This window comes from Bradysia coprophila, unplaced genomic scaffold (genome assembly GCF_014529535.1).
Source record: "Bradysia coprophila strain Holo2 unplaced genomic scaffold, BU_Bcop_v1 contig_151, whole genome shotgun sequence".
NCBI lineage: Eukaryota > Metazoa > Arthropoda > Insecta > Diptera > Sciaridae > Bradysia > Bradysia coprophila.
Genome location: NW_023503423.1, coordinates 8472457 through 8584481, shown reverse-complemented (window position 1 = coordinate 8584481; position 112025 = coordinate 8472457). Strand labels below are relative to the sequence as shown.

General features: G+C 37.2%; 19 protein-coding genes, 1 long non-coding RNA gene and 1 other non-coding gene across 23 annotated transcripts; 9 read left to right on the top strand and 12 right to left on the bottom strand.

Annotated features, from left to right (window-relative positions):
* Positions 1–8939: 8939 nt before the first annotated feature.
* On the bottom strand, positions 8940–10177 carry LOC119074894 (2-methoxy-6-polyprenyl-1,4-benzoquinol methylase, mitochondrial). The gene is made up of 4 exons (XM_037181240.1): positions 9743–10177; positions 9406–9680; positions 9260–9348; positions 8940–9206 (listed from the first exon to the last, which is right to left on the bottom strand). Exons 1-4 carry the CDS (start codon positions 10077–10079, stop codon positions 8993–8995), a joined length of 915 nt encoding a protein of 304 aa, XP_037037135.1. The 5' UTR covers positions 10080–10177; the 3' UTR covers positions 8940–8992.
* Positions 10178–11375: 1198 nt separating this feature from the next.
* Positions 11376–12548, top strand: LOC119074898 (protein GUCD1). The gene is made up of 4 exons (XM_037181245.1): positions 11376–11581; positions 11642–12125; positions 12189–12301; positions 12367–12548. The coding sequence occupies exons 1-4, from the start codon at positions 11572–11574 to the stop codon at positions 12453–12455; spliced, it is 696 nt and encodes a 231-aa protein (XP_037037140.1). The 5' UTR covers positions 11376–11571; the 3' UTR covers positions 12456–12548.
* Positions 12549–14069: 1521 nt separating this feature from the next.
* LOC119074905 lies at positions 14070–28037 on the bottom strand. Its single transcript, XR_005087264.1, has 2 exons — positions 28000–28037; positions 14070–14409 (listed from the first exon to the last, which is right to left on the bottom strand). It is a non-coding gene; the product is annotated as an uncharacterized LOC119074905 (long non-coding RNA).
* On the bottom strand, positions 15538–23737 carry LOC119074865 (protein strawberry notch). 3 transcript variants are annotated; one of them, XM_037181187.1, is made up of 15 exons: positions 23484–23737; positions 22761–22860; positions 22486–22680; positions 20789–20902; positions 20200–20396; positions 20052–20136; positions 19781–19990; positions 19546–19721; positions 19076–19482; positions 18845–18998; positions 18469–18749; positions 16940–18402; positions 16698–16836; positions 16285–16624; positions 15538–16223 (listed from the first exon to the last, which is right to left on the bottom strand). In XM_037181187.1, the coding sequence occupies exons 1-15, from the start codon at positions 23484–23486 to the stop codon at positions 15975–15977; spliced, it is 4113 nt and encodes a 1370-aa protein (XP_037037082.1). In that variant the 5' UTR covers positions 23487–23737; the 3' UTR covers positions 15538–15974. The 3 variants fall into 3 exon arrangements, with proteins under 3 accessions (XP_037037082.1, XP_037037081.1, XP_037037083.1); XM_037181186.1 differs by having other exon boundaries at positions 20768–20902; positions 23484–23689; XM_037181188.1 differs by lacking the exon at positions 20789–20902 and having other exon boundaries at positions 23484–23719.
* A 35-nt stretch (positions 28038–28072) lies between the features above and the next one.
* LOC119074890 (TLC domain-containing protein 3A) lies at positions 28073–41329 on the bottom strand. Its single transcript, XM_037181233.1, has 6 exons — positions 40569–41329; positions 32688–32786; positions 32249–32600; positions 31956–32186; positions 31107–31205; positions 28073–31028 (listed from the first exon to the last, which is right to left on the bottom strand). The coding sequence occupies exons 1-6, from the start codon at positions 40841–40843 to the stop codon at positions 30903–30905; spliced, it is 1182 nt and encodes a 393-aa protein (XP_037037128.1). The 5' UTR covers positions 40844–41329; the 3' UTR covers positions 28073–30902.
* A 1731-nt stretch (positions 41330–43060) lies between these two features.
* Positions 43061–45362, top strand: LOC119074880 (probable cytochrome P450 9f2). The gene is made up of 4 exons (XM_037181217.1): positions 43061–43611; positions 43677–43800; positions 43853–44956; positions 45026–45362. The coding sequence occupies exons 1-4, from the start codon at positions 43397–43399 to the stop codon at positions 45191–45193; spliced, it is 1611 nt and encodes a 536-aa protein (XP_037037112.1). The 5' UTR covers positions 43061–43396; the 3' UTR covers positions 45194–45362.
* A 56-nt stretch (positions 45363–45418) lies between these two features.
* Positions 45419–46418, bottom strand: LOC119074897. Its single transcript, XM_037181244.1, has 2 exons — positions 46145–46418; positions 45419–46081 (listed from the first exon to the last, which is right to left on the bottom strand). Exons 1-2 carry the CDS (start codon positions 46323–46325, stop codon positions 45561–45563), a joined length of 702 nt encoding a protein of 233 aa, XP_037037139.1. The 5' UTR covers positions 46326–46418; the 3' UTR covers positions 45419–45560.
* Positions 46419–46486: 68 nt separating this feature from the next.
* LOC119074895 lies at positions 46487–48302 on the top strand. The gene is made up of 3 exons (XM_037181242.1): positions 46487–46645; positions 47354–47496; positions 47571–48302. Exons 1-3 carry the CDS (start codon positions 46497–46499, stop codon positions 48176–48178), a joined length of 900 nt encoding a protein of 299 aa, XP_037037137.1. The 5' UTR covers positions 46487–46496; the 3' UTR covers positions 48179–48302.
* A 998-nt stretch (positions 48303–49300) lies between these two features.
* LOC119074860 (L-threonine ammonia-lyase-like) lies at positions 49301–51693 on the top strand. Its single transcript, XM_037181173.1, has 11 exons — positions 49301–49563; positions 49624–49694; positions 49763–49859; positions 49916–50032; positions 50099–50276; positions 50339–50400; positions 50453–50687; positions 51055–51112; positions 51174–51266; positions 51323–51452; positions 51523–51693. Exons 1-11 carry the CDS (start codon positions 49411–49413, stop codon positions 51643–51645), a joined length of 1317 nt encoding a protein of 438 aa, XP_037037068.1. The 5' UTR covers positions 49301–49410; the 3' UTR covers positions 51646–51693.
* Positions 51694–51896: 203 nt separating this feature from the next.
* On the bottom strand, positions 51897–53171 carry LOC119074859 (zinc finger protein 233-like). Its single transcript, XM_037181172.1, has 4 exons — positions 52772–53171; positions 52667–52687; positions 52185–52385; positions 51897–52121 (listed from the first exon to the last, which is right to left on the bottom strand). Exons 1-4 carry the CDS (start codon positions 52991–52993, stop codon positions 51969–51971), a joined length of 597 nt encoding a protein of 198 aa, XP_037037067.1. The 5' UTR covers positions 52994–53171; the 3' UTR covers positions 51897–51968.
* Positions 53172–55772: 2601 nt separating this feature from the next.
* Positions 55773–58051, bottom strand: LOC119074858. The gene is made up of 4 exons (XM_037181171.1): positions 56913–58051; positions 56665–56816; positions 56345–56591; positions 55773–56273 (listed from the first exon to the last, which is right to left on the bottom strand). Exons 1-4 carry the CDS (start codon positions 57763–57765, stop codon positions 55804–55806), a joined length of 1722 nt encoding a protein of 573 aa, XP_037037066.1. The 5' UTR covers positions 57766–58051; the 3' UTR covers positions 55773–55803.
* A 13624-nt stretch (positions 58052–71675) lies between these two features.
* LOC119074856 lies at positions 71676–76573 on the top strand. Its single transcript, XM_037181168.1, has 12 exons — positions 71676–71874; positions 72808–73014; positions 73083–73280; positions 73334–73636; positions 73697–73877; positions 73933–74115; positions 74170–74336; positions 74621–74759; positions 74989–75441; positions 75512–75629; positions 75702–75910; positions 76403–76573. The coding sequence occupies exons 1-12, from the start codon at positions 71734–71736 to the stop codon at positions 76543–76545; spliced, it is 2442 nt and encodes an 813-aa protein (XP_037037063.1). The 5' UTR covers positions 71676–71733; the 3' UTR covers positions 76546–76573.
* A 673-nt stretch (positions 76574–77246) lies between these two features.
* On the bottom strand, positions 77247–79277 carry LOC119074857 (epoxide hydrolase 4-like). The gene is made up of 5 exons (XM_037181169.1): positions 79092–79277; positions 78451–78575; positions 78242–78354; positions 77887–78183; positions 77247–77822 (listed from the first exon to the last, which is right to left on the bottom strand). Exons 1-5 carry the CDS (start codon positions 79245–79247, stop codon positions 77518–77520), a joined length of 996 nt encoding a protein of 331 aa, XP_037037064.1. The 5' UTR covers positions 79248–79277; the 3' UTR covers positions 77247–77517.
* A 2020-nt stretch (positions 79278–81297) lies between these two features.
* On the bottom strand, positions 81298–83013 carry LOC119074995 (epoxide hydrolase 4-like). The gene is made up of 5 exons (XM_037181397.1): positions 82837–83013; positions 82217–82341; positions 82029–82141; positions 81673–81969; positions 81298–81590 (listed from the first exon to the last, which is right to left on the bottom strand). The coding sequence occupies exons 1-5, from the start codon at positions 82996–82998 to the stop codon at positions 81298–81300; spliced, it is 990 nt and encodes a 329-aa protein (XP_037037292.1). The 5' UTR covers positions 82999–83013.
* A 2080-nt stretch (positions 83014–85093) lies between these two features.
* LOC119074853 lies at positions 85094–87647 on the top strand. Its single transcript, XM_037181166.1, has 10 exons — positions 85094–85281; positions 85825–85918; positions 85979–86331; positions 86388–86509; positions 86578–86788; positions 86840–86973; positions 87035–87183; positions 87245–87363; positions 87431–87508; positions 87575–87647. Exons 1-10 carry the CDS (start codon positions 85202–85204, stop codon positions 87633–87635), a joined length of 1401 nt encoding a protein of 466 aa, XP_037037061.1. The 5' UTR covers positions 85094–85201; the 3' UTR covers positions 87636–87647.
* Positions 87648–87666: 19 nt separating this feature from the next.
* On the bottom strand, positions 87667–88797 carry LOC119074855 (chymotrypsin-1-like). Its single transcript, XM_037181167.1, has 2 exons — positions 88090–88797; positions 87667–88022 (listed from the first exon to the last, which is right to left on the bottom strand). Exons 1-2 carry the CDS (start codon positions 88558–88560, stop codon positions 87705–87707), a joined length of 789 nt encoding a protein of 262 aa, XP_037037062.1. The 5' UTR covers positions 88561–88797; the 3' UTR covers positions 87667–87704.
* Positions 88798–91401: 2604 nt separating this feature from the next.
* Positions 91402–97087, top strand: LOC119074852. Its single transcript, XM_037181165.1, has 7 exons — positions 91402–91529; positions 93765–94019; positions 94087–94601; positions 96362–96461; positions 96528–96617; positions 96778–96933; positions 97013–97087. Exons 1-7 carry the CDS (start codon positions 91455–91457, stop codon positions 97064–97066), a joined length of 1245 nt encoding a protein of 414 aa, XP_037037060.1. The 5' UTR covers positions 91402–91454; the 3' UTR covers positions 97067–97087.
* A 3558-nt stretch (positions 97088–100645) lies between these two features.
* On the top strand, positions 100646–104615 carry LOC119074847 (gamma-tubulin complex component 5-like). The gene is made up of 13 exons (XM_037181161.1): positions 100646–100836; positions 100901–101314; positions 101376–101656; positions 101766–101928; positions 101994–102318; positions 102382–102568; positions 102638–102837; positions 102903–103414; positions 103501–103632; positions 103691–103787; positions 103886–104232; positions 104296–104476; positions 104542–104615. The coding sequence occupies exons 1-13, from the start codon at positions 100759–100761 to the stop codon at positions 104583–104585; spliced, it is 2961 nt and encodes a 986-aa protein (XP_037037056.1). The 5' UTR covers positions 100646–100758; the 3' UTR covers positions 104586–104615.
* Positions 104616–104830: 215 nt separating this feature from the next.
* On the bottom strand, positions 104831–105036 carry LOC119075025. The gene has a single exon (XR_005087287.1). It is a non-coding gene; the product is annotated as a small nucleolar RNA U3 (small nucleolar RNA).
* Positions 105037–105219: 183 nt separating this feature from the next.
* LOC119074851 (dynein light chain Tctex-type) lies at positions 105220–107174 on the top strand. Its single transcript, XM_037181164.1, has 3 exons — positions 105220–105570; positions 106701–106866; positions 106935–107174. Exons 1-3 carry the CDS (start codon positions 105553–105555, stop codon positions 107081–107083), a joined length of 333 nt encoding a protein of 110 aa, XP_037037059.1. The 5' UTR covers positions 105220–105552; the 3' UTR covers positions 107084–107174.
* Positions 107175–109799: 2625 nt separating this feature from the next.
* Positions 109800–111287, bottom strand: LOC119074849 (protein SET). The gene is made up of 5 exons (XM_037181163.1): positions 111100–111287; positions 110730–110903; positions 110297–110656; positions 110009–110132; positions 109800–109929 (listed from the first exon to the last, which is right to left on the bottom strand). Exons 1-5 carry the CDS (start codon positions 111148–111150, stop codon positions 109904–109906), a joined length of 735 nt encoding a protein of 244 aa, XP_037037058.1. The 5' UTR covers positions 111151–111287; the 3' UTR covers positions 109800–109903.
* Positions 111288–112025: the final 738 nt, after the last annotated feature.

Below are 112025 nucleotides of genomic sequence, written 5' to 3'. Positions count from 1 at the left end.
CTCGGATCAACTTACATGAAATGTTTTAATTTTCTATCCTTGCTGATATGTTAGCTGTCCATAAGACGCCTTACAATACAAACGATGCACGAGACATTTAACACTTAATACAACGCGAGAATGATAGATGTCGCTCGTAGATACTGTCACAGCCACTCACGATTCAATCAGATTGTTATTGTGGACCCGATTGACAGAATTATAGTGTTGCGGTTAAGAATTGAAACTACGAGCTCAACTCAATAATTAAATGCGGTCAAGCCTATTGAATTATATATCGTGGGCAACATGACAGGGAAAGCTCGAGCCTACCTCCATCTTAAATCTTACTTGACTTCTCTAAGCTTGTTGCAACCACTTTTGAAAAACAGTCTCTCTTTCAAACAAAATCTACAGTGAACGACATCTCAAATGTCTCACTGTCATTTTTTTCAGAGAATGTCATTGTGAATTTGCAATGACACAATAAAATTCTCAGAAAAATTTGACAGTGAGACATTTGAGATGTCGTTCACTGTAGCTCATTATGGTTGAATTGGCAGGTATAACAAATTGACTCCAATAGACCAATAACTAGCAGCGTCGTTACAATTTTCAAACGTTTATTCTGCGAAATTTTTGTTCCAACTTAGTTGTATCCCGCGAAAACCGAACTACCTCTAATTTCAACAAACGAAAGCTTTTAAATAACGATATCACATGCTACATGGTAATAGCCCATTGTTGAATTGTACGCATTCAACATCAACAACAAAAATTAGTGCGAAATCTAATTATGGAGTTCAGTGACACTAGAAACATTTAGATATATAGTGCTATACCGCCTGTACCGCATCATTTACGTAATGTAAATGTAATTTTGCGAAGAGGCGTTTTCTGTTCACCGAAGAAAAAAAAAAGCAGCAAAACGCTGGCATCGGCTCGTTCTCGACTGCAAAAACATTTCCTAGGCGGATTGTTCGTACACACGTATGTACGTATATGCGTTGATTATATTCACTATATTTGCTATTATATTACCGGATAGTGGCCAGAAATGATTGCTTTCATTTGATTGTGATTGATAACCTGGATTGCTGAATTCCCTTACTATCCAGTTGGGGATGGAGTGGTGTTGATTAATTTCTTATTTTCATATGATCCCGGTACACTGACTGTGACGTGCTAAATAATGCAATTTATTTTATATATCGACCTGACGATATACACGGTAATCAAAAGATTGAATTGGGATTGTTTCCATACTGTAATCCGTACACAGTTCAGCCGTTCTCCCCCCGATCTGTGACATCTGTAAATTGATCCCTTCAATCGAGAGAGAGGAACGAGGAAAATCGACGAAAGGAAATGCACGGCACTTGAGCAGTCGTACATACAAATGAGAAATTCTTTTTTTTCCTTTTTCTTTCGTTTCGATTAAATATTCTTTTATTTACTCAATAATTGGAATATCGGAGGGAGTTGCTAGGGAGGAAGTACGTTGTATAGACATATAATATTTATCATCAATGTTTCTGTACGTTTTTGCACACAAATGATTAATTGATTGTTCAGATATGGGAATGAATCGTGAATTATTGGAAATAGACTTTTCAGTTTAAAACTGTAAGTTTCACCTCTAGGAATAGTTGGCTGTAGAGATTCAATATTTTGATTTCCGTTTCAAGCAATGGTTCAAGCAAGTCTATTGTTCGTTGGTTTTAAATTGCGTCGGTAACATAAAAAGCTCGAATAAGCTCGAATAGTTAGGTAAAAAATTTATGTATCAGACTCATTCTCCCGGACGTACACTTTTTAGTTTACCTTGTTACCTTTCTGTCGATCGTAGTCATTTCAAACCAGACTGAGGCAATGAAGAGAATTTAACCTATTACAGACGGCTGTCATCTGTTATCACCAACAACAGCAATAATAAACGACAAGCTCTAAGTAATGAGGTCTTATATAGCAAGAATCTTGTTCAAAACAAATGAAGTAAAAGATTGCTGAAAAAATCTCTGAAAATCTTCTATCAAGTGAAGTAACAGATCAGATAGTAAAACTGTTAATATGCTTGCCGTCTGTGACAGATTGAAGAAAACTTCAGTTCTGCCTATCGATGTAAGAAGACTAGTATGACCGAAATGATCCGAAATTTTAGTATAAATCAGGCCCGAACTGGCTATAGTGGGCGATCGGGCGATGCCCGATACACCGTTTGCTTTTTGGCGCTCCTCAGACCAATAAAGTTTATTTAGGTGCCTCTGAGCCTTTTTCATCCAATTAGCCCGATGCGCCTTTTGGTAGCCAGTCCGGGCCTGGTATAAATGCAGTGCCTGCAGATAAGCCCACACAATCCCGTATACACTAGTATCCTTTAAAGATTTAGCGCTGTTGCAACTATTCTACTTTCTGTGAATGTATTAACAAACATCTTAAAAACATATTGTTCTCTACTTACGTATAAAAGGCCGGTCTAACCATTGTCGTCCGCCATTATAATGGACGCATAAGAATATGTTCCGTACCGAATAGGTGCTTCTTTGAAAGATGATGTATCAGACAAAGTAGATGTCGATCGATTGTACCTGGAAAAGTAAGTAAACTTTGTAAGTCTTTCTAAGAAAACTTTTCAATCTAAAAGTTTGTAAAACGAAGTCTTTGAATAAATATTGTTCTATTGCAGCAAACGTCTGTTGTTTGCAAATAAACAGAATTTCACAAAAGTAAAGTTTTAAAAACTAACTTTCAGACTCACTTGGATCGTTAATTAAAGTTACACAACATTATGCTAATGACTTCCCTAGTTAAACTATCTGAAGTAAAATCAATGTAATGATGATAGCGTGGCAAAAAAAGAGTAGAATCAAAATAAAATCGTTGACGATAAATAGAAACGTTGTCTAATTCAATTAGCATTTTGTTTGGAACTTTACGAGTCATTGGAAGTTTTGCATCGAATTTGAGTTAGGAATTGATTGATGGGAAGAATATAGTTGTGACGGGACTCGTTCCTACAAGTGTTACCGACGCAGGCATTGTTCAACGCTAAGAAGATGATGTTCAGAAAATATCAAAATGGTCAAGTCGATGTTGAAAGCGATAATCAAAGCGTCACAAATAATAAAAGTCGGCAATTTATCTGTCCAATGACAGATAAGAAATGATAAGTGTCAACTCTCAAGTGGGTTAGAAAGCATGCGACGACACTGTGCTATGAAAAAGGCTCTCTAAATTTTACATATACTAATGATGCCATTCGACAAACATGTCCTACCTCAGCCTATCCATCGATTGAATCAAATGAATACTTGGGCCGAAAACACACGACTAATTTTATAAATGCTTTGTTTTCCATGTCTATCTAATGGATATAAGGCAGTATATTGTCGGTTCCAGCAATGTAAAATTGCTGGTGTGTTTTTGGTGTAAGGAAGACTACCGGTTATTTCCATCTATGGTCAAGGGTCCCATAAATTGCAGGAATTTTGAGATAAAAGGGCAACCAAATTATTTGAATCGTTAAGCCGAAAACATACGAACAGTTTTGCATTGCTGAGATCGACAATTATACTGCGTTTTCCATTGTCTGACTTATACTACAAATCGGATATTACAATAAAAACGATGAATTTTCGATCTCAGCAACTCAAGATTGCTCGTGTGGTTTCGGCCTTAAACTTAATGACTCATTTTTGGCCAAGACATTGTTTTAATAGATTTTTCACCGCGAAGATGACCATGATGACACATTTTTGGCCGAATGCAGAAAAATGTAGCAGACAACACGATCTGAAGCTATAGCAATACAAACTTTGGTACTAAATTGTACCATCCAAACATGAAAATTGGGAAGCTTCAACACGAAGCCATCAGGGATTGTTGGTAATTTTTGAATTACCGAATGTACTTGATTTACCGATGAACTTACTTTTTTGTAATTTTGTCAGTAAATTAGGTAATTTTGGTAATCTCATTGGTAAATCAGGTAGATTCGGTAATTGAAATCACCAATAAAAGGCCCTGTGAAGCCTATTATTTTGTGATCAACGTGTTCTTTCTTATTTTTCCAATAACATGTCATCACAATGAAAAATTTATTTAAAGAATGTCCAAAAATGAGAGCTGTGTTTAAGGCTAAAAACACACGAGCAATTTGTAGATGCTGAGATCGAAAAATCATGGTTTCTTGAGAAATCTTGGCCTATTTTTTACAATTCAACACTTTTGGAATTATAAGTATAAAAAGTGACATCAGACCGCTAGCATATTCCGGCAACGTCAGCATTGTGATGACTAACGCAGTTTTTTTTATCTAATAATATTTTTTCGACCCATCACCATGAATATTCATAATTGAATTCATTTTAAAAGACACCAATCTATTTTGTGACTGAACAAAATAAACATTTTTTCCACTTCTAAAACCCATACACCCGAAAAAAAAAGTCATGTCAGAAACGGTACCATTTGTGATGTGTGACTTATGACTGAGCTGAGCATATACAACAAAAATCCAAATACACTATTCCATGTTAGGTACAGTGAACTCATTCATACAGAACATTAAATGTAGCCGATAAAAAAGAATTCTTTTTATCTTTTAGAAGTGAATTATTCATGCGCAAAAGTGTTCATTTTCTAAGTGTTTTAGTCGCATTGGATCCATATGGGCAACTCGAATTAAAAAAATCAAGTCTATTTAAAAAAAAGAAGAAACGACACAATAGAACACCGAAAAAAAATTAAATGAGTCCCAACACACTCACCACCAATATTTCAATAATAAAAACGTTTTGAACAATTTTCGTACTTAAATTAAGCGTATGAGTATAGGTTTAATTGATCAAAATGGCGGAGAGTAATTTTTCCGATGGACTTTTTTTATATTATTATTTTTGTTGTTACAGATAAAGTGATTATATGACACTGGTCATGGATACAATTCGATGTAACTTTTTTTTGTTTTAAATCAAATTCACGTATGAAGACGTCAATACACATTTCATGAACGTATATAACATTAAGTTGGATGAACTCTTACCTAATATTTTGTCACACGGTCGGAAATTCAATTTGTTTCGTGATTGTCCACCAAAATATAATCCACAAAGTTTGTTCCACAAAAGTTTGTTCCAATAAAAATATCCTTTTTGATTGATTGATTTACATCCCCTTTTGTGGATTTTTTATTATTTTGTAATATTTTCCTTTGTTATCATTGAAATGCGAATAGTATCGTCAAATCAGAGTAAATTTTATCACTTTGAGTTGCTAAACACTCTTAAAATGTTTTCTTTTTTCTTTTTATTAATTCTTCCGTCATTCGTTTATTAAATCCTGTAAAAACATCTGGCCACATTATACAAACATTATTTTTCACTAAAACGATATGAAACACTCCACTCTCTAAACATGAAAAATGTTTCAAATTTTTCGCATCAAGGGTCAACAACACCGAAAAAAAAATTTTGTATGGAAAAGAAATGTAATAAAACTTCAATCGAAAGAGGCAATGTCCTCTATATTATGTTCACTAGGCCATTAGCATGGCCGTGAAAAATATTCACCGAAAAAAAAAATTGTTAAAAGAGAATTATAAAATATAAAAGTCAGTGTAAACTTATGAAATAGCAAAGAAGATATCATCCAAGAAGACGATAATTTCGATTGTGTGTCGATAAAAGCGAACTGAAAATAGCATGCAACGTAAAAAAAATGGATTTTTTCTTTCGTTTTTTTTGTTTGGTTTTTTTCCTAGTCAAATTTTATCGCTATCGCTGATTGTAGTTCGTTTTTGATACGGGTTAAATTTTAGTTAAATTTGTAACCTTAACACTTTTCAGCAGATTTATCCAGTCATTGCTGTAAACGAAGAACAAATTGAATCACTTGCTTGGGCTGAACGTTTTTCTAAGCACTGTTTCCATCACCATTAATCTTTATTTCGTCGGAAAGAAAAGAAATTTTCACGATTTTCATATTCGAATCGATTCTCAAACACCGTACACCAAGCACTTCAATCTTTCCATTTGAAACTATTTACTCTGTTGAAATCCAACTACGGTTGTTCTTCGATCTTCTAATTCGATCCGAGTTCGATTATTTAATCGAATCGTTCCGGGATTAGGAAAACTAATTAAATTTCGTTTTTTTGCCGTTTTTCACTTTAGCAGAATCCGGCGATTATTATTTTGTTGGCGTACAAAAAAATTTTTGTGAACGTTACGATTGAACTAGAGTGAGAGACTGTACGATATACAACATGTCCCCGAGAGGTGAACGACCCCGGCAATCCGCGTGTGTTTTTCACACATACAATCGAAACCGTAGAATTCATTGAACGCTGCGCTGGTGATTGTGTGTATGGCAGTTTTTCATTACTCACGATACAGTTTGCTAATAAAGGAACGTGTGTACATGGTCCGCTCGTAATATGGTATGGGTGAGTGACTTCGAGTTGAAATGATTTTGTTTTATTTTTTATTGCGATAAGAGAGCCAGTTCAAAGAGAGAATATTTTTGTTTAATCATAATTCACGAAGTTGAGGGGAAATGACAAACGGATGGATCCGTAAAAAATCATCGATGACATTTTCTCATACAGTGCTGAAAATGCAGGTCCAATCGCAATCCATCCAATAATGATATCTAAAGAATTTATTTTCTGTAAACTTTTGTTGCCTAAAGTCCCAGATTGTCAATGGACATTATTGTACTATGTTTTGTACCATTACTCTTACTAATACCTGAACTAGATAAATGACGAAAGAAAAACGGAAAGTGGGTCTGACTTTGCTTTTAAAACTAGATGAGAAATTATTCAACAAAAGCCCAGATAAAGATATACAACTGCATCATTCAACCGCATACTGTGCAACACTAATATAACAAAAAATCTAGTACCTCATTTGTTAAAATGACCTCTCGTATTCGACATTTCAGAAAAATTTAGAACAAAATCTGAATTTTTCAGATTTTTTATTATTCTGAACTTTTCTCAAAAATAGGCCCTGATCCAAAATCTATTAATTCGTTTTTTTTAAACATTTTGCTAGAGTTCATCGCTCATTTCTGTCGTCATTGTCGACGATAACAGATGACTAGCCGTCACTAAAAGGTTAAACGCATAGACAATGCGAGAAAGTAAACTACGGAACATTTTACTCCACTAAATTCACATACAAAAAATTCACAAACTAAAATCCGCTCCATCCATTGAGTGCGAGAGAAATATCGAGATGAAAATATATCTCGCTCTCAATGTTTTGATTTTTCTACCGTTCATTCACCTCGGTTCCATGGTTTGATATGGTTTGAAATGCACACACCATCAAACTGGTTTGACTGTGTTGAACGGTTTTCAAAAATAAGTTCTCTCCTATGCATTGACTGTTTTGGTGATGGCATGGTGGTGTTGGTATGTGGGCTTTAATGCTGGTGGAAAGGATTTTTTGATGAAATTTTCATCATTTTGGTGGATTAATTAAATTAATTTCGTCGAATTTGTTAGGGCTTTAGATTGATTAACTTAATAAATTCGGACACGAAAGAAATGGTCAATGAAACGTGATAATTTCCTTTTAAACTTGTGAAGAAACATCGACTTTCATTTTCGTCAAGTTGATTTTCCTTGTACACACTGTCTGATCGCAGAAGTTGTTGCGCTTCGTAAAGTGGGCTTCAATGCAAAAGTTCATCACATTGCCCTTTTTGGCGCCTTTTTGTCGATTTTTATAGTATTTAGAAATCTGTTCAGTATGTAGGAAGGCCATGGAAAGAAATTATTCACATGACGTACTCAACTAAGTAGATTAATATTCATTTTGAATACAACATTTAAAACACGGGCTAATTATCACAGTGAAACTTTTGTTGTTACAAAGAAAAAGTTTTCGAAATAGTTTTCCACACCAACAAACTATAGTGATGGGGAGAGTGATACTCAACTATTTGCGGAGGAGAAGCATTTTTACACATTTTCGTTTCAATAAGTTTTAATTTTCGCAATTCAACTAACTGTTTCACTTAATATGTAGAGAGTGATGCAACGTATAGTAAGAGCACCGGATACTGTAAGAATCGAAACAATGATGATGAAATTCGCGTAACGGTATTTTCAAAATTGTTGATGTTCAGATTGTATTTCCGGACTGTAGAATATTAGTTGAGGTCAAAGCTCTTTGAATTTCGACACAAAGTGAAATAGATTATGATTCACGGCCTATGTTAGAGAAAATGGTTTCTATCCACTGCACTGTGGTATATGAAAATAAGATCAGAATTTTAACCCATGATGGAACTTACACTTGAACGATTAGATGTCTGGGGCTTGGTTTGTATGAAAAAGAACCGACGAATGAGTAATTGTGGGAACTAGACGTCTTTAAGGTGTAGAACTACGAACCACAGTGATGTATTTGCCGTTCAAAATGCAGGGTGAGTTTGCATCAACCACGACTAAAGCTCGGAACAGGTCAGGTCAACCTGAAATTACCTGAACCTCTTTTGAACTGAACCTGATGTCGTAAATTTTGATTATCCATAGAGGTTCCTAACAACTGATCATTCCCATTTGTTGCTTCAAATTATAGGTCCACTTGGATAAGAGCTGTGGACCTTGTTTGAACAGGACCGACCCATAAATAATTGACAACTTGATGATAAAAGTAAGATTACTTTGTGCGGCGCAGACAAGTAAACTCAATTGTTTTATAAAGACCTGTTTCTCGTCGGGGAACAAGTAAAATAACAGAGTAAGAGTAGCCGAATTCTACTTACCTTAAAAATTAAGCGAAAAAAAATCTTTTTCATCAACGCTGAAAGAGTGATTGAAGCGAATCAGTATCTCGGGTTCCGGTCCGCTGAAAGCATAACGTCGCATTGCAAGGAGGATCTGTTTTTTTTTTCTTTCTATGAAAAACATGTCTGTGTTACACATCGTAATTGAAAATGGTAAATTCAGCGAAATATTTCTGCAATAATTTATTCCACCTACATGACACTATCACATTCATAACTTGAAACCCGAATGGATGCTACAGACACCAAACGTTAAATCTTCGTAGCTGACACAATTGAAACCGCTCTCGCGAATCATTTCCTCAAATTCCACCTGTTTCGGAAACTTCCGAATACTTTCCACCAAATATTGATACGGATGCCATTGACCGGCTAGAATCTGCCCCATTGGTGGTATGACATGAAATGAGTACTGGTCATAGAGCCTGCAATTTTGCAAAATGTATCTTACGTCCTTTACGATCAAGCACAATGTTACCATTGCATAGTTTCGTTATTCAGATGACTGAACTCAAGGCACATAAATCGTCCACCGGGAGCCAGCACCCGATATGCTTCGGACAGAACCTAAACGGGGAAATTCTTTCTACATAAGACGTTCGCAATTCTGTTACACTCCATTACCTTATCTATATGAGTGCAGTTTCGTATCCCGAACGCTATAGTGTATGCTGTAAATGTGTTGTCTGCGAATGGCAATTGTTCAGCATTGGCGCAAACCCAATCAACGGAACAATCGTTGATTGTTTCACTGCCATTGACAAAGCCTAATTTCTCCGCACGTATTCGACCCACGTCCAACATATTCTGGTTAATATCGCTGATTGTGACATGACTTTGAACATCGTCCTGACGCGGCGAATTATTGAGATATTTCAAGTATCGAAAGGCAATGTCTCCTACGAAAGAGATTACGTTATGTGTCCATTTGGATTTACTGTAAAACGCGATCAATTTTCACCTGTTCCACCAGCCATATCCAGTAGCTTGGTGCCCCTGCTAGCTCCCAGTCGTTCAATGAATATATCTTTCCAAAGTCGATGAACACCGAACGACATTGCATCATTCATTAGATCATATGATTTGGCCACTTCTTCAAACACTTTGTGCACCTTTTCAGCCTTTTCACTTTCCTTTACGGTCTGGAAACCGAAGTGAGTTTCAGCATCCGTTGCTGGCCTCTGACTATCATTTTGTGTGACCGTTGTGGATGAGTAGAATTGCTTTTGAAGGGCTTTGATTGTATATCGTCTGTATTGTGTAGTGAGTCTGCATTTGTTGAAAGCGTTTTTTAACATTTCGATTTTCTGATTTCGACAAAATTCACTCTTGATCGTACAATAATAATGTCACTTTCACCAAAACAAGACAATTTGACAGATTATACACACACACAGACACACACATTCAACCCATGCGAGCTTGACAGTCTTGACATAACATGACATCTCTCCACTGTTACCGTAAAGATCGTAAAGAACACAGTGTTCACAGTTGATAGCAAAAGATGAGACTGGAATGTAACGAAAGTATAAAACAGGTATGGCTAATATCCCCACGGAGGACATAGAGATCTTATTACGTCCCCAACGACATAAAATAAGCAAACAAATATTTTTCACAATATGTTCACAAAAGTGTTAAGATTTTGGCTCTGTGGGTGAAATCTTTTGTCAAAAATTGTTTTTACAGTATGAGAGCACTTCGCAGCGAAATCCATGGACTATTGAACTAATGACTCTACTGCCTCAAAGAACTAAAACGTTCTCTACGACTTAAAAAATCTCTAGCACAAAAATGTTTCTGAAGCTGTGTAAAGGAGAAAATTTAGTAGCTTAGATACCCATGAAAGTATGTACAGCATAGGTATACCTATATATAGCCGATCGGCCGACTTATATGTTCAACACACTCAGAATTCATGACAATCTTATATAAAAATGAATGCGTTCACAGCATTTCTACGTCCTGTGCCCCGATATTAGACTATACCTATTTTATACTAGCAGTGGATGATACGGTATACTGTCATTGCATTTTGTAAAAACGAAAGGTCGTGACGATCGTGACACTAGCCAAGGCTGTATTCGCATAGTCGGTTGGCCTGTAGAGGCGCCACATTTTTTTATAGTACTTCATTCTCACAGTACTATTTTTTATGTAACAACTTCACATTGATTCATTCCCATGAAATGTCACAGCAGTGAAGTTTGTTCATGAAAAAATAATTCAGTGACAGCAGACTTTTGATGAAGAAAAGTACTAAATTGTAATAGATTTTACCCTTAGTTTCTAAACTTCATTCTTCTATACTTTGGGGAGGTCACGCAGATCGCCATTTTATTAGATACGCGGGAACACATCTTTTCCATACAAACAAATTCACCAAAATTGAATTTGTATGGCGTGGTGAATTTTTTGTATGAAACGTGGTGTGTAACCCGCGTATCTGCATATGCGAGACTTCCCCAACGTATACAACCTTGGTGTAACCCGCGTATCTGCATCTGCTTCCCAAAGTATACAATCTTGGACGCTAGCAACATTTTAGTTGAAACGCAAAAAATAATATTCTGACAGCACTGTGTCTGACAACACTGAACATCAATGTTAACAACAACAAAGCACACACAACGATGCACTAGAAGCTTTTTATCATTACAATTTCATCAATAAACCGATTACAAAAAACTGATAACATTTCCATTGAATCGTGTAACACAGGTTGAAATGTGACTAATCGCGATATTCTTGTCATCGCACACAATCTCTGTTCCTAACTGAACCAACATGTCAAATGGTAAGAATCACAGCACTTGTTATTTTCTTGAACAGAAAATTATGAGGATCAAGTTTACAGAACAAAACACTCTTCCACCGTTTATCGAACATGTCCTCGTACATTACACGCAAAATTCGACATGGGACTGCGGATTATCTTGCATCATTATGGTACTGAAAGACAACGAACGCATCCAATTCCTATGCAATTTTTCAGCAATTTGCAGCGAGGAGCGAATCGAAAGAAGCACCTGGAGCATCGACCTGTGCTACATTCTGCGAAGATTCAATGTTCGTCACAGATATTTGACACAAATGATTGGAATTAATCCGAATCACGAGCGCAACGATTACTATGACAAAATTCTGAACAAAGATTCCGAACGGGTTCTGGATAAATTCGATCGGGCTAAGGCCATGGGTATCGTGATTGAGCAAAAGACGGCGAACAATCGTTTGCTTATCGATCATTTGGCGAATCATGGACCAATCATTTTGCTGATTAATTCTGGACTGTTGAATTGCGATTCGTGTAAAACGAATCGACTGTCCAACGAACTAAGGTGAGCGAGCTGTTGTGTTTGTTTTGACTATCGATTAAGCTTTTCCTTTGTTTTTCCTTTCAGGACATGCTTTCCATTTCCATATGCTCCAGCCTATACCGGACATTACATCGTTTTGTGTGGTTACAATTTACATTCGCGAAAGTTTCTTTATCGGAATCCCATCATGAAAGATCGTAAGTGGGAACGTAAGTGGAGAGTTTCTCCTTCTTGTGAAGCTTCACATTTGCTTATTTTGCAGATGTTTGCATGATGTCTTTTGACAAGATGACTGATGCCCGTATAGCTGATGGTACGGATGAAGATATTTTATTAATTTTCAATGACTAAGCGACACCGTGACATTTTGTTTAAAATTCCATTTGTATTTAAGTGAAGGCCGTTTTTTTTGGTTTTTGTACGAACTTTGTTTCTATTTTATTAAAAATAAATTGCAGAAACTAAAGACGGAAGATGCTTTTCATGTCGTAGCAGGACTTTTAACAAAGTTTAGCAAAGTTCACTGTTGTAGATTCCTTACAAATGTGAAAGCGAACAAACGGTGGAATGAGTGACAATTTTTCGGTGGATTTCTAGTTTAAAACGGAAGCGGAACAACTGTACATCGGTTGTTTTAACGTTGAACTTCTTTTTCTGTGTGAAAAATTAGATTCTGGACATCCTCCGATTTTTTTCATTTTTTTGTAAGCCCGACCAAGACTTGGGTCATGTTTCTCTGCCTGCAGTTCCGATGGAGACCGAGATGGAGACTAATTTATGTTTTGATTACATTGAGAGGTATATTGTTGCTCTGGGCGCTCGGAGCAGTAGAACATAAGCTTCGTTTTACTAAAATTTGACCTGAGAATCAAAAACCTGACTTCCCATACCAAGCGAGCAATGTTGCCATCACTATGCATCCTAGATTACGCTAGGCCAAACAGGTAACTGGATAAGGCGAAACACACAAGGAACTTCCCGACGTACAGTACGACTGACTGCGCTATTAATGTTCTAACTGCCGAGGGGATACCGACTCAAATGGTGTTGCACTCCTGCGAGGAAAGGTCAAACAAAAGAGGAAATGTTCAGTGAAAAACTCGAGCAAATGTCGTCACAAAATTTCGAGTAGTCGGTGACCCATCGCTAACTACACACATAATAGTATCGTCTATAGGCAGAACCAGATGTGATGAAGATCCACGTGAGAGATTCACCAATTCTCAAGTATAATTTGTTCAATGGACAGTATATCCCGATATTGTTGGGCAAGCCGAGAAGTAACAAATCCATCAATGCACTTCAAGTATAGGTGGTACTCTAAATAGGTTACTAAAACTTGACAGTCACATTACTATGAAGCATAAAAAAGGTACTCTCTTTGGCAGTTGTCGACTATGATCACTAATGAAGTGCGTTGCTTCAAGACATAGTTGTTTAACTGTTAATTTACGGTGCCACCTTTTATAGGCTAGTCATCCATTTCTTTGATCTGTCCGTCATATTTTTTTTTTTGTCAATTTCTGCCGTGTCAAGTGGCTGTTTTTTTGTTATTTCTTTTCTTATGAATCTGAAAATCAAAGGAATGACCTGTTTCAAATTTTACCTGAAATGACCTGAACCTGATTAATTTACATTAGTGATGGGCGGGTGACCCCAACCTGATAAAAAAATCTTGGCTCGACCCTATTCCGAACAGATTAATTTTACCGGGGCTTTTGTGTCGGGTTTTAATTGGGATTTGGATGAAGATGTTTAAAAATTTATTTCGAGCTGGTTTCGGGTCAGGTCCTCGATCTCTAATTTACATCTTACCAACAAATCGTTTTTAAAAATGTTGTTGGAATGAACAGTTGAAATTGAATCAGATTAAAGATCTTAATTTTGAATGTGAAATCAGGTTCCTGGTTGCCCTTGTCTGTTCCGAACCTTTGGTGGAATAGATCAAAAATAATTCTCGAATAATTTTGTTTTTTGAATTTTATTTGCACAAAAAACGTAATTTTTTTTAGTTAATTTCAGTTTTACGGGAACACTTACTTAATAATTTACTTTGTAAGGTGTAACGACTAATTGTACCAGCTAAATTATTCATTAAAAAATAAAAGTTTTTTTTGTTTGTTAATTTAAATTTTCTCCTTCTGTTCACTCAATCAGCTTCTGTTCACTTAATTATACGATCTACGACCTAAAAAAAATTCTTCCGGGTGGTTGTTTTTAGGAGAGGATTTCTGTTTTATTCAACAATTCTATTCGGCATTCACAACAGACCACAACTATAACTAAAACTAAAATAATAAAAAATCTTCAAAAAATTTCTTTAATTTTTTGTTTCTTTTTCATTGGAAAAAACTATACAATGGCCATACTCAGCAAACATTCTTATTGCCACACATGATACACTCTCTCCTGTATATAAATCTCTAGTTTTACATTTTTGTTTTTTTGTTTTTTCCTTTTTTTCATTCGAATGATTTAAATCATCAATTGCCTTAAGTAACCTAACTTAAACATAAAAGTCGTCTTACGATCTACAATTTTGCTGGATGCATACAATTTTACACACAAATAGACGAAAAAAAAAGTTGGTAAAAAAAATGAAGAAAACAAAAACTAACAATTTTGAGTGCACTGTTTGTCCTAGATAGATATGTCAATTCTTACGCATTAATATTGCATGTCGTCGTATATCAATTATTTGGAACTGACTGCAAGTCAAATGATTCTTTTTTCGGGCGATTTAGTCGAATTGGTTCTACAACGTTAAATCATTATCGACAGGGAGCAAGGGTGCGAAGACAGAAACGGCTCATTCAAACCGAAAATTTTAAAAATTTTAAATTTCATTTTTTCGTAGTTCCTCAATGAACGTTGTTCTAAGCAATATCATGATCAAATTTTGGTGTAAAATCTCGTTATCGGTCACATTCTTCAAAAGAGTGGACTTTTTATGACCTAGAATGATCTGTCCAAATAATTGTTTTTGCTAGTCATCCGTAGAATCTCACTGAAAATTTAATCACTTATTAATGACGCGTTTCTGGCTCGGAAATGAGTCCTCAATCTAACTGGTGATACACATAGCAACCCGAGTTTGACATAAAATTCTTTTGTTTTCAGGACTTTTCCAATTGTTTTGAAACTTCAAACTTGCGAAAGCTACGCAACGAAATGAATCAATCGACCAAAAGGCCAAATAATTTTATGCCAAACTCGCGTTGCTATGTGTATCTCCAGTAAGATATAAAGAAATCTTGATTTCATCCAAAATCATCATAAATTCCAATAGAAAATCTGGTACGAGCCTACGACCGATTGTGTGTAAAGGAAATGTTTAAACAAATTTTAGTCATCACCGATGGTATCTTTATAGTTTGCCATTCACTGGATTCCCGTACCACACCGTTATGTTTCATCGTCAAAATTTGAAATATTTATTTTTGCTTTCTGTGAATCAATTTTACTTTAATAACATTTTGGTCTCATATCGACACGACAACATCAACAACATGCTTGGTTTTTTTCGCGCTCACCTCAAAACACACAGAACGTCTAACTAGGATTTACTTTTTGATTCGATACAGTCGGTTTTTGAATCGAATTGAGTCGAATGATTGAAAGTTGAGTAATTTTATGATTCGGTTGAGTGGTCAATTGGTTTAGTTTTCTTCTCCTCTCTCTCTCTCTCTTTTTCTGTCCTAGATTTAGAATTGAAATCACACATTGCCTTTTCGAATGAGCAAACATTTTTTTTTGTTGTTGTTGCTTAAAAACACAGAAAATGTCCAAAATGGGAAAGCCTCAAAATGTTTTCGGGGAACAAAAAAAAATTCTTTCACTTGCGTTCCATAATTATAACACAGACACAAATTACTTCGTTGTGAACGTTTGCTCTTCGACCTTCTCCGCATCCGATGTCAAATCGGCCACCAATGTATCGACACAATTTTTCGGTATCAACGTACCGACGATTTTGTTGCCCTCCGTAGTCTTCAAACGAATCACTTGCATTTTGTTATTTGACGGACCACACTTGGCGTTCAGTGTTTGTTCGACACGAGACCAAACGGCCAGTACTGAACCGGAGAGAACGGTATACGTACGTCGTCTCAGTCCAACCTGTTGGGCGTTTCATTTTACATGTTTTCCGCTTTTTTTTAGAAATCAAACTTTAACAAACCTCGCACTCCTGTCCCATTGAAACATTCCGACAATTTCCGCGCCAATACGCATGAGAGCAGGTATTCACCGACGCATCGTACTGCTGTGTCCAGTGCGATTCGGCTTCGTCGCTCTGCACCTTCTTGTACTTCTTTTCGATCTCGGCCAACGATTCCGGTCGAAATTGTAGACCGGTGTTCGGTCGGTACAGCTGGAACATTTGCTCTTTTTTGTTGACCGTGTCGGTCTTTTTCTTCGAACCGGTGTCGATTTTGAATGCTAATATGGCCGTCTGTTTACCGTTACGACTCTGGTTGGACAAATAGAAGCCTTCCTTTTCGCCGGACAGATCAGCCCATCTGATAGAAAATTTGGAGAAAAAAAAAATTAAGATATTGCGTTCCGTGCACACCCGAGGAAGATAACACTCACTTGTCGATCGCCTCTTGCCAGATCATACCACGTTCTACTGAGACGGTATGCAGTTCGGTGGGAGCAACACCAGTGGCATGTTTGCGAATGAAGCGAATCATCTTTACTCGAGTCACATTTTCGCCGGCAGTACCCAAATCTGAGGAGGAAAATATTTTCGATTAAAAGATGCATCAATGGGGTCGGCTTTGAACGCTGAAAAGCAGTCTAATGTAAAAATCCTTCTTTTACAGCCGACTTACCTAAGATTCCTAAATCGAAACGTCCCATTTTCTTGGCTTGACCAATTATCGCAGTTAGAGTATCAGTAAAGTATTTGAACAAACGGTTCTGTAGTTCGACCGGCATGCCCAATATTCGATTCAAAAACTTGGAAATGTTGTTATAGTCCTTATCTAGACTCAAAACGCCAGGCATCGCTTCACTATTCACAATCAAACCGACACCGACCAGAGCACCAGCAATGTCTTTGAAAAAATCGCCTTTGTAATCTTGCGGTGGAGGAACTAGAGGCGATTCGTAGCCCATTATGGTTTTCATAACCGCTTCCAATGCGCTGCGTCCATATTTATTGTCAATATTGAACTGTGACAAATCTCTCGTTTCGGTGGCTCGTCGATCGCCATGCGTCAATGCGCCCAACGACTCTAGTCGTTTAGCAACGGTCGATGCGAAACGTCGCTCACCGGCCAAATCTGATATAAGGAAAATGTATTCAGGCGCGTTCACCTGATTGGAACGATGTGTACGACCGAACTGCTGTACGGCACGATCGGCCGACCATGGCAATTCTAGTGTGATGTGAACACGTCTACGCTGATTTCGTACACGTCGATCACTTTGCAATGATATGCCACTAGAGGCTGCTTCGGATATAATTGCCACATCCTTTTCGCCATCCATGAACCTCTGTTTCTCCGTCAAATTTAACGTCTCCAATGGGACGTCTTGTTCGGATCGGGATTCGTACTGAATTTGGCCATTATCAGTCTGAATAACTCTCCCCTTTCGGCCCGTCATTTCTGCCACATTCTCCGGTCCACCCAGTTCATCGATCAACTGATCAAGCGTATTCGGAGGCAGACTCTCACCGAGTTTCTCAATTTTACACAGCAACTCTTCCTTGAGACTGCAGGCCCGTTCGATGGCATCTTTCGGTGGTGGGCCAACATGCACCTTGTAACCGTTCGTTTGTAGCACTGGCTTCATTTCGGTTTGTTTTTTGGTTATCAACTGCTGAATTTTCTCCTGCGTCGATGTGGACTTCTTTTTCGGGCTGACAGCCTTCGGTTTTTTCACCTTTTTCTTTTTATTCCGGGCACTGCTCACCCACGGATCAGCATCACTATCCGAATCACCACCGTGGAACGGATTAAAGTCACTGCTCTGATTGCTATCCGAATTCTGAATACTTTCGTCGGATTCACTGTCGCTGGCCTTGAATTCCGAAATGTCAGAACCATCGTCCGAATTGTCACTGGCATCGGACGAACCTCTTCGATTTCGTTTGGAACGTTGTGCGGCCTGTCGGGATGATTTCCGTTTGTTCGAACTGGTTGCGGCTGGTGTCGATGGGATTGGCTTAGGTTCCTCCATAATTGCTTGTAGTTGAGTCTTTTGAGGTGCTTCCAGTCCCAAAAGCCGGCTTATTCGATTACGATCCGGAGCAGGAAAGTGTTTTTCGACCAACGACTGAATTACTCCCCTGGAAATTTCATGAAAATTAGGTTCGAATCGTCTAGGCGCATAGGGAAAGCAAAGAAAATCTTACTTGGCTGTTGAGACAAAATCCGATAATTCGCCATCTTCTCGTTCCAATTGCTCCAACGTTCTGGCCTCACCAGTTGACTGTAGACCAATTACCACGCATTTCCCGTACTTTATCGCTTCACGAGCAACAATGACAGCGTGATTCACTTTGGCTGCTATGCACAAATACTTGAAAAATCTCTGATGAGCACTCCAGAATTGACCCCACATCGTCTTTTTCATACGGCTTTCTGCGTCGATCAGTTCGGCGGCTTCTGTGAATTTTTGCATTGCCTCCACCCACTGAAATCAAAGATTTCATGTTAATGTAACAAAACGGAGACGATATCTGCTTGAATTTTTGTGTCGTCTGCATTGAGAGCTGCTTTCACACTCACCAATAGAACGGATTCATCATAAACCTTTTCAAATTCCTTCGACAACGGCACTTCCTCAATCTTAAATGTTACACCGTGGAAACTTAACTGTCTAGCTATGTACATGCCACGCAATTTCATATCCATGGCTACTATTTCCATTGCACCAACGCCACTAAAAAATAGATCAGAAAAATGTCCATCAAATAATCCAGAAGAAAAAACTTGTGTTTCCGCGCTGTCTGTACATACCGTTTCTCAACAGCCGAAATGAAATCGTTAAACGTTTTGAACGGTGTTCCTATACCCCACATTCCTAATCGCACCATATACGCCATATTTCTCGGCTCGGATGCACCCGTTGCGGACGCATAAACAACACGAGCTTTCGGCAATTTATTTTGTATGTCCAATGCAGTCAGACCGGTTTTGGTCGGTTTACTCGATCCGGTGGGACACAGATTCTTGGCCTTGTGACATTCGTCAAATACGATGCATCCGTCAAAGTCTTCGCCGCACCACTGCAACAATTGTTTCAGTCGAGATTTGTATTTGCCAGCCGAATTGTTTGATTCGCCGATCAGTGCCGAATACGTGCTGAAAATGACGCCTTTCTTGATGTTTCCATTGATTTGAGACGAAATTTTTGCGTATTTGAACTGGAAATTAACAACAGTCAGTTAATACGTCGATTAAGGTAGAGCCAGAAACAACGTTCGTACTTTATTCAGACGATGAACTTCAATTTTTGAAGCGCCTATATCGTGCAAATCACGTTCAGCATCGTATTTGAGATCATTCGATACAGAGATCCAAAGGGCTTTCTTTCTGCCCTTCAAATAGTTTTCGAAAATTATTCCAGCGATAGTACGACCCTTACCAACACCAGCTCCGTCGCCTACAATAAATTGTTGTTGTTAAAAACGTAAACTGTCTCGGTCAATACAATTAACAAACCAATTAAAAATCCTGCTCTGGATCCATCCGGCAGCAACTGTTCATGTGCTTGAGATGCATAGGTTATGGATTCTAATTGTAGAGCACTGAGCAGACCATTGTTGATGGTTTCTGCTGGAATTGATAGTTTGTACGTAACATCTGTGGGTTCGACGGATGATAACGATGCTGTTTCTACCACTGGATCTGGATGTCTTTTACCAAGTTTCACTAAAATACATAGACCGTTACTATCAAGTCTACATTCAAATCCGCACAAAATTCAACTTACATTTGGCCGGCCAATAATCGGCATATGTTTCGGCTACACCCATTTCCTCGTCATCATGTTCCTCCTCCTCTTGCGGTTGCATTTGCTGGAATAGTTTTGAATTTAGTTGACGATAATATTGAACGTCAGACGAAACATTTGCACTTACATATGACATGACTTTGGCTGGTTCGGACCACATTTGCGACAGTAATTTGTTTGGTATGCCGCCGGTCAGAAAGTTCGGATTCGCAGCGAGGAGTGACTGTAGATTTTGTAACATGAATTGGTTTAAATGTTGCATTGCATTCGCTCCCATTGCATTGCCACCAGCACCAGACATGAATCCCATTCCAGCCATTTCCACTAAACGAATTTTGGAAGACGAATGGAAGATGAAAAATCGTTTCAAGGAAATTGTACGGTCAAAAAATTCGTTGCAAAATAATAATGAAAAAGCGTGAAATAACAAAGCCGATCATGAGTCAAAATTGCATTAACCAACGACTACATAATGAAAACAATATACCAACCAAATCTACTCAAATTGTGAAGGAAAAGAAGTTTTATTTTTCATAAATAAATCGAAATTGAATCCATCCATGGTTCAGTGTAACATTTCGGGCGAATAAAAGAAATCGTTCGTCAACAGAAGTCTTATCGAAAGATATAGAAAAAATAATAGACGAGAGAGAAAACAAACCAAAAAAACAACTCAACTGAAAACAAAAACTCACTTTTACCAAAATTGGACTTACTCTGCGCCAACAATGAGGCGGCCATGTTACTTCCAGAATAGTATCCAGCCATCGGACCTAATCCCATTCCCATTCCCATCATGCCACTCGTACCGCTCATTCCATATGGCATGCCTGTTTGGGATGAATATAGTAGGCACAATGATACATTTCGCTTGGGTTCCTTTTTTGACTTTCTTCCTATTCTTCAATCGACGTCAAAATTATTCGCTGACGGATCTACTATCTAGCCTATATATTTGTTGTCGTCTTATCGGCACTGAGATGTTAAAATAGTCCCTGCACAAGTTAACTCACTTCACAACTTAGCCGAACATCATTCGAAACCAAGAACTTTGTCTTTCAGTGATGTGTAATGCAAGTTCGACCAGTAACATATTTTTCAGTCGTGCGTTGTGTTTTGCCTTATTTTCTCCCCTCAATAGGACAGGAGAAAATTACGTTTTCTTGACGACTTGTCATCATTTCTAGTGCGAGAAGTGCAGCATCTTCTCTACCGTGGGGAGAAAGTCGAACATTTTTCATTCGAACTGTCACTGTTTCGTGGAAAAAACCGGAAAAACCCAACATGCACACCGTCGTGTCCATTTATGGGAGAAATAGGAAATTCCAATTCGGACGATATTACGGATCTCGCTTCGCTATGGCCGCAAACATCGCTATTGTTGGAATTTCCTATTTTCCCCTCGGTAAACAAATAACTATAAGTGTAGAAGGGTTCTCCTGATGATGGAACAGTCTACAGAATAAACGATCGCTCTCTAGAAGAATATGCCTTTCGAGACACGACGAATAAAATCCTAGTTGGTACGACACACAAATAATTCACAATCACTCACAAGCACGATGCTTTTGTCCTTTTTGATCTTTTGGATGGAAACCTAACGGTCGATCGGGCGATTTCTGAAGCGAATTTGCATTTAAGTAAAAGAAAACGACATGGCCAGTCCTCGCCTGAAGAGACCTTTGATTGACTTAAATGGTCATTGACGAAACGAAATTAACAACACGACACACAGAGATGCAAAATTGCTTCCCGTGTGGGAATTCTATCAACGTCATCCATACAGCCGATTGTGAATCGCTGACATACAACTAACCTATTGATTCAATGGCCGTAATCAAAATAACGGCAAGTGGAACCATAACTTTGTGTTTAAATAATTTATCAATATCCTTTGAGTAGAGTTCTAAGTAAGTGTATGTGTGCCATAAAAGACCATCGCTGCACCGTCGTACGAATGATGATGATTTATGTACGCATACCATCAATTAAATATCAACTTTGTGACAGAGAGAATTCAATCAATCAAAATTGCATGAATATGCAACTGAAGACGGCTCACAGAAGCTATTTCCTTCAGTTCAACGTGAACGTCGTTAAAGCAATTTGCATAATAAAAAAGGCAAGGGAGGTTATACACCCTACACTGTTTTAAATACAACCTTTAAGGTAAGTGTACCAAATCTACCAAGTCTACCAAGTGCGTTGGAGTTTGTTTGTTCGTTTTTGACTAATAGAATTTGGAGATTTTGTGGACCATATCGGCGAAATAGTCCACAAAATCCCCAACTGCTAAGCCTACCAAGTTCCTAAATTATTGAATTGAGCTCCGCAAGTGACTTTGATTGCTTCGTTTGATGAGATGTGATTTCATTCTACAATTTTTGTTGGATGTGAAAATCAATCAATTTACCTTGTCCCATATTGGGTTTAATGATGTCGTATCCGGTTGTGTTCGGCTTAGATACTAATCCGGTGGGTAGTTTAGTGCTAGTTGATGTTTTTGGTGTAGCAACTGGAATGGGATTAACCGTGCTACCACCACTTGACGATTGAGTTTTGTTCAGTTTTCCAAATTCTGCCGATGTTGCCAAGTCTTTGCCGCCGCCTGAGTCGTAATAGATAATGCAGATGGTTAGGAATCGATTTAAATTGCCGAAGATTATGGAAGAATAAAGAATTACGTACCGGGAACTTCGATTTTGTCGGGATCTTCATCATCATCGAAATCTGAACCGGACGAATATTCCACGTCTTCGTCGAAAGAAAATTTTTCCTTTGGCGTCGCCTTTAAAAAATAAAATTCATTTTTGTCATAATCCGTCGCACATTCCGTTCGAAAAGGAAAACGCAAATTGAAATTATCAAAATTCAAAGTTCGTCATCGACAATGCATACTGCAACTCGTTACGGTACTTGTATGTACTTCCCTATACATAATACAATGATTCGTTTTATGTCTTCTTGCCAAACTAAAGCAAATCTTGTCAGACAGTCAAAAATCAATAATTGCAAGCCACACCCATCTTTCCATCCAACTAAATTATCAAAATCCACTTTAAATTATTAATTTTATCGATAATTTACGAATAATTAATGCCACTAATTACGATACAAAAAAGCGCGAGGTGGAAGCCATCACCGATTTTTTTTTCGTTTTGGGGTTATGTTGTGAACTTTTTTAGTTTTTAAAATTGTCAAAATTATGCGAAAAAAATCCAGTGAAAAATTTCATTTTCTCCATTTTAACAATGCGGACAAATTGAATTTGATGGAATTGTGTGCAATTTTCAATGAGATAAATGACAATGGCTTGAAATATTGCAAGTAAAAATGAAATAGATAAATGTCCATTCATGAACGGTGGTGTACAGTGAGGAGGAAAAAAAACCAAAACAAAAAAAGTTTTACCATTTTGTCGATCGATTTCAGTTGAATTTACGCAGTTTTAATGGTTCCGCTTGTGTTGTACCCGTTACCATGCAATTAATTGACAAATTTCAGATTAATCTAATTCAATAAATCGACGATAATCGGCATTTTAATGAAATTTTTGAATCGAAAAAAAAAATTGCGTGTGCTGACTTTTATAATATTTTTCTTTGCTTATGACTGAACCCCGAATACACATGCACACCGCGCGACTGACACTGTTCACTCCACTACTACTACTGCGGACGCTTTGATTCGTGTTCAAGATAATTTTTCTCTTTTTCTTTCTCTCTTTTCTGTTCCACATACAGTATATATCCAGACACAGCATTTTTTTCCGTTTGTGTGAGTGTTTGGCTGCGCGCAGTTTGTAAAATCGATCTGTTCAATTTTTTCTTTTCTCTCCTCATCATTTTGGATTTTTTTATGTTTACCATTTTGAGCGCAATTTTTTCGAATGTGTTTCCCGTTGTTTTTCGGCTGATAAGTAACTAACATTCGAATCAGAAGACAATCAAGTAATTTGGATGGAAGGATATCCTATAATGCATTGCAGTCGACTGTAGTATTCGAGATTTCGTCAAGATTAAGTGGGTCATGGCCTAAAGTAATAAAGTGGTCGTAGAGCATTACTTTTAACCTCCTAATGCTGTTATTCACTTCAGTCCTCGAAAGTGTTTTTAAGAAATTGAATTGGAGTAAGATGGGAATGAACGTGAACGGCAAGTATCTGAGTCACCTCCGTTTTTCAGACGACATTATCCCTATAGCAGTTGATCTGGATCAAGCACAAAAAATGCTACAGCAGTTGAACAAACAATCGAGCAAAGGAGCAAAGTGGGTTTAAAGATGAACCTAACGAAAACGAAGGTCATGACGAACATCGACGACGACCGAGAAATTAAAATTGGAGACACAGTGGTTGAAAGAGTCGATAGTTACGTATACCTTGGTCACAAGCTGAAATTGGGATTGGACAATCAAACTGCCGAAGTGAAGCGAAGAATTGGTCTAGGTTGGGCAGTATTCGGTAAACTCAGGCTAATCTTCAAGAGCAAGATGAATAACAGCTTGAAACGGAAAGTGTTCGATTCGTGTGTCCTCCCAGTCCAAATAAAACATATGGAGCGGAAACATTGACATTAACGAAAGCATCAGAAAACAAGCTGAGGGTTGCGCAAAGGGCCATGGAACGAAGTATGTTGGGAATTTCGCTCAGAGACAAAATGACAAACGAATGGATCCGACAACAGCCAAGAATCGTCGATGTCATGGAAAGGATAGCGTCTCGAAAGTGGAACTGGGCAGGTCATATTGCAAGAATGACGGATGAACGTTGGACAAAATCGATCATGAACTGGAGACCACCAACAACCCGACCTATGGGAAGACCACCAGAACGTTGGATGAATAGCATCAAGAGAGCAGTAGGAGGAAATTGGCAGAAAGTGGCAACAGACCTTCAAAATGGAAGGAGGAAGGGGAGGCCTACATCCAGTAGTGGCTGAATGGCTGAAAAAGAAGAAGAAGAAAGAATGCTGTAATATTCCGACAATGTATTAGAGTCAAGTTTAGTTTAGTAGTTGGGTATGAATGGACGAAGCATAACAGCTGCTGCACCAAAGCCACTAGTGGGCCTGTTGCCAACACACAGGGAAAGTCAATCGATGCATTTGACAAAGTTTGATCATGAAATGACTGTATGCCATAAATCAAGACTGTAAACTTTGGGAGGTCACGCAGATTTAGATACGCGGTGACAGTTTCCGATATAATGGCGGATTTCATACAAAAATTCTCCACCTGGAAAAACAACGCACTCGAAAACAGGCCTGTTCTTGGAGTGCGTTGGTAAAAATCATCAGAAGTGGGTTGCTCCCGCGTATGTATATTTAAATGGGACAGGTGCGACTTTTGTTTCGGGTGTTGGGTGCTAATGCATGTTGGGTGCGTAGAACGATGGTTAGTTAAAATTTCAACAGACACAGATGTTTCTATTACAGCATAATGTCAATGAAAATGCCGAACTTTTCCTACTCGGAGAAGGGTAAGGAAAATTTAAATTTCATACAATGATGACATTAAGTTAGTTTTCCTGATCATCCCAATTTATTTGAGGTAAGGGTTTTATATCAGTTCTTTGTAGAACGAATTCCTAGGGTTTTCTTCTTTAGCTAGTTAAGCGACTTTGGATGTTGCTAACATATACCGCGTAGCAAATGATCACTTTTCCATCTACCTCCTTTAGATATTTACAAGCAGCATAGTGGACCAACCCAGATAAATTGTAAAGAGAGTAGCGAAAAATACAATTCGAAAATCTTCTTCTTCAAAGTATACTTTCCCTAATTCTAAAGTTGAACACCCATCACTCGATTTTACGTTTGCTTTCCTTCAGATCTTTAAACTCCACCTATTATAGAAAAGACAATGATGAAGACAAAAGGGGCGACTGACTGGCTGAGTTTTCATGTGCAAATTAACCTGTCGCAGACAACTATTCCAACTATTACTTCATTTGATCGAAGATTTTTAGACATTAATTTCAGAAATCTTTTACTTCATTTGTTTTGAACATGTTTTTTGCCTCATCAGTCAGAGCTTGTCGTTTATTATTGCTGTCGTTGTCGATAACAGATGACAGCCGTCTGTAACAGGTTAAAGTTCACCAAGGTCTGATTTTCTATGTGGCTGAAGTTATCACAACCAAGATTTTTTACAATCTGGAGCTGACATAAGATCACAAAAAATTAAATTCTTGAATGGTGTTCCCGTGTTCCCCAAAGTTTACATCCTTGTAAAAAAATAAGTAATTCTCAAGTTTTTTATGGATGACTAATGGAGTAAATTGTCTCGAATTTGTTTTTTTTTTTGCTTTATTTCAGTGTATTCATTACAATAACACAGCCATTATGTAAAATGTTAAATTGTTTTTATGATTAAGGGTTTTTTCTGCTTGTTTTCTTTTTTTGAAAGTTACAATCAGTTTCTTTTGTTTTGTTTTGTAAACATCACACTAAATATACATACAAATTTCATTTATTATATAAATTCCTATCGAAAACATTAACTTTTTTCTTCAGTTTATTTTTTTTTTTTTAATTTTTACGATTAATTTGTTCAATATAATATGCGCAGCATCAAAAAACATTCATTTTACTTTATGTTGAATAAATTTATTTATTTCTTGTTCATTTGGTTACGAAAAGAGCACATTTATTGTTTCTCACGATGGTGACCGTCCGAGGACTGGAGCCCGAAGCCCGAATTTCAAATCGAGTTAGTGCAAAGCCCTTTGAAGTGGTAGCAGAAGGTATAGCTAAACATTCTAAGGACTTCTACCAATTTTTCAATAACTTCCGAGCGCTACGAAAAAAGCAGTTGCCCGCAATAATTCGCTTAAAACGCTAAAAAACGCACACGATGAAACTTTATTTCTATTCAAAAGTATATGGTGGTGGTGGATTCACGAGCGGAGCGAGACCAATTTTTAGCTTTCTATAGTTTCGTTTATTGGTAGTTGTGAAGGGTGTTGAAGTTTTGAATTTTCGAAAAAATTGTCAAAACTCACTTGTAAAACAGTAGATTTCAGAAATCTACTAGAATTCAATTCAGACTAAATTTTGGTTAATAATTTAGGTTTGAGAGAACCGTCGATTGAAAGATGAAAGCACCATAGGCGTAATTTATTTTACCACGAATACAAATATGAACATGAGGCGACTCTAAATTTCTGTTGTCCGTAACCATCTTACAAAATAGATATTTTCGATACAAGTGCTGAAGTAGGGTATTCAATGAATCCTTAAGATCGATCGATTTATCTTGAACGTTTCATTATTCATGTTAAAATATGTAAATGAGTACGTTTGATAGCGTTTATAAAATCGTAATTTCCAAGGTAAATATAGTGAAGAGGTAACCGAATCAGATGTGCGGTGGCACGAAAGTTTGATACAAACGCCATCTCATCACTTTGTTGAAAGCAAAAAATGGAATAGAAGGTCGGGCCATCTGTTGTGGGATAGCGAAAATATTTTTGGGAAATACAAGTAAATCGTAGTCAACCATTTAAAAAAAAGATGTTGTTGGCATCGAACTTATGTGCTAGGCCGCGCGTCTGTGTGACATTACCTCACTATATTTACCTTGGTAATTTCCTCCTTGATGACATTAGACCATTCGAGTGGAGTTTATATTCATTAGGGTTGTCCGTGCTATATGTGAGATTGGCATAATATCGGATGTTCTCTTGACTTCGTTAATTACGATCATTCACCAGAAAATTCCATTTTCCCAGTGAATTTTCTGATTTTGATAATAGTAGTCGTTGCCAGCCAAATTACGAATAATGGTCATGTAACGACTGTGTTGTTCATAGGTAGTGCGAAATTAAATCGATCGAATTCGGTATACATGCATCGAAAATAGCCATTTACTCTAATATCAAATATTCGTTTTATGCTTAACATTTTTATCCATCAATCCATTTAACAATAATTTTTTCATTTTTTTATTACAACTTTTTGATTTACACAAAACGACCTCCATTTTTTTTTTTTTCAATGAAATATATACCCAACAAAATACATTATTATGGACATTTTATAATCAACATTTATAAAAAATATACAATTTATTCTATACAACAATCGTAGCAAATCGGAAACATTTGATTTTCTCTAAATATTTAAGGTTATAATCTTTGGATTTTCATTTTTTATTTGATAAGCAACATTCATAATAAAAAATTTCTCACAATTTTCTTTTTGTTGTTGTTGTTTCCTTGTTTCTATGTAAACTTATTTTGTCTTATGCATCATTTTAATGTCTAATACTTACTAAGCTTCGCATAATTTTATTTTTACGTAGAACATTCGTTTCGGAGTTTCTTTCTTCATATTTTTCGAATGCTCACTGTGTGTGCATCTCAAGGAATCATTTTATTGTTTAAAAAAAAAAGTCTGGAAAACCAAATTAGACGAGAAAGAAACTTTGTTTCCCCGGAGTATTTCGCAATTCTGTGACCGAAATAAACTCTTCCCCCGTCTGTTTTCAATATACATAACTATAGCTTATTTCGATGTGCACATCTAGCAACAGCTGATTTTCATTATATGGCGAACATTTTAACATTGGTGGATTTTATCTTGTTGTTCTCTTCATATAGGTCTGTTTCATCGTACAAAAAAACAGATTTTGACAGCAAGAAGCGTACGGGAAACTTTTTCTCGCATCGATAAACAGTGCAATAAAGTTTTCTGACACTCTTGACTGTAAACATATAACTTTGTGTGTCTATTGTAGTTATATGTGACTGTTATACGATCGAACTCAATATTTTGATTGATTGATTAAAATTATCTTAAATTACAAAACATTTGCATAGAAATAGCTAGTTTTCGTCATGAATTGCAAAAAAAAACGTTTCAACGACCGTGATTCGTGTGATGGTATTCTCTCGCACCACAGCCCTGCTACTAGCATGAAAATAAAAAAATATTCGGAAACATACAATACAAACAATCGTAAGCGGTAGCTCTTATCACTAAAGCCTCCAAATTTGACACTTGTCATTTCAGTGTTAATGCTAGGAGAAGTGCTGTGCTCGCACACATTTTCTCGTGTTTTTCGTCTCCTGAACCTTGGTAGATAAGTCACTATTTTGACTATTTTATTGTGTGTACTGTATGTCTTAAGGAATCATTTTAAAGTAAAAAAAAACTTCTGGAAAACTAAATTGGACGCGAAAGAAATTTTGATTATTTCAATCCTTCGACAAGGTTCCTCTATATTTCATGCTACCTGCAACAACTGCCATTTTAAAAAAAAATCTCAAAATCTAAAGATATTACTAATGGTGGTTTGGAACACAACGGATTCTAGTCGGAAACTTTGCTAGTATCTGACATACACATCTTTAAATGTCAATATTTACACAGTTGGAACAGTTGTGTAGTCGTTTTCAGATCGTCTGAACCTCTAAGCTGACACTTATAATCTCAAAATATTTTGTTTTATACACGAAGCCACCATGGTATACAAAGCGGTCGGTTCTGTTATACATTTACATCTTCTAGTCCATTTATGCTGAAGTTTTCATTTGATAAGAAATTATAAATTCTTTGCGTTCTTGCTTCGTTTAACGATTGCGTCTCAGCGCCACACCTAATGACAATACAACAACATTTAGTTCAGGTGAACGTTCTCAATCCGTTCCCAATATAAGTCTAAATATTCACACCAAGTTTCTACAATTATCCATTAATCTGTATAATATCGGTCAGTTAAACTGTTGTTCGGCTGGCTTACGATAATTAGCGTATAAAACCAGACAAGATAACATATATTACAATACTGCCTTCTAATCTTCTAATCTTTACTTCTACGACTAATCGACTTCAGTATCAATGATGCATTCAAACAAATGTTGGTAGGCAACCGATTATCGAAATAAACAATAAAAACACAAAATTGAAGATGGCTTTTGGAATTTTTTTCATTCTGATTTTTTGAGACTATTATTTGTAAATCTATCGACCCTATAGATCGAGATAGCGACCCTATCTATATTCACTATTCGATTTGTTCGATTTAAATTTCGTGATCATTTTAGTAAAGCATCGTTTGCATCAAAACTTTATATTATGAAAGAACTGGTTCAGACAACTACGAAAGCAGTTGGGACCCGAGTTCGAATACGCTTTTCGGAGGCATCCTTAGTACAAAATTGTCTTCTAAATTCGTGAAGGCGCCACTAGACAATTTTGGATACTACGGTGAAGTTGTGACCAAAAACACTGTATACTATTTTGGATGGAAACGAACGACTTCGAGATCAATTCAAAATTGCCTTAACCTGTTCTCTTCGAACTTGACACTAATCGCAGTAAGCGGTACATTGACCTATTAAGCGGTGCATTTGCTTTACGATTAATTTCACTGGAATTAAAATAATCTTTTGTTGTCTTGCGGCCAGAAAATGCGTCATTCGCATCTTCTGTAAAGTACCGAACTGTCTTGCTGGGACATTTTTTGTTGAGATGTATGTGACTCAATCCTCGCGTCTTCGGCTCGAAATACAACCTTCCCCACACGTCTTAACAAAAAAAAATGTCCCTGCAGGACAGTAATGTACTATTCCCATGGATTCAATAAAATGTGAGTGTTCAAAAACCGTGCATTAGTCGCTACAGTTAGTAAAATATCTCTTTAAAAAAAAAAAATTAACTTGCCATCGTTATACACCTATATACTCGACTATTCAATACAATGCTATGCATTTTCTCTATTATATAATTTTCTATTGAATGTTGTTCGATTCTAACATAAACATTCACCGGATTAATCAAAAAAAAAATTAAAAAATTTATATTTTCAATGCTAAACGGTTTTTTTTTACTTCACTATTGTAGTTGAACTGTAAATGGTTTTCTTGTTCGGAAGAACAAAATTATTTCCTGAGTTTAAACTAAATTCGGTACCCTTGGTATCAGTCTTTTTATTTGCTGGCGGAAAAAATACCTAAGACAAAACAAAATGTTTGATATAGTCGGTCCGTCATCATCAGCGTCATCATTACCACATTTTTTTTATATTTACCTTTAAGGCTCCTTGTACCATCAAATAAAACCAATACATCTGTGGTAGGAACAGTATTAATGTTCCGATTTTGCAACCAAGTGGTAGGGAAGCAATTGCCTGAAAATATATTTTTTTGTTGTTGAAACGATGGTCTTTTTGGCCGTAAAATAATGTCGTAAAACTGTGTTATTTGAACTTCTTTTGTTATGCAATAAAGCTTCGATATAATGAGAAGAAAATATTTTTATTTCAATATTACGGATATGTTTTGGATGCTTGCCATATGTGTTATGGAATGGAATGGCGTTCTGATAGAATGTTTATCACATCAACGATAAACGATATTTTAATCATATTATGAATGGTTTTATCCATCAATGTTGCATTCGCGTTCCAAACATTATTCAGCAGGCGTCTGGCGCCATAATTATTTTAAAGAGAAAATTACATTTTTCTCATGGGAAAATATTGTGTGGAGGTGGACTTTGCTGTCATATTTTACAGTAGAATCAAATCAACGAATACATTAGTTGTCTGGCTTTGTGGTGGCTGAATGTTAACCCTCTATGAAGAGACAGTTATTTCAGTTTTAGATGCTTGAAAATCTGCTTGCCCTGAGAGTTTTAACTCCTCAAGTATTACAACTAGTCAAGCATTTTATCTCGTCAAGGTTTTCTTGTCAAGAGATTTAAGTCATCCAGAAAGACAGCTCTCTATCCCAATTTAAATTTATTGGGAAATTGCGTTGGTGATTTCGTCTCCATCTCGTAATTTCCATTTAACTTATTAAACTTACGTTCCATTTACATTTTGGATCCTGACTGAATCATATCTACTAGAAACTGAATGAGAAATGCGAACACTTACTTGGATCACACTCATCTGTACCAATCCACTGTACCAATAATAGACGTACGGCCACATTAGTACTCTGCAGATGAAAAATGTTACTAACATTATGAGTCCATTGATTACATAAGCAGTAGAATCCTTTAGTCCTATTGTGCTCAGTATGCTTCGGATACTGACGAATGGCGTTGACAATTCCATCATGTAAATAAAACTGTAGACACAGTCACCGAAATTTCCGCGAAGATACTGTGAAATCAATTGGAATTTAGACGTTACACGTCACTACTGACCATAAGTGTGTAACATACCACTATAACTAGTAATCCGAATGAACCGAGAAAAACGTGATGAATCGTCATGACCGGATTCGTTAGACAATAATAAAGGAAAGACGGTGTATCCGTTGGAACTTTGTTGAAACGCTTCAGTTGTCCTTTAAACACAACCGGCTTCTGTGCGGAATTGTTACAGCTCCCATTTCCGTTACCGTTCTTCTTTATCTCGTCGTACAATCCATTTACTTCTTTGCTACCACCGACACTGTCGTTGTTATCATTTAACAATTTCAATTTGTCCGCAATTTTTTGAATGTGTACCGTGTACATGGACCACATGTCGTACACAAAATATGCTGTACCAAACCAAGCGTACGCGTCTGACCTAAAGTGTTTGAAACGGAAATTAAATATGGGAACGTGTTGGACGTTGGTGTTGGCGAACGTTGATTCAATTTAAAGGGAAACTTACATGAAGTGGGACGCCGTTAAAAAGGATTTACGGCATGAAGAATTACAAACTATCGCTCCGGCTAAGCAAGATAGGGTTGCTTGTACCGCTGAAACGGCTCTGGAAGAAAAAGTTCAATTTATTGTTGATAATTTATTGTAATTGGTAAATTATTCAAGTATTAGGGTGGTCGTCTTCTACTTGATGTAAAAGGTTGGCGTTATTGTGACAATGGTAAGCCAAATCTAAAATCTTAAAATATTTATCTGTAGAATCAGTACGGTCTGAATTACCTTTCAAATAAAAAAAAAATCATGAAACTCGGTCAATACCAAGGTAGATATAGTTGAAGAAGTAATACCATTCAGACGCGCGCCTAGCAAGTTCGATGCTAATGGTACATTTCTTCAACATGGTTGACTACGATTCACTTCTGTTCTAGAGAATGTTTTGCCTATCTCAAAACAGATGGCCCTATTTTCTATGCAATTTTCTGTTTTCGATAGCAGAGAGAGATGGCGTTTGAATCGAACTTACGTGCCACCACACATCCGATTCGGTAACATTACCTCCCTACAATATATCTACCTTGGTCAATACTAAGCAGTATTTTTCCAGGCTCTCTATGGTTGAAACGTACTCTGAATAGAGACAAAAAACAGTTCGTAAAGCAGACCATACGCGTGGTCCATGGTCCACGCGTGGTGTTGACATTTTAAGATTGGTGTGGTGGTCGGTAGCTATCACCATTATATGCTTAAACCTGCTTTTAATTGCATTGTTCCGCAGGTACATATTTAAAAAAAAAACCTAAAAAAGCTCTCTAAAATAGCACTTTGTCGGACGCATAATCAATTTTGCTCATGTTCGAACTTATCCACTTAATACAATAAAGCGGATAAATTTTGTAGTCAGTGAAGAGATTTGTATTTGTCTTGTTTCTTCTTGAAAGGCAGATTGATGGACAACGGATAAACTCATGAATTCATTCGAGCACATTTTGTGTGATGCTTCATTTTCATTATAATATGTTAGCTCACTAACAGAGTTTACCATAATTGGACCACACGATGCATCATTGCCAACTGAACAAATGCATTAGATCGGAACTGCATAATATTGTCATTGTACTAAAAAGAACACAGAACAGAGAACAGACAAAGAAAATTGAAATTGGAATAACGAGTCTTCGATCTACCAGTTCGACAATAGTAGAAGACCTAAAGTAACCACATGAACTCAATTATTTATCGATACAATCGAAATGCCATACAGTCACATAATGATATTCAATAAATATATTTAGTATTTGCGAGTAAAAATACATGCTCATCGTATACCAATTTGAGTAAAATTCGAAAATAATTGACTTCAATGTGTGTGAAGGTAATCAGGAATAATGAATCTGACCATTTTAATAATATTTCGACCTGTTGAATATTGCATGTATACCGTTGCATGTCCACGTCCATTCATTTTTATTTGTTTATCACTGTTAAATTCTATATTTACATTTCGATATCACAGAATACGAAACTCACCACATGCATTAGCATTTATATATGAAGCGAATATAACACATAGACAGAACTGTATAGCGAATTGTGCAACACCGATTCATGTTTAATAAATAATGAATGTGATGCAAGCGCTTTGATGAATTTTGTGTTGCATTATTCATTCAATTGCAATTGCATTTGAATAGAAAATAGTGTGACTTTACGAATTTCCTTTAAAATTGTGCTCCAATTCAATAATCTAGCTAGACTTGGAATTTGAATGATAAGCAGTGAATAATAATGTGTTGCAGCTGGTTTTGCAAACTGTTATAGCAAAAAAAAAAGACGGAGTCCGATTCTTCTGAATGTTACAAAATGTCTGTAATTACACCGACTGGATAGTTCAATTGTATTTAAACAAAAGAAAATTTCGGGTTGGGATCTTGGGATCTAGATCTAAGAAAAATCAATCTGGAAACAAAGTGGAGCAGAAACAACTATGCTATTTCTTTATCCGCATTTGACGACCGTGATATCAGAGCTCTTTTTACACGTCTTTGATATCGTAAACAGAAAAACACACCCAAATCTCCATTTTTAAAGTGAAAATGATTCGTTTTTCATCATTTGTACATTCACACCGGTAGAAGAATTTTACCACAGTCCGTTGATTCATTGGTTTGTTTGAATTAATTTCTAAGACTCGAATTTGCTTCAAACCGTATCCAACCGCTGGCACCAGAGCGGTTGAATGAAGTTTTAATCTACTTTTGAACAACGTTCTGCCAACATTTTTCATTTTCAACCGCACCATTCAAGAACTTTTAACTTGGGATTTTAATAGGCAGAGGTTGTAATTGTTTTGGTAATATTAAAAAAAACCGTTCTATTGGTGTAAGGGAAGCTGGTGAAGACTCATCCCAGTTTAAAGAACTTCTCCCTGCAAATTCATGGGTGGTACTTTTTTCGTAGCAAGTTATAATGATAGAAGTATCACAAAAAAGAATTTTTTGAAAACAATGTCTTCGATTGCTTAAAACTGGTCAAAGATGATAATCTATTGTATGCATATTTTGCACGGAATACCATCTTTGAACCGTCGTGTCGGGTCTTACAGACAGTTTTCAAAAATTTCTCGTATAGTACTAGAAGCAGACATATCCCTCTATCAATAGAAGTAATTACCAAACCATCCATGAATCTGCAGGTAGAAGACCGTACTTTCTAAACTTGGACGCGTATCCATACAGTTCAACACTTTACAGCCATGGGATTAAATTTATGGTACCATTAACCAAATAAGTTCTCCGCCAATCACTCCGGAGCACAGGTGCCCTGAATCCTAGTGCATCGGGTGGTGCGGTTGAAAATCAACAATTTTAGCGGTGCCTTGTTAAATGATCTATTTTTATATTGAAAAATATCAAAAGTGCATCCAATTAAAACTCCATTCAACCATACTGTGATGGTGGAAAAGTGCACTTTGTTACCATAAAGCAAAATAATCATAAAAGTTTTCTGGTAGAAGAAATTTCCCGCGAGCATTACTCGCGTGCTCACAAGTGTTTTCCACCAACGTATCCAACATGATATGATAAAAGAGTCAACGAAATAAACTAAAATGCAACACAACACTTGCATTACATATTTTAAGGGAATGTAGAAGTTTTGTTCCACTCCATATGGCTCCACATAATCGACAAATCAGATTTGTCGGATAAAAAGTGAATAGAAACCTTTTGTCATCAAAAATCTATTGTTGTAATAAAAAAGGAAATTAATTGAATGAGGAAATGTCTAGTCAATATGTCGATTCGAAGGCCTTTCCATGTTTGTTACTTTTTAAGCAGAAAGAAATTTATTTATCAGTTTTCGTATTTCGCACTTAAACATGTACGAAATTGTGAAGTTTATTGGGATGGTATGTAAGCTAAGTACACCTCCATAGTAACACTCTTGTTATCGTTCTCACAAGTGTGACTCCCGTTTTCAAAGTTTTATGTTTGCAATAGTAAAACTCAGACAAAATCAAAGATTCACAGTTTATAATGGCGGTATACATAAATTAACGTCTAGCTAAAAGAAAAGTATAACGAAGTCGTTGTGCTATAAACATTTTAGATTAACATTTAGATAAATATCAAGCTCATGATTTTCATTGGAAAATATACGAATTGGTGCTGACAATATGAGTGATGAGAGTTTCGTAATATTTTTTCAAAATTTTATATTTTTCTTGTATTATCACTGCTTTTGTGGAGGACATAAACATTTGCCTAACTATCAAAACTAACTAAGATTCTAAGTTGATTTAATTGTCTAACCCTGCAGCCATGCCTCTTTAAAATCGATTACTTTATTGAAGAACAATAAAAGCAGATAAGTACGGGGCAATGTTGAAATAAATCGACTTCTTATCAATTTTTTAAAAGAGTTCATGTAATAGTCACTAGTCAACGAGCATATACACTTATAATACTCAATTCTAATCAAAAACTCGTATAACTTTGATGTTCAATAACTTTCGTGTATGTGGCAGAAAGTGGATGACTTATTGAAAGCTTAAAATTTCGTGCACACATAAGACTACATCATTATAAAACGTATTAATAAGCAATGTATGATGCTACTAAGTTAACCATATTCAGAAAGGAAGGGGAATTATTTAAACATCAAACATCTTGTGCGGTAATTTATTTCTACCCATAAGCTGGATTATCAGCCTTATTAATTCAATCATCACAATATCAATAGCTAAGTTTTAAATCGATTTTATGGGAGAAGGGTGGTTGGCGGTACTTGTCAATACGAACTGAAATGGAAAGTCAAGTGACTGTCTCGGGGGAATGAGTAGTTGTAGAGGAGGGAGTGTTAAATTTTATTTGTCAGCTTATAATGTGCACGCCCTTTATATTAAAGAAAGAATTAGCAATTAGCACTTCTGCGAGCATTTTAAATGATTTGAGAGCTGGCTGCATTTATCGAATGTGAATATGAATTTGGTTTGGTTTACAATTTTTAAATTTAATATGGAAAACATTAAAGCTTAGTATCTCTCTTATGGATACTCTCTAACAAAATAGTTTTCGAAGCAAGTTCATCAACACCAAAAGATAAAAAGAATTTAACTACGAGTAGGTGATTAGAGAAGAGTTTCTATGACCAAGTATAAGAGGATAATGTTTTTGAAGTGTGTACACAATCGAATGTTTTCGCATTTTATAGAGATTTCAAAGTTTGCTGAGCAAACGATTCCTCTCTTATAGCTTCTCTTGACTTAGATATTTTGATGAACTCTTGCTGTTGGTCATAAATCTGGCATAGTATCCTTGCAATAGGAATCTTGTTGACGTTTCCAGGAAATTTTCTGTAGCTGAATATGTAGCTTTTAGGGTAAAACTTCACAAAACAACCGTATTCAGCTGACCCCATACTCCCTTTTAGGCGCGAACTGATCCCTTAGCGGAAAGTATGTCAACACTCATGAAGTTAAAGATTTTGTGTCAAACACCAATACCAGGCGATTCTTAACAAACTACAGAAGTAACAAATTTAGTGATTATGACGACACATTTAGCGCTTTGGAAAGGTTAACAGCTTTGACACTTTTGATCAGCTAAAATATCAAATTGCTGTTAACAATGTTAACATCATCATACTAGAAACAAATTTGTTATTGGATACTTGTTTGCGCTAAGTAAATTGATATCGTTTCGAATTGGGTCTTATCGACACCGACTGAATTCACGCAATAAAAAAACACCTCTCGACGACACCACGACATCATGATAAAATTCAACGACGAGAAAGAAAATCAAGACAAAATTCTCGGCTTCATTAAAATTATTTGAAAATTTTCTTCTTTTTTTTTTCCTTTATCAATTGATATGTTACGAGGGGGAACCTTCAATGAAATTCAATATAAATTATTCACGAAGCAAATAGCAAATTGATGGCTTTTGGTAGCTTGTTAAATTGGAATATCAAATCAACGCGGTGAATGGGCAGTGTAGAGAGTGAGTGACTTCAGAGACGTGTACTTCGTTTCTATTATTAGAGTATTCATATCTATTTGCATAAATTGAAAATGAGAACGACTTTATTATTCGATGTGATCACACTTTTATGATGGAAAAAGGTGACAATTAAAACATTAAAGAAAGGTGAACGAAAATTGATTTTTGTATTTTATTATAGACATTTGAGGACTCAAGTAAGTAAGGGAATGGAATAAATGAATACTTAAAGAGGTTCGTATAGGTCACTCGTTTTCGTAATAGAGTTAAAAAAAGAATTTAATGAAGAAGGAAAAAAACGCGCGATTTGTGGTAATAATGAAATCTAATTTTACGAAATTGTGGTGCGTTATATAGTACGTTGTTTAGTCATGAAATTGTTTCAATGCCAGAGAGCTTTATATATAAATTAGACGTTAGGTAATGCTAATAAATGCTTCACGTCACGTCACGTCAATAAGAAAATGTATATGTGTCTGTAGACATAGATGTGTAATGAGTCAATTTAGGGTAAATCACATTGTGGTTATTTGATCAGAATTTATAACTTTTACCTTCAGAACAATCACTAGGGTCCATTTATTATCGTAGATAATTGTAGATAGAAAATTGTCGAAGATAAAGTTATTACATTGATGGGTAGAATATATATATATATATATTATACACCACATGATGTTCAAAGCTATTACAGTTGATATGGAATATTGAATAATTACCTATGCAACTGAGGAGATAAATATTTTTGACGTAAAACTGGAAAATTATAAGTAACTTTTCCATATAAGGTATATATGAGGAGTCAACAGAATAATTTCAAGGTTTACGTCAACTTACAATTATAAATACAATCTCACGAATCAATAAACTCGGGTCGGGTGCCTTGTCCCAATACAAGTTTTTGAACAGTGCAGAAACGGACATCTCGAATAAATTAAATTTTTTATTGCGTAGAAACGGACATTTTTTCAACTAAGCTGAATTTTCCATTCATCACAAGTGTTCCAATTATCGCATGTTTGCAAACGTTTATGTTTGTAGACGAGTGTACGGCACGGTATTTCTAAATGACCTACAATGTTTAGCAAAAACTGAAACCGAAATGTTTCGGTCACATTCGCGAAAACTTCGACCACTTTTATGGATATGAAATTCGAGCGTTCTCCGATTTCAATTTTTTTTTTTATAAACACAAAAGCCCAGTAATGCCACCAATAATTATCAAATCAATTATTGTTTCACCAATGCCTTTGTAGTTGACTTCTGTACAAGATCATGGTTTTTATGTACAAACAGATGGGTTCTCTGAATAACTAGACAACCTGAACAATTCTGGTCATCAGATTATGCAAATTCAGATCAAAATCACATTTACTTCAGGTCTGACCTGACCTGTCATAAGATGAATTCCAGGATGAAAGTCGAAGATTGTTAAATATCGATTCTAGAAAATGCTTTAAGGACCGGGTGCCAATGGTCTCTTTATTATACTAATGCTAATCGCACCCGGTGCCATTAGCCACACGATTATAAAGGCACTATTGGCACCTGGTTCCATTAGCCACAGTATCATAAAGAGAATATTGGCATCCGGTGCCATTAGCCACAGTATAATAAAGAGACTATTGGCACCCGGTGCCAATAGCATATTCGATTATTTAATGCGTTTAGGGGACGCTTTTTTATATAACTTTATCAGATCGACAAAATATAACAAATTATCTAATTACCCTGCTTTGAATAAAATATAATTAAAAACGTCCACCTATCCAACCTAACCACTAATATTTCATGCTATGGACATACCCTTAAACATGTTCACGCTTCTGGAAACACTATTAGAGTAATGATTACCGAAGAAATTGGCATTTTCATCTAATTATTATTAATGGTTCATTGGCACACACATATATGAAGTGGTCGTCTATATGAATCACCATTTTCTTTTAAGGGAATTAGTCCGTCTGGAAGCCTTTTCACATCAAACAAAGACCAAGCGCTTTAGAGGATGAACATATTTCTTTCGATATTCAATTTTCTTCAATCAACAAGTTGGGGTGAAAGTATATCAAATTCGCTGAACAAATACGTTCTGCCATTAACGTGTAATTGGAGCTAACAATCAGAATGATTGGCACAATTTTCTCTTTTATTTTAGACAGACTATACGACAAAACGACATGTGATAGAGTAGTGTAGAGAGTCAATATGTTAAATGAATACGATCGTGGGCTCTGCATAAAGACACACAGATTGTATATATACAGTGTTCACCGTAATGTGTATTATACTCATAAAAATGTTATAATGTTTGCTTACGCATCATCCAAAAATGAAATCGAAAAGAAGCAACAACAACAACAACAACCACCGAAAAAAAAACTTACTTGTTCGTAATATCCAGAATGTCTGAAGTCATCAATCGATATTTCTGTCGAAATTTAATGCCACTGGCTGTTTCCAAAAAATATTTCCGAAAGAAATCGGTCAACGATATAAAATAGACAAAACCGAGCGATGTGATAAACATTCCGCGCTGGAACGATATTTTCTCATTGTAGGCATTCAGCGACAGAACATTGCCACAGGCCATACTGAAGCTGCCAATGGAACAAGCTAATGCAAACATACAGCCACGAGTTCTAGGAATTTGTTTTTCCATAATTTTCTTTCGGTTCAGTTGATTCAGATTCACAACACACACGGGAGCACTTGTTACTTTCAAGTAAGAGGAGACTCCACAAAATTATAATTTTTTTTTTAATGAAATGCACTTTTCCCGAAAAGAAGCAGAGTCTACGAAGATTTTGTAACGAAACCACAAAAAAACTCAAAATTTTTGTCGACGATTATTCCGCACTTATGATATTTTTACATAACTTCTCATCATCGTAATTTGTACGCATTTAGTATTATACAATGATGATGCTGTGTCACTTTTTTTTAAAAAAATTGTTTGTTTTCGTTCGTTAATTCGTACAAATTCCTTATTGTTGTTTTGAACATGAGAAGAGCACAATTATCACTAATTCCGAATGGAAAACATAAAAATATATTTTTAACAGGCCGCTTCATACACTTGCGTACTCAGCTGTGACACAAGTATTATATCTGTCAAAGAAGTTCTGTGTGTGTGTGGACTGTGTGCTTATAATGCTAAACTGAATATTTTGATTGCATGTGAGAGTTGAACATAGTGCACACTGTTCTTGCAACGTATCGCGGCATTTAAAAAAATTATTTCAACATCAAGTTATGCATTGTTTGTTAATGTAATTAGACGTTTAACATGTTGAAAATAGAGACAAATAGAGATTTTGTACTATTTATTACATAAACAAAACAACAAAATAATCAGCATGAGTTAGCTATTATTTGAGTCTAAAACCAACGCACCTCAAGCAAAAGAGCTTCTAATGACAGCTGCCAAATAGAAAAATTTGTACGATTTTTTACAGTGTCAAAACGTGTCACTACGTTTTACTATTTAGAGTAACATTCCTGCTTGGAGTACATCGTAAAACTGTGTAGTCAACCCTTTGAGTGATTCTCTTTGAAGGAGAATCTAAAGCGATTTTAGATGGCGTTGTATCGGCGTAACTCCATTTGTGTATTATTTCTACGATCGGAAAATGTATTGCGGAAATAACCAAGGTACATATACATACTGAAGGTAACGCAAAACCTTAGGGAATAGCAAGAAATACGGATCCAAAGTTTCGGGTGAATATAAGATTTGTTATGTTGCATCCGTGACGTTTGGCGTGATCATGTTGTTGGAACTGCGTTGTTTAGTATTGAGTTTTGGCATGTGTCACAAAGTGAATTTTTGTGTCCAACAATATAAAAACTATATTCACCCGAAACTTTGGATCCGTGTGGTCTTGCGGATTTGCGTTACCTTCAGTGTTTATATACTTTTCATGTGTCGGGGCCGAAAATGAGGGAGTTTTGAGATTTTTCTGTAGTTTTCGACCCCTTACATGAAAATTTTTTGTGTATCTGTTTTGGACGATTGATTTTAGGCACTTTCGCCTAAAAACAATCGTCCAAAACAGATACACAAATAACTTTTGGAAATAACGCCAGAAAATTGTGCATAAATGAGAGAGGAGAGAGATTTTCATGTTGTTTCCACTTTGCGCCTTAAAAACTTTTAAAGTCTGTATCTATACGCATAATCGTTCTATGGTGGAAATAGTAGAAACTTTAGCATGAACTAAAATATATTGCTAAGCTACTACTTCTAACACTCTCCACCTACAATACGGTATATTTTCTGACATGACAGGTCCCACCATCAAGCGGTTGTTCCGGTTGATCAGTCGGAGCAATACTCTCTCTAGCAAACAAGCTCTCTTAAAGATAGCATTCTGTAAAAAGAAAATCTTTCGATTCTTTTTAAATCTTGACCCTCTAAATCAAGTTCGAACCCATTTCCAATTTTTAGTTTCTTGGAAAACACTCTAGATCGAGTTCTCACATGTCAAATTTCTACCCTATAGTAGGAGATTAATCGATACCAAATTAAATTATCTAGCCTCTGCCCCATACGAAGTACTTGGGATTATGATATTTAAAGTGCCGTTTGTAACAGTTGCAATTCGTAGCAAGGAGTAAGTGGAAAGAGTATGCCTAAAGATACCAAGTTCACCAAAGAAATGATCCCAATGTGACCCTTTGCTGGAAAGCTTATAATTACATGACTTGGACGTCGTAAAAACTTTCGCAATTGCGCTATACGTAATTTGCACTAAGTTTACAAACGTAAAATGTGTACGAGTTCGTATGGGACATCATTTCTCTTGAATAATTTTTTTAAAACTAATTTCGTTCTCCATCCAAACACTAGTACATGAACAGCACGCGTAGGAACTACTGGTGATGATTTTCCAAACAATAACAACATCTGGATCATCTGGCTCCAAGCAAATAAAAAATTGTAAATTATGTGTGCAGAGAACGTTGCGCGTTCGGTTTTTTTTGAATATTTATTTTTCTACCGCTACACGAAGATTAAAATAGACTAAAAAGTGAAATCAAAGATATCACAGCGCAGTTTTCAGTCTAATAGCGTTCAGTTGATTCCATTTCCGTAGTTCATGAACACTGAAAGTACAGACCGAAACAGAAACATCGCTTCCGTTAAATTAGGAACGTACAAACTGTGTCTATTTTGTTATTAATTCAAATTCGTCGGGAAACAATAGCGAAAATGATTGGTAACATCGTATTTTGGATGGGAATCATCCTCATAGTTTACGCCTTCTACAAATGGCTGACCATTCATCAAAACTACTTTCGAATACGAAACATACCCTACTGGAAACCGAAATATTTCTTCGGCAACAATATTGGATTCATGATGCTGCAAGGATATCCGATGTGTGAGTTCATGTCCACGCTCTATGCTGCCGATCCCGGTACCAAGTAAGATCACCATCGATCGGCTTTTAGTGTAAGCACAGGTAACATAGTTTTTTCTTATACCTCAGAATTTTGGGAGCATTCAACTTTAGACAACCAAATCTAGTAGTCAGAGATCCGGATGTGATAAAACAGTTACTCGTCAAGGACTTCGATCACTTCGAAGATCATACTCATGTTCTTGATGATAAGGTATACGATGAAGCATTGAATTGATGACACAAACATGAATTTACATCCCTAGGTCGACGTACTGTTTGGCAATTCTCTTTTCTTTCTCACCGGATCGAAATGGCGCGACATGAGATCCACGCTCAGTCCAGCATTCACGGGCAGTAAAATTCGACAAATGTTCGATTTGTTATCGGAATGTGGTGATCAAATGGTCAAGGCACTGCGTAGCGAGAGTGAAAGTACAGGCAGTGCCGACTACGAAATGAAAGAATTGTTTGGCAAATATTCAAATGATGTAATCTCGTCGGTCGCTTTCGGGTGTAAAATCGACTCATTCGTCGATCCCAGCAACGATTTTTATTTGTCTGGCAAGAAATTTGCAGAATTTGGATCTGGTAAAGCTCTATTCCGTGTGATGACAATTTTAATGTTACCTCGGCTCGCCAGTTTATTAGGGATAAGTATCATTGATCGGAAGGTGACGACGTTCTTTCGAAATATGGTTCTGGATAATATCGCCGAAAGAGAACGCCAGGGGATTTATCGACCGGACATGATCAACATTTTGATGAATGTGAAAAAGGGAAATTCGCACCTCAACAGCACAACAACCACAACATCAGAAGAAAAAAGTGGCGCAGATTTTGCGTCTGTGGAAGAGTCCAGTATTGGGAAGAAAATCGTTCAACGGGAATGGACTGACGATGAAATAGTGGCCCAATGCTTCGGTTTCTTTCTGGCTGCATTCGATACATCGTCGATTGTATTGTCATTTGTTGCGTACGAGTTATCTGTTAACCAAAATGTACAGCAGAAGTTGTATGACGAAATTGAAGAAATGCAACAGAGTTTGAGTGGAAAGCAGTTGGCCTTTGAAAACATTCAAGGTATGAAATACATGGATCAGGTCATTAGTGAAACACTTCGTCATTGGCCTCCTGCACCTGGTATCGATCGTGTTTGTGTGAAGGACTACAGTTATGACGATGGAGAATTTAAATTTAAGATTGACAAGGGCACAACTCTGTTGATACCCGTATACGGTCTACACTTCGACGAGAAATACTGGGATAACCCAAGAGAATTCAGGCCAGAGCGTTTCAGTGACGAAAATAAGGACAAAATCGTTGCGGGCAGTTTTGGGGCATTCGGAATGGGACCGAGAAGTTGCATTGTAATTAAACGTTGTTTTTCCAGCTCAGACATACGGAATCAATCAATTTCGTCTGGTTTTTACTTTCAGGGATCAAGATTTGCTCTGATCGAAGTGAAGTCTGTCATTTATCACTTGCTACTCCACTTCAAATTCGAACCGAATGAAAAGTCACAAATTCCACTGAAATTGAAGAGCGGACCAGTCGGTTTAACGACGGAAAATGGAATTCATGTGGCACTGAAGCGAAGAACTTGATATGATGTCTTAAGGTCTTAAGGCTATTTGAAATTCTATTCACAGGTGAACTGTAGACTTGTAGCACTATCATTGATGGTTTAGATGACTCTAGAGAACATGAACAGTCGTCATTTACTTTACTGTAGCTACTGATTTCATAAAATAGCTGGCTCGAATCTTGTGTTTTTCTTGAACTTTCAACTTTACCCTAAACTTTTGAGTGAGAAACCGCTGAGATTTTTCTAAAAATATTTTTATTTCAACTCTCCAGGCGACTCCCTCACAATGCAAGCAGATAAGTGCAAACGTCTCACACTAGAATTCCGCTCCGTTCATTATCATTCTACCCCGATACTTAGGACTTACCTTGTTTTGAAGCTACATGTCACTGCTTTTCCTGCTTTATTGTTTCAACTTTCATTGGACTCGTCGTCTCCGTTGATTTACCATCATCACCTCCATCATCTACTTCACTTAAATTACTTTCAGCCCTATCTTCATTGTCATTAGTTTCCGTTGCATCCATAACTGTCTCACTCGCATTCTGCGGTTCATCCTCATCCTCATTGTTCAATTGCGGTCGAAAAAAGTCATGGAATTCCGATGGCTTCAGTACATCTGATCCAGTCAATGTTCTTGGCGGTAGTTCGTCCAATTTCAGAAAATGATTTAATGCGTCCGAATAACTTTCGGTTGGTACGACATCCTCGTCGCTCTGCGTTTCCGTCAGCTCGTCGTTTTCCTGCTTCGGTGTTATGAACATACGTTCCATTCTCAGCACCTTATCGGTTTGCGAATGATATTTGTACATCGTCGACGGAATGGGCTCGAAATTCGGATCCATCGATGGTGGATCTGGATCTGGTGTGAAAAATACATTTGTTCCCATTGCATGTTCGAATGTGCCTGGAAATAGGGTGTGGATAATGTTGACAATCGTTCAACCAGTCGGATAAGAAGTCACCTCACCTCGAAATATTTTGTTATTTACTTGGACAATCGGTTCGTCGGTCTCGAAGCCGATCATTTTGATTTTGAGATTGCGTTTTTCGAGCGTTTCGGATTTGATTTTCGATTGGAAATCCAAAAATACCAAAAACTCTTCCTCTTCATAGTCCTCGTCCGAGTTGTCGTTATTGTCTACCTCCATTAATGTTGTGCGTTCCACCAGAATTCACAAAAATCGTGGACCATCCGGTAATGTGTTCTCGATGTTTATGGAGTAAACAATAATACGGCTGTGCGCTTACAGTACGCAGTATCACTGTTGTTGTCAAAGTTGACGCATGGTTTACAATCATTGAAAAAGTGGTCCCACCTTATGTCAAAATCAAAATATTTCTTGGTGTGTTGCTCGTTCTTTAAGAGAATTTCGATTTCTTTGAAAATTATTAGAATAGAAATGGACATCAAACTAGAAAGTAATTCTAGTAGCAACCACAGCCAGACGACATACGGTCAGTCTCAATGGTTAGTAGATTTTATGTTATTAAATGTGTGAAGTAAAGACTTGATTCTTCTGTCGATCTGGGTGTCAGTGCTCTGGCTCTCAATGAGTGTAAACAATTTAGTTGGAACCTTTATGATGGTTTAAGAAAGAAGCGGCAAAGTTTTTAAAAAGAAACTTATATCCGAGGGTGTTGTTATTTGGTGAGCGAGTCAGGTAGTTGTAATACCAAGCGTATCATGATTTGATGGAAATCGTAGCTCTCCAGGAAGTGTGATTCTTCTGTGATTGCACTTCCTCGGGAAACGAAATTCCTGATGATTTCAATTCTCGGGGAATAGAGACGTGCGAACAACAACTCCTACCGTTTCCTTGATGTAGGTACATGAGAAGCGGAGGGCGACTTTAAAACTATGAGCAAACCATGCATCCCAAATGAATTTTCAATATTAAAACTCACTCGTCATTGACGAGTCGTCAAGCTCGTAATCTACCATTTGATTTCCCGTCAATCGTTCGGTTGATTTTCACGCGTAACGCGATATAATCTTGAATCTACTACTTCCATTGCTCGCCAAGTATCGCCAATTGCTTGATAGATAGCAAATCTTGTCAATAATTTCTATATAATACCGATATTAACTGCAGATCGTCGCTTATTTTTGTCTTTACTGTCGATAACAGATGATTAGGCGTTTGTGAAAGTTTACTGTTAATTTATTCGTTTTTAGGCTGTTCGAAGAGACACTCACAATGATCGACTTTGTCAAATCGAATGCTTTTCTATACGATAGAAAGGACGCCGACTACAACAAAAATCAAAAGAAAAACGCTGCATGGGAAAAGATCTCTGAAATTCTGCAAAATAAATCACGTAAGTGACTCCACGACACGATTTCAATCCAAAACATTATCGGAAAAATAAATAATTTTCCGCTTGAATTGCAGCAAAAGAATGCAAACGAAAATGGTCCACCCTACGGATACAACAGCGACGAATTCTCCTACAAAATATCGCTAGAAAGCGAAAAAGCGTCCACTGGCAATTTTATGAACCGCTACAGTTCGTCATTCCGCACATGGAAGTGAGCACTAACAACGACAGTACGAGAAGTAACTGCTCCGAGGACAGTGATGAAGTCGACGAAACCGAGTCAACCACTTACATGGAAAGTGATAGCAAAAATTTCACTTTGTGCAGGATAATGGATGCATCGAATGCTGAAACAACGAACCATTCAATTCATGGTAGCAATCAAGTAATACTTTCATATCCAGCGCACGACCAACAGCAACATTTGATCACGTCCGACCAAAGTGAGCCCAGCAAGACCATAGTGGTCAGTAAGGCAGACACCATTTCGCATTCGCATGAAAATCAATGTCACGCACATCATAGGGGCGACAGTAATTTCATTTCGTTGAATTACTTTCTGATGGACGTGCAGCTGCAGATGAGTAAATTGAATGAACTTGCTCAGATGGAATTGAAGATTGATATACAGAAGATGATTTTGGAGAAGCTGAGGAAGCCGGAAAATTTGAAAAGTGATTGAATGGAGCGGAGCGGATACATTTTTTGAATTGAACAAATCTAGATCAATGAGAAACCTCAGAAGATTCTTCTCGTTGAGTGGTCACAAAAAGAAACTAAGAATAAAAATGTTATAGAAATTTGGACCATTTTTTATGTCTTTTTTGCATTTACTTGATTAACTGTACATTAGACTAGTTCAGATTTACCTGTGGTAGCAAATGTCGAGCTAGGATCCATACGAACTCTTAAAGTGAAAAAATATTTTTTATTCAAAAATCTGAGGTTAACGGAGAGATGATAACAGATGGCATTGCTCTCGCCCGTCCGGCGGTTACAAAAACCTTCTCAGAACAGAAGTTATGTTATCAACAGATCTCTTCGTTTGGTGAAACTGATGACGGAAACGTGAGGAATGGTGGGGAAAAGTGTGCAAACTAATCGAAACCAACTTCACAATTTCACATAGTAATGAATAAGTGAGTGCGTCCAATGAATGCAAATGAACTAAATACGGGGAATTCCCTTAGAAGCAAAGTTGGTTGTCATTGGTTTGCACACAAAACCGAACCGTCGATCGTCACGCCAGCGGTCATTTTAATGATCTACTCTCTGGAGGTAAAGTGAACTTTACTTCTCGCCGACCAAACATTACCTCAAGCCTTTGAGTAATAGTATATTACTTCCGAGGTTCCAAGTTGTGTATTTGATTAGTGGGGTGTAAGTAAGTTTCCTTCTTAGCAGGATAACAGTCTTTCATTCTACACAAATAGTATTAACGTATCTGTTGTGGGCGACAAGCGAAAGTGCCTAAGATCAACCGTCCACAAAAGATGCGTATACAACTTTTCATGCTAAATTACGAGATACACAAGGCTAGATAAGAATTTCCCGAACTATTCAACTGATTTCGCTGGGATTCTAACGTTGTTGAAGAAAATTCAAAACTAGTCGCAAAATTTGTAAAAGAAAAAATTTCCCTGGGAAAATGTTTGTCTGGAGGGGGAAATTTTAACTTATATTACTTTTAACTGCCACCGACTGCACTCTTATTTATTGGACTCTAGGCACCATGAAAACAGCAAGTAAAATGAGAATGTAAGGCCTTGAACAAAAATCATTTTCATATTTCGAAATTCCATCATAGCAATCCTCAAATTTTCCTAGTTTCATTAGTGATTTTGACCATTCGGCCCTAAGCTGCACTTTTAAATTCATCCGTAACTTTGCCATTCAAATTCGAAGCAACTGACCATGTCAGCAGATAAAGTAAACGTTGAGTCTACATCGTCCGAGACGATTAAAGATATTTATTGCTTGCCGGAAAATCCACGAAAAATTTCATTCGAAGATGTTCAAAAAGCGTTCGCTGTTGTTAGCGAATGCACTAAGCCAACACCATTTACGGTAAGCTCAATCCGAAATTTTCTTTAGCTAAATCTCATACTAAATTGACGATCGTAACAGAAATCCAAACTGTCCGAAGTATTGGGAATGAATGTGTACTTCAAAAAGGAATTCTTACAGTACACTGGCAGGTAAAAGCTCTATGAATAGAGACAATTCTTGATTCCTTAAATCACATTCGGAAATTCTCTGTGTTAAGTTTTAAGGAACGCGGTGCACTCTATGCTCTTACCATGCTAAGTGAGGAACAGAAAAAGAAGGGTGTGGTAGCAGCCTCTCTCGGTAATCATTCGCAGGTAAAATTCTGCAATTTAAAAAAAAAATCATTTGGCTAGCTTCAGTCGTTGCATAGGGGATGAGTTACCATTCGAAACGATTGAACATTCCGTGCACTGTGGTGATGCCCCATGCCGCTCCGCACAATAAAATAAAGAGATGTAGAAACTTTGGAGCCAATGTCATTATTCACGTAAGACTCACCGGACTTCACTTTCACCCGCTTACCGTCATGATTCCAAGCTTTGCAATCAACCAGGGAAACGATATGGCTGAAGCACTAAGTCACGCCAAGTTTCTTGCAAAAGAGAAGGGAATGACTTACATCAACGGATACGATCATCCACATATTATTGCTGGCCAAGGAACTGTTGGCATGGAAATCGTCGCACAGATGGAAGATCATATCGATGCAATAGTTGTGCCGGTTGGAGGAGGTGTGTTATGATAACCTTTTTATCAATTTAAGAAAGTTTGCTTCATCAAAACTTCGTTTTAGGTGGACTAATAGCCGGAGTAGCAACGGCAGCTAAAGCGTTACTGAAGGACGTCAAAATTATTGTAAGAAGCACCATCGATCCGTTTCGTTTAAATTTCGAATATTTTGTCTCAGGGAGTAGAAACCGAAAACTCTCAAGGCTTTACCAATGCTCTTGCCCATGGCAAACCGATCTATACACCCACTTCACCGAGTCTTGCTGATGGGCTTGTCGTTCCAACTGTAGGATACAATGCTTTTGCGACCGCACAACCATTGGTAGATAAAATGATTGTAATTAAGGAAGAGTGGATTCATCCAGCAATGCTGCAGTTAGTCGAACTGGAAAAATCGGTGGTGGAAGGCGCCGGTAAGTTTTACATTTTTCAAGCTGAGTACCACTAATATTCGCTGATTGTCATGGGTTGCATTGATCTTCGTCCATCCTGTGTGCCTGCAGGTTGCGATATGACAGTTACTCATTTCAACCCATTTGCCCATTGCATTCGCATTTTGCGTTCCTTGGTGCGAAAGATCATACCGGTCATAAATCACATTCACTTTATCTGATTCGGTATATTACGCATTTTTTCCTATTCGTGTCGCCACACAAACGGTGGCCCGAAAACTCCTCTCCCCGTTTTGTAGTTATAAAAGAGCCTTGTTGAAGCCCGGAGCTCTGTTCGTCCTTACACTAATATCCACTTATAATTAACGCCACCGAATTTCGTTTCCAGCTGCGGCTGGTCTTGGAGCCATCCTATCCGGACAGATGGATGAGTTCAAAAATAAAAAGTAATTTTTCGCGGCAATTTTTTGCTTGAATTTCTCCGAATTAATTTCGTTCGATTTATAGTGTGGCTGTGATTCTTTGCGGCGGTAACATTGACTCAAACATTTTTGGCCGTTGTATCGAACGTGGATTGGTAGCAGTAGGACGACTACTAAGGTAATTCCACAAACTTTCAATTGCGAAAAAAAATGAGTTCGAATCGTTGCCTCCAGGTTCTGTGTGACAGTCAGTGATAAGCCGGGAAGTCTAACCGAATTGTGTTCCCTAACAAGTGCGGCTGGTGTTTCTATTACCCAACTTGTACAAGAGCGGCAATTCTGCAAGAGTATCCATAATATTGAGGTATTGAATTTGGTAGTTCCTTCGCTAGACTTTTATTCAGATGGCGACCTTGGCTGTTTCGTCTTTTCAGTTGAAAGTAATTTGCGAGACGCGTGACTACGAACATACCGAATATTTTAAAAAGCTGTTACGAGAACACTATGGAGAAGTAGAATTTAACGATTCACCGCTTAAATGCGCCACAATGGAATAGGTTCTTGCCTTTGACTGATCTCTGACAATAAATTGGAATCCCATGGAATTCAAATTTTTTTAATTTCCAGGGACTTTTGGTCAATGTGTCCACATGGAAAAGGCGGCACTAACTGACTCACAGGAGGTTACACTTTCGTTTTGTTAATTTCTTCTTCTTCATCGGGTACTCCTGACAATCTTCATGAGCTAAACAGTTCGCCACATTCCTACTATATCCGCCGTCGTTAGATGAAATAATAATTCCGGTGACACTGATTAACACAAAAATAATTTATTGCTCCAGTTCGGAGTTCTGAACGTCGAACTGGAAAAATCTCTTCCTCAATCATCATCATCATCGTCGGCATGTTCGCTTTGAATAATCGGTTCGTCTTCACACATCGTCAGCGTAAATTTGAGATCAGCTTCATCCTTCAGATGTGTTTGTATGTGCTTCCGCAAGTGATCGGGACGGCCGAATGTCTTCAAGCACACCTGTTGCACAGATTGATTTTAGTTAATTGGGTTATTCTGCGTAATTGTTTGACAGGAAATTACCTGGCAACAGTACGGCTTGATGCCTGTGTGTATTAAAATGTGTTTCTTCAGATGATCTCGGCGTGAGAATCCCTTATCACAAACATCACATTTGTGCAGTTTTAATCCATCGTGCACTCTTTCGTGCCGTTGTAGATGTTCGAGGCGTAGAAAACATTTTCCACATTCAGCTCCGCTTTCGGCCTGCCAGTAGCATTTGTACTGGAAAGATTGTAATTTTACCAACAAATTATTTCACCTGTCGTTGTTGTTGTTGTTGAAGGCCAGGTGCTTGATTTTCTTCTTACAAACTGATAACATTTGGACTACTGAATCGGTACAATATCGGTAAAATCCACCAAATTTGGACATTCACAAAGCAGATGACAGGAGGATAGGTGAAAAATGACGATACAACACAACAAAAAAGGATTTTTCTTCCAGTCGTCAGTTGACGGCAAGGATGGTAAACGAGCACCTGGCTTCCCAGTTTTCATACTCACGGGTTTTTCTCCACTATGTGTCTAAAAGACGATAGACAGGTCAGTTGAAGAATCATTCGATTAAAATATTTTCTTTTGGATCAACCGAAATTGGTTAACTCTTACCCTCAGATGAGTGGCCATGTATTTCTTCCTGTAGAACTTGTTGCAATAAATGCACTTTTTCGTATTGTTATCCGTCTGCTTTTTACCAGACTTTGTGTAGGTAAACAAATTTAGTGCATCGGTGGCGGTATCGATTTTTTGCGGGTTACCCTCATCGCAATCCTCGAAAGGATTAAAGGAAAATTCGGGCTCCACGTTTATTTGTTCGACTTCTTCATCCATGTTTACGTTTCAGGATTGTTGCTAAAAACTACTTTGAAAAGATACACACGACACAATGGTTTGTATACTTCGATTGGATTGTCATTTTAGTCAAGACATTTCGAAATAGAAGGAAGTTTTTTTGGTTGTTGACAACAAACAGCTGGTGAGCAATTTGAGAGTGGTCTTCATTGACAATAATCACTTATTCAATTTTAACACACACATACACGAACGCACATATAAATTAGAGTAGATGAGGTACCAAAGAAGTATCAAAACTGAATTCGTTTCAAAATTCGAGTCGAACAGACTGCAACTGTGTGTACAGTGGTGTACACTGTACACTAGCTTTTTGGAACGATGAATGATCTTGAAAATGTACATACCATTAAAGAAAAACGGGTGTGGAAGTCAGTTCACAGTAGCATGAAGATATGCCCCTTACCTGGAGTAATGTCAAGGATACAGTTCCATTAGGAAATAGATCATTGTCAATGTCGTTTGAGATGTCAAATGAGCTGTAATTTTCACAAAGCTAACCAAAATATTACAACAAGAATAGTACCGGCTAACGCCTAGTGAGTCTTTTTTCTTTTTCTTTTTGAATCTCACCATCGTTTTTGAATCTCACCATCGTTCCCAACCACCTATCCCTAATCGAAACTTTCCACAACGACTGATGAAATTATTCTGCCTGCTTGTCTATTTATAACTCCAATAATTGGTAGTTGGTAATTGGTAGCTGGATACCAAAATAATAGTTGACTACCAATTTTACAAAGATATTGCAGAGATGCTTACTGTTCAAGAGATGCACAATGACTGATGAAATTATTCTGCGTGCTTGTCTATTTATATCTCCAATAATTGGTAGTTGGTAGTTAATAGCTGGATACCAAAATGATAGTTGACTAATTTTACAAAGATTTCGTAGAGATGTTTACTGTTCGAGAGATGCACAACGACTGATGAAATTATTCTGCCTGCTTGTCTATTTATAACTACAATAATTGGTAGTTGGTAGCTGGATACCAAAATGCTAGTTGACTGGTCAGGTTTTATTTCATTTTTTTTTTAATTTCTGTTTATTGCCAGCTTGGTATTCATTCAAGTACCACTTCGGTATTCAACTACCAAATTTTCGATTTATAAATAAGCAAGCGAGCCGATTAATATCATCAGTCGGTGTGCAGCTTTCAAACATTAAACATCTCTACAACCTCCGTATGAGTTTGGTAGTCAACTACCACTTTGGTAGTCAACTACCACTTTGGTAGTCAACTACCAAATACTCGATTTACAAATAGACCAGCAGGCAGAATAATTTCATCAGTCGGTGTGCATCTTTCGAGGAAGAAACATCTTTGCTACTAAATATTTTGGCGATCCAACTACCAACAACTACCAAACTTTCAAATTGCAATGTCTGCTATGAGCGATCGGTTACCAGATAACAAATAATAATTGATTTGCCTGGTGTTAGTTTGCTCATAGTAGCATTGCAATTTACCAACGTGATAGTCAACTACCAAATATTTGAGTTATAAAAAGGCAAGCAGTCGGAATAATTTCGTCATTCGGTGCGTAGCTCTCAAACGGTAAACATCTCTGCTGCTAAATATTTTGGGGGTCCAACTACCAACAACTACCAAACTTTCAAAATGCAATGTCTGCTATGAGCGATTGGTTACCAGATAACAAATAATAATTGATTTACCTGGTGTTGGTTTGCTCATAGTAGCATTGCAATTTACCAACGTGGTAGTCAACTACCAAATATTTGAGTTATAAATAGGCAAGCAGGCAGACTAATTTCGTCATTCGGTGCGTAGCTCTCAAACGGTAAACATCTCTGCTGCTATTTCTTATGGAAAAAAGCACTAAAAATTTATATGGAGTTGTCATTGTTTGAGGTTAGCTTGGTGAAATTGACAACTCATTTGACACTATTTTGAGAGAAGAAACCGTTATTTGACACTGATCTATTGTCGTATTTTTCCTTTCAATATACCAACGATTTCAATGGTAATTAAATGTCTGTATGAAATCATAACAGCCACCTCGGTCCAGCCGAAATTTTGTTCAGTACAGCTTTCTGAAGGATGAAAGTAAACGTTCGCCCCTCAAAATTGACATTTTTAACAAGCATGAAAAACTTCATACGTCACGCGAAAGTGAACGGTCCTTGTGACATAAATAACTATTTCGCTTCCCGAATGAGATGCGAAAGTATAAAAATCCAATTGAAACTCCTTACTTTGGGATTACTCATGTGCTGACACCTCTGCAAAATTCTATGTCGATAGAACGTCACGTGATCGTGCTTATGCAGCCTAACAAGCGGAAGACAAGAAATTTGACCACTACAGGCTTTAATGGATCAATTTATTTTCGTCCCAATTACATCCGAAACATCAGGCGTCATTGGTAAAACGGGCTTACAATTATTGAAACCAATCGGAAGCAAAATCAAACAGGTCACTCACGAACGTCGAGCAACAAATTATTTGATTCAACGAATTGCTGAGTGTCAAATTTGTCAAAATAGGGTGGTATTTTGACTGCGTCAAATGAAGTTTGATTGCTAGAGAGGGTATTGGTAGCTCACAAATTGACTGCCTTCCGAAAAGTAGACAAATCTTCTTGAATGTTTTTTACTTGTTGATAATAGATTGTGAGCTGGAAGTGCAAGTAGAGTGGTAAAAGTGGTATTTTTTCCTTTTTTCCTTTAACTTCTTTAAAGAAGAGAGAAACGAGTCAAGGACCTAGATTATAGCACTTAAAAGTCAGTTTTTCTTGAAACTGTTAAATATTTTCGATTAACAAATTTACATTTTGTGACCATAACTTAAGTCTAATGCGGTTGACATTTCGCTATCACTCTTCACATGAACTAAAACCTCATATATGCGAAAATTGAGCTCTTGACCCCTGTATGGGACATATAAAACCCCATGCGATTGATGAATCTTCCCGGGAATATAGTTTCCGCCATGCAAAACACGACCGAAAAATAAATCTTCTCCGTCTGTTGTAACACCTCCAACAACTGCGTTTGTCGGTACTTCTCCATCTCTGCTTTCTTTCCATTCATATGTTCCGGTATCCATGCGCACAAAATCGAATTCGGCAACCTTTTCTTCCACCGTACCGTATGGTACAAACGCACCGAGTTGTAATATCAATTTCGCAGGTAGCAGATCGTTACGAAACCAGGCCCTTCCCAAGTATGTTTTGAAATTGTTATCATCATAACCAATTAAAATTGCGTCCTCAGGAGCTCCATTTCCGTTGTATGCTGAAAATCGAATTGATTTTTGAGTTTCAAAACTAAAATTTCGATTGAAAATGCTTCGTCATCTAACTTACGACTTTTAACATTACTCGCAACTAAAATTTCAAATTCAGTTCTTTCATGAAAACTATGAGAGTCAGTCCAATAAGCCATTTTACCATTCATATATGCTGGTCCAATTTGGCGCATATTCCCATGTTCTCGCGCTATAAACACTGGATCCGAACCCTTTGGATAAATAGATACGGCACCAATCGGAATCTCACCACCCACACATTCTCGCCATTCATATCCACTGCCGCATAACACTTCTAGGTTGCCCTTAAATTTCATTTGGTTTAAATCGTCAGATGGATAATTTAATAATTTTAAAAAATTCAGGAAGTGATCTTACAATAGACAAACCGAACGCGAACTTATGATCGAACCTATAAACTTGTTGTCCCATGTCTTCGTTGAAATAGCGACGTATGAAATCATGATTGCCAGAATAGAAGATATTCGGTGGAATTTCTCCGCCATCAGGAATTATCGTCCAAACAGCATCTACAATTTACAAAATTTGAAACGTGTTGCTATCGCGTGCCTGGAATTTTTTTTTAAATATTTTTTTTTTTGTTGTAGCACGAGTACGACGTTTACCTTCATAGGTATGTCGTTTCCTCTTTATTATCGTCGGAACATGGTTTCGGATGTCCGCCCTTATTCTTTCGATTTCAGTTGATGAATAGAAATCACTTTGAATTTCAAGACATTTGTCAAATTCAACTTCGCTAAGCGATTGTAATCGCAAAAACTTTTCGACTCCATCTAGAACTTTTCGTTGATTAGGTCCAGTGGGTTCTAGGCCGATAGCAGCACAATGAGCTCTGGATAACTTGATCACAGCTTCAAATAAGTCGACTTCAGTGCAGTTTATTGCATCCATTTGAAGAATTGACTTCAGCTCATCAACACTTATCTTTTCGAAATATTCGGAAGCAAAAAATTGCAATGGTTGGATTCGGATGTACTGTAGGCACTTTCGTAAAAGTTTACACGTTGGAAAGACGTAAAACAATTGATGATAAATCCATGGTACTGTCGATGCATCCAGAGATTCTTCCAAATGTTCAAGACATTTTATTTCAATTCCTGGCAATCCAAAATAGTTTGATTTATGCAAAATTTCAAAGACATTATCATCGTTGATATGGATTCTGTCCGTGTAAATGTAATGTAAAATTTGCATGAAAGATTCTTTACTTATGGCATCTACTTTGATACTATCTGCTGCACGAAATGTTTCATTTCCGTACATTATTCTTTCAAGAACTGGACTGGCCAACGCCACAATCAATTTGTGTGCAGGTATTTCAACATTGTCGTCTTCAATTATGAAGGTAAAGTCCGAACGATACTTGTTACCAACAAGATTTTCCAAACGCGCACTTAGTGGTACATGATTGTATTTGGCATTGTTGATTGGCGAAATATTCGTATTCATTTTGCCCATTAACTCAAAAGAACTTCGTTGCAATAGGCTCAATAATTATTGCTTACATTTATTTATAAAAAACCAATCACAGGCCGTACATGATTCATAGGAAATTCTCACTGTTTGCAACCAAAACAAAACACTTTCTGTTGATACGAAGCCCTTACACAATAATCTATCCAAACGTTGTAATCCATATAGTCACCATTTTTTGTTGCATGACATCGACATTTGTCTGGCGAACATCATTTGAACTATGTCAATCTTCATTTATTTATAGAATTTACCGAGCAATCGGATTTATTCGTACAATCATGACTTTCTACTTATAAATTACAATACTCACTGGTCAATATCATTATTAGGGTGGGTCGATTTTACCAACTTTAAAATCCACACCTAGTGGCATGTGTAGCTTGAAGAAACTAAACTTGTGGCATCATTAGTTTTTCGTTTCCGCACACTGTTGAGTACCGCACGTTAATTCGAAAATCTGATTTTTTATATTGAAAATCGATTTTTCACACAAACTTTAGTCATCCGTGCGGTACTGAAAAGTGAGCGGAAACGAAAAACTAATGACGCCACAAGTTTAGTTTCTTCAAGCTACACATGGTATTGGGTGTGGATTTGAAAGTTGGTAAAATCGACCCACCCTAATCATTATACAGAGAAACTTATTCGCTGTTTATGTGTTGAAAAATGTTGAAAACCGCTGAAAAGATTGCATGTATAGAGTGCCTTACGTTGATAGAAGCAAAAAAAAAATCTATTTCCACGATTGATGTCCGGTATTGCTACGTAAACATCCCCGTATTTTTACATCAAATGCTCTTATGATATTTTCTGAGCTCGGGACAGCTGAAATGTCCAAATCGTTGAGGCTCGAAGCAGATATAAAGGAGATATGAAAGTTGAACATTCGAGGGACTAAAGAACCTGATTTGGCAACACTGATTTTGAGCTAGTTGCATGTAAAAATTTGAGACGGATGAGACGATGGTGTACCGTTGCTCTTAGCGCTGTAGGCGCTACATCCAAGGTAAATATACATACTGAAGGTAACGCAAATCCTCAGGGAATCAAGGCTGTATACTTTGGGGAGGTCACGCAGACCGCCATTTTATTAGATACGCGGGAACACACCACTTCTGATGACTTTACATATACAAAAAATTCACCACATCATCAAGACGACGAGAATCATCAGAGAAGGTGAATTTTTGTATGAGATCGGCCATTTTATCATCAACTGTGGTGTGTAACCCGCGTATCTGTATCTGCGTGACCTCCCCAAGTATACAGCCTTGCAGGGAATAGCAAGAAATAGGGACCCCAAGTTCCGGGTAAATATAAGATTTGTTATGTTGCATCCGTGACGTTTGGCGTGATAATGTTGGTGGAAGTGTGTTGTTTAGTATTGAGTTTTGGCATGTGCTGCAACCTAACAAAGTGAATTTGACTTGTGTCCAACATTATAAAAACTATATTCACCCGGAACTTGGGGTCCGTATGTTCTTGCAGATTTGCGTTTACTTCAGTGTTTATATACTTCGGCTACATCCCCGCATACATTTCGACATGCAACTTCCTTAAAATCAGTGTTACCAACACAGGTTCTTTTCAATGTATATAAACACTGAAGGTAATACAAATGCGCCGTTTCCAGGTGAATTTAGTGTCGTTAAGTTGCACACATATATAATTCGTTTGCGATAAGCTGCAGCTAGTGTTGATGTGAATTCGATTCCATCCAAACTTATCAGTTGCAACAACATTAGACACAAGAAAATATGATGGCCACGATAATGGCATTACACAAATGAATTCACCTGAAAGTCGGGATACGAAATTTCTCTGATCCGCTGAGGGTTTGCATTACCATTTTGTGGTTAAATACTTTGGTTCCGATAAAATGTTCCGGGCTGGGTAAAAAATAATGACCTGTCCTGAAAATTAACAATTGGTAGATTTACGTCCGTTGTTCCAAAGTTCATTTTGACATTTGACGAGTGGGGCCGTTGTAATTCGTCTGTAAGGAGAGGATGATATTCCCACTTGTCAAAATAAAGATGACTTTTTCGGTCCTAGATATGAGAAATGTATTTACATTCGTCGAAAACCGTACTTTTCACTCGCAAGCCCAACTTTCAGCGCTCTCAGAATGTAAAATCATGAAAGCATAACTCGGGATAAAAATGAAAAGTTTTGTTTTCGTGTGACCACGCTTAGCCTCGAATCAACAAAATTCACACGAAAACACGATTTTTCATCACTTAAAATTTTTATACTATACGATCATCCCTTGGCGTTATCCTTGTCACAGCTTGTTCGTTATATGAAATAATAACTGTTATTAATACTTATGTCGCACTTACAATTTTTAGTTTATCATAAAATCTATGTAATCGATTAAATTGAGTTTATGTCAAAAATCTTGAAAATTTTATGAAATTGTCGGATCGTTTCAATTTAATCATTTAGAGAGTATTTTGTATAATTAGATCGACAAGGTGGAAATACAGTGGAAGTACACAATTTCTACTTTTCATTAAAATTTATCTTCGATTTCAATTACTCAACAGAACATATATAAGCCACATCAGAACTTACGTGCTATTTAATATTCATTCAGTGGTCAAACAATTTTCATTCTCGTAGTCATGATGCCAGTGAACATAATTAACACTATTCTGTCGACAACGGTCTGGTTCCAGCACTTCTCTGATTTAATCAATCAACTGAATGATTTTTATCATTTCGATCATAACATTTTCTTGGCGGACTCCTCGGTCGATCTCGATCTTTGGTTTATGCAAGTTCTACGACAGCCAACTTTACTCCACAAACAGTTTTCACTTCTGACGACCTCGCAGTAGTAAAACCGGCTAAAACTGGCAAAAATACATTTCTAGTTTATGTCGTCGGCTCAACATATAATGCATCGCAATTTTTAGCTTCGGTTAATTCCATTCGATTTCGAACGCTTAAAATCAATGTGAAAATTGGTGTGTTTTTCACGGTCAGAGTCACGTTGGATATCATAGAGCAGTTGTTCCGTTGGAGTCGGGCTTCTTATATTGTGAACATTTTTAGCGCATTTTACTTAAGTGACGCGGATGATGAAATATCATTTAACGTTTTCAAATACGATCCTTTCGGAACGTTTGACTTGATTAATATAACACGACATGGATCAGTTCGGGACCACTTTCCCTTGAAAGTACCTAACTATCGCATGCATCCGTTTCGATTTATGAAGATTCGTGAATTTCCCAATTTTTACTATGATGTGCAATTGTTCGATACTGTTCGGAGTTAATGCCTCGATGTCGCTGCTATCTATACTTTACTCGGAATTCATTGTGAACCCACAATTAAACGCAGACATCTTTTACTATGAACAACGTATAGGAAGATCTATATTAGAACTGTATCCACATCGACAATCAATGTTTGTCTTGATGGTTCCTCATTCTCAGCCGTATTCCGATTTTATCGCATATTTAAAAAAGGGAACTGCAACGTGGACTATTATCTTCTTCGGTTTTATTGTGATTGCGGCGTCATCGTTTTTACTCATCGTTTCTGGATATTTGCATAAGAAGAAAATTTTACTTTTGCAATGTGTTGCTGACGTCATTAATCTCTTAATGAACGATAACGTAGCCATCCAATACCGAAATCTTTATCGTGCGGACACCTTCATCATAGTACCTTTAACTTTCATCGGGCTTATAGTGATGAACGGCATTTTATCACTCTTCCAGAGTTACATTACATCACCTATTTACCAACCGCAAATTAACTCAATTGAAGATCTGTACAGGTCTTCAGTTCCGATTATGGCTAATGAAATTGAATGGAAAAACAGTACGGTTGAATTGTTGGAAGATATCTCGAAACATGGCGGTTGGATGGACAAAGTACATGCGATGGACTACAATCAACTAGCAAGAGGAGAAGCTACATTCAACAATTCTATAGCGTTTTTGCTACCCTTCGATCAGGCACTGAAACCTTTAGAAGTAGAAAAACGATTGCAACTAAAAGCGTATCATTTATTGGACGAGTCATTTTTCGGGAGATATTTGCTAACGTACATAATACGGCCGGAGTTTCCTTTCGTTGAAGCTATAAACGACATAATTCACCGATTGAATGGTGCAGGATTAATCGATAAGTGGTTTAAAGATAAAAATGAAAGAGAAATGGAACAACTAATGAAATCATATCATGGAATTAAAATGTCTGAAGAATCAGGCTTGGATGAATTTACAATACCGACTATTGTTTGGTGTGGTTGGATTTTAAGTTCAATTGTTTTTATTTGCGAACTTATTTGGAACAAAATACAGCAATCCCGACGCATTCCAACTGCAATGAACGAGAATCGTAAAAGCCGGTTCATTTCATTTTGTACACAAAAAGTACGTTCTGTACACAAAACGTCCCTTTTGTACACACACAAAAAATATTTTGTACACAAAATTAAAGATTTTGTACACAAAATTGATTATTTTGTACACAAAAGGTCTGTTTTGTACACAAACAAAAATATTTTGTACACAAACATAACTGATTTTGTACACGGAAACCGTAACAACGTACACAGAAAACACTATTCGTACACAAAATCTTGTTAAGCTTCTAGCAATTTTTTGAATTAGCTTTACGCGATCTCAGCACATAAGTTATCAAGTGTGACAAAACAAAGAAGCTTTATCACAATGAGAGTTCTCAATTGGCTGTGTTTTTTGATTTTGAGAGATTTTTTTATTATAAACATAAATTGCATTGAGCAGCACTTTCATTCCTAGAAGTTAATAATTAACAGAACAACGGCACCAAAAAGAAGAGGTAATACAGTTAGAGAAGAGAACGTGTAATTTGTGTCTGTAGTCTTTCAAAAGTATATTTGCTTAATTCAATCTTTTGTCATTGGACTACATCTTGTTTCATACACTTTCTTTACTGTAGGATGATGTATTTTCTTTGTGCGGGGGCTCCGCCCCCCAACCCCCGCGCCTGCGGCGAGCTTTTCTTTACGCCTTGCAGGCTGCCGTACGTTCATGGGGCTCTGCCCCAAACCCCGCTAGGGGCTCTGCCCCTTAGACCCCGCAAGGGGGGCTGTACCCCCCTTGACCCCCCACTGCGGGGGCTGCCGCCCCTCGACCCCGCTTCTTTTTTTTTTTTTAAAGTTCACGGCCTGCGGCGCTGCTTTTCATGTACAATGGTTTTACCTAACATTTTTTAAATTAATAACACAATAATACAATATTTAGATTACTCATTGAAAATTTTAAATATTCAAATTCACATGTATAAGAATTCGCATTATTCCGATTCCCACAGGCCAACATTGTAATAACGTCGATGAATAAATATATTCTTCTCTCTCTCACAAAATCATCAAATTTGTGTACAAAATGATTCTTCTTTGTGTACAGAACGAACATACTGTGTACAGAACGAACTTACTGTATACAAAATGATCACTTTTGTGTACAAAATGATCACTTTTATGTACAAAATAATCATTTTTGTGTACAAAATCATGGTTTCTGTGTACACAATTGACTTTTTGTGTACAAATGTATGTTTTGTGTACAGAACGTACTTTTTGTGTACAAAAAGAAATAAACCGTAAAAGCCTATGCAAACTGTCAAGGTCTTGTTTCAAGCGGATCTTTGTGGAAAAAGTATTTCATCCAATGCGACGATGAACCCGTATAAAAACCAGTTGAACGCAAAGAGACCGGAGCACGAAGAAAAAAAGGTGCAACTGACATATGTGATTGTCATTGGAAATTATTTGTATGGTTGAATCTACGGAGAAAATCATTTTGTAAAGTAGGGTCACAACAAAAAATTCAATTTAAAATTTTTTATTTTTTCTGTTCATTCGATGACAAACTTTGTTTTCAGACTAAATTTATAATTATTTGATTGTAGTATGGCATCGGTCGACCGAAATAAACCCTTCTTAGCTCCGAATTCTTTTTCGTCCAACAAGTATGACAGCCTGGAGGTGACCTGCATTGCCTTCCACAATGTTCAGCTATTGTTAAAACATTGGCCATGTCATTATCAAATAAATTGCACAAGTGACCCTCACTGTTTCCATTCCAATTGTTCTCAGAAGTACCTACTTCACCTACACCTGCATTACCAACATTAACTCCACATACAGCACCTTCATCGGATTTAGGAACTGCGTCACTCTTAGACACCGAATTCTTCTTCATCCAACAAGTGCCACCATTGTAATTAGTCCAAGTATAATGAGTACAGCCTGGAGTAGCCACACAACGTCCACCACAGTCTTTGGCTCTTGTTAACGCATTCGCAAGATCGTTTCCAATAAACTGGCATGAAGCGGCCCAATTTTTTCCATTCCACTTAATTTCTGATGTGACTACTCCGTTTACATTAGCAGAAATAACTCCCACTTCACTTTTAACTACGACTCCACATACAGCACCTTGATCGGATCTAGGAACTGCGTCACTTTTAGACACAGCATTCTTCTTCATCCAACAAGTGCCGCCATTGTAGTTAGTCCAAGTATAATGAGTACAGCCTGGGGTAGCCACACAACGTCCGCCACAGTCTTTGGCTCTTGTTAACGCATTCGCCAGATTATTTCCAATAAATTGACATGAAACCGCCCAATTATTTCCATTCCAATTGATTTCTGATGCGACTACTCCGTTGACATTAGCAGAAATAACTCCCACTTCACTTTTAACTACAACTCCACATACAGCACCTTCATTGGATTTAGGAACTGCGTCACTCTTAGACACCGAATTCTTCTTCATCCAACAAGTGCCACCATTGTAATTAGTCCAAGTATAATGAGTACAGCGTGGAGTAGCCACACAACGTCCACCACAGTCTTTGGCTCTTGTTAACGCATTCGCTAGATCATTTCCAATAAATTGACATGAAATCGCCCAATTATTTCCATTCCAATTTATTGCGGATGTGATTGCACTTATATTAGTAGTATTAGGTCCCCCTTCACTTTTCACTACCACTCCACACACAGCACCTTGATCGGATCTCGGAACTGCGTCACTTTTAGACACCGAATTCTTCTTCATCCAACAAGTGCCGCCGTTGTGATTAGTCCAAGTATAATGAGTACAACGTGGTGTAGCCGCACAACGTCTAGCACAGTCTTCAGCACTTGTTAAAGCATTCGCTAGATCGTTTCCAACGAACTGACATGAAGCGGCCCAATTGTTCCCATTCCAATTTATTTCAGCTGCGATTACTCCACTTACATTAGCAGTAATTATCCCCCCTTCACTTTTAACTACAACTCCACACACAGCACCTTGATCGGATTTCGGAACTGCGTCAGTTTTGGACACATAATTCTTCTTCATCCAACAAGTTCCACCACTGTAATTAGTCCAAGTGTAATGAGTACAGTCTGGCGTAGCCGCACAACGTCCCCCACAGTCTTTAGCTCTTGTTAAGGCATTCGATAGATCGTTTCCAATAAACTGGCATGAAGCGGCCCAATTATTTCCATTCCAATTGATTGCGGATGTGATTACTCCACTTAAATTAGCAGTGATAACTCCCCCTTCACTTATCAGAGCAATTCCACATACAGCACCTTCATCGGATATTGGAACTGCGTCACTTATAGTCACCAAATTCTCCTTCATCCAACAAGTGCCACCATTATAATTAGTCCAAGTATAATGAGTACAGCCTGGAGTAGCCGCACAACGTCCACCACAGTCTTCAGCTCTTGTTAAAGCATTCGCTATATCGTTTCCAAGAAACTGGCATGAAGCGGCCCAATTATTTCCATTCCAATTGATTTCGGATGCAATTGTTCCACTTACATTAGCAACACTATCAATAATAATTCCTCCTACAGCATCAGTAACTAGTCCTTCTGCAGTACCGTTAAAAGCTGCAGTAATAGCTCTATCTACACTACCAACAATAACTCCACATACAGCACCTTGATCGAATTTTGGAACAGCGTTGTTTTTAGACACAGAATTCTTTTTCATCCAACAAGTTCCACCATTGTTATTGGTCCAAGTATAATGTGTACAGCCTACAGTAGATGCACAACGGTCCGCACAGTCTTTTCCTGTACTTAATGAATTTTTAAGATCATTTCCAGGGAAATCACACGAAGTGGCCCAATTTCCATTCCAATTGATGCAATGTGCTATAGTTGTTGTAGCCAATAAAGTTGCAACAACACAGAACATTTCGACTTAGTTAAATTTTTAATTTGTGAGCACAGGTAAATTATTTTTGTCGCCTGGTCACTTCGCAGTATCTTCACCAATATTTCGATTCTTTTAAATTCAAACTAATATAAAAATGCAATTCTAGTAGCGAGCGGTACTAGAAGTTAGATAGAATTTCGTTTAGAAAACAGTGTGTAAAAACTAATACTCGTAATTAACAAGTAACAATTAGAACTGAACGTATTTCATGGAAGTAAATCCCTTTTTATAGAGCATTTCTTATGTACCAATGAACCTATGTAATGATAGCCTTGATGTTGTACACATTTTGCAATAAATATTTAATGTTGGCTATGATTATGTGTTCAATTACCTGTATCATCGCAAGAACATAATATTAATGCATTTGGAACATCTTTTAATGAGTCTTTTAAGCTGAGGATTTGATAAATTTTATCATATTCGTGACAATATCGAATTACCTATATTCCATATTCAATTTATATAGCGGCTTCATCAACAACATTCATCCTTATTTTGAGCTGATTCTGCAAAATAATATCGAATTACATTATCATGACAAAAGAAGTAGAATAATTGTGCTGGAAAAATTGTCGATCCGGTTAATTATTTCCACAAAATGGTAAATAGTACATTACGTTCGTGCGTCTAAATGTTTATTTTAACGAGATTAAAGTCCGACCCGAGTAGAATACAAGCATTTGTAAAAGGAATTGAGTAACTGCATATAAATAACAGCATTCACAAATAGGAAATTAGCATTCATGCATTCTTGAGTGTTTTTGACACTGGAATTGATCCTGAGAGACTAGTTATGCCAACCAACGTAATGTTGGTGGCTTGTAATGTTCTCAAACGTGCGAGAAAAAAAATAGATGTTATGAATGGTGTAGGCTATAACAAACCTCCGTTAGTCTTTAGAGACCCCAAAAATCGCGCGTGAGCAATAAAACAGTATTTTACTCACTATGCCGCTGGAAAACAACTCATTACTTCTTTGCCATGGGCGTTAGGGTGACATAAACTGGATTGTGACCCTTGCTGCAACCCACACAAAAGAAAACATTTCATTAAAAGGCGTAATCTACTATTATTATAAGCTGCATGATGCGTTCAATCGAGTGTGTTTTTATCACACGCGGTATAATGGAATATTATTTAAACATGTAAACACCAAAGATGTGGTGTTTTGACATCTTGATGATTGTGTACTGTAATGGAAGCGAGTAATTAACGGCTGATTAACCAAATTCCATGTCGCATTGGAGATGATACCACAGGAAATGTGCAAACATCCATAGATTGTTTTTAGACATTATTAACAATATTGTAAAGCAGAAAATGGCTGCACTATACCTATTGATATGGGTGCCTTAAAATGTCTAGTCCCAGACACGTTGCAATGAGTATCAATAAAGTCTTTTCGCAATTCCGGTCCATAATCATCACCTTTCCATGGATCCATTTAATGTCGTTTTGAAGGTATTTATTTCACAGTGCGTTTTTGATTTTTTTTCGCACTTGGGCTTTTTCCCCTTTTTTTCGCACGCTACAGACCTTTAAGAAAGACTAAAGTTTATAAATAAAAACTTTGCACAAACCAGGATTTGAACACCCAACACCAAAATTCTTCCAAACACCAAGCAACGACCATAGCCATTCGGTTAAAGAGTCACACAATTATTCAGAACGTATTGTTGAAGCGTACATACTAAGCATTGACTACTTGATTTTATTTAGCACGTCTCTATACATCACATTGCAATGTGTATATAGTGCAGGTTGCTTGATCGTTCAAATGAATTCATGTTTGCATGTGAATGTTTGGTAGAAATTTTGGTAATATTTTGCATTGGAAAGGTGATTATGGTCCGAAATTGCGAAAAACGTTGTATCTACCACGGTAGGTATGCCGGTATTTTTTCGCACACGACGTCTTGTCGACCTCGGCTTCGCCTCGGGTCGACAATCGACATCTAGTGCGAAAAAATACCTTCATACCTACCTTGGTAGATAAATAACTATTAAAACATGGCTGAAAGTATATACTCCCAAATGCGCAGCAATGATTCAAAAACGACTGTAATAAGAAACGATGAAATCGAAGGATGAAATACCACAGGAAGTGGGCAAACTAACATGCCAAAGGCATCAGCATTTTTAGGCCTCATTTAAAACATAACATTCCTGCGTTACCTACTGATGTGGATTGGATGGCTTTGAAAACATGAGCCACAGTACTGCTCCTAGCATGAACACTGAGTTAATATGAGCTACCCGAGCGAAAAAAAATGACAGAAAAAGTATTAAAACGTATATGAGAATATCCTTACACATACTGCAGGGTATACATACCCTTTTTTCGACTTAAGCCCATATAAAATACGTATATGGCAGTATATGAAATTTCAGTATAACACCATATGGGTAATTCCATGGTTAGTTGCGTTACAAATTTCGTTAACTGTGAGTCATAAAGTTAATTGTGCTGGCTATGTTTTGCGGTAACAAATCAGTCTATAAATTTTCTAATACTCAGGAGACACAGTGCTTTCATACCAACAAGAATTGGAATTTTTAGCCTGCGAAGTCTGACTTGTGTGATCGCAAAAGTCGGCGGTTAGTTGCGTTACACGTTTATGACTTTTCGAAATATTTTCAGCAAATAAAAACTGATTTCGGTAAACTTTTTTTCCCTGAAAGCTATGGTCAAGACGCGCAGTTTAAGCCCAATATGAGGTTGGTAACCCAAAATTTGGGGGAGATATGTCTAAAAAAGTGATATTTTTCGGAGGTCATAAATAGCCAGAAATATTTTTTTTTCACAATTGGTGGTTGTTACCCCACAGAAAATGTTGTTTCGACTAAAAACCGTTTAAAAAAATGGTTACAAAATTTTTCGAGATAATCTCGACGAGTTAAAATTCGAGGATGACTTTTATCACCACTGGGAAGCTGTTGTCACCTACTTTACTCACCCAACTAACCTGATTGACTCAAAGTTATTTTTCTCGTGAAGTCATATGCTGCAGCTTTCGAATGACACCGATCTTCAGTTTTTATTTGAAAAAATGTAATTTCGGCAACGTTTGGGTCGAAGTGATTTTACCTTACTTCGAAGCAGAATGAACCAAAAATCTTCAAAAAATTTAATTTCGTGTCATTTGGAGCAATTGTGGAATTATATGGTCCACATCTACAGGAAAACAAATTTACAAAAATCATTTGAGATTTATTGAGAATATCTCGGAATGTCGAATACAAACAAACACTTTTTGGTCATGTCTCCCCGAGACCGCATTTTACAATAACCTCATATTGGTGTCAAACTACGCGTCTTGTCAATAGCTTTCAGCAAAAAAAAAGTTTAGTGAAATCGGTTCAGGTTTCGTGAAATAAACTAGAATTTTCAAAAATTTTCTGAAAACAAGCATACATTTTTATGGTTGTATCTCCCCGAGATTTTTGGCCACCGACGTAATATGGGTCAACAGCTTTCAAGGAAAAAAAAGTTTGCCGAAATCGCATTTCAATTGGTGAAAATATTTCGAACAGTCACAAATGAGCTGGAATTACCCATATACGTTTATATCCGTAATCAGTATATCTCCATACACTAATTTCTTCTAATCATTTCTTTTGTAATAAAATTCTGATTTAATTTTATTTAATTTTTGAAGAAATGAAATACGTTTCAAGGAAATGAGTGTACGTGTACAGTCTTGCCTCGCCCAAAAGATCTTACCTCATCAACGGTTCCTCTTTAATAAACCAATGCAACACGCTTCAAGTCAATCCAAAATGGCGACTAAATCATTGGAAATTATGAAACAAATTCTACTTTTCAGTGTCATATTATCTGCTAATTCCTAAGACCTAACAAGATACAGAAGATATCCTAGCGGGAGAAACAATACACAGAGACCTAACGAGAAAAGATCCTACACAGACACCTAACGAGAAATGAACCTACACCGAGACCTAACTATATAGAAATCAACAATAATGTGAAAGCGATAAGTAGAATTTGTTTCATGAATTTACTAATGATTCAATTTAAAATGTTAAGGTGAATATTGCTCTTACCTCGTAAAATTCATGTGACAGATATGTTGCCCCGACAAAAGCTCATCATAGACTGATTGTTACATTAGTAAGTACACAAACGTATTTGATTAAATGCTGGTCACAGTATAAAACCTTATATGTTTAAATACTGATAGCAGTATATAAACGTATATATCATACGCTGAATGCTAACAGTATATCAACATATCCTTACTTATACTGAAAAAATACGTATATGCTTATACGTTTTGAGTCATTTTTTTCGCTCGGGACCGCTGAGGATTGTTTTTAAATAAAGCTTGTCTCAAAATTTAACCGACGATGCTACATAAATATCTACTACAAGCCCAAACTAACGCAATAACGCACTAACCTATAAACAGAAAAGCTTAAAGCTTTCAAGTTTATCATGAAAGCGATAAACTCTTTCTCTTCCCCAGTCAAAATTGTTGTTAGGGAAACGATTTTTTATTAGTTTTGGAGTTCAAATTTCGATTTATATCGTAAAATCAAGGTTGACAGCGGTTGCCATCGATAATAAATAAAGTTTCATTGAAATATGTACGAGTGACTTTCAACTGAAATTTGGGATTTCTCATCGAAGGGTTTAGAGGACATTGATTCAAGCTCTAAAAGCACGTGTAACTGATTTGCAACCTTCATTCTTCACGGTTAAATCGAAGTTTGATGAGTTAATTTCAATCATAAAATTTGCTCAGATTAGAAGGAACGAACGATTAAATGGTATTCTAAAAAATTTTTTATGTGAATATCATATAATATAAGATGTCACGTAGTGTTGGAGGTGCTGGTGACATTTTTAAAATGTATTTTCCTCCTCTAAGAAAGATACTTAGCTTTGTCTTGCTTGATATTTTGTTTGCTACCACCTTTACAAGTAAGCGAATTAGTTGAACGTAAAGAAATTCACTTACTACGACTGTTGCAACTATGTCGCGACCTCATTATGGATCACTAAAATGACGAAACATAGCTAATAACTTTGCTGCAATACAGAACTTTAGTTGAAGAATCAACTGTGCTGAAATAATTGAAATGATAAAAATCGTACCATGAAGTGACTATCTGAACTAAATACTTTGCACTGATGTTTATACGTATTTTATGATCAATGGAATCGTAGTACATATCTACTACGCGATTTCGTACAAATTATGCTAAATGTCTACCACTCACTATACTGTATACAAACATACCTATACCATCTACCCCAACCCAACCATCGATAGAGTTTTTCCTTTTATTTTTCCAATTGTGTATACGTTTGAGGTTCATGCTAAGGAAATGTTCATCAGTCTTCAGTCGAATGCGGTTGGTATAATATGGTTTAAAATGGTGCAATTGGATACAGTGATAAAGAAAGTAATTTTTGTGTTCTCGATGAAGTAACTGATAGTCAAATTTGAGTTAGTGAACATTTCAATTTGGAAATGAAACGAAATCAATTGGTGAAAGTAGTTAACACTAGTTTAACTACTGTGAAAATGTCCAATCGCATCAGGCTGTGAACACAGGACAATTGAGTTAGTTTATTGAACCAATCAAAGAATTATTCAGTGTGAACCAGAATCAGTCATCATCTAACCTCCTTGCATACCAAGTGCCAGACTGCATCTGTTAAGATATAGATATTGTGATTGAGAATATGAGTACTCCAAAGTGGATACCAAAATTGAACGAGGAAGTGGTCAAATTGTTTGAACAGACCAGAAATCTGGAACGTGATTTTCGCGTCCTAGGTAAAAAATTTACAACCGACATCAATTTGGATTTGCCCGACTTTTATGTAAGCCATTTCTTTTACACTTCAAAATTGATTCCTTTTCCCTTTCTCCTTAATTTATCATTTAGTTACATGAGACATGAAATTATATTTTAACGCCATTCGAAATGCCATAGTAACGACTGTAAACACCTGCAATAATACTATATTCGAATGGCGAAAACAACGAAAAACGGAAAATAGGCCAAATCCAGTGAATATGTGACTCCATATGGATATCACGCTATAACCTTGATATTGGCATATTATAACCTTAGACAGATAGTTCGGAGTTGTTGACAGAAATAAGCAAGGAAAGTGAGAGTTTGTTTGAATCGATATACACGGTCGGCGAAATGAACATGCCAGACAGAATTCTGTTTTTATTGTGAAAATTTCACATATAGATTTTCATTCAAGCCCAGCACACGAAGGTTAACAATCAGGGCTGATACGAACAGCGTAAAAGTTTGGAATGTTTGGTCATGGTCATATATGAGAAGACTGCTAATGTTGTTGTGAGTGATTAAAGCTCATCAGTTAAAGTAAAAAGCTTAATTTTTTTATGAGACACAATGGTTGTATCAACGCCCTTTAAACCAAATCTTTGCCGTGCTTAGCCAATACACCTAATCGCATTTGTGCCTTTGCATGTGAGAGCTTTGAGCTTCATTTGTATTCCAGTTAAATATATTCCACTTTTCCAATGATATCCAAAAAAAAGTTCAAAGCTTTCGAAAGCTCAATAAAGCACACAAACAATACGATCTCACCTAATCTGTTGACGGGAAAGTTTGAATTTCGCCGAAAAAACCAGGAGTCAAATTCATCGGGATAATTCTGTCTGGAGTAAATTGAGTGACTGAACCGCCTATAGTTGATAGTTCAGCTTACTGTGAATGTAATCCCATCACAATCTCTTAGCCAGACCACATCTTTCACAATAGTTTTCCACAGGAATTTGGGCAACTAGTTTCACAAAGCAAGAAGTGTTTCGAAATCAGTGAACAACTGCAGTGTCAGCTAATGAAACTAGCTGCAATGTCATCAAATAAGAAAGTGGAGCGTAGTCCATACAAGGTGTTACAATCGAAAAAAGCCACAATGTGCCGACATAATTTAAAAAGGCGACATTTTCAACTGATTTTCGTCATAAACAGGATGGTAGGATCTTTAACAATTAAATTACTGTTAAGTATCCAAATCAATGAACTTTTATCTTTAAATCGAAGATCAAACTGATGTTGGGAAATTCGTTTGAATCGGATATTGTCATAGACGGAGCATTGCTTCTATGTTCATTGCATAACGGAAGTGTGGAGATGACCAAACAAAACTTGAAAGCTGTTAGTGGTGCTCAAGTCTGTAGCAACTCATTTCCGATACTTTTACTGTCTCCGAAGAAAATTGATGTTGGCATGATACTGCAGGTATTCGTCATTATTAGGATCGGTGAACGATTTTACATAGATAAATTCCCAAGATAATCTCCAAACAACGAAGTGAAAACTGCTGCCTCACACTTATCCAATGCCTCCTGGCCACCTGTAGACCAGAATTAAATGCAAACACAGAGTCCGACACAAGCAGTGTTGAAATTCTCAAAGCTTTAACTTTCCACCTGGCATCACCGTTACAGAAGCCACAGTCGGCAGATGTGCAACGGACAACTAGCCAAAACGAGTCTCAAAACGATCGATCTAAAAGCGCACCTCCGCCGTCTGATACGAACAAATTGAGTAGTGAAATCGCAGCTCCAGCAGTTTTGAGTGATTCCGAGTGTAATGTAAGCAGAGCTTTTCCGATTTAGCAACAATCAGTGTCAAGTGACGTGTGATTGTTACAGGATCCAGCGATCAAATTCTTTGACAAAATGGCAAGTGAGTTGAACAATCATGGGAACGTTGAGAGCTTGTTTCAGAACGATGACGACACGGATGAATTGCTGGAACAGCTAATTGCGAACGAAGAGAACTACATCGCTAACATTTTACTGAAATGCTTGAAATTCTGTCCAAGTTCGTTCGGTGCATGATTCAAACATATTTTATTGATACGTCGCTAACACGTTTCATTGCACAGACAAACAACCCTCGAAAGCGGAAGTCATTAAATGGGTAAATCGGGGCACAAGCAAATTATGGGCCCAAGTCGGTAGCACTTTAGAGCACATTGTGCTTTGGTGGAGCGATGCACCATTAGCTTGTCGTCCAGTTGCGTGTGCAAGATATTTACGGGACTGGTTGTTGATCATTCAGCCTGAAGGTTGCATTAAAATTGGTCAAATTTCTCCATTCAATTTCGGTTTTCTCTGATCAGATGCTCCAGAACCGATTTTATCCACATTACGAGGATTGGGTGAAACGTTGACCGTGTACGTAACAGGCACTACATGGGACAAGCAATTCCGTTTAACCCTCGTTTCGTCGGTACTTCCAGTGAATTACAATTTTGACAATACGGAATTTCATTGCGCTAATGATCGGGTAAGGAATGTGTGGCGTCAACGCACATCAAGCATGAGAGGTCTAAATGAAAGTCTAAATAGACTGAAACTGGAGAGTGTATCATACAAACGTAAAACTCTGTAAAAACATTTTCATGTAAAACAGAGTACTTTCTGCAGCTGACCACTGGATCACTCATGCTTGAAATGCGTTGGTGGTGTGCGTATGGTATTCATACAGTTATTTTGCCAAAAGAATAATTTGGACGACACAATGACTAGGATAAAGTAACTGGGCGAAATATTTTTCCGACCTCTTTTCAGTTGGACGGTACCACCACAGGCCGTTTGTGGAGTGAATTATTGTTTAGTTTGACAACATTTTGTAACAGTTGCGATCAAAAAGGAACAATACCCAACGAACTGCCAATCGTGGAACAAATTCCTATTTTACATAGATTAGGTGATTTGAAGACAATGTGTCCATAGAGGAAAGTCTCTGGTTGGATGCTTAATCTTTTGGAAGACTGGACAGATAAATCATCTTCTAAAGATTGGACTAAAATTTTCTAATCTTTCCAATATTTAAACCCAAAATTGTAAAAGTTTTCCCATTCCAACTCGCGATTTTCCTTTATTTTTTCACCGAACGCATTCCAATGACGAACAAAAAAATTAATTCCAATAAATAGATCACTCCGTCCATACGATGCGGCTTTGGGCAGCATATAAAGCAAAAGAACTCTGTACGGAGTGGAATATGAAAATGTTTTTCAAAGTCGTTTACAACGATGTGAATCATTGCTTGGAGCAGCTGAAAGAATTACGTGTACCGGAATTAGTACCGGCCGATTCATTTGAAGTATTGGTGCAGGTGTGTGTCGCTTTGCGAGCTAAGCTTGTATCGGAAATCAAGGTTAATGTAAACAAATTGAAGGTTGGACTCTGCTGTACAGGTTTTCTCGTCACATTTAACATCAAAAACATTTTTTTCCAGCAAACTTATGGGGAATGCATTGATGTATTGGCTTCGATATGTCAGACTATAAGCCTAGCAACGCTAACACTTTGTTTTCCCAGTCCCAAGTTATGGCAGTCGGATTTATTACAAGAAAATGCCAACGAATACGTGACCTATTATTTGAGTAAACTTTATTAGCAAATTCGTTCGTAGTCGTTCGTCCCTTCACATAAATCTATATAATCTCCACACAGATCAACTGTATCTACCAGTACTACAAGCAACACATATTTTAGATATCTTGAGTTTGATACTGAAACTGTTATGCGAAGCTTGGTTGGATCACATTTACATGAGGAAAATAAAATTCAGGTAATGCCACGACATCCCGATGAAAATGATAGTTCGAGAAAAGAAAATATTTTGTCTCTTTCCGCCTGTTAGTCGACCCGGTGCAATGAATTTGCTGAAAGATTTTGATGGTGTTTCCCTATGGATTCTGTCGTGCAATGACGTTCAGAAAGAGCATGTTGAGATCTTGGCTAGGCACGAGGTGCTGCGCATGTGCGAAGGAGTGGGGAAAATCTTACTCAGAAAGCCTGACGAAGTGATTTCAATGATGTCGGAAATCAAATTGACGAGAACGACAAATGGTATGGAACAAGTTCTGTTTTCTCTTTAGCATCCTTCATTTGCTGTCCCATTTAGAACATTTTCGTTCCATGTATGTGTGCCCCACGGAAAGCATTCTTAACATAAATACGTAGCACTGCTCCAAGCATTAACACTAAGTCTAAGTAAACGTCAAAAGCACATCAGGAATGCGTGACTCCTGTCGTAACTAGAAAATACATGATTTTATCAGCCTATCAGCCACCAAATAATGTCTATGTTAATCCTACAAGCAACTTGAACTGTTATTTTGACACGTGCAGTTGTATGCCTCGTCCTCGGCTCGCGTATACGCGCCCAACAAATTGTCAAAATAACAGCTCATAAACACAGTTGTGAGTTCAGCTCGTATCACAAAATTGATCGCTCATGTAATGATTCATTACTAATGAATTACTTCTTCATTAAAGTTAAACAGTCAGAAACAGTTGTCTCTTATTGATCGATAAATTTTTGTGTCTATTTGAAATTAGAAGACGAAGAAGAACGAGCACCATTGCCTCCAGAAATGTTTGTTCCCAATCAACAGCGATGGTTGGAATTGAGAGCGAGAAATACTAAGTCGAAATATTGCTTGTGCTTGTGCAATGACACGAAAACCATCATTGAAGAGTAATAAGGCCCGATTCCAGTCGACAAAAATCTTTGAAATTCTATTAGATTTAATCTCGAATTTTCTTATTCATTGGTTTTGGTAGAATAAATTTTATTAAAGTTAACTGTGCCGGGTGTTTTCTTTCATTGGAGTGCCACGGTGTGTAAAACAGTGGAAGTTAGGAAAACCAACCAAACACACAATTTATGACTAAGGTAATTGAGGTGGAAGATGCAACATTGTATGGAAAAGACACAAGCTTTGGTGGTATAGGTGGAACGAAAACGAGACAACAATAGTTGAACTTGTCAATAATTTCCTATTTATTCTTCTAGATTAATAATGCTGACGTCCCAACATGGCGTGAGTACGATAATAGTGCATTACGTACCTGTTTGGAAATTTTTACTTCGCCGAGTGAGAGTAATAGTATGTTACAGCTACGTGAAGTATATAACGAGACGTATTATATTCTACTACACATGCGAGAGTGTGTTTGTGCAAAGGCCAAGAAATATTCATTCCCTATACTGACATATGTGATGTTCATTCCTTGTATCGTCACTACATTTACACCAATACACTCTCGCTCGTATAGTAAAATACCAATTTATGCCACTCAGTATCATAATATGCGAAATTTGCAAACTTTAGATGCCTCTGTGGCAGAAAACGTTGTATGCAACTCGATGTAAAGTACTTTATTAGGCTAAGGATGTTTATTTTGACACACAGCCACACACATCTAGAGCCTTATAAAGTACTTTGCACCTCGATTGCATTAATAACTATTTCACACAATTAAGTACCAACTTACTAACCTCCCTTTCGGCAAAATATAAATCTCCAAACAAGGACGCAATGTACTATTACTTACAAAGCAATACGAAAGTGAGTTTTAATGCTAGTGTCATTCATGTAATGACTTACTTCCGCGGGATGCTGCTGCTGCAAGGATATTTTATTATTTTTTTTGAATTAAACTTTTCTTTTCTACTTAAAATGTATTTCGGATGCTGGACCAAGAAAGTCGCGAATTAAATTATTGGTGATTTCAGATTCTTCTTGTTGTAAGAAATGTCCGGCATTCGGAATTACCGTGACACGCATTTTTGGATACTCTTTAGCGGTAGCATTCAATGATAGCTGCGACATGTACGGATCTTTTCCACCTAAAATGTACATTCCATTTTTCCCGTCTAGGTCATCATTATCACCGTCGATCTCAACAAAGTCAAGCTTTCCCTTCTTCAGCGAAAAATTCGCACGATAATAGTTTAATCCAGCCGTTAATGCACCTGTTGAACATTTCGGGAATGAATCATTTGTGGGTCTTGTGAAACAGATCGAAAGCTTTCGTACCCGGTTGCGAAAAGACATATTTGTAGACATCAAGATCTTCGTTTTTGTAAAATAGCGAGAGGAAGGCATAATCATTGACCTGCAATATTGATTCAGCGACACCTCGGCTCAGGAACACTAAAATATAAGATGACTTATTGCGCTGGTCCGTTGATTCGTCAAGAAGCTGCTTGAACACTTTCCGAGGTGGAGCTCCCATCAAAATATATTTGTACACCATATGCCGATTTCTGGCGATAAATGCGGATGCAATTAAAGTGCCCCAGTCATGACTCACAAGCACACATTTCTTACGATCTAAACATTGAGATATTCAATAAGCTTTTCCATATTGTCGTCTCCTTCGCTCACTCACTCAAATACTTAATAAGGGCTTTCAAATCTCCGATCAAACAGGGTAACACATAGTCTTTCTCTTCGGTTGATCTCTCTGACCACGCATAACCACGCATATCAATGGCAACAGTCCTGTTCATTTCATATGATCGAAGGGGGCGAAGAGTCAATACATATTTTACATGATTGTGAGCCAAAAAATAGATAAAAATTGAGGAACTGATTTACCAATAATCTTTAGAAAATTCGGGAATCTGATAACGCCATGAATACCAGAAATCGGGAAATCCATGTACGAACACCATCAACGGTTTGGTACGGTCTCCGGCTTCGACATAATGCAAACGAATACCCTACAAAAGACAAGAAAGCAGAAAGTTGAACATTATAGAACGACCGCTACCGGGCCATAGCACTGCTTCTAGCACAAACATTGATGTTTCAAACGTCGAAAAACCTTCAAATTTTGATATTTACATGTGTGCATTTGCATGGTGTGCATTTAAATACATTGTTTGTTTTAACTCACACCAAGAGAACATGGCTAGTGCCTCAAGTTGATCCTTAACGTTGTAACGTTATCGTGCGGATCTTTTGTCTTTTCGTTACAATTCGTAATATTACGAGCACGTTGCCATCTCTGTAACGTTCTCTATTTCTAAAAGTCGTTCAGGTATGCTGACACCGTAATTTTTACACAACATTACAAGTAAAAATAATATTGCTGGTGTCGTACAACCTCTGATGTCTGAAAGGAACGTGATACAGATCCTACATGAATATATCATGACTACCTCCGAATATTATCTATGTTCATTCTAGAAGCTGAGCAATGAACAACATCCCGGGCAAAATTCGCTTTGAGTTACATTAATAGTGGCAAATTTGTGTGTGCCATATTTTGGATCGAATAAAACCGCTGGTGCAGTGTTTCGTGGTTTCGGTTGCAATTCAAGCGAGGAAATGGTGGCCACACATAAAGTTAGTATTACAAATGATGAAATTCTACTTAATGGATTGACCATTTTAATGATACGTTTTAAAGTGTTGTTCTATCAATATTCACTCACAAATTGACGCGTCGCTGATATGTGTGCCTTCTTATAGCTTCTTACTTAATTAAAACAAACCTTTCTATCCGATACCTGTAGAACCATGTTAGGGTGGATCGATTTTTACCAACTTTGAAATCAACATCAGTTTTCGTTTGTAGCCTGGGCAATTTTACTGCGCTTCTGCATTTACTTTTTGTTTTCCGGACTACTTGAAAAACCTTGCTGATGTTCAAAATTCTGGAAAACCGTTAATTATTTCAGAACCAGTTTTTCGGGGATTCTTCGAATTTTCATATTCGTTTCGTGTTGAGAAATTCAAGGCTGTATTCTATTGGGTATGTCTCGCAGATGAAGATGATGATGAAGTGGTGTGTTCCCGCTTATCTAAAAAAAAAATGGGCGATCTACCCCAAAGTATTACAGCCTTTGAGAGATAAGCCTTCAATTAAAATAAATTACGATACTGTTCCATGTTCATTCATTTGTTTTGCTTGTTTGATTTAATTTTTGTGTCAATGTCGGATTATACCACTACTGCAGCTTGTGTTCTTTTATATGAAAATTTTGTATTGGCTTATCATCGTAACTTTCAAACATGAAAATTTAAATTTCAACGTCAATATTGGTGGATCGAGTAATACAGAGGCCGCTGAAAGAGCAGTGTCCACAATAAAGAACAGTTAGGGCGCCAGACTGAGATTAACTTTTGGCAGCGACTCAAAACCAAAAAAACGTGTGGTTTAACCTTTTCACATTGAATGTCAAGAGAATTCAAATGGTTTTATTCATGACATGGAGTGGCGAAGTCCCTTATTACGCTCTAGATGTGTAATTGTGGCATTATTACGAAAAAGTACTGTGCACCGAGATTAACACAACGATTTATGCAACAGAGAGGCATCTAAACTTTGTAAATTTTGAGCGTTGTGATGATGAGTTGCATAAAATACTTATTTTAAGAAACAAGATTCGTATCGCACTATATGTAACCAAAATATTCACTAAAAAAATCTAAAACTAAAATTGTCATTTATTAAAGTTGTATGTATGAGGAGGTTATGCCAATCGCCAATTTTTCACAAAAACAGCGATACATGGCCGTTATCGGTAACTCAAACTGCATTTCATAAAATTTCAACTGCAGTTGAAAATTCATAGATAAGATTCAGTACATCTTTTCCAAAAAAAGGCCACAGCGACCGGTATAACCTCCTCCTCAAATGCAACTTTATCTTCATTTCGTGGTTTTCTTTCTCGTTTTTCCAACTTACCTCCGTAAACATACTAATTATTTGGTGGAAAAAGGTAATGCTGTCTTTGGGGAGATCTTTAAAATCGGATGACATTTACTCAATGCGAGACACGGACAGGCCCACGAAGAGACATTTTTTTTTCTTGCGGATTCGTGATTTATTTACCGTCTGCCTTGAATCTGGTGTGTTACGAATACCTCCATGATGCTTCGTATGGCGTATGGGGCTAAAAATTGTCTGTTTATGTGTCACGGTCACGGTTCATTTCATTTGTTTACTTAAAATTCAAGTATAATAAATAGCTCTTTGAGATTTCATCTCGAATTTTCATGTTCATTGACTTGGTAGATTCAAATAAATTTTTATTAAACTTTACGCAAATTTACGAAAACCAACCGAACACACAATTTATGGCTAAGTTAAGTGCGAAAGTCAGGTGAAAGGTGCAACATTGTATGAAAAAGACACAAGTTTGAGTTTGGCTGTATAGGTGGAGCGGAAATGATGCAACAATAGTTGCACTTGTCAATAATGTCCTATTCATCCTTAGTACATAGTACATTACGTACCTGTTCGGAAATTTTTATCTCGTCGAGCGGGAGTCCCTAGGCAAAATAACAATTTCCAAACATTTACGTGAGATATTTTACTTGTGAAGCACTGTGTACGTGAGTTTTAACGTTAGTGTCATGCATGTAATGACTTACTTCCGGGGGGTGCGGATAGAAAATTTAATTTTTTTAGAATGAAAAACTTTTCTTTTTTACTTAAAATCTATTTGGACCAAGAAATTCGCGAATCAAATTATTGGTAATTTCAGATTCATCTTGTTGTAAGAAATGTCCGGCATTCGGAATTACCGTGACACGCATTTTTGGATATTCTTTAGCTGTAGCATTCAATGATAGTTGCGAGATGTACGGATCTTTTCCGCCTAAAATGTACATTCCATTTTTCCCGTCTAGGTCATCATTATCACCGTCGATCTCAACAAAGTCAAGCTTTCCCTTTTCCAGCGAAATATTCGCACGATAATAGTTTAATCCAGCCGTTAATGCACCTGTTGAACATTTCGGGGATGAAACATTTTATTTGCTGCATTCGAATTTGTGCATTGTGAAAGAAAACGAAGGCTTTCGTACCCGGTTGCGAAAAGACATATTTGTAGACAGCAAGATCTTCGTTTTTGAAAAGCGGTGAGAGAAAAGCATAATCATTGGCCTGCAATTCTGATTCAGCCACACCTCGCTTCAGGAACTCTAAAACATAAGATGACTTATTGCGCTGGTCCATTGTCTCTTCAATAAGCTGTTTGAACACTTTCCGAGGTGGAGATCCCATCAAAATATATTTGTGCACCATATGCCGATTGCTTGCGATAAATGAGGATGCAATTAGAGCGCCCCAGTCATGACTCACAAGCACACATTTCTTACGATCTAAACATTGAGATATTCAATAAAACTTTTCCATATTGTCGTCCCTTTCGCTCACTTACTCAGATACTTAATAAGGGCTTTCAAATCTCCGATCAAATAGGGTAACACATAGTCTTTCTCTTCAGTTGGTCTCTCTGACCACGCATAACCACGCATATCAATGGCAACAGTCCTGTTCATTTCATAAAACATATTTTACATGATTGTGAGCCAAATAAAAAAGATAAAAATTGAGGAACTGATTTACCAATAATCTTTAGAAAATTCGAGAATCTGATAACGCCATGAGTACCAGAAATCGGGAAATCCATGTACAAACACCATCAACGGTTTTGTACGGTCTCCGGCTTCGACGTAATGCAAACGAATACCCTACAAAGACAAGAAAGCAGAAAGTTGAACATTAGAGAATGACCGTTACCGGGCCATAGCACTGCTTCTAGCATGAACATTTATGTTTCAGACCAAATTTTGATACATGTGTGCGTGTACATTTACATGCGTTGTATATTTTAACTCACACCAAGATATCATGACTCGTGTCTCATGTTGACCCTTATGAAGGGATCCCTAACGTTGTAACGTTATGGTTCGGATCTTTTGTCTTTTCGTTACAATTCGTAACATTACGAGCACGTTGCCATCTCTGTAACGTTCTCTATTTCTAAAAGTCGTTAAGTATGCTGACACCGTAATTTTTACACAACGTTACAAGTAAAAACGTTGAAAGAACGGAATGCAGATCCTACTTGAATACATTATGACTACCTCCGAATATTATCTATGTTCATTCTAGAAGCAGAGCTATGACCGCGCACAATTCTTATCGAATGAACAAAATTCCAGGCAAAATCCTCTTTAAGTTACATTAACTGTGGCAAATTTGTGTGTGCCATATTTTGGATCGAATAAAGCCGCTGGTGCAGTGTTTCGCGGTTTCGGTTGCAATTCAAACGTGGAAATGGTATACACAATCAAAGTTAGTATTACAAATGATGACCACCAAATTCTACTTAATGGATTGATCATTATAAAGAGACGTTTTCCTGTGTTCACTCACAAATTGACGCGTCGCTGATATGTGTGCCTTCTTATAGCTTCTTTAATTTAAACAAACCTTTTTATCCAATCTATACTTAGGGTGGATCGATTTTTTCCAACTTTGAAATCATCACCACTTTTACTTATTTATTTATTTATTTTATTCGGAATAATCATCGACAGCATGTTTGCTAACTGATGATGAACGATTACAACGATTATCAATCAAACTCTTAAAAATTATAAACAACAAATGAAGACTGACGAAACTTAGAACGAAAACCAACTATCACTACAAAAAACTTGAATAAGAAAAATAACTATCGCGTCTTAGCAATACTGAAACCAATCTTCATCCAACTACTTTATAGCCTGGGCAATTTTACTGCGTTGAAAAATCCTCGGAAAAATCTTGCTGATGTTCAAAACACTGGAAAAGCGTTAAATATTTCAGAACCAGTTTTTCGGGGATTCTTCGCATTTTCATATTTGTGTGGAGAGATCCAGGGCTGTGTACTGTTGTATGTCACGCAGATGGAGTTGGAGATATGTCTGATGGCGCTTTTCTTACAAATATAATTCGACCATCGTTACGATTATTATTGCCGTGGTGAGTTGAATTTATATATTAAAAATCGTGTTCTCGCGTATTTAACAAAAATGGTGATCTACCCCAAAGCCTTGAAGAGATCAGCCTTCCATTAACATAAATTACGATACTGTTTCATTTTCATTCATTTGTTGTATACTTGTTTGTTTGTCTTTTTAAATTTTTGTGTCAATGTCTCATTACTGGGTTCGACGAGCACTGCTCGTGTTCTTTTATATCAATATCAATACTTTTTATTGTGCATCGTGACTTTTAAACATGAGAATTAAAATTTCAACGTATATAGGTCGAAGTATATAGGAAGCGGCTCCAAGCCAAAAAACCGTGGTTTTCCAAGGTTCTGAACCTTGTGTTTTTCACACTTTTCACATTGAATATCAAGATGATTCGAATGTGTATTTATGACATTGACTATATAAAAGTAAAAAAAATAATACTTTTTCCAATTTTGTACGAAAGTAGTAATACATCGGTACGCCGCACAGTGTTCCAAAACGTTACTGCCACATTCATAAATCTATTTTTGACATCAGTACGTCACTTTGCGACCCCTTTATGTACCGAATTACCCTACAGTAACAGTAGACTTTCGAAAAACCAAGAAAAATTTTTGTTGGTTTTTTGAATTTTGGAGCCCATTTTCCCCTTGAGGGTTTTGTAAATTTTCCTTGTTAAATATAAAAATCCTAAGGACGTTGCAATTTGCATTGAGACACCTCAAGCATACTCCTTATGGTATTTTCTATGTTCCCGAACCTATCCGCTCACCAATCGCTGTAAAACAGATATCTTATTCCACATTTTCATCAATAACCAAAAAAATTCAAAAAAGCCTCATGAAATAAAATCGTTGTCTCTAACATTTCTGCAGTAGTAAGTGAAGGCGAGAGGCAGGGGAACATAGAAAATACCATAAGAAGTGTGCTTGAGGTGTCTCAATGCAAGTTGCAACGTCCTTAAGATTTTTATAATTAACAAGGAAAATTTACAATCCCCTCACGGGGAAAATGGGCTCCAAAACCCAAAAAACCAAGAAATTTTTTTCTTGGTTTTTCGAAAGTCTACTGTTACTGTAGGGTAATTCGGTACATAAAGGGGTCGCAAAGTGACGTATTGATGTCAAAAATAGATTTATGAATGTGGCAGTAACGTTTTGGAACACTGTGCGCCGGGTCTCTTTTTGCAGCTATATTATGGGTTGGTATCAATGAATTATTTTCGTTACAGCCCTGATGATGTTTTCGAATTGAGAACGAAATAAATTGGCAAAAACATCTGAACATTGAAGAAGTAGAGGCGACTCACAAAAAATATTTCGAATAAAATTCGTGAAAGTTTTTCTCTTCTTCGCATAACTCAAAATTGTGCTCCCTTAAATTAAAGAATGTTCGAATTGTGTTTGTTTACTCATTCGAAACGGATAGCACATTCGTTGCTAGGGGAGATGAGTAACAAACTAAGGGGTACACACATTAAACACTCGTTACAGTCGGTATTTTAACTACAGTGTTTGTTGTTAGTGCATTCGATTGTAGAATTTACATAAATCTTTCATACAAAACAATAAAAGAACAACGCGTAATGACTCTTGAAACAGATGACCATTTCAATGATACCCTGAACGATGCAATAGGCTTCGACTCAACATGGAATACAAATCGGTAAGAGAAGAAGATAAGTTAGAACAATAGTTTATTACGTCCTTGTTTGGAACTTTTTATTTTGCCAATTGTCAGAATTGCATAGGCTTCGGCTCGGGCTACAATCGCACAAGGCGAAACATAAAGTTCCAAACAGTTACTTGAGATATTTTACGTGTTACGGCATGTTTCATTTACATTGCCTAATCACGTAAAGCATTGTACTTACCAGGTTCGAAGTTGCTATTTCACAAGTGGGGAAGACAGTCCTCCCCCTCGGAAGTAATATACTATTACTCACAAAGCCGTTTATGCCAAGCCTATGAAGTAATTACTATTCTTCCGGGGCTGTAATGAGTAATACTATATTACTTCCGAGGTTCCAAGTTGTGTATTTGATAAGTGGGGTGTTACAGCCCGACCCGAAGGGGAGGGCTGTATTCCCCACTTGTCAAATAACAACTTTCAACCTCGTAAGTACAATGCTTTACGTGATTAGGCAATGTAAATGAAAATGAAACATGCCGTAACACGTAAAAGACTATTACTGTTTACTGGTTTCAGATCAATTAAAGTCGTTTCACGACAAATCGGTACCGATGAGCTCCCAACAACAAAGGACCAGTCAAGCACTACAGAAGCTGCTAAAAGTATCGGAGTAATTGCTAGCTATCTATTTTCGCTTATATCTCTCCCTTCACCGACTTTCTTTTATTAGACGCAAACGGAGTACGCAAAAAATTTTGGCCAAGTAAACGAACAAGAACTGGCCAAATGGTTGAGAGACATTTATCCGATGGTGGAAAAGGAAATCCAGCAAGGAATTACAAACGTGTTCGACTTCTCCAAATTCCAACTATCCGACGTATTGTCATTTCAACCCACTCAAACAATCAGTGCGATCGATAAGAATCTCACCGAAAATCTGGATGCGAAAAGTCTGATCCATGGCTGCGCTTGTTGGTTGTCGGTGTCAACACAGAATGCTCCATTAATAGCGATTGCTAGCTCATACTCGCACGACGTGTGGTGTAACCATTCAAGTGCAGTGAAGGTGTTCCAGCCGATCAGGTAATGTCTGTTCGATTACAGAAGCGGGTTATATAAACAGTAAATTGGTGTTAAAGAAACAAAGCTAACGGCTCCGTTAACTACCAAGAGCTGAAGACGCTTCCTGTCAAATCATGTATTAATTCACTGGTCACTAATCCACACAATAAAGACATATTTGCTGGTGGAACATTTTCTGGTAAAACAGCTAGTCATTTCAGAACTGATGGCACTAATGACTTGTCTCTCTATCTTTGATTGGAACAGGAGATCTGTACATTTGGAAGTATGAAATCCGAAGTGACGGAGGCATTATATCGGAGCACTTTTCGGAGACATCGCAATTCGGTGGAAATATTGTGGGCATAACTTGGATGAAGGCGAATGCCGCGAGTCGAGACTTCGATCTGTTAACCGGTCATGTCGATGGTGTTATCGTTTTGTGGAAAGTTGGAAAGGTCTTGGTCAAAGACAAGATGTAAGGGAGCCCCTTTTGCCTGTCAAAAGACTTATTTGTGTGCCCTTTCAGATTTAAAATCAAATCGCTGAACGATTCTGACGAACTTGCTGTGCTATCGTCGATCGTTTCGTTTTCTAGAACCGATTTCATCGTTGGTACAGAAGAAGGCAGAGTTTTACTGTGCTCGTTGGCCCATAGCCAAAGTTGGTGACAGTTGATCTCCTTTGTTGATCCTTTCTTAGCCGAAATCATTATCGATTGCAGGCAACGAAACCTTTTACGATCCGGTCATTAATGAACTTGAGCCACACACATTTGCTGTACCAACGTTGATACATTCTAATTACCGAGATCAGGCTGTTATAGTATCCTGTGATGTCAGTGGAGTGGTGTGTTTCCGGTGGATTGGAGAAGTATGATTAGTGAAACGTTTCCTTGCATATCATTGTAATACCTTATCGCTTTCGGTTTCAGAGCAGTGACCTTTGGAAAACGGTTAAGATGCCTATGCCATTTAAGGGTAAAATATGCTGTACCCAAAATCTGGAGCATCTGTTGTCGGCAGGACAGGACGGAACATTGGACGTATTCACGTAATATATGCTATTTTATTGCAGAGAACACGAAGATTTCTCATGAATTTTTCAAATTCAATAACAGAATTGCCACAGAAATCCGAAAAACTTTTCAAGGACATCTAATCGGACCTGGAGATGCTATTTCCATCAGCGAAAATGGGTGAAGCAATCCTTCGATGAAACTTCGATGGAAAATCATTTAATTTCCTTATTCATTCCTTTTCAGTTGCTGGATCGTAACTGGGTGTTACCAGGGTTTGTTTAAACTATTCGAACTGCAAGAATGAGTTTGAGAAAATAAAAATTTTCGATTCTGTTTCCAGTTTCCACTTCCGGCATTTTTTATTGGCTATTCTTCAACTTCCCGTTTTCTCTTTTATCCAATTTAAAAACACAGCTACACTAGCCAGCACACCAGGTAGACCCTCGCCACACTGACCACCAAATGATACGATTCCAATTTGTGTACCATTCACTGTTAAAGCAGCGCCCGAATCTCCATTACATTGTCCTGTGGCTGCGGGTTGAGCTATACAAATATTGCTCTGAATAACCAGTCTTCCAGGATATTTAGCATCGTTAAACTGCTTTCGACAGTCCTGCAGACTTATCATTTCGAAGTGTGCTACTTGTAAAGTATGTGCAATTGGGACTGTATCCAGACCCACATCATCCTGCAAGAGAAAGAAGAATTGGACCATGTTCACCCAATGTTGCCATGCTGTTGAAGAAGTATATTACGCTAATGTATCCCCAACCTGTTAGAGTTGTGATGGTATTTTCAGGAGGATTATGAGTAGCCAACGGAATCGGTCTAACTGCCGAGGAAAATTGTATTTTTCTTGTCGTCTCCAGCACGGCAATGTCGTTGCAAATTCGTTTTTTATTCCAATGTTCATGTATCGCGCACGATTTAACAAAATATGTGTCGCCGACATCGCTCAGATACGTTATGCCAGCAACTATTTGAATCCTTCGAATATCCTTTTCAATCCGACTATTGTCCACACAATGGGCTGCCGTTAAAATCCACGAATTGGATATGATGGAACCACCGCAAAAATGCTGACAATGTCGGTCGTTGATTATAAGTTCGCGCAGGGAAACTTGGTATTTGTATTGTCTGTATTCAGCATCCACACCACCTAGGATCGGTGTACCAATCACGATAGATGCACGACAGAAAATCCACACGGTAATCCAAAACTTCATAACTCGATAAACTGGAATACTGCCGTTCAGTCGAACACTAACTATGCGTCGATTAGCTAATTATTTTGTTTTTACTCAAATATGTCGTCAGTGAAAAAGGAATAATTTATAAGTTTGGTTGGTCTACCAGTAAGTAAGTACAGTACGTAAGTTTGTTTATAACACTTGTATACCACAAATCAGTAACAAAAAAATCAAAGTGCCTGGAGCCATTATGGACCATGAAGACCATGAAGCATGAAAAGACCGAGAAATCATTGTTTCACCATGAAGCCATGATGGCTCACTTTTGTGCAAATGTACAAAAAATTGGCATCTACTTTTTTGAAAATTTGCACAAAAATCAGCCATGATCGCTCATGGTAAAACATAGATTTGAAGAATGTCTCAGCCAAATATATACCGTTAAGTCCAATGGGTCTTTGTAATAAAAAATGGATACAGGAAACGTGTTGAAGAAAAAATTAGTAAAGTAATTCACTCTACCACAGATACCTGCTGCACCAACCATTATTTTTTTTTGTGAGACAAATCCAATGTACTCTGCCACCCATTTGCGTACAAAATCTGTGTTGCCTAATTATTTATTTTAGTACAGAGTACTTAGCAGTACTATGCATGGTTAGGGTATATTTAGTTGGTATAGTCATCGGTCGATACACTTGTTTTTGCACTAATAAAAACTTAGCTTTACAATACCAAAATATTGTTTGGTGTTCATTAGAAAACCGACGAATTTTGTGTCGTATATATTCAGATGGAAAACATCTGTGGTGATTAATAAGTATACATATCAATTAGTGCTGCCGCTCTCTATATGCCTTCAACTTTATTGCTGTTTTGTTGCACTCTGAAACTTTAAGAAAGTGCTTCAGAATGTGTCAAGTAAGTCGTCTACGCTATTTCGGGCACAAATAAAATAGCGAGCCTACATATAGATGATGCAAATTCAAGTCAGTATCATATGCCATTATATGAAGAATTCGTTGAGTTTCTTTGGTAAAATTTCCTTTCGAATAATGTTTGATAAATCCAACCATTTGACGACTTTTCATCGTCATTTCTTCAACACTCTCGATAAACGTGATCTCCCGTTGTATATAAACGTCTTTGATAAATTAAATCATGACGATATATGCTGCAACATGCATCATTGTTGAAAGAATAGTACATTGCGTCCGAGGTTCCAAATTTTTATTTTGACGACGTTATGGCCCGACCCGAAGGGGAAGGCTGTATTCCCACTCGTAAAAATAAAATTTTGGAACCTCGTACGTAGTAGTGCTTTACGTGCTTGTGGTCTGTACATGCAAAAAAGATACTAAAAAAACTCCATTTACCGACAAGAAGCACGTAAAGATAAGTTCATTTCATTTCATTACGTTATCGATGTCTTGCTGCATTGGGCGCATATCATTATGATCGGAAATAATGGATGCTAATTTCATATCGCAGCAAACAGTAAACTGCACGCTCATTTGAACCATCAAAGGTCTAAGTGAACTTTCAGGTGGTACCCCAGAAGAGACTCGTACAACCTGGATCACAAAATGCCAATCTGAACGAAATTCCTTCTACCAATCAGATATAGTCGCCATAAATGTACCCAGCTAACAACTACGTTTTCGAATGATTTGTGTGCAAGTGTATCGACTGGCCTAATAAATTTGTGACGACAGACTTTTTATCTCTACATTTAGTTCTAAGAACTTTACGTCCGCCCTCCAACCAACTATTATGTTCTTGTTGTTTGAAATGCACTTTGCATAGATAACTTTGAAGGAAACTTTTCATAATAAAATCGACCGGCGAAAAATAGAGGAAATTGGTTACTAAGTATCAATTTGCATAAATATTTTCGAAGCAAATTCTTTATAATTATAACCGATGAAGAATAAAGGAAATTGCTTACTAAGAATTGAAAACAATTTGCATAAATATGTTTGAAGGAAACTCTTTATAATTATACCGACGAAGAATAAAGGTAATTGCTTACTAAATATTATTTCCACCTAATTATCACAGACTTTGCTGAACCCCACAAAGATCTCTCAATTTTTATCTTAACGCGTTGCCGGTTATTGCGACTTGTCAACTTTAGGCACACTGGAAAGTGCTAAGGGAGTCGAGGATAACCCTCAAATAAATTTCTAAAAATAAAAAAATTGACTTTTGAATTTTAGAAATTTATTTGGAGGTATTCCTCGACTCTTAGCATTTTCCGACGTGCCTGCTCGAGCATTATCCCCTACTTGTTAAAGATTATAACTCAACGCAAAAATTAGAGGATCTATTGTCAGCCTAGCTTTCGAAGCAATGGGTCCATGGTGTGAGAAGTCAGAATCGATCATAGACAAAATAGGCAAGCGTTTTGTTGAAGAATTTGGTCATACCTTACAACAGAATATCACTGGTCATTTCACAAGGGAATGTTGCAAGCGTTCTTGGAACGCACCCAATGAAAAACGCTTTAGAAGAGACTTAGAAAAGAATGATAAAAAAAACTTGACGACGAAATAAACAATGAGGAGTACCCTTCAACTTGTACAGCCTTAAAACACATCTATACTTACAAACTGTGTTGTTTCGCAGATAAACTCAGGAAGGACCAGCCCAAATATTCCCATCTTCGATCTTGATTATAATTTCATAGTATAGGCGAATTGCAAATTCCGGATTGCTTCGTACGGGGCTAAAAATTGTTCAGCTGGGTTTTGTAGATGGTGTAGTGTAGTGTAGATGGTCAATAAGGTGGAATAATTGGTAGATAATCGTCAATATAAAGCTCAGTTATTATTAGCCAAATCATTCAAAATTCAGCATCTATACATTGACTATCAACTGATGTCCTTGCAAAATTACTTTGTGCGAACGTGAATTTATTGTTCGTTTTGATGTTGAATAAATCGCAGCCAGTGAAATTGCTTCAATTGTCAGCCATGGGTTTACTTGACAAAATTCTACCAAAGGTAATTTTACCAGCGAAATATCATTTTTTTTGTCAGCAAAGACTTGCGTCAACCCTCTTGATGGGTCGAAAGTGTCAAATGACTTTGTTTTGCGAAAAAGAGGTAGCATCCACGACAGAGAAAATCTCAGAAAAACAGGAGCGATTAATTTCTCGGATGTCACAAAAGGGACCTAACACACTGTATGAAAATGAACTCAAATGGTATAATTGATTAAATTTTACTTCGCAAAACATGAGGCTAAGACGGTGATAGCACCAGACGGCAACCTGATCTGGAGCCGAATTCGGTAGAAGAGCCATTTAGCATGCGTTTAGCAACAAAGTTTTGTCTATAGTGTGCTGGAAAGACTAGAAATAGACAACGCAATCTAATAATAGGCACAAGAGCATAACTTAAATAAGAGGCCTCCACGAAGCAGTAGTCAAGGGTCGATCTACTTCGACCAATCTTCTTGAGTTCACCAGTCTAGCCATAGAGATCATTGAATCGGGTGGTCAGCTTGATGTTATTTACACCGACTTTCAGAAGGCCTTTGACAGAGTGTCGCATAAGGTTCTGTTGAAGAAGCTTAGGAGTATCGCTGTTGAGTCTGCGCTCTTGGGTTGGCTGGAATTATATCTGAGCGGGCGTCTTCAGTTCGTAAAGGTTATGGGACATGCTTCTCCTACCTTTGAGGTTAAATCTGGAGTACCTCAAGGTAGCCACTTGGGTCCACTACTCTTTGTACTTTTGTTGGATGATGTTACGAAGCTCTTCCATAAAAATTGTGTATGCTGACGACCTTAAATTGCTGTCCACAGTTAAATCGCTTTCCGATGCTATCCGTCTTCAATCTGATCTTGTTGCTTTCTCTCGTTGGTGTAAACTGAATCGCTTGGACCTGAACGCAGGCAAGTGTAAAGTGATGTCTTTTTGAAGGGTCCGTGATCCGATGCGCTTTCAATATTCTGTGAATGGGATAACTTTGTCTCGAGTTACAGAGGTGCTTGATCTCGGGGTTTGGTTGGATGAGAAGTTGACGTTTAATCGTCACATTGACTTCATTACCTCTAAGGCTTCTCCATGCTAGGCTTCATAAAGAGAATCTGCAGGCAGTTCACTGACGTTCGAGCTTAGAATACGCCTCTGTTGTTAGGGATCCTCATGAACTGACGTATGTGAACATGATTGAGTCAATCCATAGAGGTAGACTACCTAGAGGAATTATGACCGAAATTCATTGAAAAATTATATCACACACACCACTAACACGAAAACGTCAACTTTGCTTTGCTTTTGGCATTATGAGTCCCTTTACTTTTGACATTAAGAGTCCCGTGTACTGTCTGTACACGGAGCTGTTACGTACACATTCAAATATATGATTTTTCATTTTAATTTGTCAGTTTGTTCTATTGAGAGTCAATCCAAAAGAAGTTTCTGATTTATGCGTTAAGGAGGCCTGTGCGGAGAGATGCTGATCATCGTCTCCCTCCTTACTTAGATCGATGTGTCTCGATTGGGATTGAACCTCTTTGGCATAGGAGGATCAGTCTGTCCGCGGTGTTCATTTTTGATCTATTTTTTTATCCCTGTACGTCCGCTTAGGAATAATGAGTTTTTCTTTATTCCGTTCTATCGGACCGACTATGGACAGCACGAACCCGTTAATAGGATGCTTAGGATTTTCAACTTTTTCTCACAATTTTACGTTATTGATGTATCGAGGAACAGGTTCCGCTCAGTTGTCAGATCTGTGAAGCTTACAAGTTCATTCTTGTCCCGATTGGGGTTCCCTTCTCTTTCGGATGATGATACTGGCTGATATGAACAGTGTATTCATCCAGAGACTGCTGTCGACGCTTCTAAGAATCTTGTTCAATTTCGTCCATTCACTTTTATTGCCTTTCATTTGATTCGTGAGTGGAATGTGTCTGATCGTACGTGAGTAGCCTCGTTTTTGATAGCCTTGTCGGTTTTTTTGTGTGCTTTGTTCTTGAGTCCAAATATTATAATATTATGCAATGTAATGTTGTAGCTTAAAATAAGCGGTTGGTGTAATAAAAACAAAATAGCCCAAAGTTTTCAGCCTGCGTTGCAATCACTCCAATAACAGGCTGAGAAAGGGATAAAAAGTTTAACAGGGTAGTTTTCGTGTGAATTTTTTTAATCCGAGGCGAAGTTGACTTTTTTTTGGTTCTCAAAGGAAGATCTATTTTAAATTACTTAAATAAACCCTTTTTTAAATTCAAGGAACTAAGTGATGCGACGAGATCAGATGTGGGTAAAACGACCATTCAACTAATCGATACGATCTACGATTTTATAAATTGGTTTGCTTACTTTGTGGGCATTGAAGTTAGAAGAGATTGGAAATTTAACGTTCGATCGAAAGTCAATATGATTTTGAATATTTTCTTCGCCTGGACGGAGATCTATACATTTTGGTTGGTGGTTCCAAGCATTGATTGTGTTATATTGTTAACTGGCTTATGTTTCACTGTTACTGTAAGATTATTGTTCACAGTTGTGCTACCACCTGAATTCGCTAAAATGTAACTTTCGTTTAACGCAGGTCATGATAAAATTTGCAAGTGTGGTGTTAAATCACGAAAGATTTTTGTCATTAGTCAATGTCATCTACAAAATGGCAAGCAAAAATACCGAGGGAAGAAGACACCTCATTATTGCAGATGCAAAAAAAACAATTTTCCACCATTTCAAACATATAATCATTGGAGTTTACTTCGGAGGAGTTGTGTACCTGTTTTATCCAATCTACGACTATGTCGTTAACAGAACTTTGACACCAGTCTCTCCGTTGATTTTTCCTTTTTTGGACGACGATACCATCAGAAGCTTTTTGATTTCAACAATGCTCAATGTTACTGCTGCGTTGGTGAATAGTTTTGGCACTGTTGCTGTGAGTATGTTTTTTGTAACATTTGTGGAAGCATATGGCACATTGAATACATTAATCGAAGACGATTTTCGTACATTCGACGGCATGTGGAAAAGGGGAAACAAAAACATTGCAGAACGTAGAGCCGCATTCAGAAACATAATAACGGCGATAATGCATTCAGCGAGGTAAATTTTATGGCAGATCTAATGATGGTGCAAAAGACCTTAGACTTGCCACTTTCTAAAAGTCTCCATTTTCGTGTTACCAGTTATTTGCTACACAATTTCCACAGGACGTGTGGAACGCATGACTGACTATTATTAAAAGTTATTAATTAATTCCGCGGATAAAATACAGATTTTTCTGGAAATGCTTTTGTGCTCGTTTCCAATATAAAGGATAGTTATTTGTTATAAAAGAGGATATAGGATATTCCCACAAAAGTGAAGAGTGAGCGCCGCGAATTACTCGAGTTTTAATTTCCTGCCTTTTTTCACAACGTTTTTCATGTGTGGGAGGTGTGATTAACAATTTTTCATGTGTCGGGCCGAAAATGAGGGAGTTTTGAGATTTTTCTTTGGTTTTCGACCCCTTACATGAAACATTTTTTGTGTATCTGTTTTGGACGATTGATTTTAGGCACTTTCGCGAAATTGCCTAGAAACAATCGTCGAAAACAGATACACAAATAACTATTTCTCCACGAAACAGAAAAATTAATTTTTCAAAACAAAACAATGATGACAGATTGGGGGAGAATAGTTATTTGTGTATCTGTTTTGGACGTTTCCACTTTAGCTCACTTCATTCGGGCTCGCGAAATTCCCTAAAATCAATCGTCCAAAACAGATACTCAAAAAAATTTTCATGTTAGGGGTCGAAAACCCGAGAAAAATCTCGAAACTCCTTCATTTTCGGCCCCGACACATGAAATAGTTATTAATGTGACGATTTAGTAGGCCGAAATAGTTACGTATTAAGTTTCTCATGTGTCGGGCCGAAAACGGGGGTTTGCAGAAATTTTCTCGGATTTTTGTCTCCTTACATGAAAAGTGATATACGCATCTGTTGTGGACAATTTTCTTTTTATGCCAAATACTGCGAAAGTTTGTATTTTCGGTCCTCAAATGGTGACCGAAAGTAAAAACATTCAGGCCTTGGGCCGAAAGTAAATGTCACTGTCATCATTTTACTTTCGCCCCGTGGGCTTGCGTATTTGCGGGCCGAAAGTAAATGTCACTGTCATCATTTTACTTTCGGTCCTCATATGTCTCGAAAACACATGTTCACTTGATTTAAAGTACGCATTGAGTGTAGTGTTGTGTTGACGATAGCCAAATGTTTTGTGAGCAAGTGAATGTATGTTTACAGTAATTTCATTTGTTAAATTGTTTTTATTTTTATACCAGGGGGCTGCCGCCCCCTGGACCCCCCGCGCTTTTCGGCATTTTGGTGTTTCTACAGCAAATTTTGTTGATAACTCAACAGTTTAATTAAAATTATGTTTTGTTTCGGACCGAAAATACAAATCTTCCGCAGTATTTGGCATAAAAAATAGTATGCATCACTCGGGGCAAAAGTAAAAAAATTCAAACGTGTGAATTTTGCAGCCCGCGCCGCAGCCCCCTTGTTATGCAAAATACTATTAGGCACTTTAGGCGAAATTGCCTAAGATATACAAGTAATAGTAGATACGTAATACTTATTTGTGTATCTGTTTTGGACGATTGTTTTTATCGAACGAAGTGAGGGCTACATGCGAAAGTGCCTAAAATCAATCGTCCAAAACAGATACTCAAAAAAATTTTCATGTAAGGGGTCGAAAACCAGAGAAAAATCATTTTCGGCCCCGACACATGAAAAATAGTTTTCAATAGCTTACCTTTGGAACAGCGTGTATTTGTAACGTTGACAATTTACGCTTTACTTTTCAACTTTGTTACAGATTTAACCTATCAATAAACGAGTTGTACAGCCTGATCACAACTGTACAAATTGGATGCTGTTTTTTTACAATGTCAACATTGATATTTGGATATTTGGCGGTACTTACAAGCACCAGATTAGATTATTAGCTAGACCGATATTTCTTTGTACATTTTATGCTTCAGCTGGACTACGTTGGTGGTTTAGGAGCTTGTGTATACTTTCTAACTGAATTGATGTTGTTTTGCTACATTGGTCAATTAATGGACAACCAGGTAGACATAGTCAATAGACAGTATAAACTTGTAGTCCATAATGTATCGTATACGCAGTAAATTTGGACTTCCCGTTTTTCATGTTGTCGTTCTTTTATCAAATCGTTTTCGTTCATAAAAAGACACTTTTACTTTTCGAATTTATTCGTTTGAATTATAGGCCGAAAGAATTGCGTCGATTATATTCCACTCGGATTGGTATGTGTACGATGTCTCTTGTCAAAAGGACATACTGTTTGCTCTGTGTGTGGTCAAAAAACTGAAATCTATTAATGTAGCCGGTATCATGCCATTGAACTTTGCAACTGGGGTACAGGTTTGGATAATGTCGATCAGTAATATCTAAGGATGGAGGAGACTTTAAATCGAATCCATTTTGTTTGTGTCATTTACAGGTGATCAAAAACATTTATTCGATCACAATGTTTTTGCTAAACGCTTTGGAATGATGACTTTGTGTCGTTATCATTGAAAAGATGGCAATTTTCACTTTGTAAGTTATAGTGAATAAATAGTGGAAACACCCTGTAGAGAAATGTGTAGAGTAATTGAGTTTTAATAATTTAAGTGGAAATCAGAATCTTCCCACAGATTGATCGTTGAGTCGTTTACTTGCCAGTCCGATAGATGTACAAAATGTGTATCTGTCACAAATTATTGTCATCAACCATAACACTGAACCAAGCACTAGAACAGATTTTTTTAACGGATATTATAGGTTTGTTCCAAGTAACTGTAAACACGAAATTTGACTGGCAGACGAACACGATTTCATCCACAGAGCTCGGTGCTCATACAAATATTGATGAGGTTATGTCTCTATGGATGAAATTTGACAATTTGCCTTGGAACAGCCTCTCTAATATGATCTGCCACAAAATAAACAACATTTTTTATATGCTTCCTACTGCGGGACGAAAGAAAACAAGAATAGACCGGCTATAAGCCTAGTGAGGTCTTTTTTCTTTCTCTCAATTTTCTCACTTCTCGAGATACCAACTACCAAATACGTTAGTTATAATTAGGCAAGCAGGAAGAATAGTTTCTTCAGTCGATATCCAGCTGTTGAACAGTAAACATCGCCACCATCGTTCTATCAGTTTCGTAGTCAACTACCAATTTAGTATTCAACTACCATTTTGGTATTCAACTACCAGTTTGGTAGTCAACTACCAAATTATCGAATTATAAATAGGCAAGCAGCCTAAATAATTTCATCAATCGATGTGCAGCTCTCAAACAGTTAACATCTCTACCACCTCTCTATCAGTATGGTAGTCAACTACCAGTTTGGTAGTCAACTACCAAAAATTCAAGCTTTAAATAGGCAAGCAGGCAGAATAATTTTGTCAGTTGGTGCGCAGCTCTCGAATAGTAAACATCTCTGCCGAAAATTACGTTTGGTAGTCAATTATAATATTTACAGTCAGCTACCAACTACAAAATTTTAGAATTGCAATGTTAACTGTGAGCTATCGGTTATCAGATAACAAATAATTATTATTTGCCTGGTGTTGATTCGCTCATAGTGACTTTGCAATTTTGAATTTCAGCTGGCAACTACCAAAACTATCAACTACCAAAACTACCACCTACCAAATTTTCGTTTTATAAATCGGCAAGCAGGTAGAATAATTTCGTCAGTCGGTGCGTAGTTCTCGAATAGTAAACATCTCTGCCGAAAATTACGTTCGGTTGTCAGCTACCAACTACCAAATTTTAGAATTGCAATGTTAACTGCGAGCGATCGGTTATCAGATAACAAATAATTATTATTTGCCTGGTGTTGATTTGCTCATAGTAGAATTGCAATTTTGAATCGTCTCATTTTTGAATAGTGAGACAGACACATGGTCAGACAGACAGACGGACGGACAGATGAAGTGTCCACAATAGGGTTTTTTTTTCTAAAAGAAAAAAGACCTAAAAATATAAACCCACGGGCCGAAAGTGACAGATATGGAAGCCCACGCGGCGAAAGCTTCGCTTTCGCCCCTTTGGCTTACAATTTTCTGTCACTTTCGGCCCTTGGGCTTACATTTTTCAACTTTCGTTCCCAGTAGGCAGCATATAAAACTTAATACGTAACTCTTTCGGCCTCCTCAATCGATACGTAAATAACTATTGTGAGTATAAATTTAATGAGAGCCTCTAAAGTGGCAAACATTTTAAATTTTTAGTTCACTTTAAAATGTAGAAATTCGCACAAATAATTGTCAAATATTATTATTTAATGAAAATTTGTCAATAAACAATTAGATGAAACATTTAATTATCGAAACCAAAATACTTTCAACAACTAGATCATCTGTATCCAAAATATAGTACACCGGCAACTCTCACTTTTATAATGACAGCATATTATGGTTGTATACGCAGGCCCCTCTTGGAAAATCTGTTCTACTGCTTGGTTGCAGATGCTATGCATCAACCAATGGACAACAAGGATATTTTAGAAAAGAAAGAAGTAAAGGGAGTCGCTTATCTGAGACGTGGAACAAATACCGAAAAAATACAAAAGTTAGGACGTATCTGTTCGAAAAATGATATTTAAATAAATAAATTGCATCGATTCATATCAAAGTTTCGAGTTTAAATTACATTATAGCAATGAGAACTAGTTAACTGAGTTAAGAGTTTGTGCGAATAGTGCAATCATTTTCTATATCCTGTAGCGCCTCAGTTTTGTCTTCTTCGAAAACTGTAGCGAAATATTATGTCTGTCACAATACTTGTCCGGGTCCAATGTTACCAATTAATTTTATACTTATGTTAGTGATAAACATACCATGTTTTCTGCAACCATGTTATTATTGTTGTGTTAACCATTGTAACATGTTTGTGTTGACAAAAACGTATTTACAGACTTATTTCTTATACGTGTCTAGTCTAGTGCGTATCTTGTTTAGTAGTGATCCATGAGAAAGACATTAATTTCTCAAGTCTTTTGTGACAGCGCTGCACCTGCAAAAGACAATAGTAGGCATGGGCGATAATGAAAATGATTATCGATAATTATCAATTATCGATAATCGATAATTATCGACTTTTTTTATCGAAAATTATCAAAAAAATATCGATAATTATCGATATTTTGATAATTATCAAGATATCGATAATTCGATATATCGATATTTCGGTCCGAAAATCCGATATTTATCGATATATTCCGATATATCGGTACATTATCATGAATTTTCAGATAAATATCAAAATATCGATATTTTGATAATTATCGAATTTCGATATTTTGATAATTATCGATAATTATTAAATTATCGATAACGATATGATTAATCAATTATCGATAATTTCTTTCGATTGATATTATCGATAATTTTGAACGTCTCCCATCCCTAGACAATAGGTAACATAGACTTAAAATATGAAGGATAGACCAAGGCTCTGAAAGATCGGGTTGATACACTGCGACGAAGGCTTGGCAAAGAAATTTTGACAATTTAGATAAATGTTGTTAAACACACTCGATAAACTTGATAAAAATAGTATTTTATGCTTCAAGCACTGTAAAGGGTATTTTAAGTTAGAGAAATGGTTAATAGTTCGAGCCGAAGCCAATTTGCCATTTGGAGATCATAAAATACCCGGTATAAGCAATGAACGTCAACACAAGGTATGGTGGAATGTCAAACTTTGTAAGTAGCGGAGGATATAGCGATTTCATATAAACAAACTCCTCTCATGAGAGGTTAAGTTTGTTTATATGAAATCGCTATGTCCTCCGGTTTGTATGAACAGACCATACCTGGTTATAAGTAGACATTTCACATAATCTGTAATGAGACAGTTTAATAAAATTTGCCTAAATTGTCAAAATCTGTGTGCCACCGCCATCAACTCGTGTTGTAGCTCCTTAGAATTGTAACGCATACTGGAGTTTCGAAGAAATTTGATTTTGGAAATAAATGAAATGAAACTCAGAATTGTCTTAACCTGTTTTTTCAGAACCATGGTTGTGTTTAGCTGGTTTAGCTGGTCATATGGCATTGGAAACCTCTGACCATAACAAATATGTTTAAAATAATAAGAAGAATTTCTGCAAAATCAAAACTAATAAAACAAATGAAAAACCCTATTTCAAAGACTTCAACTGTTACTGTCTTTTTACAACAGCGGTAACATGAGTTTTCGCGAGATCCGAGAACAAATAATTGCTGAAAATGTTCCTAAACTGGTCAAGTCATTGTTGGGAATAAACGTGAGTTATTTTGCTTCCGCAACGAACGAATTTAGATTTAGCACAAATTTATCCGTTGTTCCAGGAAACGGATCCCAATTTCAAAGTTGGTGTCGATTACCTACTTTCGAACATCATCAACACAAAATACACGTCGGTGAACAGTCACGAGCTTCGTCGCCAAATCAACGGTCTGGGCGAACGTTTCGAAATATCAAATTACAAACCGTACGGTGATCGGCTGAAAGACCTCTGCAAATCATTCTGTTCACATCCAATCTGCAAGGATCATCCAGAAACGGACATCGAATGGCGTATTTTGAGCTTCCTACTGAACACTTCACGAAATCCTATCGACGGCGTGACCAAAAATAAGCAATTAATCAACCTCGGCGCATTGAAAGAAGATGCCAATGCAGAAGAAAGCGATCTTGGTGGTGGTGGAGTCGCCATGAGAAGTTCTTTTGTTGAGCAGGAATTTAGTGATTCTGAATTGAGTGTGCGTCTCCAGTGCTGACATCCATGGATGAAAATTGTTTTAAAGAAATATTCATCAACAGGTGTGGTCAGACGATGAAGACGAGAATGCGGAAGAAAAGTCTAACAGCGACTGTCCGACTCAAAGTGACAGTAATGTGGATGAGTATGATAAGAAAATAGATGCCATGTTCCCAGGCCTGCAGCGACCACAGAAACCCAATCCATTCACATTGATGGACACGAGAGGGTCGGTGCTGAGGTCTTTCCTTTTCGCCAAAGTACAGCACCATTGGTGGAACGATCCGAATTATATCTATCCATCGGTGTCCGATTTTAAGACAGCCAATTATTGCCACTTTTGGTAAGTTTTTTGGTCTAGTGGAGAGTAGTTGCAAACAGTGTGCGTGTATTGGGACACCAATCCACGTACGCAGTGTGCCACTCACTTCCAATTAAAATTTCATTTCCAGGAATGACCGTACTGATAAGCTCAAAATATCAACCACATCGGAGTATTGCTTGATCAGGGAGATTTTGTTCATGTTTCGTGCACCGACCAATTGTAAATTTTTCAGCATCGTAAACGATTCAGTGGAAGTAAACGATCTGGTGTCTCTGAACAGTCTCTCGCTGGTATGTGTAATTCGGTGCAAATTTTTTTGGTTAAAACACAATTGAACATCAACCTTTTCCAACAGCCGGTCATTCAGTCATTTTTGAAAGAATTCAGTCATATAATGACTTTGGTGCGTCGATTGGACACATTTTGCCGGAGTGTAAAGCGGTTGGAACAGAAAAGCCCGCCACATACATACCAGTGTTTCGTCGACGGTATTGAACAGTGCATGGGTCCGTTTCTACGTTTCGTTCTTGCCAAAGAAAGACAAGTCAACGAACTGGATCAACTTGTGCGTCCGGTTACGATTGTCAATTTGCATCACGAATTGCGCGAACACTTCACAACCATTGAACATTTGTACAAAATCTACCACAATGTTACGCTAGACTTCAATCAGTATCCGAGTAAATTGTACCAAATTAATCAACCCATTACGACGTTACTCAAAGGTAAATACTGAATTACAGATCACGTTTGTGCTGCCTACTTGATTTGTGGATTAATGGATGAAATACGGTCATCGATCACCGCAAGCCAAAACCATTATGCCACAACATTGTTTCTAGTGTCCATTCAAACGTATTTGCGCATTACCGATAACTGGTGCACTGAAGGTAGATTGGAGGATTGGAGGGATGAGTACTTAGTGAAGAGGTACGTTCTCAGAAACCGAAAATAACAGAAGATTATCTTCATCAAACCATTGCACGCATTGCACTTTAGTGTTACGCGAGACATCGATCTGGTCGACGTTTATGAACTGAGGACTTATGATGAACTCGATCCGTCGCGTAAGTCAGTCATCACCGATTGCAGTTTCTTTAAGATACTTCAAACGTTCGCTGTTGAAGCTGGCTTCACGTTGAGCATTTTGTACAAAATGGATAAAATTCGTGACGTACGAAAGCTGATTGGCAGTCAAGGTAAATTAAGTTTGAGTCGGAACCAATTTTGATTCACTTGAATCTTCTATTGCAATGAATTCCAGACAATCTTTACAACACATTCCTTCAATTGCTGTCCAACAAGCTACCTAAACCTCCAAAAAAAGGCAACGATCACTTACCGTCGCCGGCTGAAAAAATCGAATCAGAGCCGCCGCTGAAACCGCTAGCTTACCCACCTGAACAAATAGCCAAATTTCGCAACGAATTCGCCAAGAATCCGTTTATGTTTCTGTTCGAAAAGGAATTGCGTCAAATGGAAAAAAGTGGCGACTACGAAACACCCAACCGCTACATTTACTTCTCATTGGAGCCGGAAGATAATTTATTCGAACGTCTACGACCGGCTACATCATTCATTTTGCCATATTGTCAGTTCTTCCGCGCAATTCTCACAACTTTACTGAGAGCACGACTTTCTGTCGCAAACAATTACGTTCTGGAAATTTACAAAAATGAACATCAGCTCGTCCATCACTTGCACAATTTACAGAAAATTTACTTTATAGAAGCTGGCGATCTGATGTCTGATTTCTATTCGAACCTGTTTACACAGGTAAGTGTTGGAACAAATTCATCTTGCTTTAGACCGTTACGTAGCCAACGAACCATCAATACAAAAGCAAACAAAAACTGTTTCAGATCGAAAGTGGAAATTCGTGGAACAATCCATTCATCCTAACCGCTCAACTCAACGGCATATTGTCGTACAGAATCTCAAATTCGTCGTTCCTTTTCAAGGTTCACGTCAATACGAAAGAATCGATAAGAGATGTAAGTGGTAGACGGAACTCTGACGATTTTGTTTCGTTTATCTCATTGCCTATTCTAGGTTATTCGAGCAATCGACGAAATATCATTAAGCTACGTCGGCGATGAACATCTTTACAATATCATCAGCGAACCATGCATTGAGAAGTACAACAAAGGTAAATTTATGGTCTTCGACTGAATGCATTGTACGCGTGGTCGTTGATGTCTCAGTACTGGTTTCTTGCATTTGTCACTCAAAAATTTCCACTCGCAGTGTTCCGTTTCCTACTTAAGATGAAATGGGGCATATGGACACTGGAAAATCTTCGCTTCCCTGTCCAATTCAAGAAGATCGTACTGTACGGCGAACCGAACATCGTTCGTTCAACGTTCAAGCGTTTGGCATTGCTACGCAATTGGTTGATGTATTCTCTGCAATCGCTACTTAGTCATTTCATGACCACGGTGCTGCATTTCCAGAGCCACGAACTGAATACGAACATTGAGAGTGCCAAAAATTTAACCGAAATCATCAACACTCATTCCGCGTACATCAATAAAGTGGCTGAATTGTGCTTCCAAACGAAGAAGAATGAGAATATTTGCCAAGGGATCACTCAGGTTTGTCATTTCAATATGTGGGTGGCGGATCAATCAGTGATCAATTGACGCCTCTTTATTCAGCTTCTGTCTTTGGTGTCAATATTGAAAGATGAATGGCTGAATATCGAAAGCTCCAAAGATGAACTGGATGGGTCATTTGTTTTGGACGAAATTTGCTCTCTCGAGAAAACTTACATCAATTGCCATGCATTTTTAGCCGACACACTTTTGTCGGAAGTATACACTGCAAACAATGCTCAAAGTGAGTGTTTTCATTTGCTGATTTTTCGTTTCCGTTTTATTTATGTGAATTTGTTCTTGCTACAGTGGCTGGTCTGTCTGCTGCATTCAACTGTTCCAGACCCTATTAACTTGTTAATTTATTAAAATTTTCAATTACATTTTCCAACATTTTTGTTTAAGTATTCACATCTTCATTACATACACCGTTCGACCAATATCTTGGAACAATTCTCAAAAGGTAACAATTGAGCTAGAACCATGAAAAGCGACGTTTCACGCATCGAATCAAATTCGCGAAAATTACATCGATCATACGAGAAACCGATAACCACGAATAATCATGCCTTTTCTTTTAATTATAAACTTTTTATGGGCCACTCAGAAAGCACCCCACCCAAGCCTGAATGAACAAGCCAGCGATCATCGACAACTTATGGTCCGATTTACACCAGCCCATAAGTCTCCCTCACGCTTTCAGGTGAAGCACCACAACTCTTCATCGTGGTTTGTTTTGCTTCTATTTTGACATAGAAACGATTGAAGATATACTACAGAAATGATCCTGTGAAGTATAGTCTTGGTGAGAAACAATTTTGAATGGTCACTAGTATCATTTGCACGTGAATATGTTTGGCGAATTTTAATGAAAATGAAATGACATAAAATTTCTGAACATTTTTGTTGTTGTTGTTGTTGTTCAATGACGTACTGATGTTGGTGAATGATAAATATTTCATATGAACAGTGTCATAGGAGATTTTCTTTTATTATCGGAGTGCAGAAAGATTCAGTGAATTTTTACAAGATACAAAATTCGACGACTCAAAAATTTTGTAGAACGGTAAAGCAAGCGCAACAATCTCAATATCACTGGAATAGTTTCTTCTCCATTTCTTTCCTCAAATTTTATTGGTCATATGGACGATGAGCCTCGGCTGCCGTCTGGAAAAGTATTAATAAAAGCAACGAAACGTCACTCCTACAAAATCGCTGCTAACAATTTATGAAAAGTCCTTGTACACCAGGTACAATCAAGCAAACGTTTTTCACTTCAACAATTTTCATTCCTGCAAGCTATCGAATTTTCATTCGTAAATGGATGACCAAGGAGAGGTAAGTACAATTAATTTTTTTCGTAATATTGAAATCCATGTCGTTTGCTTACGACGACGTTTCAGTGTAAAAAAAAAAACAATCAAAAGGTTTTGTGTTGTTTGTTTGGCACCTTCTGGAATTTATAATATTAACTCTTGTCATTGTCATTATTGCATACGCATGGACATAAGTAGCTCATTATCAAGAAACCTTTAATTACGCTATCATGTGACGGTCACAACAATTTTTACATTTTTTGGCAACTATTTTCCAGACGATATTTACATTCCTCAACATGATCGACTAAATGAGTCATTTATTGATGACCGTTAGGTAATGTTTATTTAGCCATATTCGATCATGTAGAAATACCAGTTTCTAAAGGTACATTCGGTTCGTTGGAGGTCACGGAACTGACAGATTTGATATGAGTTCAAGGATATTTCTTGTCATATTGACCGGGGAAATTTCAAGGTCTCGAGCTGACATCCATCCATAAACTGAAATTGAGGGTTAAATCACTCTGGGGATTTTTTGGGACTATGTTAAAGAGATAACCCCCTCGACTGCAATATGTTTTGGAGATCGGAAGGAATGCTCGAACAGGTCAACTCTTATGTGTTTCACCAAGTTTGAAATCGCCGGACTCTGGTGATGACTGCAATTTACTAAAAAATATCGAATGTAAAGTGAATTTCTGAGCTGGGTGGACATGGCATAAATGGCGTGGGGTAATTTGGCACACGGTGCTAAAACAACGCATTTTGCAACTACGTAAAAGGTGAACTCGCACACGATTTTTCGATACCAAAATTTTGTAAAAGGAGTCATTAAGGCGATGACATGGCTAAAAAGTATTTACAGCAATAAACTTGCGTGTGCGAGTTCACCGTTTACGTAGCTTAAAAGTGCGTGCATAAATATCGAAACACCGCTAAAAAGTTTGCGGCATTGGGCCAAGTTCTGTTTCCAAAGAAATTATTTCGTTAAATCTCCTGATCAAGTTCCCAGAAATTTCTTTCAAGTACAAAAACCACCGAAAGATTACAGTAATTTAGCGTAACTTAAGCAGATTCAGATTATCTACTGCAAACAAACCCTGTACAATAAACCGACCAATTTGAATAATTTCTATCAATTTCCCGCAGAATCATTTCGTTGTCGACGATGTGAGCAAAATAATTAAAGAAGCAATCGAGAGCACCATCGGGGGTAATGCATATTTACACGATAAAGTGAATAATTGGACGGGCGCCGTGGTTGAGTCATGTTTGAGTGTTCTAACAAAATTGCAAAAACCGTACAAATATATCGGTAAGTCGATATTTCAACGGTTGGAATCCAACCCATTCATTAACCAAGTGAATTCTCCTTGCTTACAGTGACATGCACAATTATGCAAAAGAATGGAGCCGGATTGCATACAGCCAGTAGTTGTTTTTGGAATAATGAGACTGATGGCTCGTGCACCGTACGCTGGGAAAATAAAACAATGTACTGCATTGTGTCCGTGTTCGGATTAGCCCTATAAATCATTAATTTATTATTTCACACTAATTTTTTGGTTTAGATTAACTATAACTTCCTTCAAGCGGTGATTGCCGTTTCTTTTCTGATCTTGAAAAAAGAAATGAATTTAAAATTTGACATCTAATTCCAAAAAAAACTCAGATTCGGCCTTAAAAGAATTAAATAAAATTTGAGCGCAAACGCTTCTTCTAGTTTGACTATAATGCAAGAATAAATTATCATGTAAAGAAAATAAAACTTTGTTGTTCCTTAAGTTCTATGGATTCTCGCTACCCAACAATAAATGAGAGTTAGTTACATTCGGAGCCCAGACCATCAACGATTATCTGAATAATTAGTCCCAAGATAGTGGAAACAGAGTGAATATGATTCTTATGACATGTTGACTGCTGACTAGAGACCTACAATACAGTAACGCAACCGTACTTAACTGCTAATGTTCCTTATATGTTCGTCACGTATATAATTTTATAGGGCAATACAGTGAACGACATCTCAAATGTCTCACTGTCAAATTTTTCTGAGAATTTTATTGTGTCATTGCAAATTGACAATGACATTCTCTGAAAAAAAAATGACAGTGAGACATTTGAGGTGTCGTTCACTGTATTAGTAGTCTAAACAATTTATTTGATTAAGTCTTGAAGGGGCACAGTTCTGGAAATTGCCGACAAAATAAGTTATGGAAGAACATCAGCCGTGAAGCGCATAATCACCATCATTACCGAGATCATTACCATCAGGTGCACCTGAAAATATCAAACCAAGTCATTAAACGTTTTGACCTTGACCTGAAACTTGATATAAACTTGTTACTCGACCTGACGGTTTATCAGGCTGTTCTAAATTAAAATTTTTGGCATGGACAAAGGTCAATGCTGCACCAATTCAAAAATAGTTTTAAGACTTGAGGGCTCAGAAACAGTCATTTTCCTTGTCAAGCCACCCTGATCTATCGTAAGCCTTATAAAAATTCGACTTGTTTCTGAACAATTTCTCCAGTTATAGTGTAAATTAAAATGAAAGAACTACCACTGTGAAAACTGTATTTGTGACGACTATTTATTAACGTGCTGAAGGATCCGAGTGAAATCCTGACGAGTGTTACTAGAGCACCTAAAAGATCGTATTAGTATTATAATACTACGGTGAGAGATTTTTTTTTTGACAAGTTTGCCGTTTGAAACTCGAGCCGAAGGCGAGGGTTGCATCCACACAAACCGTTAGGTAGTATCTGTGAATTAGAAGGTGTTTTCGGGTGGTGCAGTGAGTAATAGTAGATTTTACATAGGATGCAGCGAAAGTAATTCATTACTACATTGAGTAACAGGCTTCGGTTACTGTCTTTTCGATAAGTGTATAGAATTTGGGTATTTGAACTGAATGAGAGGTATACAATTTCAGCTGTCAACAGCAAAGTTGCTCAAAAATACAGGAATGAGTTTGCATGTATCACAATTATACACAGTTATAAGTTCGAAAGTATGAAAGTAGAAAGTTATAGAAATGGGAAGAGAAATCACGTGGAGCAATTAAATTTTTTTCTTGGAGAGTTAAAAATGGTCAACAAGGGGAAATATTTTGCTCATTGTAATTCACTTTTTGAAACTTTTTTTATAGCTCTTCATCCCGACGAGAAAGCAGGGCCTATTTTAAGGAATTTAATTTCCAAAAATTTCCAAAATTTCACAAATTTCACAAAAATTCTTTAAATTTCCAAATTTTGTTTTCTGTTAGATCTCATTCCGAAGTAATCAGTTAAACTCAAAGACATGAAAAACAACTAAAAAGGCAGTAAAAACAACATTTACGATGCAATCTGTTGTGTTTTTAGATGAAATGACGAAAAGTGATGGAAAAATTTGAGAATTTTTGGAAATTTAATTTCCTTAAAATAGGCCCTGCGAGGAAGTGAGAACCATTATTTGTCAACGGTATTTCCTGGATGTTTTACAACTGTGTTTCTGAGGTCGAGTTAGGAAGTAGGATACAAAATGTGTTCGTACTCTGTCGCTTCTAACTGTTCCTCTAAGAGACCTCTACAATTTTCGACTTTCATACTTTTGACCTATAAACGTATAGCTTTCACTTTATAGGTGGTTGACTTATAACTTGTGACTTATGACCACCTGACTTATAACTTATAAATTCGGATTCATAAGTTTCCTCATAATTAAACGACATTTGTACAAAGTCTCTAATTTATTGCGAAACGTGAATTTCACAAAGCAATTCACGTAACATGAACCGATAATATTCGTAATGTAATGGATCATTTTCACATGGGGTAAACGTGTATCTAATGGTCAACTTTCGCATGGGACATGTTATAAAACATTATTATCAGTGGTCTTTGATAGCCAGATGGTGTAACACTCTGATAGCACCGATAACGCCCGGATCGTTAGTTCTGCCCAAAATTAAGATGTTGCTGTTATAACATAAATAATGGAAGAAAGGTCTTACCATCCTAGACAAAATCACAGAGAGAGCGTGGCCCGCAATTAACTTGATTGAGCACAATTTAGAGGCTGTGGTCGCTCGGTAAATAACATTGGCGAGTGTTGTTGTTTTTTGTACAGTAAATGCTTTTTAATCAATCAAAGACAGACTTAATGTTTTAGCTAAATTTTAACCTTTGTCTTTGACATAATGCTTGGTATGAACATGAACATAAGAATTGAGATATAATTAGAAAATATAAATTACAAGAAAAGTTTTCTTAATTTTCATTCATTTTGTTTCGTAAATTTATGATTTTAACATGTCAATTCTTGGGTATTCTGACCATTGATACCAAATGGTTTGATTTTCGTCCAATTTACTTATCCTCGTCGCCATCTTCTTCTAAACATGGTTGAATGGGAAAAAGAAATATTTTCTTTCAGTTTCGATCTAACAAATCGGTGTGTCCAAAAACATTTACCTTCGTCTTCGAATTGCTCTTCTTCGGCAAATTCGTCGCTGTTTTCACCTTCTTCCGGTTCCACTTCAATGTCCGGAACCAAGTAATACTGCAACGGATTTGGCCACAAGTCGTCTTTCAATAGCTAAACGTACGTAAGGGAGAGAAAGAAAAATGCTTGAAACTGGTTGCAGTTGGACTAGTGTCTGAAGAGTCAGTGGTCAGTGACAGCATTCCCGAAATGACATTTTATTCGCAGTGGCTATACCAATCATTGACCACCCAAAACATATAAACCGTCAATCGTACCTCAGCAATTTCATCGTTAACCGGATCGCTGTTGTCGATGAACCAGTCGAAGAACGTTTTGTACTCGAGGTGACGCTTCCGTTTGGTGCTCTGTTGCTTGAATTGCATCAATTTTAACAGATCTTTGCCCTCTTTCCACGTGATCGGTGTACTGTTCGACGATGGCCCACTCACCGCTCCCAAACAAAACTCTTTCGTCAATGTGGCATTGTCAAAGTACGGATTCTCGTCGAAGTGGAAATGTATGCGATATCCGGATTTGATGTCTTCGAATTCTTCTACTTCCAATTTGGACAGGAAGTGCAAACATTCTTCTTCTTCTTCTTCCAATATCCCAGATATTTGGGGGTGATTGATGAACTGTAAAGAGGGAAGCAGAAGAAATCAATTTTTTTTTGTTCTTCCCTTCGTGACTGCAGCTTGATGTACGTACTGCCGTAACCCAAAAATTTGGAATGCGCTTTATTATGTCATTTCGTTTCTCGTAAAAGGGTTTGCGTAGCTTATTGTATTTCTGTTCCACCTTTAAAATCTCTTCGCTTGCTGTTTCATTCAGTGCATCAATATCATTCTGACATGCATCAATCTGTTCCAACGCAGCAGATTCCTACAAAAAAACAATTTCCCATTACAATATTAGACCAGCTGCCGTTCAATCAGAAAACAATGCAAATGGATGATGATGATGCGTGTTTGGGTGATGAAAATGTGCGATTTTTCTGTGTGTACACGAGAATGATACGATATTCGTATCGCAAAATGCGTTCTCGACCATCTTTACACGCATTTACCGAATAATTTACCTCTTCATTGAGAACTTCGTCGACTTTTTGTTTTTTCGTTGCACCTGCCATTTTGTCTATGTTTACTAACTGAACCGATCTGATCAATAAAAGACTCCAAAATTCAATTTCGCTTTTTAATAAAGTAAACTCTCGATCTGCCGGGAACGCTGTACGGTGCTATAAATGGCGGATGACAGGTAGAAAACAAATGACATGAAGTGAGCCCCAAGCACAAAAAAATTCACACCGGCACGAAAATCGCACCCAACCAATAAATCGAGGAAGAAATTGATGCAGTTAGCCCGCTGAAAATTCAAAATTAAAAGTGTCAAGCCAATATCGTCATAATCAGGGCAACGATTCTCGTATTTTGGTAACTCATAATATTCGTAGCTTGACAGTGGCGTGTATAAAATCCCATAAGAGCTGATAATTTACGAATTCTTAAAGTGTCGATTGTTCAAGTTACGAAAGGCATGAGAATCTACACCCACAGTGCGTTAAAATTTATTTTTCAATTCATTTGTTCATAAGGTTCATAACTACTGTGTCATCCAAAATTCAAATTCTGAAGCGTGAATTACACGCTTATTATCAAGAGGTCAAAGAATTTATGTAGACTGATAGAAGATTGGTACCGAAACCGAACACAAAATGCGAGATCAACACCTCGCGAGATTTTTGACATTAGGCGAGATAAATTGTTTAGCACACACTCTGGAGGGTGTATGAAGGTCGCGCTATAAATTCTTTGATCAAGGTTTTGAAAGTACAGACACAAATTTTTACAATTTAGACCAATTTCGTTAAGCAGATTGACAGATTGTATGAAATTGGTCTAAATTGTCAAAATTTGTGGTCACCGTGATCAACTCAGAAGTGTCTCAGAACCCGGTTAGTGACGCCGATTATTACTGAAGCGGAGCGCAAAAAAGTCATCTATG

Coding starts and splice junctions, on each gene's coding strand:
- LOC119074894 (XM_037181240.1), bottom strand. CDS start 10,079: ATGTTAAAAAACGCTTTCAACAAATGCAGACTCACTACACAATACAGA. Junction 9,681..9,742: donor GGATATGGCTGGTGGAACAG/GTGAAAATTGAT, acceptor TCTCTTTCGTAG/GAGACATTGCCTTTCGATAC. Junction 9,207..9,259: donor AATAACGAAACTATGCAATG/GTAACATTGTGC, acceptor GCAAAATTGCAG/GCTCTATGACCAGTACTCAT.
- LOC119074898 (XM_037181245.1), top strand. Junction 12,126..12,188: donor CGACTGTCCAACGAACTAAG/GTGAGCGAGCTG, acceptor TTTTCCTTTCAG/GACATGCTTTCCATTTCCAT. Junction 12,302..12,366: donor GAATCCCATCATGAAAGATC/GTAAGTGGGAAC, acceptor CTTATTTTGCAG/ATGTTTGCATGATGTCTTTT.
- LOC119074865 (XM_037181186.1), bottom strand. Junction 20,903..22,485: donor TAAACCCAATATGGGACAAG/GTAAATTGATTG, acceptor CATCCCAAACAG/GCATGCCATATGGAATGAGC. Junction 18,403..18,468: donor GATTTTGTCTCAACAGCCAA/GTAAGATTTTCT, acceptor TGAAATTTCCAG/GGGAGTAATTCAGTCGTTGG.
- LOC119074890 (XM_037181233.1), bottom strand. CDS start 40,843: ATGGAAAAACAAATTCCTAGAACTCGTGGCTGTATGTTTGCATTAGCT. Junction 32,787..40,568: donor ATTCTGGATATTACGAACAA/GTAAGTTTTTTT, acceptor TTTTTCTTCCAG/AGCCGTTTCAGCGGTACAAG. Junction 31,206..31,955: donor TACAGATGAGTGTGATCCAA/GTAAGTGTTCGC, acceptor ATATATTTTCAG/GCAATTGCTTCCCTACCACT.
- LOC119074880 (XM_037181217.1), top strand. CDS start 43,397: ATGATTGGTAACATCGTATTTTGGATGGGAATCATCCTCATAGTTTAC. Junction 43,801..43,852: donor CTCATGTTCTTGATGATAAG/GTATACGATGAA, acceptor TTACATCCCTAG/GTCGACGTACTGTTTGGCAA. Junction 44,957..45,025: donor TGGGACCGAGAAGTTGCATT/GTAATTAAACGT, acceptor TTTTACTTTCAG/GGATCAAGATTTGCTCTGAT.
- LOC119074897 (XM_037181244.1), bottom strand. CDS start 46,325: ATGGAGGTAGACAATAACGACAACTCGGACGAGGACTATGAAGAGGAA. Junction 46,082..46,144: donor AAATAACAAAATATTTCGAG/GTGAGGTGACTT, acceptor CCCTATTTCCAG/GCACATTCGAACATGCAATG.
- LOC119074895 (XM_037181242.1), top strand. CDS start 46,497: ATGTCAAAATCAAAATATTTCTTGGTGTGTTGCTCGTTCTTTAAGAGA. Junction 46,646..47,353: donor ACATACGGTCAGTCTCAATG/GTTAGTAGATTT, acceptor ATTCGTTTTTAG/GCTGTTCGAAGAGACACTCA. Junction 47,497..47,570: donor AATTCTGCAAAATAAATCAC/GTAAGTGACTCC, acceptor CTTGAATTGCAG/CAAAAGAATGCAAACGAAAA.
- LOC119074860 (XM_037181173.1), top strand. CDS start 49,411: ATGTCAGCAGATAAAGTAAACGTTGAGTCTACATCGTCCGAGACGATT. Junction 50,033..50,098: donor GAGCCAATGTCATTATTCAC/GTAAGACTCACC, acceptor GCAATCAACCAG/GGAAACGATATGGCTGAAGC. Junction 50,277..50,338: donor AGTTGTGCCGGTTGGAGGAG/GTGTGTTATGAT, acceptor ACTTCGTTTTAG/GTGGACTAATAGCCGGAGTA.
- LOC119074859 (XM_037181172.1), bottom strand. CDS start 52,993: ATGGATGAAGAAGTCGAACAAATAAACGTGGAGCCCGAATTTTCCTTT. Junction 52,688..52,771: donor ACATGGCCACTCATCTGAGG/GTAAGAGTTAAC, acceptor ATCGTCTTTTAG/ACACATAGTGGAGAAAAACC. Junction 52,386..52,666: donor CACATAGTGGAGAAAAACCC/GTGAGTATGAAA, acceptor CAATCTTTCCAG/TACAAATGCTACTGGCAGGC.
- LOC119074858 (XM_037181171.1), bottom strand. CDS start 57,765: ATGGGCAAAATGAATACGAATATTTCGCCAATCAACAATGCCAAATAC. Junction 56,817..56,912: donor GAAACGACATACCTATGAAG/GTAAACGTCGTA, acceptor TGTAAATTGTAG/ATGCTGTTTGGACGATAATT. Junction 56,592..56,664: donor TCGCGTTCGGTTTGTCTATT/GTAAGATCACTT, acceptor ATGAAATTTAAG/GGCAACCTAGAAGTGTTATG.
- LOC119074856 (XM_037181168.1), top strand. CDS start 71,734: ATGAGTACTCCAAAGTGGATACCAAAATTGAACGAGGAAGTGGTCAAA. Junction 74,116..74,169: donor GTTGATCATTCAGCCTGAAG/GTTGCATTAAAA, acceptor TTCTCTGATCAG/ATGCTCCAGAACCGATTTTA. Junction 74,760..74,988: donor TCCTATTTTACATAGATTAG/GTGATTTGAAGA, acceptor TCCAATAAATAG/ATCACTCCGTCCATACGATG.
- LOC119074857 (XM_037181169.1), bottom strand. CDS start 79,247: ATGGTCAATCCATTAAGTAGAATTTCATCATTTGTAATACTAACTTTA. Junction 78,355..78,450: donor GAATTTTCTAAAGATTATTG/GTAAATCAGTTC, acceptor TGAAATGAACAG/GACTGTTGCCATTGATATGC. Junction 77,823..77,886: donor ATATGTCTTTTCGCAACCGG/GTACGAAAGCTT, acceptor AATGTTCAACAG/GTGCATTAACGGCTGGATTA.
- LOC119074995 (XM_037181397.1), bottom strand. CDS start 82,998: ATGATCAATCCATTAAGTAGAATTTGGTGGTCATCATTTGTAATACTA. Junction 82,142..82,216: donor GAATTTTCTAAAGATTATTG/GTAAATCAGTTC, acceptor TGAAATGAACAG/GACTGTTGCCATTGATATGC. Junction 81,970..82,028: donor AGCCCTTATTAAGTATCTGA/GTAAGTGAGCGA, acceptor CTCAATGTTTAG/ATCGTAAGAAATGTGTGCTT.
- LOC119074853 (XM_037181166.1), top strand. CDS start 85,202: ATGACTCTTGAAACAGATGACCATTTCAATGATACCCTGAACGATGCA. Junction 85,282..85,824: donor TCAACATGGAATACAAATCG/GTAAGAGAAGAA, acceptor TACTGGTTTCAG/ATCAATTAAAGTCGTTTCAC. Junction 87,509..87,574: donor ATTTCCATCAGCGAAAATGG/GTGAAGCAATCC, acceptor ATTCCTTTTCAG/TTGCTGGATCGTAACTGGGT.
- LOC119074855 (XM_037181167.1), bottom strand. CDS start 88,560: ATGAAGTTTTGGATTACCGTGTGGATTTTCTGTCGTGCATCTATCGTG. Junction 88,023..88,089: donor CAGGTTGGGGATACATTAGC/GTAATATACTTC, acceptor TTTCTCTTGCAG/GATGATGTGGGTCTGGATAC.
- LOC119074852 (XM_037181165.1), top strand. CDS start 91,455: ATGTTGAATAAATCGCAGCCAGTGAAATTGCTTCAATTGTCAGCCATG. Junction 94,020..94,086: donor GCTTATGTTTCACTGTTACT/GTAAGATTATTG, acceptor CGTTTAACGCAG/GTCATGATAAAATTTGCAAG. Junction 96,934..97,012: donor ACTTTGCAACTGGGGTACAG/GTTTGGATAATG, acceptor TGTCATTTACAG/GTGATCAAAAACATTTATTC.
- LOC119074847 (XM_037181161.1), top strand. CDS start 100,759: ATGAGTTTTCGCGAGATCCGAGAACAAATAATTGCTGAAAATGTTCCT. Junction 101,315..101,375: donor TTAGTGATTCTGAATTGAGT/GTGCGTCTCCAG, acceptor ATTCATCAACAG/GTGTGGTCAGACGATGAAGA. Junction 101,657..101,765: donor GCCAATTATTGCCACTTTTG/GTAAGTTTTTTG, acceptor TTTCATTTCCAG/GAATGACCGTACTGATAAGC.
- LOC119074851 (XM_037181164.1), top strand. Junction 106,867..106,934: donor AAAACCGTACAAATATATCG/GTAAGTCGATAT, acceptor CCTTGCTTACAG/TGACATGCACAATTATGCAA.
- LOC119074849 (XM_037181163.1), bottom strand. CDS start 111,150: ATGGCAGGTGCAACGAAAAAACAAAAAGTCGACGAAGTTCTCAATGAA. Junction 110,657..110,729: donor CAAATTTTTGGGTTACGGCA/GTACGTACATCA, acceptor CCCTCTTTACAG/TTCATCAATCACCCCCAAAT. Junction 110,133..110,296: donor TTAACGATGAAATTGCTGAG/GTACGATTGACG, acceptor ACGTACGTTTAG/CTATTGAAAGACGACTTGTG.